The sequence below is a fragment of the Meleagris gallopavo genome, chromosome 8, assembly GCF_905368555.1.
Source record: "Meleagris gallopavo chromosome 8, MGAL_WU_HG_1.1, whole genome shotgun sequence".
NCBI lineage: Eukaryota > Metazoa > Chordata > Aves > Galliformes > Phasianidae > Meleagris > Meleagris gallopavo.
The window spans coordinates 4,657,128-4,770,655 of NC_139411.1; the positions used below are offsets into that span (position 1 = coordinate 4,657,128).

General features: G+C 46.8%; 7 protein-coding genes, 1 non-coding gene and 1 pseudogene across 17 annotated transcripts; 3 read left to right on the plus strand and 6 right to left on the minus strand.

Moving 5' to 3' along the window:
• Nucleotides 1–847: 847 nt before the first annotated feature.
• ADAM8 (ADAM metallopeptidase domain 8) lies at nucleotides 848–11,558 on the plus strand. 3 transcript variants are annotated; one of them, XR_014884701.1, is made up of 23 exons: nucleotides 848–988; nucleotides 1,144–1,253; nucleotides 3,226–3,302; nucleotides 3,423–3,501; nucleotides 4,353–4,429; nucleotides 4,632–4,812; nucleotides 5,177–5,242; nucleotides 5,333–5,401; nucleotides 5,719–5,888; nucleotides 5,972–6,053; nucleotides 7,069–7,217; nucleotides 7,451–7,628; nucleotides 8,498–8,587; nucleotides 8,761–8,956; nucleotides 9,129–9,228; nucleotides 9,316–9,499; nucleotides 9,583–9,660; nucleotides 9,761–9,845; nucleotides 9,937–10,051; nucleotides 10,188–10,304; nucleotides 10,510–10,560; nucleotides 10,653–10,751; nucleotides 10,827–10,867. XR_014884701.1 is itself a non-coding variant. In XM_085229425.1 (23 exons), the coding sequence occupies exons 1-23, from the start codon at nucleotides 934–936 to the stop codon at nucleotides 10,875–10,877; spliced, it is 2,508 nt and encodes an 835-aa protein (XP_085085551.1). In that variant the 5' UTR covers nucleotides 848–933; the 3' UTR covers nucleotides 10,878–11,558. The 3 variants fall into 3 exon arrangements, 2 of the variants coding, with proteins under 2 accessions (XP_085085551.1, XP_085085552.1); XM_085229425.1 differs by having other exon boundaries at nucleotides 10,139–10,304; nucleotides 10,827–11,558; XM_085229426.1 differs by lacking the exons at nucleotides 848–988; nucleotides 1,144–1,253; nucleotides 3,226–3,302; nucleotides 4,353–4,429 and having other exon boundaries at nucleotides 3,432–3,501; nucleotides 10,139–10,304; nucleotides 10,827–11,558.
• A 204-nt stretch (nucleotides 11,559–11,762) lies between these two features.
• ERLIN1 (ER lipid raft associated 1) lies at nucleotides 11,763–29,426 on the minus strand. 2 transcript variants are annotated; one of them, XM_085230184.1, is made up of 12 exons: nucleotides 29,275–29,426; nucleotides 28,956–29,079; nucleotides 27,696–27,777; nucleotides 27,273–27,319; nucleotides 20,646–20,707; nucleotides 19,562–19,687; nucleotides 18,362–18,435; nucleotides 16,045–16,103; nucleotides 15,658–15,749; nucleotides 15,074–15,163; nucleotides 14,716–14,795; nucleotides 11,763–14,517 (listed from the first exon to the last, which is right to left on the minus strand). In XM_085230184.1, the coding sequence occupies exons 2-12, from the start codon at nucleotides 29,066–29,068 to the stop codon at nucleotides 14,299–14,301; spliced, it is 1,044 nt and encodes a 347-aa protein (XP_085086310.1). In that variant the 5' UTR covers nucleotides 29,069–29,079; nucleotides 29,275–29,426; the 3' UTR covers nucleotides 11,763–14,298. The 2 variants fall into 2 exon arrangements, with proteins under 2 accessions (XP_085086310.1, XP_031410205.2); XM_031554345.2 differs by lacking the exon at nucleotides 29,275–29,426 and having other exon boundaries at nucleotides 28,830–28,959.
• A 76-nt stretch (nucleotides 29,427–29,502) lies between these two features.
• Nucleotides 29,503–59,756, minus strand: CHUK (component of inhibitor of nuclear factor kappa B kinase complex). Of its 3 annotated transcripts, XM_085230182.1 has the most exons (21): nucleotides 59,610–59,756; nucleotides 59,436–59,530; nucleotides 58,610–58,724; nucleotides 56,784–56,853; nucleotides 54,102–54,190; nucleotides 53,396–53,485; nucleotides 53,038–53,162; nucleotides 51,365–51,472; nucleotides 49,808–49,943; nucleotides 48,637–48,831; nucleotides 48,231–48,333; nucleotides 47,592–47,715; nucleotides 45,920–46,071; nucleotides 45,448–45,509; nucleotides 36,874–36,983; nucleotides 35,412–35,461; nucleotides 34,643–34,739; nucleotides 33,706–33,853; nucleotides 33,010–33,146; nucleotides 31,503–31,599; nucleotides 29,503–29,954 (listed from the first exon to the last, which is right to left on the minus strand). In XM_085230182.1, the coding sequence occupies exons 1-21, from the start codon at nucleotides 59,754–59,756 to the stop codon at nucleotides 29,928–29,930; spliced, it is 2,277 nt and encodes a 758-aa protein (XP_085086308.1). In that variant the 3' UTR covers nucleotides 29,503–29,927. The 3 variants fall into 3 exon arrangements, 1 of the variants encoding a protein (XP_085086308.1); XR_014884905.1 differs by lacking the exon at nucleotides 33,010–33,146; XR_014884906.1 differs by lacking the exons at nucleotides 29,503–29,954; nucleotides 31,503–31,599; nucleotides 33,010–33,146 and adding an exon at nucleotides 35,996–36,056 and having other exon boundaries at nucleotides 33,707–33,853.
• Nucleotides 36,979–45,443, plus strand: LOC146543839 (uncharacterized; annotated as a pseudogene).
• A 15-nt stretch (nucleotides 59,757–59,771) lies between the features above and the next one.
• CWF19L1 (CWF19 like cell cycle control factor 1) lies at nucleotides 59,772–72,950 on the minus strand. Its single transcript, XM_085230183.1, has 14 exons — nucleotides 72,797–72,950; nucleotides 72,614–72,698; nucleotides 72,076–72,154; nucleotides 71,514–71,615; nucleotides 70,573–70,787; nucleotides 66,221–66,339; nucleotides 65,324–65,408; nucleotides 64,668–64,808; nucleotides 64,470–64,581; nucleotides 63,356–63,435; nucleotides 62,241–62,450; nucleotides 61,359–61,475; nucleotides 60,150–60,247; nucleotides 59,772–59,982 (listed from the first exon to the last, which is right to left on the minus strand). The coding sequence occupies exons 1-14, from the start codon at nucleotides 72,817–72,819 to the stop codon at nucleotides 59,838–59,840; spliced, it is 1,611 nt and encodes a 536-aa protein (XP_085086309.1). The 5' UTR covers nucleotides 72,820–72,950; the 3' UTR covers nucleotides 59,772–59,837.
• Nucleotides 61,644–61,786, minus strand: LOC116216920 (small nucleolar RNA SNORA12). The gene has a single exon (XR_004160591.1). It is a non-coding gene; the product is annotated as a small nucleolar RNA SNORA12 (small nucleolar RNA).
• A 17,974-nt stretch (nucleotides 72,951–90,924) lies between the features above and the next one.
• On the plus strand, nucleotides 90,925–92,318 carry LOC146543840 (ribonuclease homolog). 3 transcript variants are annotated; one of them, XM_085229240.1, is made up of 2 exons: nucleotides 90,925–91,048; nucleotides 91,545–92,318. In XM_085229240.1, the coding sequence occupies exon 2, from the start codon at nucleotides 91,563–91,565 to the stop codon at nucleotides 91,980–91,982; it is 420 nt and encodes a 139-aa protein (XP_085085366.1). In that variant the 5' UTR covers nucleotides 90,925–91,048; nucleotides 91,545–91,562; the 3' UTR covers nucleotides 91,983–92,318. The 3 variants fall into 3 exon arrangements, with proteins under 3 accessions (XP_085085366.1, XP_085085367.1, XP_085085368.1); XM_085229241.1 differs by having other exon boundaries at nucleotides 90,946–91,048; nucleotides 91,557–92,318; XM_085229242.1 differs by having other exon boundaries at nucleotides 90,962–91,048; nucleotides 91,561–92,318.
• Nucleotides 92,319–94,514: 2,196 nt separating this feature from the next.
• On the minus strand, nucleotides 94,515–97,539 carry LOC146543841 (uncharacterized). Its single transcript, XM_085229584.1, has 2 exons — nucleotides 97,274–97,539; nucleotides 94,515–97,183 (listed from the first exon to the last, which is right to left on the minus strand). The coding sequence occupies exons 1-2, from the start codon at nucleotides 97,537–97,539 to the stop codon at nucleotides 96,160–96,162; spliced, it is 1,290 nt and encodes a 429-aa protein (XP_085085710.1). The 3' UTR covers nucleotides 94,515–96,159.
• A 6,572-nt stretch (nucleotides 97,540–104,111) lies between these two features.
• Nucleotides 104,112–105,517, minus strand: LOC146543842 (angiogenin-like). Of its 3 annotated transcripts, none has more exons than XM_085229721.1 (2): nucleotides 105,382–105,517; nucleotides 104,112–104,885 (listed from the first exon to the last, which is right to left on the minus strand). In XM_085229721.1, exon 2 carries the CDS (start codon nucleotides 104,865–104,867, stop codon nucleotides 104,448–104,450), a length of 420 nt encoding a protein of 139 aa, XP_085085847.1. In that variant the 5' UTR covers nucleotides 104,868–104,885; nucleotides 105,382–105,517; the 3' UTR covers nucleotides 104,112–104,447. The 3 variants fall into 3 exon arrangements, with proteins under 3 accessions (XP_085085847.1, XP_085085849.1, XP_085085848.1); XM_085229723.1 differs by having other exon boundaries at nucleotides 104,112–104,869; nucleotides 105,382–105,510; XM_085229722.1 differs by having other exon boundaries at nucleotides 104,112–104,873; nucleotides 105,382–105,507.
• Nucleotides 105,518–113,528: the final 8,011 nt, after the last annotated feature.

The following is a 113,528-nucleotide window of genomic DNA, read 5'->3' on the forward strand; positions in this document are numbered from 1 at the left end:
TACTCATTAACACACATCCTAATCTCAAAAGGTGCTGTGTCCTGCCTCCAGTATACCCAGCGTGAGGCTCGCTGACACAACTTCAGCTGCCCCAGAACTGTGCTTTCCAACTGGGTATTTGCTCATTTCAGGTGTGGGTGTGGTTGGACAGAACAGCACAGGGATCCCCACTCCACTCTCCCAGGGCTGAGCTATGACTCTATTGAGTCCCAGCGCTCCTGTGCCTGCAGCAGGGCTGTGTCCACTCCTAGTCTTGCTGCATAGCCCCAGGTCAGCACAGGTGCTCCCAACAAAGGGATTCTACACGGATCGGAGCCTTCACAATATCATTTTCGCAGCTGGTCTTGGCCCTGGAACACAACAAAAGCATCAAAAGCTCTGCCTTATCTCTGCAGATAAGGAGGAAGCAGCAGCTGGACCCTCAGGGGACCCTGCCAGAGGTTTCACATCATAGGGCCCAAAAGGAGCAGGGGATGAAATCTGAGAGCCGGGACCTGCGTGCACTCTCTGCCATCTGCCAACGGTGACTTGCACGTCCCCGGGCGCTGAGCCCTGCGCATCCCACCCCACCGCCCCAGAATCAAGCAGGTCTCTCCCGCCGCCGCCGGCACCTTCTGGTCACCTCCTGAATGCCCTGCAGAGCCTCACAGTGACCCGGGACGCCCCCCGGTACTTCCAGGACAACCCCCGATGGCACCACGACCCCCCTGGGTGCACCAAGGACCCCCTTCAGTCCTTCCAGACGGCCCCCGCGGCTCACAGCCCCTCAGAAGCCCCGATATCCCTCCGTCCCCGCTCCGCCCCGCACTCCCCAACGGAGGCGGCCCCGTCCCGTCCCGTTCCGCCCCGTTCCGCGGCCGTGGGTGAGTCACACGGCGGGCGGGGGCTGCGGCGCGGAGCGGCGCGGAGCTGAGTAGCGGAGGGAGCAGAGCCATGGCCCCGCCGCCCGCCGTCCTCCGGCTGCTGCTGGGGCTGCTGCTGGGCCGCGGTGAGTGCTCTGAGGCCCCCGGGAGCCGCCCCCGCGGAGGGTGCCGTCGCGGGTGGATGCCGCTGTTGTGGTCGGGATGCTGTGAGGGGCTGGAGTGGGGAGGCAGGGGGCTGCCGTGTCTCCCTCACCGCAGCTCTGCTCGTCGGGTTCCCCAGGAGTCGGCGCGGGGCTGCGGGAGGACCTGGCCCACGTCGAGCGGTACGAGACGACGGTGCCGCGGCGCTTAGCGGCGCCCCGGGCAAAGAGGGATCTCTCCGTGTCACCGGTGAGTAGGGCTGCGCCCCAAACATAGCACCAGTGGGGCTGCGCCCAGCAGCGCTGTGCCCCGACTCCAGCAGACCTGTGCCCCGACCCGAGCAATGCTGTACCCCAAACCCGGCAGCACCGCATCTCAAATTTTCATCCCAGTACCGCCTCGGTGCAGCTTCCCTCAGGGCCTTGCAGCGTGCCGGGGGGGAGGAAGGGGGAGAGAGGGAAGGAGGGAGGGCGGTGGGATTCGATGAGTGGAGAGCGGAATGTGAAACCGGCTCCTGTTTGCCATATCCGTACTGGATGAAGTTTTGGGGTTTGCTGCATTGTATTGCATGGAAGTTGTAACCTCTTTTCTGGATTGTTTCTGGCCAAAACGGGAGAGGAGAGCAGAGAACAGTTAGGGAGGGTGATGCTGGACGCTTTCTTTGGGCCGTTTTGTGGCGTGGGCACCCCTTGTGGTCACTGATCCTGTGACATCTGGTCTGTCATTAAGCAGGAATGTGCAGAGCCTGGCCGTCCCGGTAAGCCGTTTTCTTGCTGTGTTTGCTGAAGTTGTTTCTTCATTCCCTTGGGAATGGGAAATAAGAATCAGAGAGTCTCAGCAGCCCACATGAAAGAAAACAAGTGCTATTTTTTCAGAAACCTTGTAGTCTGGGGGAGGGAATGGGGTTTTACTCTGGAGATTTGACATTTTGGCGACGATGGCCGTCATGGCCATTCCTCATTGCCTTGAAAGAAGTGGAATTCAGGTAGAAGTGAGGATTTGTGTTGTAGCACTGAATGAGAGGTCTGGGACATTCATTTTCTACAGCAGGTTTCTCCGTGATTCAGACCCTTATTGATAAAGTAGCTCCAAAAGCCACTCCTCAAAAGCATCTGCTTTCCCTGCTCTAAAAATCAAACATGTCCACGAGATGAGTGATGCTATTTTAAGACACCATCTGTGCTGGCGGGCAGCTTTGCACCTCGCTGTGGTCCCTTGCTTCCCCATGTGAAAGGGGCCTGGAGAAGGATGGGGATGGTGAAGGAGTTACTGCATGCGAGACCTTCCCCCCTGTCCCGTCCCATGGCTGTTGCAGCTGCGCTGCCCTCTGGCCCCTTCCCAGTTCCTCTGTGATTCCTGAGAGCCCCAGGAGCTGCCAAGAACAGCAAAGCCCCACTTTGTGGCCACTGCACATGGGGACGCTGCTTATGAGAGAGGAATTTAGACAACTTTCATGACCTCTGCTTCCTGCAGAGCCCCCGGGAGTGGTGGCGGTGATGATGGTGGTAATGATGATAGATGCTGTCGGCCCAAGGCTAAGCTGAACACCTCACTCAGGAGGAATGCTTGTCTCATCCCAGAAGGGCACATGGAGCAGCTTCACGGATGTGTGGCATCTCCACAGAGCTGAGTGAATGCCAAGGTTTCAACAACCATAGGGTGATGTCCTGAAGTCCCTTCTGCTGGCACTGCGGTGCCACTGGGAGAACCGACATACAGGAAGCTGAGCTTTGCTCCCAGTAGCAGACAAGAGCCCAAATCATGTTGCTTTCTAACCATGAGGTGGCAAGTCAGATCAGCTGGAGATAAGGAAGTCTGCTGGTGAAGGCAGTTGAAGAGCTTTGTGGTTCAGCCTGTGAGTAAGCGCTGAGCTCAGCCCCAAAAAAGGAGCTGATGAGTTGGAAACCCCAGTTTCTGGTGCAGCTGTAACTCAGCCATGGGAAGCCAGCCCTGCTGACTCCGCTGTGAGCTGCCCGCCAGCTCAGGATGTGCTGGAGATTTGCGTACTTTGCTTCAGCCTGATTTCCTTTATCTTTGCTGAATGAGCTTGCATGTGGCTGCGGAGAAGCGTGGCTCCCTGTACTGTAGCTCCCCACCAGTGGGCTGCCTGTAGACCCCATGCCATTTATGGTCAGGATTGAGATCAGGACAACAGGATCCTCTCTTCTGCGCCTTAGCTCCTTGTGACAGTGGGTTTGTGCTGCTGTTTTGTCTCATGCAGAGCACCTACCTGGAACGTGTCCTCTACAGCGTCCGTGCTGAGGGCAGGGACTACGTGCTGCACCTGGAGAAGAACAGGTGAGTGCAGCTGCAATGGCACTGAGCTGGCACAATCCCCACCTGGGAGGTCTGGAGCAGGACTTTACATCCTGTCTCCAAAGCTGGAGCTGCTGCTAACATCCCTGTCTCGGTCTGCAGGGAGCTGCTGGGACAGCATTACACTGAGACGCATTATCTGGCTGATGGCACTGAGGTCACGGTGAAGCCAGATGTCCAGGTATGGGGCTGGAGTCACTTCTGGAAAAGGAGTTTTTGGGACAAGAAAGGTACTGGCAGTGATGTGGAGCAGCATAGTGCTTCTTATGTTGCTGGGGTAGTGGGCTGAGGTGGGACCCATTCTACATCCCTGCTATGGGCAGGAACATCTACCACTAAACCAGGTTGCCAGCCTGGCCTTGAGCAACTCCAGGGATTGGGCAGCCACAGATTCTCTGGGCAGCCTGTGGCAGGGTCTCACCACCTCCTGGATGAAGAATTCCTTCCTGATGCCTAATGTAAACTTTCCTTCTGTTTGTTTAAAGCTGTTACTCCTTGTCCTATCATTACACTCCCTGTTGATGAGCTACAGGCACCTCAGCCCAGGTGCAGGACACGGCACATGGCCTGGTTGAACTTGAGGTTCACACAGGCCCACCTCTCAAGGTTCTCCAGGTGTCTCTGCATGGCATTCCTTCCTCCAACACCGCACAGCTTGGTGTCATCTGTAAACTTTCTGAATGTGTGCTCAATCATGTCACTGATGAAGATATTAAATAGTATTGGTTTAGTCCCAGTGTCCTGTCCCAGTCCCTGAGGGACACCACTTGTTTACCTGTCTCCATTTGGATGTTCAACCATTGACTGCAACTCTTTGGTTGTAATCCAAACTCAGCCAATTCCTTATCCGCCAAGTAATCCCTCCATTAAACTTCTATCTCTCCAACTTAGAGGCAGGAGTGTTGTGGGGGATTGTATCAAAAGCCATACAGAAAGCTAGGCAGATGACCGGTTGCTCTTCCTTTGTCTGCTATTGCAGTCACTCCATTGTAGGAGGCCACCATTTTACACGCCTCTTTTCCGGGTTTGCAGGACCACTGCTTTTACCAAGGCCACGTTGAGGGGCATGCCAACTCTGCAGCAAGCATCAGCACCTGTAGTGGGCTCAGGTAGGACCTGTGACAAAACAGGAGTGAGGAAAAGGTGAAAAAAAGCCCTAACTGACCCCACGTGCCACTGTGCTGACCTCCATGTATTCAGTGGGAAGCAGACAGACAGGAAAGGGTCTTCCGCAAGGGGGGTGCATGGCATCTGCCTGTTTCTGCCAGGTTGTCTGCACCCTGGCCTTACAACTGTCCTCTCTCTTGGCAGTGGCTTTTTCCGGGTGAATGAGACCATCTTCCTGCTGAAATCTCTGCATGAGCATGAGGATGGCCAGCATGCAGTGTACAGAGCATCCCACCTGCGCATGAAACGCAGTGCCTGCTTGGAGGCTGCATTGGAGTATGACCACGACACCAAGATTGCTGCACCCCTGAAGCTCTATCGCTGGGTTAGGGATTGCACTGATTTTTCTCACTGTAGCTGAGTTTGCAAGAGTGCTACAGCCGGTGAGGTTGGGAGAGGAATTGGGCCATGCTCCTCTCTCCTTACACTGACCCATGGACCTGCATGTACCCAGCCTCATCCCATGCAGGGACTCACAGGGCCTCTCTTCTGCCTTGCAGCCGTAGCAGGTTGGGACTTTTCCTGTTATGTTGGAAGATGTCTGAAACACCTGGGTAAAACAGTATTAGAAAGCAGATCTAGAAGAGCTCCTGGCCTTGTATAGTGCTAGAACAAATCTCATGGGAGGGTCAGTGACAGGGATCTTTCTCCGAATCTTTCCCTGTGCTCACTTCCATCTTCACTTCCAGAAATCAGCCCGCTTGCACAGAGGGCCTCGATACGTGGAGCTGGTCCTGGTTGTGGACAATGAGGAGGTAAGAGAGGGTGGGCATGGGTTTCTACTCTCTTCTGCAGCTGTCGGGAGGTAGAACTGATCTGGGAACCTTTCTGTGTCCTTCCCCTAGTTCAAGAAGTACAAGGACTTGCGCAGGGTGCAGAACCGCATGAAGGAAATCGTCAACCACGTTGACAAGGTGAGCCCAGAGTCCCCAGGGCCAACATAGGACTGTGCTCACTCTAATCAAAGCTGGGAGAGGGCTGGAACGAAGCCAGTCTCACACTGTGAAGTGGACAACCACCACGGAGCAGAGTGTCCGGCAACTGATGGGGTATGCAAACTGGGCATTAGAAGTAGCCCTCAGGGAGAACCCTCAGCCCTCAACATTCAAAGGCTGTTATTGTGTGGCTAGGGTGACCTGGGATTGGTGACAGGTCCCAAAGGGAGGTGGGATCTTCAATCTGCTGTGCAGCTTGGATCCAAGCACTCCCTCTGGGCTGTACCCCCTTGCAGCTTTATCAGCCTCTTGGCCTGCGTGTGGCCTTGACTGGCTTGGAGGTGTGGAGCAACAGGGACAAAATCACTGTCAGTCGCAAGGCAGAGGAGACACTGGAGAACTTCCTTCGCTGGCGGGAGACAGACCTACTGAAGAGGAAGCAGCATGACAATGTCCAGCTGATCACGTAAGGGGGTTGGATGAGAGACCTTCCATGTAGCCCTACTAGTGGATGAGTTCCATGCCCATTGTCATGTTTCCTTCCTGCAGGGGTATAGACTTCCATGACACGACCGTAGGACTGGCAAAGAAGCTTGCTATGTGCACCAGGGATTCGGGCGGTGTCAATCAGGTGGGTCCTGCCACCTGAGCGTGCCATGAGGGCTCTGGTGGATCTGAGCCATAAGGAGCCTCCAAGAGCTGCTCTGTAGATATGGGGCTTCTCCCACCACCTGTCAGATGACCACAAGACTCGATTTGCAATTGCTACTTGGTCAGTTTGTGCTCCTAATCCCTTTGGTGGAGCATGAACTATCAGCCATGGGAACCAATGGAGAGCAGTATTTGAATATAGTTGCTGTATTTCTACTGACTTATGCCCCTGAAAGACTAGTCTGGCAGTCTTCAGAGGCTATGGGGCCAGATTTTGTCTTCAGTTATCTCAGTCTAGAGAAGAGAAGGCTTTGGGGAGACCTCACAGAAGCCTTTCATTACTTAAATCATGCTACAGGGGAGCTTGGGAGGGACTTTTTTATCAGGGAGTGTAGTGATAGGGCAAGGAGAATAGCTTTGGACTAAAAGAGGGAGCATTAGATTAGATATTAAAAAGAGATTATTCACTATAAAAATATGGCACTGGAATTATAAAATCATAGAATCATAGAATCAACAAGGTTGGAAAAGACCTTGAGGATGTCCATCTACCACTGATATTTCCCCACTAAAACATGTCACATAATAGATGTCTTCATGTTTCTTGAACACCTCCAGGGACGGAGATGAGGTTGGTCAAGCAGGACCTGTCTTTCATGATCCCATGCAGGCTGGGTCTGGTCCCCCAGTTGTCCTGCAGGAACAGGTTGTCCAGTGAAGCTGTGGGTGTCCTATCCCTGGAGGTGTTCAAGGCCAGGCTAGATGAGAATTTGGGCACCCTTGTCTAGTGGAAGGTGACCCTGCCCATGGCAGGGGTTGGAAGCAGATGATCTTTAAGGTCCCTGCCGACCCAAACCATTGTATGGTTCTATGATTCTCCCTTGGCATGGGACGAATTGCAGGCAGCAGCAAGGCTCAGCAGAAAACATCTAAAAAAGCCTCAGGAGGCCCAAGAGAGGAGCCATCTGCACCATGTTTGACTGCTTCTTCCATAGGACCACAGCGTGGATCCTATTGGTGCTGCGTCCACCATGGCTCACGAGATGGGGCACAACCTGGGAATGTCTCATGATGAAGACATTGCTGACTGCCACTGTCCTGTCAGCAAAGAACGTGGAGGATGTGTTATGGCAGCAAAGATCAGGTGAGTGAAGGAGAAAGTGCGAAAAAAGAGTAAAGAGCGGCCCTGGGTTGCAGTATTTCCAGATATTCTCCAGCACTGCGTTGATGAGAGCTGAAGTGAAGCTTGTGGGATGGTCAGGTCTGAACTCTCTGACTTTGAAGCTAGATATACATCTGCTAAGGGTTCTTCAGCTGCAGTCTGGACCATTCGTCACCCAGCTCTTCTCATGACTGCCTGGTTTTGTGCCCCTCCAGCTTGGCCTACCCCAGACTCTTCAGCACCTGCAGTGAGCAGGACATGTGGCAGTTCCTTGAAGACCCCAAGACTGGCTGCTTGCTGAATGTCCCTGGAGCAGACGAGCTGTATGGGGAGCCAGTGTGTGGGAACCAGTTTGTAGAGCGGGGAGAGGAGTGTGACTGCGGCAGGCCAGAGGTACAGTCTGGGAGCTCAGGGGGATCTGAGAGACCATCGCTCAGACTTGGGGAAGGTGGTGCTTGTTTCTTCCCTGCCACTGCGCTTTGCAAGGCTTCCTGACTCACCTTTCCTGTGCTCCTTATGTTTGTGCTGAAGAATAACTTGAGGAAAGTGTTTGTTAATGTAGATGTGTGCCCCATTTTGCACAGTTTTGGGACATCCCAAAGAAGGAGATGTGACCCACACATCTGCACATCCTGAACTGGGGGAAGGCAGTGATCCATACAGAAGATGTTTGTGTCCCTGATTGGTCCCCAGACAGTCAGTGAGGTGATGCTGCTGAGTCTTGGACCAGAGCAATGCTGTGCATTTGCCTTGTGGTTGGACTTGAAACCATTTCATGCCTATGGTGTCTACCCTGCCCTCAGCACATGCTGACATGGCAGCTCCCCGAAATGAAGGAGAAGGTCTTTCAAGGGATGTTTGGGAAGGCCTTCTTTCTCTGCAGCATGGTTTTGTGGCAATGAGGTTTTGCCTCTGGATCTTGCAGCTGAAACAAAACCGAGACTTGTCAGCTCTCTGTGGTCCCAGCAATGCAGGCTCTGTGCAGCTCCTCTTCCTTTGGAGCCTGCTTGGCTGTGTCAGCTCAAAATCAAGCCTTTTTGGCTTCATCTTCTCAAGACCTGGCCTATAGTAAGCAGGAAATAGGCTCCAGGGTGGTTCCTTCATCAAAATCACTTCATGCAAGAGCTCATTTAAGTCTCCAGAGCTGGGCCTGCAGGGGCCCAGGTCCATGGCTGCTGGTGTATCATCAGACCCAGGCTCACTGAGATGGAGTGAGATTTTTGACTGCCATGCCCATCCCTGTCTCTCTGTGTGCCTCACAGGAGTGCTCTGACCGCTGCTGCAATGCCACCACATGCCAGCTGAGAGAGGGGGCTGAGTGTGCGCGAGGTGACTGCTGCCAGGACTGCAAGGTACTACGTGGGGTCTCACAGGGTCTCCTTGGGGCCTTCCTGGTGTGCCAGGAGAGCCTGAGGACTGCTGCCTGTCCAAACACAGCAATTCTGGTGTTGCTTTCGGTCATTGCGCTGGCTGTACAGACAGTCAGCATCTCAGGTGGGAGATGACAGTCCCACTTTCTGTGCAGGTGAAGGCTGCTGGTGTTCTGTGCCGGGCCAGCAAAAATGACTGCGACCTTCCCGAGCACTGCACTGGCCTCAGCTCCGAGTGTCCAGAGGACGTCTTCCAGGAGAACGGCATCCCCTGCCAGGGTGGCCGCGGCTACTGCTACAATGGGGCCTGTCCCTCGCATGCAGAGCAGTGCCGCCTGCTCTGGGGCGCAGGTAGCACTGCATCCTCACCCCACGTGCTGCAACTCTGCACTGTGCCACATCCATGGAGGTGGTGTGGTGACTTTGGGAGGGGGCAGGGCCAGGCAGGATCTGGCACGGGGACTGCCATTGGCTTGTTGCAGCTCTGGCTCTGTGTGACCCTCTTGCTCTGTGCCTCCTGCAGCGGCTCAGGTGGCTCCTGATGAATGCTTCAAGCACAACAGCAGGCAGGATCGCAACCTCCACTGCATGACAGAGTCTGGAAGGAGACCCTGCAGCCCCAAGTAAGGAGCAGGGTGGCTGTTCTTGTTTCCATCACTGGTCCTGGGGCTGGCCAAGGTTCCACAGGACTGACACTGCTCTGCTCCCAGGGATGTGAAGTGTGGCACACTGCTATGCATGAGTGACACCAGCAGCCCCGCCCTTGGCAGCGGCTTCTTCACACTCTCCTTTGGCCGCTTCAAGTGTAAAGCAGCCCTTGATAGCAATGATGCCAATGAGATGACAGGCAGCCTCCATCTGGTGCCCACTGGCACCAAATGTGGGGAGGAGATGGTGAGCCCTGAAGGGATGCACTGAGGAGGTGGGGGTGGCTCCCAGCCACAGGGCCACACTTATAGCCCCTCGCCCACTCACAGGTCTGCTATGCCGGGCGCTGCCAGAACCTCCTGGTCTATGGCAAGAAGAACTGCTCAGCTAAGTGCAGTGGCCATGGGGTAAGTTGTGCCTGCTTGCGACTGATATTAGCAGGGCACCTCCTGACCCCTTGCTGGGAAATGGCTCCTATCATGCCCAGACTGCTCTCTGTGCCTTCAGGTGTGCAATCACAAACGGGAGTGCCACTGTGAGCTGGGGTGGGCGCCACCATACTGCCAGCACAAAGTTTTGGAGCTCACAGCAGGTAGTGTCTTGTGCTGAGATGTGGCATCAGGGTCCCACTGAGCATCCCTAGAACAGGAAAGCCCATCCCAATGCTGACCGGCTCTCTGCAGGTGCCAGCAGCGTGGTCCTGGCAGCTGTGCTGGCTGTGCTGGTGCTGTCCAGTATCCTGATCGGTGGAGGCATTGTACTGATCAGAGGCAAGGGGAAGAAGTACTTCCAAAAAGGGTAAGGGGTCCTATGGGGGAGCGAAGACATGGCTGTGCAAGCTGAGCTGAGGGCAGTGCTGTTGCCTGTTGGCCCTTTGTCCCACAGGAGGATCTCCAGCAGACCTGCCGCTGGCCTCACCAACCCGCTCTTTCAGGAAGGCACTCGGCCACACCAGCTGTCCCGCTGCACCATTGGCAGCCCCAGGCTGCTCAGTACCACGGCAGCCCCACGTGATGCCCGGCCCCTTGTGCCCAACTGCCCGCTCCTGCAGGTAGGAACATGGTGTGGGATTTCCAGTGGGGCGGCCTTTCAGCCTGAGAGATCTCATGCACTGGACGTGATGTCCTTGTCTTGTGGGCAGTGGTGTCTTGCCTCCCAGTGCAGGACTCTGCCCCAAAGCCAGGCCACTGTCACATGCTCAGGTCCCTCCCTAGTACGTGGATGAGGGACTTAAGCCTTTCTTCTCTGGCCCTCAGGAGAAGCCGAAGCCACCCACCAAGCCTTTGCCAGCTCTGAAAACCAAGCAGGTAACTACCACCTGTCCCAAGGTGCTGGTGCTGGGAGCTGGTGCCGCATGGGCAGCCACCTCACTTCTCTCACCCCTTGCCACCCCTACCAGCCCTGCAATATGGCAGCAGGAGAACCGCTGCCGCCAGCTCCACCTGCCAAGCCCCTGGCACTCTCATTCCAGCCACGTGCCATCCCAGCCCTGCCCCAGGTGAGCTGCACCTCATGCCCCTCCCATTTCATACTCGGGTACTCGGTGCCCACCAACACCCCCTCTTTGTTGCAGCGAGGGGTCCCCCCCAAGGTGGCCCTGAAACCACCAGCAAGCAGGAGGTGATACAGGACAGCAGAGCTGTGGGTCCTGGCACTTTGGCAGGATGGCAGGGGACCACAGAGCCACCGGTACTTGAATTGCTCACCGGACACCCTGGACAGCACCCATGTTTACAGACAATTTTGTGCCTTAATGGACTTGGTAGCTTTATGGGTTGCCTAGACAGCCATGACCTAGGGGACCAGGTGCAGGGACACTACCAAAACCCCTCTTCCCCATAGGAAACCCCCAAAGTGATGTTTCCTGCTTTCCTCTTTGCCCCACTCCCCAAGTCCCTCCTGATGCCTGCTCTGATTTGGAGGCCAGCCCCGAGCCTTTACTGGGTGCCCTGTGCCCTGCTACAGTGAAGATGGCCTGCTCCTCATACTCTGTCCCTGCTGGGGCTGCAGCAGGGAGCTCCTGGCTCCAAGACAGGTGACACAAGGATGCTGTGCTTGCCCTGCATCAAGCTAGGCCTGGCTTCACAGCAGCAGTCCTCCTCATCTGGTTTTTCGCTCTGAAGTTATCACTCAGGCTCCTGCTCTCCTGAAACATGACTTTCCAGGAGCATTTTACTACTGCCAGCAGTTCATTTCTGATTGTTGCGTGACTGTTTTGAGCCCCTTTGCTGGAACTGGTCCTCCTCACTTTTTATCTAATGTAGGTCAAATACTTTTATACAAATAAAGACTGAAGATAGCAGTGGCTCAATGTGTTGTGTCATAAAGCTGAGAGCAGGAGGGAGCACTGGGGACGTGTGTGCCAATTCTTGGTGAGAAAGCATGGGTATGAGGAAGATGGGGAAGAATGCTTGTGCTGTAAAACTGAGTCCACTGAGAGCAGAATGGGTAGATACACAACTAGAGGCAGCCAACACCAACCGTAAGATACATAAAGCCACCAAGGAAATGGTACCAAAATAATTTTATTTTTTTTATCAAAAGAACACTGTGCATGTAAACTTGAACATATGCATCATGTTTCCTGCAAGAAGGTGATGCTGATCCAGTAGCAAACCCCCCTTAGACAGAAGAGCACGCAAGGAGAAAGGAGCAAAACAAGTTCAAACCCACGTTCCCTCTGTTCTCGTAGCCCTGACCAGGAGCCAAGGCCATGGCTACCAGCTGCAGACAGGCAGCATCTCACTCCTCACACCTGCTCAGGATGCTGGAACTAACAGCACAGTAAGCAGATGAGAACAGGAGAGGTTCCTGCACACAGCACTGAGCCCCACGCAAACACTGCTGCGGGACTTCTGACCACAGGATGACACTTAGCCAAGGCGACAGTCTCCACCTGGGCAGTGGCAGGAGATGGGCTGACAATGCTGCCAAGGGCCAAGACTCACCACTTTCTGCACCAGCTTCCCTTCTCCCCGCATGGGGTCATTGTTATGACTTAGTATTGCTTCTCAAGATTCCTTGCTGCCTCTGCTCCTTGGAATCTCCAGGCTGGCATAACCCACCTGTGGCGTGATGTCAGCACGTGGCAGAGCTGTAGGTGAGTCTGTAACACCATCAAATGCTTTTGATCTCAAAAAGCTTGTATTTAAAAGTCAACCCAAATGGCTGCTGCTGCAACAAGGAGAGGCTACCTTTCTGTTGTAAAGTCAGTGCTGCAAACTAGAAACAGCAAGGAGCTAGCAGGCCAGGGATGTGGCTCTACTGGCTCCTCACAGCCCTTCCCGCAGGAAAAAGGGGATTCTGTAAATCCAGGAATACTTCCAGGAGACATTTCAATCACCACAGCTACAAAACATGCTGCCATCTGGATACTGGGAATTTGCAGACAGCTGGAGGAAAGAAAGGGTCAAAACATCCCTACTCTCTCCCAGAGATGAAGGAGAGGCAGTCAGGCAGGAGCTGAGAAAGTGTAAGGCACTGTATGTTACTGAACTTCCTCAAGGAGAGACACTGCAGACCTTTAAGTCAAACATGCCATACAGGATAGGGAAAATAGGACTGATGTGCATACAGTGATTGGGAAACCATTAGCAGATGTGAAGTTCCAGCTGTTGATTCTGGATTGAATGCTCCACCAAGGCAAAAACAAAGCAAATTCTTCCTCTTGCCATAAGGTAAGATGGTGCCAGGGACAGGGAAGCAGGAAGAACATCTGGGTATCCGAAGCACATGGAAGAGAGCCAGGCTCTGCAGCAGGTTAAGAGGCAGACAGTGTGGCAGCAATGCAAACTGGGACGTGGTTTTCTGGCTCAGGTCCTTGCCAGCATCTTCTGAGATTGTCACAGAACACAAAAAACATCCCAGAAAAAATGGACAAAGCAGAACATGGAATAGAAGAGCAAATTTTAGGAACAAATTCACCTTTGCTGCATCACTGGGAAATATGATGTCTCCCTGGCTTTGCAGCTGAGGAATCAAACACGATCTGCGGCAGAACAGAAGAAACTGCAGAAGTGGGATGGCAAGCATGTGGCAGCACTGGGCTTGGGCAGGCTACATCAGGCACTGATTCTGTGCCTCACTGTGATCCTTAACAGAATGTTTGAAGAGCAGGGTAACACAAAGACTCCTGCCCTCTGGATGTCTTGCATCTCTCGTTGCTCTTCCTTCTCACTTCGCAGCAGGGAAAAGCAGTGGAAATTCAGCACTCTTTCCACAGTGAAAAGACCCAGAGGGATGCTGCAGTCTGAGCACAGATTTCACAGTGCTGGACTCCCTCTTCCCAAGCAGCTGAATGCACTCTGAATTCTGGCTTACAGTGCAATGAAAGACCCAGTCATCCAAGCAAAGCATGCTGCAGCCAGCCACGGACACCCAGCACAGGGCTCTAGCTTGGAGGAGGGGTGTTATAGAAACCTGTCTGAGACTACTTTCTCTGAGTCATTATCTAGTTTCACTGCCTACAGGAACGGAAAAGGTTATGGCTATGCAGATCCTATTTAAATAATCTATTCCACAGCAAACTCCTTGCTGGATCTCTTCCAGAGGAAGATCAGGAGCCTCTGCTGACCAACACAGAATCCTTGAAGAGAATTACATCATGTTGATAGAAGCACGGAGTCCACAAAGTGAAGCTGTATGAGGCAAGATGAAGGCAAACTCTTTCCTTGGTCTCAGCAAGGAGCAGTGGGAAATAGCGTGCAGCCATACAGCACTCAAAAGCCACATCTCCTACCTCAAGGATAATGCTTGCTAAATAACTGCACCTGCTGTGGAAGGCTTTCCTGGTGTCTGTCCTTTAATATTCCAGTATAAGTTTGTTAGTACAGGATAGTCCCTCATTTGGAAGCACCAATTTTATAGGGAAGAAACAAGAGAGGCAGAGTGCTTGCAATTCATTGCTAGAAGAAAAATCAACCCAACTGCCAACTATAGACAGGATGCCCACGCACATGCTGCATCTGCCCCATCAAACATAGGGCAACATCCCCATTTACAGCTGGGGGAGCTGCTGAGCTACAATGGATTCTGTTCCATCTTGGTCAGCCAGTATTTCCCTTTGTTTTGAAGTGGCTGTCTGCAGGGCTCTCCTGGATTTCCTGAGGAGGAAGGTTGGTTTCTCGGGTAGTCCTCAGATCAGCTTGCTGGAAGGCATAAGAATCCAGAAACACACTGGGGATGCTGTCGCCAAAATACAACTTGCTGTTTGCAGCTATCGCCTGGTATTTCATGAGTTCCAGATACTCTGGGGTAAGTTTCAGCTAGAAAAGAAGAAAACAGAGACTTAAGGGACAAGTTTCTGTGTTGCCAAGATTTCAATTCAGGTAGCCACTTCTTAGGAATTGAGATGTGGGCTGCTCAATTAAGTGTTTTCTCAGTGCTGTTCACATGCCTCCTTGTCTCTGGAGCAGTGGAAAAGATTAAGCAAGTCACCTTCTGATCAGCTTTGAAGTGCTCACCTTGTTGGAGTCAGCCAGCTTCTGAGCAGTGTAGTACTCTGCATCTGCTTTTGCCTTCTCTCTTGCTAGGAATGCAGCATCTAATACAGGAAAAGAAGAATCAGCAAGTGAACGAGCACAACACAGCGAGCATGTAAGCCTGTCATGTGGGGACAAGCTGGCCTTGGTGTGCCTGTGACACAGCCTGGCTGGCCAGGGATCTGCACTTATAGCCCCCTGGAGAGGTAATCTCGTGCTACTATGGCCTCTGTTATTTTTGTAGGGCGGTACTACCTGTGAGTTTGGTTCTGAGGTTTCTCTACCTGCCACCACTCTCAGCTGAAAGACAACCCCAGCAGCACACTAGCACCACAGTTACCTTCAATCTCAGAAATTCGCTTCTCTGTTTCCTTCTCCATAACCTTCTGTTGATAGTGAATCCTGGCCACCTGGGCAGCCTTCTCCGCCTCTGCAATCACAACAGGCTCAGCTCAGACATATGCTTTGCAAGGCCTGAGAATCAGCAATCTGACCCCAGCCCTCTGTCACAGACATAAAAGTGATTTGCTTGTGCTGCCTCCCTTTCTGCTCAGATCCTATGGTCCTGTAGAGCTCAGTGCCAACTTGTGCTCTAAGAAAGAAAACAGTCCTGGTGCTTCTAGAGCAGAACTGGTCAATATTCCTTTTACGAATGTGATTCCTCTTACTCAAGGGCATTTAGCTTAAAGCCCAGTTTTGCTGGCAGAGATATTAACTCTTGACCTTCTCTAAAGCAGCCCTGCTGTAGGACAAAGACACAGCTGCTCTGCAGCTTTGGGAGGAAGACACAGCAACACCAAAATTTCTGTTTTCTACATCTCCCACTGACTGTTGGCACAGCTTCCATCAAGACATTGTGCTGTAATTGGTTTCCCATGGGATGCAGGAATGGAAACTGTCTCTAGCCCAAGTATGCTGACATACCAATGAGCGCTTTCTTCCGGTCCGTTTCTGCCTCCTTCTCTACTACCTTCTGCTTCTGGGCTGCAATGAGAAGCTTAGTCTTCTCAGCCTCCCTGCAGGACAAGAAACAATCTCATGAAAACAGAGCTGGATAATAGTTCTGCAAACAAGGGCACAAGAGGACTGGGGGAAAAGATGCTGACCAGATGTTAGCAGCATTCCCTTGCAGCAGTGACAACTAGCCCTGCTCAAGCCAGTGGGTTGAAGGAAATGTACCTCATGCACAAGCATGAGCGTGAGCAGAGTACACTTCTCACCATCTGAGCAAAAGGTAAGAGTTTTCTAACAATATTATGCTCATGCTGAACCCTCAGAACCAATTTGTAAGTTTGAGGTGCTGCTACTCACATTAGCTCAAAATTCCTTCGGATGGCTTCAGGGATTTTAGGTTTTGTAACACGCACAGCCTATAAAAAAAAAAAAAGCGTGTTCATTTTAGATGAAACATTTTGATGAAATCTGTGTAGCTAAGAAATGTCTGGTTTCATGAAGATATCTTCATATTAATCCAAGACCACACATAGTAGTTTCCAATCCTCTTGTGCCACACAGCTGAGCAACAGTCACTTTACATTTGTATTTCCTATCTCTTGAGTTTTTAAGAAAACAAAGTGATGAAGCAGGGGCTGCAGAAGACTTCTGAAGAAGTTCATCAGCTTTGTTAGAAGCTTAGTTCTTCAGCCCAAAGGTGGAATGGTTCCTTAAGCACACCAGACAATGGATTCCAAACTAATGCTCAAGAAAGAAGCTCACCAACCCAAATAAATTAAATGGCAGGAGTAAGAACTACAAACAGAGGCAAAGTCACAAGCCCAGGAATTACTTTTCTAGGAGAAAAGCTTGCAAAAGCTACCAGGCAACAAGAAACTGCAGCAAAGACATAGGAGAGCAGCAGGGCATGTGTGGCAGCTGGACACAACTGTTGCATGCAGCTGCTGATCACCAGGAGTGATCTGCATGGCAATGCTGATCACCAGCCTGTGTGCATCACCTGGCTGATGACTAAATTTTGGGAGATGTGGATTAAGACAGTCCATGGCAGTAAATTGGCTGACACCATGCCTGGAAAGAAGAGTCAGCCTGGCATCAGATCAGAATCAGTCCTTCAATGAAAGGGTTTTCTAAGCTCCTGCCAGGAACAAAGCCTCTCCAAGTCCCTGGTGAGGTTCTACATGCAGAAAGCTCACCTCAAAGCAATTCCCAGTCACAGCAGGGTGCACAGGGATATATTCTTTCCATCCCCATAAAACTACTAAATCAAAGATCAGTCTCTACAAGTGTGGCTTTTCAAACCTGGGCAAAGATTCCTCTGTAGACTGATAAAACACTCTGATATTGGAAAATTTCCTCTAGCTTAGACTTTATTTATTTGAAGGTAAAATCTGCTTGTATCTACTGCACAAAAGCATTACTCTGTATCATCAATATGGTTAATATTCAAATATTAAGGTACTGGTACAGGTTGGGACTAAGAGGCTAAGCAAGAGCTTTGCAAAAAAGGATCATGAAGGACTGGCTCTGAAGGCAAGCTGGTGTTGTAATGGCACTTCTACTCTCTGTAATGAAGCCCAGCTCCCCATCCCGGGGCTCCTTTGGCAAAAGCTCAGCAGCAGGGTGAAGCCAGCATGTGTTCCCATCTATCCTGGGGCTGATGAGGCTTTCTCAGGATATTGGGTGCAATGTGGGGAACACAGCATAAGAGCTACTAACAAACTGCAATTTTACCAGAGATGAGGGCACAGCTCTGATTTGAAATGAAGCAATCTACACAGGAAGAGAAGATCACACCATCTCTTAAGGACTAGAGATGAACCACTTCCCTCACAAGTTATGGGGCATCTTCAAACTGCTGATCCTGTGAACTAAGACAGGGCTGAAGCAGGCAGAATATCCTTCATCTTTTGACCAACTGCAAAGATTGGGCATGGCACATTGAGAAAGAACAGCTTGTGTCACAGATCAGATTTAGCTCTGTCATTAGCATTTCCTAGCAAAGAGCAGTGAGCTTTTCTTCCATCCTGAGATCAGAAAGACCTTTTATGTTACAAAGATAATTTTGACTGATGATGTTCATCCACTAGAAACTTGTGTGCAATGTACAGTGCAAATTAACTTGAGTATTGGGAAGAGCAGAGCACATCATCTTTTTTTTTTTTTTTTTTCCTTTTGTAAGACACTACCTGTGGTTGACTCTTGTCAAAACAGAGCAGGCGATGGTACAAATAAGCCATGAAGAGGAATACAGTATTTACTGTAGCACTTCATTTGCTGTCAAAGGGAAGTTTTTCTCTCCCCACATGCAGCCAGACATCTCTTTTCTTCTTCAATACTTGTAGAAACTATACTGGCACGCTGGAGCTATACAGGGGTGCCAAATGTAGTTAGAAGAAAAACATTTTCTTGCTCTTTCTGGATTAAACTCAATCCCTGCACATCTATGGCCTAAAAGGTCATTCCTCTACCCTGCACATCTCCCTCAACATAAAAACAGCATTTGGAAGTTGTAACTGTCACATGGGCAGTTTTCAGCTGACAAACCTCACTTCAAGGCACAACTATTTCACCGTAAGTGGAAAACAGAAACAAGAAATCTCACTGATCCATTGGAAGGTGAGTGAATTAGAGGTGAAAAAAGAAAAATCTTTTATTGAACAAATAAACCTACCTGGATGGTAAGACCTGGTGCCATGACATTGAGATCTTTTTGCAGGGCCAACTTCAGATTCTCATCTATCTGATCTGTGGAGGACAAGAGAGATCACATAGCTTTTGTCACTATTTCTCCTATACATCATGTGACAGCAATTCAGCTCGCTTTGAAGAGACATCTTCATGGTGTAAGAAAAAAAGAATTTTTGAAATCATTCTGTACATTGCTTTCCTTTTTATATCCCCTGGAAAATATTCCCAAGGATAGAGCCATAAGAACCATATGATAGCGCCTCTGGAAAAGTTCAACTACTGACAAAGTCGTGGCATCAGAGCTGAGGGCATATGGATCTCACTGTTTCAGCAAGGAAATATATTCAAAAGCTTGTCCTTCCCTACCAGAGCCATGTCAATCCCACTGACTGCAGTGAGCTCTGCCTTAGCTCTCGAAGAACCTTCAGAATCCAATACTTGCTACTGAAAAAACATATTTTGTTACTCCCAAGCTCCAGGAAGGTCTTTCCAGTAGAATACACTGTTAGGAAGGGATTAAATTGCATGCATTACCAAGAAACACCTCCCTGACTATTTATGTTTTGCAAGACTGAGTACAGCATTCAAAGATTTATTGCTTCCTAATATTAGAAGTCTGACAGCTTTTTACCTTCCAAAATAATAAATCTATTTTCTCCTGCTCTGACAATCAAGAAGGAACAAGATGATGTTACACCTCTGGAGACACAGGTATGCACCCACTCCAAGGAGCAGAACGTCAAATTTGCTAACTCCTGAATGGGTGATACTCCCTAGTGAAGAAATTAAGGCAGTGCAATGAACTGCTTCCATCTAACAGTCAGAAAGAAACTTTTAAAGCAAAGAAATTAATTCAGCTACAGAAACAAATCGAAAAGAACAAAACCCATCACAGTGAAGGCAACAAACATGACTCCATGCACAACAACAGAGAACACATTCTGTATGTCCAGAATTCAGCCCTGAGCAGAAAAGAACTGGAATCAAATCTCCACATGAGAATTCTGAATCATGAGAGAGTGAAGTTCCAAGAGAAGCAGCACATAAATATTTAAGGAGCTGGTTTCTAGACTGCAACTTCAATATGGAAGCTGCTTGCTCACAGGAGACTGCTGTAACATGTTTCACAGAACAGGAAGACTACATGGACCTTGGTGGGTGCGTGCAGCTGTCATCCACTTACCAAACAGCTCGATGTAAACCTCCTGGAGAGTATGGGCACTGCAGAACTGATTCAACTCGTGATGAATTTTATTGAAGATCAAGGTCTTGTCATAGTCCGCAGTATAATTTCTCACAATATCGTACACTGAGGAAATAAGAGAACTATTATAACAGCAATGCAGCCAGTGATCCTCTGCTGACATGAATTGCTTTCTGCAGTGCCTCTGCCTCAAAGTGACAGCTTGTGACAATGGGGAAGCAGTGCAGCACTAGGACAAGGCACTAGAGAGGTGGGTGATCTCCATTCTTGGCATATTTCAGGACTTGGATGGACAGAGTCCTAGCTGCCCTGACAACTGTTAGCAACACGCCTGCTGTGAGCAGGAGATGTCAAAGGAGAAACCTGTAGAGAGATCCTTTCTACTAGTGCTGCTGCGTTACATTACTTCAAAGAGCTCAGTCACTATAGGAAGACACACTGCATGCTCGTTGTTTATGATCTGCCTAACCAAATGGAACAGTAAAACCTATTCAGGACTTACATGTGTAGGATCAGATGCTATATGAAGTTTAAAAAAAAAAAAAAAAAAGCATCATATCCACTTTACAACATGAACAATGATTACAACAGAAACAATGCATCAATAGCACAAGGGTTTTGCATTAAGCTACGCTCCTGAAAAAAAAAAAAAAAAAAGCTGTCTACCTTTGGTTTGGTAGCTGATGAAACAAGAATGTAAGAGGCTCCTACATGGGCCTTGCCTTTGTAACTTTCCCATCAGCTGAGGAGGCAAGCACCTGAGGGCTCTGCCATATGTACGGAGTCTGCCCCCCTTCAGCTCCAAGAAAGAAGACTGCCTGAGCACTTGCCACAAGCAGCCTAACATGTCAAATCCTTCAGGGGAGAAGCAGTTCTAGAACTTGATTTCATCTCAGCAAATCTGTGGTTCTTTCAAAGGCTTGCAGGCACAGGCATGAATCTAAGTACTGGGAACCATAAAGGCAACAAGCCACCGATAATGGAAGGTGTTGCAAACCAAGACACAGCTGCCTGAGGGTGAAGGCAGCCACAGTGCTGCTTGTTGAGACAGAACTGGGTATACCTGCATATGGTGCCAATTTGTTCACAACTTCTATTCGGTCGATGTAGATCATAACACCGCCACTGGAAGCAAAAAAAGAGGGTTAACAAATTATTACTGGAATTGCTAATACTGGTCTGCATTTAAAGCCAAGTTGTCCTTTTTACTCTTTTAGTAAATTCTGTTAAAAACTTGCAGTTAATTTTTACCCAGAACAATTCTAACCTTTCGAGCATTTTGCAATCAGATGTCAGTAAACCCCAGTAAACAGACTGGTTCTTCTCTGCATAAACCAAAAGCCTCTTCTAGCAAGCCTGTAAAGCAACTTTCACTTAACTTTGTTACCTCCTACTCAGCCAAACAAAAGGGAAACATCTTCAGACAGGAACGCAGCCACAATTATCAAAAAGTTGGAGTCAGCAAAATGAAGGCGAGGCAGATAACACAGAAGGCCAGCAGATAACACCCGCTGCAAGCAGCAGGGAGCCTCTGTAATAGGAAAACTACAATCCAGTTGCTATCACGGAAACATGGTGGGATGACTCCCATAGATGGAATACCACTGTAGAGTGGTATTGCCTTTTTAGAAGGGATGGGCTAGGTAGGAAGGGTGGGGGAGTTGCCTGCCATGTTAAAGAGTGGATATTCTGTGAGGAGTTCCCTCTGAGAAATGGTGAGGAGCTGGTTGAGAGCCTGTGGGTTAGGGTGAGAGATGGGACTAATGAAGGGCTAACGTAGGCTACTCGATCAAGGGGAGCCTGCTGATGGTGCCTTCTTCCTTCAGCTACAGAAGGCATAATGCCCACAGGCACTCATCGTGATGGGAGATTTCAACCACCCAGATATCTGCTGGGAAAACCACGTGGTGAGCTGCAAGAGATACAGGAGATTCCCGGAGTCTGTGAATGGTAACTTTCTGGTTCAAGTACAACCAGAGGTGATGCGACGAGGAAGGCTAAAGCCCGTCTGGAATTGAATCTGGCTAAAGTGATAAAGGATAATAAAAAAGGCTTCTTCAAGTATGTTAACAGCAAAAGGAAAACTAGAGAGAATGTGGGCCCCTTACTAAGTGAGGGGGGGGTTCTGGTAACGGGGGATGCTGAGAAGGCAGAGATACTGAATGCCTTCTTTACTTCTGTCTTCAGTGAAAAGGCTCTCCCTCAGGTCTCCCACACCCTGGAGGTTAGTGAGAGGGTCTGGGGAATGGGAGACTTCCCTTTAGTCAGGAAAGAGGACGTGCGTGACCGCCTAGGCAGTACTAAGGTCCACAAGTCCATGTGACCTGATGGGGTGCATCCACGTGTGCTGAGGGAGCTGGCGGAGGTCATTGCCGAACCGCTCTCCATCATTTTTGAGAGGTCTTGGACAACAGGGGAGGTCCCTGAAGACTGGAGGATAGCCAATGTCACTCCAGTCTTCAAAAAGGGCAAGAAGGAAGATCCGGGTAATTATAGGCCTGTCAGCCTCACCTCTGTCCCTGGAAAGGTGATGGAACAGCTTGTGCTGGATACCATCTCCAGACAGCTGGGAGAAAAGGAGGTTATCAGGAGTAGTCAGCATGGGTTCACCAAGGGGAGGTCGTGCTCGACCAACCTAGTGGCCTTCTATGATGCTGTCACATGCTGGGTGGATGGGGGAAGAGCGGTAGATGTAGTCTACCTTGATTTTAGAAAGGCATTTGATACTGTTTCCCACGACATCCTTATAACAAAGCTGAGGAAGTGTGGAATAGACGAGTGGACAGTGAGGTGGGTTGAAAACTGGCTGACTGGCAGAGCGCAGAGGGTCGTCGTTGGTGGTGCAGAGTCTGGCTGGAGACCTGTAACCAGTGGTGTCCCCCAGAAGTCTGTGCTGGGTCCGATCTTGTTCAACATCTTCATCAATGACCTTGATGAGGGGATAGTGGCCACCCTCAGCAAGTTTGCTGATGATACGAAGTTGGGAGGATTGGCTGACACGCCTGAAGGCTGTGCTGCCATTCAGCGAGACCTGGACAGGCTGGAGAGCTGGGCAGTAAGAAACCGGATGAGGTTCAACAAAAGCAAGTGTAGGGTCTTACACCTAGGGAGGAATAATTGCATGCACCAATACAGGCTGGGGGATGAACTGCTGGAGAGGAGCTCTGCAGAGAGGGACCTGGGCGTCCTGGTGGACGACAGGTTGGCCATGAGCCAGCAGTGTGCCCTCGTGGCCAAAAAGGCCAATGGCATTCTGGGGTGCATTAAGAAGAGCGTGTCCAGCAGGTCGAGGGAGGTGATCCTCCCCCTCTACTCTGCCCTGGTAAGGCCTCATCTGGAGTACTGTGTCCAGTTCTGGGCTCCCCAGTACAAAAAAGACAGGGATCTCTTGGAAAGAGTCCAGCGGAGGGCCACAAAGATGGTGAAGGGCCTGGAGCATCTCCCCTATGAAGAAAGGCTAAGTGAACTGGGTCTGTTTAGCCTTGAGAAAAGACGACTGAGAGGGGACCTGATCCAGGTTTATAAATATCTGAGGTGTGGCGGCCATAGCGGTGAGGCCAGTCTCTTTTCAGTGGTACGTGGAGACAGGACGAGGGGAAACGGACATAAGCTGCAGCACAGGAAGTTTCGCACGAATGTGCGTAAGAACTTCTTCATGGTGAGGTGACGGAGCACTGGAACAGGCTGCCCAGGGAGGTTGTGGAGTCTCCTTCTCTGGAGATATTCAAGTCTCGCCTGGACGCCTACCTGTGCGACCTGGTGTAGGGAACCTGCTTTGGCAGGGGGGTTGGTCTCGATGATCTCTAGAGGTCTCTTCCAACCCCTACAATTCTGTGATTCTATGAAGTGCTGTTGGATCTGGTGCTCACCAACGCAGAGGAGATCACCAAAGGCATTAAGACTGGAGGCAGCCTAGGCTGCAGCAACCATGTCCTGGTTGAGCTTGTGATTTCAAGGAGTGTGGGCCTGGCAAAGAGTGGGGTGGTCGGTGAGCCTCAGCTCTGTGCCTAGGGAAGATAATGGAACAGATACTCCTGGAAGGCACGTTAAGGCACATGAGGGATGAACAAGTGATCCAAGACAGCCGGTGTGGTTTTAACAAGGGAAGGCTGTGCCTGACCAACGTGGTGGATCTCTATGAGGGAATGACAGCATCAGTGAACAGAGGGAAAGTGATCAATGTCATCTACCTTGACTGGAGCAAGGTCTTTGACACAGTCCCCCACCACAACCTTATCTCTAAATTGGAGAGATATGGTTTTGAGGGGTGGACTATTTGGTGGCTAAGGAATTGGTTTGAAGGCCATAGACAGAAGGTTGTGGTGAATGGCACTACGTCAAGGTGGAGGCCAGTGACAAGCAGTGTCCTGCATAGGTCTGTGTTGGGACTGGTGCTCTTCAACATTTTCATCAACGATGGGCTCGAGTGCACCCTCAGCCAGTTTGCAGATGACACCACGCTGAGTGGTGCGGTTGGCAAACTAGAAAGAAGGGATGCCATCCACAGGGACCTTGACAAACTAAAAAGGTGGGTCCACGTGAACCTAGGTTTTGCACTTGGGTCAGAGTAATCTCAGATATGTATACAGACTGAGAGAAGAAACCCTTGAGAGCAGCCCTGCGGAGAAGGACCTGTGGATCCTAGTGAATAACAAACTGACCATGAGCCAGCAGTGTGCTCTTGCAGCTCAGAAGACCAATGGTACCCTGGGCTCCATCAGCAGAGGGATGGCCAGCAGGAACAGATTGGTGACTGTCGCTCTCTACTCTGCCCTCATGAGGCCCCATCCAGAGTATTGAGGCCAGGTGTGGGGCCTCCATTACAGGAAATATGTGAAGCTGTTGAAGAGGGTCCAGAGGAGGGCCACAAAGATGATCAGAGTGCTGGAGCAGTTCCCCTACAAAGACATGCTGAGGGAGCTGGGCTTGTTCAGCCTGGAGAAGAGCAGGCTGTGGGGTGATCTCACTGCAGCCTTTCAGTATTTAAAAGGGGATTACAAACAGGAGGGGAATGAACTTTTTACTTGGGTACGTAGCGACAGGACAAAGAGGAATGGTTTTAAGCACAAGGAAGAAAGGTTTAGATTAGTCATCAGGGGAAAGTTCTTCACAGAGGGAGTGATGAGGTGCTGGAACAGGCTGTCCAGAAAGGCTGTGGATGCTCTGTCCCTGAAGCCATTCAAGATCAGGTTGAATGGGGCTCTGGGCAACCTATCTAGTAACCAGACCTGGAAGTTAGTGGCCCCTGCCCATGGCAGAGGGAGTTGGAACTTGATGATCCTCAGTGTCCCTTCCAACAGAAGCCATTTGATGCTTCTATGAATGGCATGGAATGTACATTTTTCTCCACCTCACTTATTCTGTACTATTCTGTGTACACACAGAAGTGTGGCTTCTGTACCAACACTTTACAAGTAAACGTAATACTAGGGCAACATCAACACTTAGCATCCTGGCTATTTACCATTCCTTAACATGGTAAATCCTGTGCAAAATTTAGCATGAGTCTTTCCAATTAAGTTTGTAAGAAAAAAGCTACTTTCCTAGTTTTCGTGTGAAGTAAGTCACACGAAAATCAGTACAGAATAATTTCAATCTGCTTACTGTATTACACAATAGCCAGTGAAGAATCTCTTAAGTCAGCTCTTCGGAATACCTTGCTCTTCTACAACTAGTTTCACGAGGTCTCCTTGATCATCAGTTTTCAGAGATCAGCAGACTCACCACGAGGAAAGTGCTGAACTTTCCAAGGAACTGAGCATACATTATCTTGCCAAAGAAGGTCAGAAACCTCAAACACTAGAGGTAATCACATAATTGATTTTCATCATGGCTTAATGAAATAGTACCTGCTGTAATGAAATAGTTTTAATCTTTGAGCTGACAGCTGTTTTATGAAAAACATGTATTTTAAAATCTGTATTTAACGTATCCATTTGACACTGTCACATATGAGTGGGACACGCAGCGTAGAAACTGGGGATGGGACACCCACACAGCCATTTTAAACTTCCCAATGTATAAGAATACAGAGAATAGGAACAAAGCAGAAGAGAAAGATCAGCCTTTGCAGTCTGATGGTTCAGTACACAACCACAGTATTTTAAGCATTCAGGACCTATTCTTGTAATAGACTTTGAACCTGAACAGTGAAATTTCAGATTTGAATCAATTCATTACTTACAAAATACTGTTTTACTAATTTTTATCCTAATATTTTATTAGAGAAATCCGGATTCAAAGTTTTGACATGCAGCACCTTCAGACTTCGATTCCAAATGCTACAAATTTAAAGGCATTAAAGAAAACGCAGAAAACTGTTCTAGAAGTAACACCTCTGAACACCAGCATTACTTATAAACACTCCTGAAAAAGGCTTTAAATCTAAACTAAAGCCTACTAGGTACCACAAGATTTTTATATTAATATTTAAGCTTAATCAATGCTCATGATTTGCTATAGGAATAATTCTAAGAACTCATTTTAACAAAAGCCAAAACAGATCAAAATTAACTCTGCTTTATTAATGTCATCGCCAGTGTTCAACTTTGAATTTCAAAAGGGTTGCTATGTGTCACCATTCAAGTCATACTGATACTGTTCTGTTGTTTCTCTAAACAGAAGCATTGCAAGCACCTTGCAGTGAGAACACAAAAACAATCACTTCTCGCTGATCCTGATGGTGCAGATTCAGTGATCCCTTTCCTTTGTGAATGAATCAACAGAACAAGATCTGCAACACAACCCAGCTTTCTCTTCTTCTGTTATTGCTTTGCTTGCTTCAACAATGTAAAAATCAACTTTATTATGAAGCAGGCAAGTGCCACCCCTGGTAGGCTGCTGCTTTATTCTGACATACACTCTCTCTCTCTCTCTCTCTCTAAGTCAGGTGAAATGCTGATTCCAGAAAATGCTGCTGTATGGGGCTGCTGAATCACGGACTGAGCCTCTGATTGATCACCTGAGGCAAGCAATGAGTCAGCCATGGGAGCACAGCTGAAGGCAATTCACCTGTGCTGCAGGAAGGGGTGGAGCCTGGCTGCACCTCTCCTAGAGCCATTTAAGAGCTGACTGCCAGTAGGGAAGGATCTCTCTGGAGATCTGCTCCATTGGAGTTCATCTCACAGGATAGGGTGAGTGACTTTCTCTCATTACTCCAATATAAATTATATTAGCCAAGCTCCTGGATATATATATATATATATATATACACACATACACATACCATCTGTATATCCATTGATTATACAGCCGCACTAATTCCAGGAAACTTATTTCTTGAGCTGTTGTTTAAACAAGTCATCTCTCACCAGGAGAAAGGACTTCTGTTCACCATTTACTTTTGCCCACTGCTGTAATCAGCGGTCATATTCACCACAAGCTTCTGGCTTGAAATATGCAAAGCAGAAGGCAGACTAAAGAAGACCAGTGGGTGACCAGAGTAATGCAAGGAAGAAAACAAGGAAAGTTGGGAGGTCATCGGCATAAATGCAAACGTCAATTCCAGAAGGTGCACTCTATCCCATACCTCCTGCTTGATTTCCAAGTGGAACGAATGTATTTATGCTTGGAACTAATTTTATGCTTTTACTTTTCAGCTTCTGCATCACAGTACTATGAACAATTAATGCAAACTATGCAAGAGAACACATCTACTCATCACCAGAAGAAATACAATGAGAAAACATACCTTGTTCCACAAGGCACATTTTTCACTTCATCAGTCTGCAGGGTGGTCTGAAATACAAGATAACCAACGCTCAGAAATGCACTCCATTCTCCAAGCAGACCATGCTGCCTTCAATCCATCACAACCATACCAGAGGCACAAAGAACCAAACTGCATCCTCTGCCTTCCTCGTGACAGTTATAGGTGCAAGTAGGAAATGGACTTCGTCCTAACTGCCTTCTGGTAGAGACAATGGCAGCTGTGCTCATTTCCCTACTCTTACTTCCTGCAGCTTTCCTGGGAATCTGGCCACAAACAGATCATATCCTAGAGTGAGGCATCTCCTGCTCCAAAAGAAGCTGTGTAGATTCTCATGCAGCAAAGCACCCAAAGGCCCAACAAATGCTGATATTTTGCACAGGACAGCAGTTCAGAGACACTGACCTGCACAGATTTGAATGTGGTGATGAAGGGCAACATGATGTGGTAGCCTGGTCCACTTGGACTAGTTAACAATGCACCACCCCTAGAGAGAAAGAGATAGATGAAGAAAACATCCTTCAAATGGAAAACACAATCAAAATGCCAGGAGTCACAGCTATGTTAGGGTGAATTACACAATTCACCTGCTCCATATTTCTTGCATCAGAGTCACTTCAGGCCTGTAACCTCATTCACTACAGTGCAAAGGAGCAACCTATCTTGAGAATATACACAGCACAATTTCTGTATACAATGGCTGACTCTAAAGAAGACACTTGCCTGTTGCGACTTAACAGTTTTGAGAAATTAACTTTAAGAGATAGCAGACATAGCTAAATTCTGCAACATTCTGTTGCATCATTGCAACACTGCAGAGCATCTACAGAACACAGAATTTTTTCCTCTAAGCTGTTGACTAGCAGTCATGGAAACGTCCAGCAGCTGGTGATTCTGCCAGTTTGGACTTCTGTAGAGCATTCAGCACAGCCCCCTACTTGAAGGACTATGATCTGCAGTCCCTTGCGTGGTCAGACAGCTAGTTGTCAGTTGGAGACAGAGGAAAGCTCTGAGCAACCAATGCTTAGCATCCTGCAAAGACCCACATTGTTCAACAAACTCATAATTACGGGAAAAAAGCAGCACAAAGGGATTGGGCCAAAATGGGGAACATGAAGCGTAGAAAGGAGGTTAAATGGCATAAGTGACCCAAAGATTCAGAAAAGCTGGCAGAAAAAAAGCTTGAACGGGCTGAGGCTGAATTTCTCCATTCCTTTATTAAAATTTGAAGAGGAAGCATCTAGTAACCACGCCCTCTCTTTCTACAGAGTTTGTCCAGGACAACTGCAAGCTCCCAGTGCTGCTGGGGCAGGTAGGTGCCCAGCTGTCCTGGTACAGGGCAATAGCACCCAGGTGAGAGCAACAAGGCTGTACGCAGGCCCAGGGTACAGGCTTCATGCTTTTAGATCCCAATTACGAGCAGATAAGTTACTTTGTACAGAGGTAAGAAAAGCAGCTGAGGGATCAGAAAGACCTAGGACTCCAACGGCTCTGTACACAACCGTGCCTTAAAGGTGCAGGAAAGCAGAAAGAACTCACCCTGCCCACCTCAGGGCAAAACCCCGAGAAAAACCGGCAGGGAACAATTCCCTCCCAGGGCACTCTGAGGGCTGCGAATCTCATCAGTCAGAAAAACCTGCGGAGGCCTTCCAGTAGGAACGCTACCTGTAGTACACGGCCAGGTGCCCCTCCTCAACCCTGTGGATGGAGGCATACAGGAAGAAGACGAGGACTCCCGTAGCGGCCGCCACCACCGCTCCGGCCTGGGCCATGGTCATTCTCGCAGCACCTGTGAGACAAACTCCTGAGGGAGGGCGGGAGGAAGCTCCCTTCGCCTTCCCAAGGGGAGGGAAACACTCGGCCTTTGCACCGCAGCCCTCACGCCTCCCAGCTCGGCGCTTCACAGGCCTGATCCGCCCCCACCTCGCCAATCCCTCCTTCGGACAGAACCTCGGAAGCCGCGCACCCCCACGCCGGCTCTCACCTGGCGGGCCGGCCCCGGGAGGCCCACACCTGACTCACGATCGTCCCACCGGGCTCCGGGCGGCCCGGGAGACGAAAGACGCCGCGCCCTCCCGGCAAACCAGGCCCAACGGCCGCGATTCCCCGCCCCTCCCGCCGCGCGCCCACGTGCGGCAGAGGCCCGGCGCCGCGCGGCGCCCTCTGATGACGTCACGCGACCGCCGCGCCCCGCCCCCCAGCAAGGCAGCCGCAGCCTACGAACCGCGTTTATTAACGATAAAATCTGCTTAAAATACACGCGCACACCCGTCGATACGTTACAAACGCTCCGCTGGGCCCCGCGGCTACCAGCCCCAGCCTCCCCTCGCTCTCTGCTGCGGGGCCCGCGTCCTCTCCTCAACTGCAGGCCCAGCCCCGGGCAAGGGTGCTGCCTTGAGGGTGGCTGCTTCCTCAGGGCGATGCAGGGCGTGCCGCGTCCCTGCCGTACAGAACGCTCGCTGTGTTGAAGGCACAAGGAGGCCACGGTCTGTAAAAATTAGTGCCAGTTTCGTACATCTGCTGCTGGCCCCACGGCCTGGGCAATCCATATGGGCAAACCAAGAGGCGATGGGGCACGTGGCGTGGGGCTGCGGCCAGCTGTCTGCACACAGGCAGGAAGCAGCACAGCTCCTGGGACTACTTCAGCCAGCTCCAGTCGAAGTTCTGGAAGAGGAAGCAAAGAAAAAACACTGAGAGGTACAGACAAAAGATTCACTATCTAGCACCTCACTATTCTCCAAATAATCATTCCATCACAGCTGGAAAAATGCTCACCGTTTCCTCACATGGCTCACTGTGACTGCACTGCTCTCCCCACACTTATTGTAGCACTTGGGCATGGCACAAGCTCTCTTTCTTGTTCTGAGAATGATACTACATCTGTACAGAACCTACTGCTACTGGCCCTAGTGATTGTACAGGCAGTACAGAAACACAAACGTAAGAAAAAAAGGTTCCCAGCCATGCTTATGCAAAAATAGAGAAAAACGATCTTATTGATTTCTTTCTCTTATGTTCTTCTGAGTGACTTTAAGAGGACAAACCTCATTTTCTGCTACTTTCCTGTTGTTTAACTTCTGTGTCACAATACAAGGAGAATGGGAAAGGAACCAAGTGTAACCAAATCAAGTATTGCTTGGCAGAGCACGATTCCTCAAGAAAGAATAATCTTTCTGGGTTAAAATATGTCAGAATCAGATGTTGTACCATGGGATGAGATGCGGGAGATGACAGAGAAATAGGTAAGAATAACAGACAGGAAGCCACTCAGAGAGCTTCCTCCTCTTCTCAGCAATAGCAACTTCTGCTAATGAGTTTTCATTTGCTATTAAGTTTTCACTGAATTCATCCTCAGCAACTCCAATAAACTCTTGGTTCACTGTTTACTATGGTTCATAAACAGCAGAATATTAAAATGTCTAGAAATTAACATTTTTTAAAGTTTTCAGAGCTCCATTTCATGAACCATCTTCATTTCTCCAACCCTCTGTTCCTTATTTCAGTAGTTACAACAGATAAATAGTTTTAACTTTTTATCCCATAGGAATGAATGCTAGCCCTGAAGAGACACTATAAGTAGCTTCTGAAAATCCAAACCAGAGCATATCAGTGGATCTCACTTCCTCAGAGATCCTTGACTTCTCTACAGGAGTGCGATAATTTGCAAAATAAATTGAGGCAATCTCAAGCTGACGGCAGCTGTATTGACTCTTCTCCTTTATAAAAAGTTCAATCTGATTGCCTAATTATATCTGTTTTGGTGTTTCTAAGAAACAGACCTAAAATCAGCTGAGAACCTTTTCAAGAAACCTTGTGTTCTGTGATGCTCTTCATCCTCCTGGGCCCATTTGAGCAGTAACTTACCAGCCTTGATCAGTAGCTTGGGAACAGAGTTTCAGACTGTATCAACATTTCTGTCATGCCTTGCTATTTCAAAAAGCAATTTCTGCAAAAAGCCTTATTAGGACTCTCTAAAGCCCCGCTTTCACTATGATGAGAACTTAATAACCAGAAAAGGGCTCCATGCAGGCTGCTCTCCACGAAGACCAGCATGTTAGCAGAGTCCAGGGAGGTGACAGACATCATATGCCAACCACAGCAATTCACATAATCACAAATAATTAAGGAGTGGTTTAGGAGTACTCCATACCCACAGAGGACTCTGTTGTGGCTGTGACAGTCAGGTCCTCAGAAACACACCAACAAGCTTACCGTCAAGCAGTTCTGCTCTTCTCTTGCCTCCTGCAACATACTGCTAAAGCGATCAAGATAATTCAAGTTCTCCTCTATCACGTCAACAAAGTTTTCCCTGTAGGGAAGGCATAACAAGACAAATATAAAAAAAAGTTAACACTGACATCAGTAGTTTCTGCACTGAAGAAAAAAAGTGAAACACCAAGTACTAACAGTTCTCTGCAATTATAGGAGCTGCCTTTGAGGGCATAAAACACGCCTGGAGGTAGCATCCAGCAGATCCTCACCCTACAAGCCTCCATTTGTTCTCCTTCCCTACTGAGGAAGTACACAAACCACTCTGAAATTCAGCCTTGTGAGAATATGGGGAATAAGCTGAGTACAAGGGGCCTGAAATCACTGCCAATTCACCATATGGCTTACATCTTGCAGCTCTCTGTACAGTGCCTTGTACAGTGAAGCCAGATTTCGAAGAGGATCTCTGAGGCCACACAAAATCACCTCAGGAAAGCACTCATTAAAGTGTGATCAACTTGTATCGCTAGGAGGTAGAATATGCCCTGCAGCAGCAGACAGAAAGGAGGAAGCTAAAGGTTTCAGAAAACTGACTTCCAGTGAAAGCACGCTTAGAAAATGTGTATCTTCAGAAATTAGATACTTCAGGCCCAAAAAGAAGGAGATGGCCAAGTGGGTTGATAAATGAAATGTTTGTGCTTGTAAGCCCTGCTACTGCTCCACAATACCTGCACTGCTGAACACTGAGTGTTGAGCAGTCTTTGAGGGGTGCTTTTCTTCTGTTAGGCTGACTGGAATTAAAACTACTACTGAACTGAGAAAAGGGAAAAAAAATCCTCAGCTCCTGTCAACTCTCTTGTCTCAGCTAAGCTAAGCTATGAAAGAAATTAAGTGCACAGTGCTAACTGATGGAGGTCACAACCTTTACCTGTGAGTGGTATATGGAACTTGCTCAGGATTGGAGCATGAAGGTTTGTGAAGAAAGAGCTAACCATACTCCTGAGGTTTTGGAGTTTTAGTAACATGAGTTACTGAAACTGTTTTGGAGGGATGAAATAAAACATTGATTACTCATGACTCCAACTTCAGATCTCCATTTCAATTAAGACTTTTAATACTTAAGCTGTGAGAAGTACTAAATATGGCCTGATTTATCTGGCACCTGCACCAGAGCTTGGGCATGAAAAGAAACTGCATTTTGGCTCCAAGTCTGCCTTTTGCTGCGGCCCTGGGGCAGAGCTGTGGTATGGGCAGAAGGAAGTTATTAAAAAACACCAGTCAGGAACTGAACAATGTTGCCTTCAGAGGCAGTCTAGTATTCTAAAATGCTCTCTTGTAGCATATCCAAAGCTCACCATCCATGTGGGACGTGGTAAAGATATGTAAATAGGTCAGGGCCCCTGAGCCCCTGGAGACATCATCAGCAGAAGACATGGTTTCAGAGTGTATGTGCACAGTGGTTATACTGACTCCTCTCTCTGCAGCAGCATCCTTTCCTTGTTGTTCTTACCCATCTCCAGGAGTTGCCATAGATGAAAGAGGGTGAGGTGCATATTCTGAGGAGCCCTGAGGAGCCCACGTGGCTGCTGGAGTTGAAGCTGTCCCTTCTAGGCTGGAGCTTACCAGTGAACGAGAAGAGCTTTGAGTCTAGAAAGAAGAAACTTGTTTTCTGTGATATGTTTCCTAAGCTGACCTTAAACGTTGGCACTTGGAAATTAAGATAGTTTTGGCTGTATAGTCACTAGAAATGATGTGTAAAAATCAAGTGTATTCTTCAAACACCTGACGCTATTTAAGAAAGTACCCATTTCACTTTTGCAGAAGTACTAACATAATGACAGGTTTAAAAGAGCAGACAGAAGTTTACCTATCCCAGTATACATCCTGCAATACACTCAGAGAACATAAGAATGAAGCTCATGTCACTCTATGTTACATGCACTGCATTCCAGCCTCCAGCAATTTGCCATTTAAGGACTTTCTGGGACCAAGAGTTCTTTTACTGGACTTCTTTCCCATGAATCTGTCTACTGTCCCTCTAAATCTGTGTGAACTTTTAGCGTCTCAAACTTCCCTTCTCTACAGTAAAGTAACTATTGTGTGGAAGCACCTCTTTTTTGTTTTGAGTTTCTTTCTTTACAGCTTCGTTTGATGTCCCCTGGTTCTTACAGTGGAAGGAAGTGCAAAAAATCCAGAAGCTACTTACGCAAGCAATTTTCAGCAAATGCCATATCTCCCTTTGTCTTTTGCCCTGCATCTGCATCACTGAGTTATCAGCTTCTTTGATGTTATTTAGAGCCACTTCAATCTTTGGAAGCAAGTCAATAATCTTCTGCTTACAGCCCAAGAGCTTGCTATAACAAAACCAAAACACACAGTTAATTCCAGCTTGTGTGGCAATGAGCTTTTTGAAAGTGGCCTTATCTTAAGATTCAACTCCGTGAGTACACCCCTTTCTCTTAGCTCAACGCTGTGGTAGCTGCAGGTACAAAACGTGCAAGACTGGAAGGACCCCTGGATTTTTCTCTGTCTGGTTAAGACTCAAAAAAGTGAGCAGACAACACTAGTACTAATACCGAGAATATAAGCTCTTATCTGAGGTACAAAAATTGATCCTGATGATGACAGACAGTATAGAAACTCAACCATGGTATTTTAATTTTCTTTGGTCTATGCGAGTCTCTGTACACTGATGTACCTAAGCTGGCGACTTTCTCTGTGGATCTATTAACCATAAGTCACAGCTGAAAATAAGGACAGATCACATTTTGCTGACTACTGAGATCTATGTAATGTCTATTTTGTTTGAGCTGTTTGAGGAATTAATAAACAAATCACTGTTATTTTCTCAGCTGTTACACTATTCTTTTTAAGGATTAAAATTCCAACTTAAGCACGAGCAGAGCTGCCTAATTTTAAGGTAAACTCTTGGCTGCTAACAGCACAAGCTATTGTATTTTCCTCTCACTTGCTACTAGCTATATGCATTAGCTGTCTTAGAAGAAAAAAGTGGAAATTCAACACAGACACAAAAAGAAGAATTAATACTGCTATGAGAAGTGCTTATCTGCGAATGAAACATTTGGGTTCTGACCCAAAGACACAAATGCTGAAAGTTGCCTTTATTTTTCCAAATAGTGTACCTGAGATGGCCAAAGAGCTCCTTCAGAACTCGGTCTTGGCTCTGAACTGTCTGCACAATAATCTTTACCATGTCTGTGCTGTCACTGTAGGCATGATCTGGAAGGAACATCAATCGTTAGTAAAATGCTCAGTGAGGAGCCACTCACTTCCCCTCATTTATGCCCAGAGACAATGAAAGTCACTTAAGAGCAGGCAAACAAACTGAAACACAGTTCATAGGTTGGCTATAATGTCTCATTAAGCACAGCTTTTCTTAAACATCTCTTCGTGCCACAGATAAAAGCTTCAGTAAGGACCGTAGGTAGTTGCCAAATGCACAAGCAACTAACTCTTCCTTGCTCACCAGGTACCACATTCGGAACATGTAATGCCCAAACACGAGGCTCCATCAAGAACAACTGAGATATTAAGAGAAAAAAAAGATTGCCATTTGGCTGGAGTGATGACACAGGAATGGCAGTTCTTCCTGAGTATGGAGGAGTAAAGGAGTAGTATTTGGAGAAAATGTTAGGGAATGTCAGAAGGCATACAAAGTTGTTTATGGCAGATACTCAAGTGTGAAAATCATAGGACAAACCAGTGACTGGGGAACAGTACTACAGGAATTCAGGAGAACACCTGGCTCAGCAACAAGAAGTGTTCTTGAAAATGACTTGACTTCTCCTAAACAGTATTTTCAGGGTTGCAGGAACTGAGTTGAGAAAAATTAGTGAAAGTTAGTTGTTGGGCACAAATGCAGAGCAGCCTTTGAACAACCTGCTTCCATACCTGGAGGTCTTGTTTTTAATTGCTTGTACAGGTCTATGGCTTTCTGTTCCCTTCAAAAAGAAAGAAAGAAAAAAAAAAAATCATATGCCTTCACATGGCTCAGCTATGTTTTCTTTCTGTAGTATCCTTAACTGCAAAACCTCATTTTTGTAACTAAAGGCACTTCTGCACAACTGCCTCAGAAATTCTTGTTCCCATTCTGCTTATGTTGCCTGGTCAATTTTAGTGACATTCTACAAATGAAAAGAAACATCTACAGCACAAACAATAGGACAGTGTTTATTTTCTTTCCATTAAGTTTATGTTATTTCTCTCAGATATTCCAACAAGCTGCAGTTTAGCTAGTTCTTGGGCCTACACCAGACTTCTTCCCTTAACTGCCCCTAGATCACCCCAATATGATTTTAAGAAATCATGCAAACTTCTCCTTATGTGTGTGAGCATTTCTAACATATTTCATAGTCTTGAGAGTCCTGCAGCAGCCTAAGACAGGGGAGAGGTGCTCTTTTCTCCTGCTACACAGGGAAAAAAGAGAGCATTAGCATCCAGTGCACATCCAGTCTGACACACCACACAGGACTCACCTGTGTCTTAGGGCTGCATACATCAAATCTTAAGCAGTGTGCTTTGCTACAGCCTGAAAAACTGAAAAACAGGAGACTCAATCCGTTCTCCACTCCTTGTTAAGAAAAAGAACAGAATTTTGTCTTCGTAGCACTAGACTATCCTGAGGGTATACTTGAAGCACCTTGATAAACGCTGATGCAGCCTTGTGTTTTCAGTAGTGAAAGTGCTACAAACAATGCTTCAGAAGGCAATTTCATCTGTTTCAGTTGTTTAAGATGATGTGAATGTGGACTACTGCTGCAAGAGGGAGTTCCTCTCCATCACCACTTCCTCTCCTGGGCCAACCTGATACAGTTGTTCTGTATCAGTGACTATACATGGACAAAATATAACTTAGTTGACCTAGCTTTGCAGAGAGGAAAGAGCATGCCAGGAGAACGTATGCTTCTTCTCAGAATACTCAAAGTTAGTTAGAAGAGCTCTTACTATCAACAAATTTAATCTTCTTGTTGTTTTGGCTGCTCCAGCTGTTTTCCCCATGTTTCCAGAGGTCCAGCCATCATGCAGCTGTGGATTGGTTAGGTAAGCTAGGTGAGCTTGCTCCTTTGATTGAATGCTAATAATTCTTGAACAGATCAGTGTCAAAAGATGCTTTAAAATGCTACTAAATGATCAGTTGATCTTCAAGAGGAAGGCAGAGCCACAGAAGGTGAGACCTTCCCTTTTAACAGCAGAATAATCTTAAACTGATCGCAGGACTGCTCTGTATACTCAGCTTGCAAAAAACCAAGAAACACATTTTGAAAACGCTGACAAAAGAGCCATTACAACAGATTAAAACATCCCTCAGACATCCATTAATGCACGATAAAAACAGTAAGTAAAAAGAACTTACAAGCTCTCCATGACTTCTCCTTGGCGCCTTGCATATGGACTCTTCTGAAGCTCCACAATCTCTGTGTGCAGAGCCATGATCTGTTCATCCAGATATCCAATATCTTCAGCCTATGGGGAAATGCAGTTACAAGTCAAACTGAAGGAGGACAGCAAGAATAAAGATAAAAATCTACAGAATACTTCTTTGGACAATGGGCTGACTCCCTGCGGACTTTAGGAGATAAAGACTCTTCAACAGTGATATCATTTGCATTCACAACAAGGATGAGAAAAATCAGCTTCTTCATTAATCACAGCTCTTCAAAGTGCATGTTGCACATACACGCTCTGGGTCTACAAATGTTCCAGCAGCAGAGATGTTTTCTCTTGTTCTTACAGCGTGAATAAAAGGTGCTCTCACATTTTACATTCCCACATGCATTTTGGCCTAACATTTCTCTAGTATTTCACATCTTCCTCAAAGCAGTACACAAATACTAGCCTTATATCAAGCCTCTCACACAGTCAGAAAAGGCAGTGAACAACAACCTTTCCAAGCACAAGGAGAAGCCAAGTGGTGCCCAATATACACTGGAGATCTCTGGCATGGTTGAGAAAACAAAAGTTACCATCTTGGAACCATGGACTGTGGATATTGAACGAGTGCAACAGAAGTGAGTGGTAAAGAAAGTGCCTTCCTGAGAAAGCATTCTGGGATATTTCATCTTTTCCTTTCTGACCTGAGTCTGTAGGATCTGCAGAGGGAATGTTTGACACACTTGTTACTGAAACTGCGGAAGTACTTGGTGTGAAGGTATGTAAATGGGATGAGACACCAGAAAGGGATGGCAAGTAAAGAACAAAACAAGAAGTGAGAAGCCACGTGATCAAAGGAGGTCATAAGAAAAATGCTGCCGGTCTCTCTCTGGAGCACTGTGGCTCACGCTGCCTGCTGGATAGTCCAAGATATCACTGTGTATTACAGAGTAAATCAATTTCCATTTATGATAAACATACATGGTGTGACTACAATCTGGACTGCAAGAGTTGAAGATAGATCATAATCCTCAGGCTCTGCAAAGCAAACGCTTGTTGATAGTCTGGATTTCCTAGAAAAAGCTGCTGACAACTTGCAATTATTCTGCTACAAGCAGCCACATTTATATTTCTTGTTTCCTACAAGGAGTATATTGGGTTCATATGGCAAGGTTTTGGTAGCAGGGCTGCAAGGGAGGTCCCTGTGTGAAGAGACCAAGAGCTTCACCACATTAGAGAAGACCCAGCACTCCACTGAAAGGACTGGGAAGATGGTAACTGGTGAGCCATCTCCCTGTATGTACTGTAACCAGCAAGCTTTTTTATCATATTAACTCCCCTGTCCTGTTGAGGACCAGGAGTGAGTGAAAAGCTTGACAGCTTTCAATAGATCAGACATAATAGAGACTACTTTCTGAGATATTTTAGACATCTACTCTGAGAAATACATTGCAAATGCTCTGCTTTCTCTTTGTGACCCTTCCAAATTGCTTCTATCTCCCAGGCTTCAGTGTACCCAGGAGAAATGAAGTAGTAGCAGCTTTTGACAATAAACTGTTGTGATCATTCTACTTCTGTCCTTAGTTTTTCACAGCTAAAAGCTTACTTTTTCCCTGTAAAGGATTGGACAGAACAACAGGCAGAACTGTTCTATGACAAGGTCTCCATTTCCTTATTACTTTCAATGGAAGTAAAATTGAAATACTCCCAAAAAACACACATCAGAATTCTAGTATTGGGTGTATTTCAGCTAGGCTTTCTCACAGGACAGTCTTTAACACTGTCTCCCACAGTATTCTCCTGGAAAAGCTGGTATCGTGTGGCTTGGACAGGTACACTCTTTGCTGGGTAAAGAACTGGCTGGAGAGCCGGGTCCACAGAGCGGTGGTGAATGGAGTTAAATTCAGGTGGTGACTGGTCATGAGTGATGGTCCCCAAGGGTCCGTATGGGGCCTGTCCTGCCCATTATATTTATTGATGACCTGGATGAGGGCATTGAGTGCACCCTCAGTAAGTTTGCAGGTGACATCAAGCTGGGAGGAAGTACTGATCTGCTTGGGGGTAGGAAGGCCCTACAGAGGGATCTGGACAGGCTGGATCACTGGGTTGAGACCCAGTGGGATAAAGTTCAAAAAAACCAAATGCCAGGTCCTACAATTTGGCCATAACAACACCAGGCAACGTTACACGCTTGGGGCAGAGAACAACTCCCAATAAGAACTAGTTCTAGCTCCATTCTGAATTTCTTAAGAATGACTCTCATTTCTTTTACCAAAACTTAATTTGCCTGCTTACTTGCAAGGAATTTGTCTGTATTCTTAAGTTAAGTACTGCAATTTTCAGATCACTGCCTAGTGACTGATGAGTATTATTTTCAGTTTTAGCAATGTACATTTTTCTGTGCAACAAAACCAGTGTAGAAGACTGTATGGGGCTGCTGAATCACGGCCTGAACCTCTGATTGATCACCTGAGGCGAGCAGTGAGTCAGCCACGGGAGCACAGGTGAAGGCAATTCACCTGTGCTGCAGGAAGGGGTGGAACCTGGCTCCACCTCTCCTAGAGCCATTTAAGAGCTGACAGCCAGTAGGGAAGGATCTCTCTGGAGATCTGCTCCATCAGAGTTCATCTTGTGAGCCTAGGATAGGGTGAGTGACTTTCTCTCATTACTCCAATAAAAATTATATTAGCCAAGCTCCTGGATATATATATACACATATACACACCATCTGTATATCCATTGACTATATACCATGTGTATATCCATTGATAATACAATTGGCGAGCCAGGCAGGCCAAAAACCATTACATCATGTCTTTCTTATGGAATTTCTATAAATGGGTCAAGGGAGAGAACACCATTCCCCTAGATAAAATGATCACTGGGCAGATCCCAGGGTTTCTGGGATCTCCTTATTATCAACTGGCAACTATAATTGAGGAATGAGGTCCCCTGCGTACTTTGGGGAATATTTCCCCGGTACGCTTAACAGAATACTTCCAGGGACTGGACAAAGATATCTTAACTACAAAAGAAAGACAACTAGCTGCATCCACAGTAGCATGGCCACTGTTAAATGCTTTAAATCAAGCAGAGACAAGATCAGATAACTTAGAAAATGAAAATTAGCTACTAAAAGCTCATATTGACAAATTGGAACAAGAACTTAATACATTAATGGGGAAAAAAACAATTTTACAGTCTCTAGGTCAGGTCCGTAGTATTTCAATAGATGAGTCATACCTCTGAAGTAGCGGACCTGGTTCAACAGGAAAGCAGGAGTTCTAAGTCAGATCTAGAGGTTCCACTTAGGGCGGATCCCCTGGAACTCCATCCTATTATAATTCAAAGAACAAAAAAGGTACAAGATAGACCAGCAGGGGTGCCCCCTGACCAATGGCCCCCTGCCGAAATGCATTTGCATGTGACAGCCAGGCCATACACTCCAACTGAATTAATGGACCTGGTGCAGCGATTTCAGCAGAGGCCGAGAGAGAGTCATGGCTGCTCAGGTTATGGGATTCAGGGGCAGAAAATGTTATGGTTAATGGGCTGGAAGTGGCAAAGCTGGCCACCATAACATTACACCCTGCTGTCAGGTAGAGACTATACTCTGCTGTCCAGTATACCAATGAAAACCACTCAATAATAGGTTGGTTAATGGCAGCATGCCGGATGGTCTGGCCAAATAAAACAGATATTCCCTTAAACATAGGACTATGGTCCTCCATGAAGGACCTTCAAAATTACATTCGCGAGTTAGGTATGAGAGAAGCAATATATGAAGACTCATATGATAGCCCGGATATGATCAAGTTCTCAGCAGGCATGCGAGATTTAATTTTACAACAGGCCCCTTCCACCTATATGGGACCTTAGTTTTGATATTAAATTCTCTGGTGACCTCGGAAGCCGTAGTTCAACAGGCTGCTCAGATAGTAGCTGATCTGGGGGAGACAGAACGCCTGCAGACTAGGCGCAACATTCGGATGTTAGAAGAAGCTGAGGTCCTGCCGGTGACTAAAACCAAGATGCCGGCTACTCGAGCTCCTCGATCGGGACCTATAAGGGTTTCCCAAAAACAAATGTTTAATGACCTAATTCAAGCTGGGGTCCAATTTGCTAAGATTGACCGCCAGCCCAACCATGTCCTTCTCCAGCTTTGGAGACAGCTAAAGGACAATCAAAAATTTCAAAACTAACCTAAGAAACCAAGGGGAAGAATTATAGAGAGAATACCAACAACAACATGGAACCTAGACTTCATTGTTCCCAATAGGGGAAAAAAAAAGCCGCCCCAAGTGTCTCGGGCCACGATGCCTGAGCCATCAGCAGCAAAAGAATTGGCCCTAGCACAGTTCATGGCGTGACAGGGGATGTTAGTCCCCCTAGGGCCTCCAGACGGGACCGGAGGCCCTATGTAGAATTAACGATTTATTGGTCCCGAAAAAATATTCAGAGAGTTATGGCATTAGTGGACACTGGAGCAGAAACATCAATCCTTTACGGAGATCCAAACAAATTTCATGGGAACAGAGTGATGATTGGTAGTTTTGGGGGACAAACTATTCCTGTCACCCAAACATGGTTAAAATTGGGGGTTGGGTGTCTCCCACCCCGGTAGTATAAGGTATCTATTGTCCCAGTCCAGGAATACATCTTGGGCATAGATATTCTATGCGGTCTGGCTCTCCAGACAACCATGGGAGAGTTCAGACTTTAACAGAGATGTGTTAGTATCTGGGTGGTGCAGGTAATATTAAGAGGCCGTGCGAAATGGGCCAATTTGCCTGCTGAAACCGTGCCGGATTACTAATGTGAGACTATAGTATAGACTCCCGGGTGGGCAGGACGAAATATCAAAAAAGGTGCAGGAAATAGAAAAAGTGGGCATTATTAAGACCTGCCCACAGCCCATATAATTCCCCCATATGGCCAGTGCGAAAGTCGGATAGCACATGGAGAATGACAGTAGATTACAGGGAATTAAATAAGGTCAGGCTGCCCATTCATGCAGCTGTACCCAGTATTGCTTCCCTAATGGACATATTGAGTAGGGAGATAAAAACCTATCGTTATGCCCTAGATTTAGCAAATGCATTCTTCAGTATCCCAATTACTGAAGAATCGCAAGATCAGTTTGCATTCACATGGGGAGGCAGGCAGTGGACCTTTCAGGTCCTACCACAGGGGTACGTGCATTCACCAACGTATTGTCATAATCTAGTGGCATGTGACCTGGCCGATTGGAAAAAAAATGGATGTTAAATTGTATCACTATACTGATGATCTCCTGCTGACATCCGACTCACTGAAGGCAGTAGGACAGGTGGCGGATTCATTAACCGCCTATTTACAACAGAGGGGACGGGCTATAAATCCCCAAAAGGTGCAAGGTCCGGGCCTGTCTGTAAAATTCCTGGGGGAAAGACCAAAGTACTGCCCAGTGCTGTCATAGATAAGGTTCAGGCGTTCCCAGTCCCTACAACATCGAAGCAGCTGCAAGAGTTTCTAGGTGTATTGGGTTATCGGCGTTCTTTTATACCTCACCTAGCGCAGCTGCTAAGGCCACTGTATAGACTCACAAAAAAGGGGCAGCTTTGGGACTGGGGGAAAACAGAACAGGACGCTTTTCAACAGGCAAAACAGGCAGTTAAACAAGCCCAGGCATTGGGTATATTTGATCCTACCCTCCCAGCCAAGTTAGATGTTCACATCACTCAAGATGGCTTTGGTTGGGGCCTGTGGCAATGCCAGAGTTCTGTTCGGACCCCCATTGGTTTCTGGTCTCAGGTTTGGCATGGAGCAGAAGAGAGATACAGTATGATTGAAAAACAGTTATTGGCTGCCTATTCGGCACTGCAGGCAGTAGAGCAGATAACTCAAACGGCTGAAGTTATAGTCAAGACCACTCTGATGATTCAGGGGTGGGTAAAAGATCTGACCCACCTTCCTAAGACAGGGGTGGCCCAAGCATAAACAGTAGCACGATGGGTCGGTCGCCCATCTCAGCCAAAGGAGTAGTCTGTCTTCATCCCCTCTGAAAGAAGAACTTCAGAAGATCCTAGGGCCAATAACATATCACATTGATGCACCGAAAGGAATACTGGTCGCTCCACCGCAGAAGAGTCCCGCTGAGGAGGGAAAATATCCTATCCCTGAAGATGTCTGGTACACAGATGGATCCAGCAAGGGCAACCCGAGCGAGTGGAGAGCAATAGCATATCATCCTTCTACTGAGACAATCTGGTTTGATGAGGGGGATGGTCAGAGCAGCCAATGGGCAGAACTGCGAGCCGTGTGAATGGTTATAACTAAGGAACTCGGTGATGGCATCCTGAACATCTGTATGCATAGTTGGGCTGTGTACCGGGAGCTCGCTCTGTGGATTGCACAGTGGGCCACCCAAGAATGGACTATCCATGCCTGGCCGATCTGGGGCAAGGACATGTGGTTAGACATATGGAATACAGTCAAACACAGGACTGTACGTGTCTACCATGTTTCTGGTCATCAGCCCCTACAGTCACCGGGAAACGATGAAGCTGACACGCTGGCCCAAATTTGATGGATTGAGAATTCACCATCCGAGAACATCGCCCATTGATTACATCAGAAGCTACGGCATGTGGGACAAAAGACAATGTGGGCAGCTGCTCAAGCTTGGGGACTGCCCATACAGCTACCTGACATCGTCCAGGCATGCCGGGATTGCAACGTTTGCTCCAAGAAGAGACCGAGACCGTTGCCCGAAACAACAGCCCATCTTGCTAGAGGACATAATCCTCTCCAGCGATGGCAGGTTGATTACATCGGACCCCTTCCTCAGTCTGAGGGGGCCAGATACGCCCTGACCTGCGTCGACGCTGCAAGTGGGCTACTGCAGGCCAATCCAGTGCTGAAAGCAAACCAGGCATATACCATCAAGGCACTCACAAAACTGATGCCTGCTTACGGGACACCTCAAGTCATCGAGAGCGACCAAGGAACTCATTTTACTGGTGCACTGATACAATGCCGGGCAGAAGAAAACAACATCAAATGGCAATTCCACCTGCCATATATAATCCGATGGGGGCAGGCCTCATCGAACGTAATAATGGTATTCTTAAGGCTGCCCTGAAGACAAACTCACAGTCCCTGCAGGGGTGGACAAAGAGACTGTATGAAACCTTTTGAGACCTGGATGAAAGACTCCGAGATGCTAGACCCAGTTCCCTGAGAATGTTGCCGACAACATGGGCCACCCCGTTTAGGATCCATAATACAGACACTGATCATCAGTTAAGACCCCAGATTGGTAATGAAAATAATCTTCTGCTCCCTGCCCCTGAGAACTTAGATCCTGGCACCCACAGAATAAAATGGCCATGGAAGGTGCAGGTAGGACCCAAGTGGTGTGGCCTACTTGCACCCTGGGGGAGATTGTTGGAGGTGGGAGGCTCAGTAGTCCCTCCAGTAATAGGTACATGGCCTACTGATGTTGTGGTCAACACTCCGATTTTCATTGCTAAAGGGACTCCCATCATGTCCCTATGGCAGATCAGGACACCTCCTTTGGTGCCTGATATTATATGCAGCCGCAAACATCCGGCCAGAAAGTGTGGTACACGCGGCCAGGACGTGCCCCTGTACAAGCGGAAGTGTTGACACAGGATAGAAACACGGCCTGTATTTTGCCCTGAAGGGCAGACCTTCCCCTCTTGGTACCTCTGAAACATCTGTATTTCTCCCTGTGAGTCTTTGAGCCTTCAGGATCACCAGAAGGAATGTAATGTCAATAAAACATTCCAGTGTTGCTTTCAGATCATGTGTAACACCCGGTGATGGTGTACATGGGACTGATGGAACATAGGATGGACCGGCACCGCACGACTGCATGCCTCCAGTAACATCATCGAGCGCTGGCCCACAGAAGGATGTCAACTTTCACCAATTGTCATTCATCTTGAAATTTACCAACGTGTATCGCAATTAAACTGTATAAGCATCGCGGTGTATTGGATTTCTGTATTAGGGAAAGCTCACCCTTTTAGTCAACCTAATCATTGGTTCATGCCGTGAAGGGGTGGAGTGTATGGGGCTGCTGGATCATGGCCTAAACCTCTGATTGATCACCTGAGGTGAGCAATGAGTCAGCTACAGGAGCACAGCTGAAGGCAAATCACCTGTGCTGCAGGAAGGGATGGAGCCTGGCTGCACCTCTCCTAGAGCCATTTAAGAGCTGACTGCCAGCAGGAAGGATCTCTCTGGAGATCTGCTCCATTGGAGTTCATCTCGCGAGCCCAGGATAGGGTGAGTGATTTTCTCTCATTACTCCAATAAAAATTATATTAGCCAAGCTCCTGAATTTTATTTATATATATATATAAAATCTGTATATCCGTTGACTATATACCATCTGTATATCCATTGATATACAAAGACTCTTGGCAACACCACTCCTTTTTGGCGTAAACAACATTTCTCTACAGCCTACTCTCCTATATAAACAGAGTCTAGTGAATTTTGCATTGGTTTTGCTCAAACCACTAGATTCAAACAACTTGGTGCATACCTGGGCACACTGAGAGGCCTTCTCTTCCATCTCCTTCCATGCTTTCAGCATCTTTTCTGAAGCTTAAGAGAAAAGATTTGTTAACGTTTAAAAAGCTACAGATGATGAAAATAAAGCATGACACAAGCTATGCATGCATCAGTTGAATTTAAAGACAATGAGAATTAGGTTGAATCTCTAAGGAGGAGCCATGACCCAGCTGTGCTTAATGGGGAACAGCTGATGTGTATTCCTATGCCTGCAGTTATGGAGACATCTTATACTTATTAACATCCTGTTTTGTTTGTGCCAAATTCCTCTCCTTCCCCCAGAGAAAAAAAAAAAAACAAACCATAAAGATGCTGAGAAACACAATGGCAGCTCCTGCATACATTTTCTTTTAAGGTAATTCCCACCCACAGTGGTTCACAGTCAGCCCAATCTTTTAGAAAATCAGACAAGGCACCCAGGAAAATATTACAAAAATATGTACATATGCCATAAGCCATCTGGTCGCTGTATCTCTCCAGGTCAAGGCGAATGCTCTGGTGAAAGAATTCCAGCTTTGCTTTCAGTTGCTGAGATGCTGATACCATATTGTTTTTCATTTTGATTAGGTTGGCATTATACCGAAGGAGACTCAGCCTAACAAATGAAAGAAGAACATCACATTAGCTGAAAAGTGTATGTGGATTTACGTGGTCAGCAGAAGCTGTCACTGAAGGAAAAACATGGTAAGGAAAGGAAATAGCGAGATGTTTAGAACAGGGAATGTCAGTGGGGTCACAGACTCCATTTCACCCTCAGAATATGCATGTCCTCAACAAGCAAAAGAGCAATTCTTTTCTCATTTCCTTATTTTTTTTTTTCTTTGTGTGTGTGTGTGTGTCCATTAAGCAACCTTTGCAACAGGGACTATTTTTAGCATACACAGGCTCCTGTAGTGTGGCCCCTGGTGAATGCTGTCATCTTTTTTTACTGTCTGAGGCACATAATACTGCCCATTTGCTGCCAGTCAGTCACAAGGATAAAACTCTGCAAACACAGCAAACAGTTTCCCTGATTCTACCACTTGTGAAACAAATTCCTTGGGCTGTACTATGGGCAGCGCTGCCAGCAGCTTGAGCTGATCAATCCCCTCACGTTAGCACTGGTGAAGCCACTTCTGGAGGACAGAGCCCAGTTCTGGGCTCACCAGTGCAAGAGAGACATGGACATACTGGAGGGAGTTCAACTAAGGGCAACAAAGATAACTAAGGTTCTGGAAAATCATTCATAGGAGGATGAGCAAGTAGAAGAAGCTGAATGGGCATCAGTATATGTAAATATTTGAAAGAAAGTTTAAAGAAGGAGGCTCGTTTCAGTGGTTCTCAGTGACATGACAACAGGCAATGGGCCAAAACTGAAATGTCCGAGGTTCCATGTGAACATCAGGAAACGCTTTCTTTAAATCTGAACTGTTCAATGAGCACTGGCACAGGCTGCCCAGAAAGGCTGCAGAGTCATCATCTTCAGAGATATTCCAGAGCCATCTGTACATAGTTCTGGACATGCTGTGTAAGAAAGGATTGAACCAGATGACCTCCAGAGGTCTCTGACAACCTTGGATATTCTGCAAATCTGTGACTGCATTCAAATTTTTTCAATTGTTATCAACATCAGGCACTATGAAATAGAATTAACGGAGTGGTTTAAGTTCCCAGCCCAAACACACTTCATAGTGTAGAAGTTGTAGGGGGCTGCTGAATCACGGCCTGAACCTCTGATTGATCACCTGAGGTGAGCAATGAGTCAGCCACGGGAGCACAGCTGAAGGCAATTCACCTGTGCTGCAGGAAGGGGTGGAACCTGGCTCCACCTCTCCTAGAGCCATTTAAGAGCTGACTGCCAGTGGGGAAGGATTTCTCTGGAGATCCGCTCCATTGGAGTTCATCTTGCGAGCCCAGGATAGGGTGAGTGACTTTCTCTCATTACTCCAATATAAATTATATTAGCCAAGCTCCTGGATATATACACACACTATCTGTATATCCATTGACTATACAGAAGTATAGAAGAGCAGAGAGCTATAAAACTTTTAGCAATCAGGAGTCCTCTGAGCTGCATGCTTCTAGTCAGTCTCTGTGTTTGCATAATACTGAATCTTCTGAATAAGAACAACTTACATGGCAGCTCTCTGGCCCTGGAAAAGCCTGCTGTAATCTTCTTTTAGCCCAATGACGTAGTGAACTGCTTCTGCCCATACCTTGCGGAGCTGAGGAATTGGTAGTTGGATTTTACTATCCTGTACTGAATACAAGAAAAACACAATTGCACCTAAATGGAAGAACAACTCTAGAAAAGTAGTGCTTACAACATTCCCCACTCCTGCTTCAGGTACCTAAACTAACAGATCAAGACACATAAGAACTGCTCATTTGCTATGTGATGTTCTGATTTCTTTGAGCATTTTGGCTACTGGCAATAAAAGATATGGCATAACACTATGTGAATTGTGAGAAAAGACAGGACCCATGGTTTGTTTTATCCATTAATTCTGCGCCTAAAGCACTTGCTCAAGCTACCAAAGCTCTACAGAAGAGTTCCAAAAGAGTAAGCAACAGATGCTTTAACTGTTAAATCTATAAAATGTGGAGATAATACTGTAGATAACATTTTCCTAGGGTGCTACAGGTTCTTAAATGGTCCTCTGAGTCAGAGGCCGCCCTTCAAGATACACACAGAGATTAGTAAGGCAAACCTACTTCCACGTTAAACAAGAAGTAATGCTTCCAATGGTCCAAGGTGTCCTCCAGCATACTTACCAATATAATTTACACATTCAGACAGACTCCGAGAAGCAAAGGGTCCATCATAGACAGTTTTGCTTTTATCAAACAAGTAGACCATATAGCTATCCCAGCCCCTCTGCACAAACAAGAGAAAATCTGGTTACAAAACGAACTCGTTATTGTTATCAGAACCTCTTCATATCTGATGCCTTAAAAAATTGATTTTGACAGAATTCTACAGAAGCACAGGACCCTTTACTAGCAAGTTACTTTAAAGATTTAGTTGGAATATGACCATAGGAACCTATGTTATCCAAGAAAATCAGGCTACACAGAATAAATTGTCTCAAGTGAGATGAGATCAAAGCAATTAATCTTCCTTAAGACTTCAAATTCCCTAAGAATGGGAAAGACTTTAAATGAACAGAATCATTCTTACTACGCCATCAATAACACACTGGGAAGCAGGTTTCCGGGGGTCTAGGCAAATTCCTGTTTCCAAGAGTAGTTCCTGATTTCCAGTGCTTATTCCAGTTTCAAACTCAATTCGAATCTGAAGGGAATGAAGACTTTCCTCAGGATGCAAGAGAAATGAAACAATCTTGGCAGAGGTCATATTTAGGATGTGCACTATCTGTAAAAAAGAGTGCAAATTAGTTACAGGTCACTGGCTATCCAAGACAATGCACATAATAGCCTTGAAGGGTGTACATAACCATAAACCATAAAGTTTTAGTGACTACAATAATTAAGTGCAGGTGTAAAGCCCCACACCATAAAATTCAGACCTGTAACTTTTAACTCAATATCAGAAAACTATGACCAAACTCCCTTACAGCTCCATAAGCCACACTGCAGCTTCATTACACCAAAAGAATAGCAACGAGCTAGCACAGAGGCCATCTCAAGTCTGTCATCTCTGAAGTAGCCAGCACTGCTTTCAAGAAGGGGAGCCTAATTCCTCCATATAAAACAACTGTGACATACCTCCACCTATCTTCTCACTGCTCTCATGGCTTGCTCTGTTTTTACTGTATCTGGGTGGAAACTGTAGGTCTCAAACCACATCACAATATGCAGATTGTGACAAGTCCCAATTATCGCCACAATGTTTTGTGTTTCTGTCTCTAATTCCTTTGGAATTCTTTCAGGTTATTCTCTGGCTTCCATGAACTTTTGCCTCAGTTAGTCTCACTTCAGCAGTTAATTAATAACTTGAAGGGGAACAGGCAAGTGAATACAACCTCTGATCTCCTACTAGTACACAAAACTGGAGTCGCTGTATCAGTAATACAGTTCAAAATTAACAGTCATTATCAAATACTGAACAGTCACTTGAGCTTGCTGAGTCCTTACTAAGATATAGGAATAGGCAGGAATATAGGATCATTCTTCTGCTACAAGAAGAAAGCTAGAGATTAATTTAGCATATGATGTTCTGTCCTCAGATATGTGCTAGACAGGCTGTATACACAAATAATTTCCAACACCAGCAAAAAGATTCCTCAAAACCCAGAAGCTAGATGATGCCTGAATTATAGCTTTGCTGTATTGAGCACAATTCCTGTTCTCTGAAATGTTTCTACTGAGCCCAGTAAAACTACACTCACCTTCAAATTCAGTATGTGATCCATAATTAGGAAGCACTTTGGACAATTGGTTTCAGGATCTAAACCTCCACCCCTCTGTTCTGGGTCCCAATTCAGCATCAGTTGCAACCAACTTTCCATCGGTTCTACAATTAAACTAAACAACAATAATAATGAATTTCAAAACAGAGGAACCATGAGAAGGCGGATATTCTAATACACTAAGTTCACTTAGTAAACCAGAGTCTTAAAAAGCAAAGCTCTGTCTACAGAACAACCATCATCATGCTGCAGAGCTGCTTGGAAGAATTACAGAATTGTAGGGGCTGGAAGGGAACTCTAGAGATTGGCGAGTTCAGCCCTGCTACAAAGCAGGACCCCTGCAGCAGCCTGCGCAGGTAGGCGTCCAGATGGGTCTTGAGTATCTCCAGAGGAGACTCACCACCTCTCCGAGCAGCCCGTCCCAGGGCTCCGTAACCCTCACTGTGAACAAGTTCTTATGCACATTGCTGTGGAACTTCCTGTGCTCCAGTCTATGGCCATTTCCCCTTGTCCTGTCCCCACAGATAGCTGAAAAATGGCCATGTCCCTTCATCTCCCACAAAGCTCTCTCCCATGTTTATCCACATCAAAAGCACGTAAGTTTATTATCCGTAATGTGGTAAAAGGCACTACACAGTGCAAAAAGCTCAAAGCTCTGGCTCTGAACTAGCTATATTTGATACTCAGCTTCAGTTGAAACCCTCCAGTGTCAATGCGTTATGCTGCAACTGCTAGACGTATTTAGCATTTGTGTCATCAGATAAGTGACAGATAATCACTCTGACTTCTGATGTAGTACAGATCAACTAGTACGGATGGGAGGCATTCCTGGAGGCCTCATAGTCTAGCTCTTGCTCCTGACAGAGCCAATGCCATGGATCCAGCAGGGTGCTCAGGATCATGTCCAGGCAGTCCTTGAGCACTGAGAATCCCCACTCAGGGATGCACCACTAGCTTCAGGAAGCTTTTTTTTTTTTTTTTCCCCCCTATCTCCAAATACCATTTTCCTTTAAGCACCTGTGCTGCGGCCCTTGGTCCTTCCACTCTGCCTCTCTGTAAAGAGTCTGGATCTGTTGTTTCTGTAGCACCCCACTAGATAGTGGGAGACAAAATCTGATGCTTCAAGCTTCAGCAACTTCTTGTACGCTCTATTCAGCAGGCTCTGACCATCTCTGAGGCCTTGGCTGTTCTTGCTGCAGTATTTTCCAATGGAAATACTAGATGATTTTGCTTTCATGAAGCAGCTAATTTAAGCTCCCTGTGACTAAAGTTACACTAGAATCGTTTATGACTTGGTTTATATATATGGTTTATATATGGATTCAGTACCATCAAATTTTCAGGTAGATATTAATGAAGTCATCTCTCTCAGTGAAGAGTCCAAAGTTCCATAAAGAGCCATTGGGCTACAAGCTATTCCATAACCGCAAATAATAGCTTGCTTACAGATTGAGACAGCATTTAGGAGAAAGAAGGACCCCTCCATTTAAAAAATGAGCCAAAGATTATCACATATAATCACATCGTCACACTTACCTACAGATGCTGTGAGGCTGTGGCAAATGAGTACTGAAGCGAACCTCCCCGCTCATCTCTTCAGAAGCAAATATGTGTTTTGGATCCTTCTTCTTGATTTTTTCATGCCTAGAAAATAAATTCTTTATGGGCATGATAATATTACTTTTGTAAAGGGCCAAGCAAGCCTGGCATTAGCAAAAAGTATCAGCCTTAGCTTTAGAAAACGAACTTTTTTCAGGATGAAGATATTTCTAAACAATTCACCTAGCACAACTATCTCCAACTGGAAGGGAGTCCTTGCAATTAACTCTGTCTCTGGAAACATTTTCACATCTGCTTGCAAGGACATCTGGAGAGCATCAAATAAAAGGACCAAAAGGTAACAATTAACTGTGGACCACAGAGCAATCCTGCCCAACAAAATCGACCTCTGCACAACTGCGAGACAGTTTGAACTTGCAGGAGTCATTTGGCGAAGTCACTGCACTTGCCTTGATGCCAGAGAAGCATATAAGATAGAAGTATTGTAAATACTGCGTACTACCGGAGCCAACACTAGGAAAACCACCGTTGCCAGCTCCACCTGTGCCCTCATCCTTTCTCCCTTCAGCACTTGCTTGCATCTTGCCTAGAGCTCAGTTGCTTGCACAGCAGCAGGATTTCCCAGTGCAAGTCGCATGTAAGCATGGCCCGGGCCACAGCCATCAGCCAGGGGTGAGGTAGACAAACACTTCTTGCCCCTGGAGGCTAGTCTGCTTTCTTAGTCAGCCCCCATTTGGAACAGAAGCTGCACACAGATGGCCCACACTGTTCTCTTCCATTTTATGAATACAGATGCTTGGAAGAGCTGTTTCTGTCATTTGTTTTTCACTACTTTTTTATTACGAAATAAGAGTTTTCAAATGTTGGAAAAAATGGGACAAATATTTGAACTACTAAAATAATAAAATCCCAAGAGTTAGGATTTTAAAGAGAAACTACTGCACTACATTGATTGATTTTTTTGTTTTGTTTTGTTAAAGCACTTTAACTTCAAAATTTACTTCCTCTCCTTCCCATTATTTTAATGCTATCAGGAGAACAAATTTTATGCTTGTTCTGTCGCAGCATCATGCTTTGAAAAATCCATCTTTATTTATACAGTCCTGATATTGCAAGCTAAGATGTGAAAATACATCAATAATACGTCAATAAGCCTTTCTGCTCTTTGTTCTAACCATGAGAGAGTAAGGAGAAATTTCCACATGCAAGTTAATGTCCATCAGTTCTCATCCTTGTTAAGCTATTTGGAAGCACATCCTATGTGTCTACACAGCAACAGGAAGACTTGCTGTGCATTATTTGTTGCTAAAAAATAAGTGACCTCACAGTCTATGGGAACAAAGGACTGTATTGCTCCTCTACATGCATTTAACTGTTCTGACATTACTTCCCCGTTTAACAGCGTGAATTATAATTAAGTTTTTTGTTTCAAACTTCAAATTCTTAATTATTATGCTCAGAGGCACCCTTGATGATATGTATAAATTACCGATCAAGGTGTCATTAATGCAATAGAAGTATGACTGGCTTCTGCAAGACTTAACAGACCAAGAAGCCTCATTATTCAACAGCAGTAAGTTTGATATTGAGGTTCATACTGTCACTTCACTATACATGACAGCTGTCAGTCCTTTTGCTGAATGTCTTACCAGGTAAATGGCTGGAGATTGTGCAGGAAAGGCCGAAATCCTGCAATGCATTCAAACACCATCGTTCCAAAGCTCCAGTAATCAACAGTGACAGAATAGGATTTATTCTCGAAGAGTTCGGGAGCCTGAAAAGAACCGTACAAGGACACTTTGAAAGACGCAATTCAGGCAATCCAGCACCACTGCAGAGACAAATCTATGTTTACGAGTGGCTCTCAGCTCCAGAGGGAAAGAGGTGGAACCAGCAGAAGGGTGACAAGGGACTTCTGTAGGTTCTGACACACACTTCTACGATGCTATAAAATGTGGTAATACCACATCACTTGTACACATAAAAAACAAAACAAAGCTGTCTTACCAAATATTGCAGTGTTCCAACAAATGAAGTGCACAAGCTTCCTTGATCCAAATCCTTGGCGTAACCCAGGTCAATTATTTTGTGAATGATCTGTAAGCAGTTTAAATAGATCATCAGAAGAACAAATTCAGAGGGGAAAAAAAACAGCCCAACAAAAACCAAACCTACGCAGTGACATGCATCCAAGAAAGGGAAAGCCAAAACAGGAACTCCGGGAAAAGTCCATGATGAAGTTTTGAAACGACACCGCACTGAAGCTTGCTGGCCTCATCCACCTACCTCAGCTTAGACTCAACTTCCTTTAAAGCAACTCAGCAGTCTTAGCTTGGCATTCTACCTTATTATGTTGGAATTTGAGAAGTAACAATAAATAAAACCATTTTTTGTTAAACAATCCACTTGGCTGTACTTTTGAACTAGCTTGATTGTATACACAATCCTCAAAGCCACAAATGTAAGGCTACCGTAAATTACAGTTTTGTATCATTCCTCCTGTTTGCATGTGAAGTTCTTGAACAGAAGCAAAAATTGTTTGCTTTTAATGACAAAGTTTACAGAATAAGCAAAGTAGAACTGTTGCTCCAAGAAGATACAAACATTTCATAAATTCAGAGTTGAGTTTCCAGTCTAGTTCAATGCCAGAAACTACTCACTCTTTTATTTCTCTCAGGTAAAGCTGCTCACAGTTTGCAGAGATGTGACTTACCTTCCCACCTTCATCCTGAAGAACAATATTTTCAGGCTTTAAATCTCTGTGTATAATTCTGTTTTCGTGCAAATACTGGATACCAGACCCTAAAAGACATGTGTGATTTGACAGAAAAAACACACTTATTAAAGACATTGCTGAAAAATATCTCCAGTTTCTTTGATTTTGAAAGCAACATGTTTTCATTTAGAAGAACCACTAAGAACTTGATTTAGAATATTTGCTGGGTTTGCGCATACAGCTACAGGACTGAACAAGCTGTTCCTCTGCTCTTCAGAATGGGGAGGCTGCTGTGAGCTCAGGCCTGGTGGCACAACCGCAAGGCAGATCTCTTGCCTTAGAGGTGAGAGAAGGGAGCTGATTCCCTGATCCAGCTGGGAGCTAAGCAGGAAAAAAAAAAAAAAACAACAGGTTTTAGCCAGGCAGGTTTTCAAAACCTCAAAGGTCATGGAAGTGGCTGGAGGGAACAGAGCACCCAAGAAAAGGCAAAGGGCAGGACTTTGCCTTGTGGCAAAATGCCTTGAGGTAGCTGTGAAGCTACTAAGGACAACAACAGGAGAAAAACTGCCTGTGGGAAGAGAGGAAATCACTACTCCACCCAAATAACACCACCCGCTGCTAAATAAAAGATTATTTTGCAACTCTCAGCTACAGGACAGTGCCACATACAGAACAGCAAAAAACAATTGTCAAACTGTGAGATTTTTTTAACCTTCGAGACACGATATCTCTCACTGGAGCCAAACCTGCAACCATCACTGGTCTATCACTCATTTACACACTTAACAGTTTCCAACTTGCACTTCTCCATGGCACTTCCAAATCTTCACCGAAGACATGATAGAGAGAGAATGCATTACCAGCAACATATAAATGTTTTATACAGTGAAACGCTTCTGATTTTAGGTGAAGCTGTCAGGCACAAGGCTGGCAAACAGCCTGTGTGGAAGAACACAGATCATGGCCTGAACAGGCAATCAGCCCATGAGAAAGGGCTCACGTTAGCTTGGGAACACAAGTAAACTGCCTCTACCTTCTGCATGTAGCTGGAAGAAACTTGTTTGTGAGAAACTGCCCTGTAGCTGTAATTCAGTATCCTTGCTTTCTCTGAGTGACCTTGCTTATTATGATATGTGGTGCTTTATTGTCTCCTGTGGTTATATATATAGTCATGGTACTAATGGGTTGTGCAGACATCTTGCTGGTCACCACAGGTATCTGCTGGGTGTGATCCCAGGGCAGACATTCCACTGGCAGGCTGCCACCGGTAACGAAGACTTGATGGAGACTGTACTGGCTGGCCACCCCAGTAATGTGAGTATTTCTCCATTAAACGGATGCAGAACACTTGTTTCTGCATACTTTCTTAAGGATGAGGAAACTCTATAACAGATGGCTGACTTTTGCATTAGACAGCCCTACGGAGAACAAACACCAAGTTCATTTTCCTCTTTAGTTTCATGTCCCCCTGCCGTTTTGTGACCCTAACAACCAGTCAGGAGTGACTCTGGAAAAACCATAACACTGTTTTGACTAAGAAAGGTACCAGTCTTTTTCCGCTTCAGAAAAATAAAACCTTTAGGGAAAGCCAACCCTCTCTCATCTCCCTCATAAAGAGGACATGAGAATCCTTCTGCCTAGAAGCCCAGACCACTGTGTTCAAGATACTTTTTCATACCAAGATGGCTCCATTCCTAGGAGAGACTGGTTAACAGAAATAAAAAGATGAGGAGCTCTGCTGAGGAGCATTCTTGGAAGGCTAGCTTGCAAGGGAGACCATCTGCAGACATAACTCTCCAACAGATGACCTATCCTCTTCCAGAGCAGCCAAGAAGCTGCTTTAAGGTGCATCTCTCCTATCTTTTCTTACAGACCTTTCAGCAGTCAAAAATTCGGCCACCAAAATCTCCACCTTCCCCTGAACCTGAAGCTGAATGTGGATGCTACATCTTGACGTAGCCACCCTCGTTGCAAGCAAAGGTGACAACAGCCTCCATCACTATGCTAGTCACATTTCTAACACAGGACCATAAAATAGCTCTTTCAAAACGACAAGCTTTTCAATGTTTAGGCACTTATTTAGGGATCCCTCACCTAATTAATCCTCAGTTGAAAGCAAATCACTAGCAGGAAGATTGCTGGACAAGACATGGCATGATTACCATGTATGTTCTCTTCCTCTTCCGCTATGCTCTTACCCATCTTGCTCTCCACTCTGCTTTATTGGCTGTCTCATCCTCTCATCCTGAACAAACAGAATTTCTCTGCTACTAAGCGCATTCTACAGAGTGAAGCCACATAGAAACATAGACACACCCCAGACAGCTTCTTGTTTTTAAGCGGTAGAAGTTACACTCCTTCAGACTGGCATGCAGCTTGGCATCTGCAGAGCCATGAACAGAACAGGAAACTTGTGACCTTAACGCCACAGAGTTACCCACAGCTGACCACCATATAGCTTCTTCAGTCCCTTTCCATGGACACGTCATTAGTGCAAGCCTCTTGTCTCTGCAATCAGCAGAGACATAGCATCCTTGCTCTGGAATAGAAGCCCAGTTTAGTTTTGCACACTGTTTTTGTCAGTCCCCTTCTCAGGTGAGCTGAAAAAGGAAAATGTCATTACACATAAATACAAATATACACAAAACAAACAGACACTGAAGTCCATAGACTACATACCAATGTCACTAAGAAGAGAAAGTATTTGGCTTTCCTTAAGTCCACAGCAGTTTTCCGGTTTGTTTAGCAGCTACAAAAAAAGATGATGATGTTTACGCTCACAATGCATCAATCAATAGTCAGGAACAAAATCTTCCATCCCCTGCCAACACCACACAGAAAACGGCACAGCTCAAATATAACTCTTGTTGAATACAGTGATAGAAAAGAGGGGAGGGAAAGAAAGAAAATAAAAAAATCACTGCACTGAGACAAGGTTGAAGAGATTTGGACTGCTAGAATAAAACCACAGAAATCTGAAAGCCATTGGAAAGCAAGTAGGCGAGAGACTCAGATCGGGACAGAAGGCTGGGAGCAGCGGGGATCCCCAGGCTCCCAGAACCTCGTGTTCCTCATCTTCTGAGGAAAATGCCCCAAGAGAGCACAAGCATAAAACGTGTGCATGACCCACAGATGCTCTTCCAAGCTTTATAAAAGATTATGAATATGCAATGGCAAATTAACAGCACTGAAAGCACAATGTCCAATAACCGTAAGAGAAAGATTCTAAGAAGTGTAGGATCAGAAATGAGAAACAATGCTTCCTTTTTTTTTTTTTTTTTTAAAGAACAAAGCATTACATGTGATCAAGTGGAATAAAGTACAGTACTTCTCAGGCTGCACTAGCATCTATGCATTAGGTACTAAATAATCAAATACTGCACTGAATGTAGAGCTAATATAACCCCAAATTTCTTGGCTGAGGTCTCCCAATTCGCTTTCAAGTATTCTCAAAACTTTTACTGCATATATACAACACCCAAGCATCCATACCACCGTCCAGGTATGTGGACAGCTATGTACCTATGCAGTATGCTACTTCCACATATAGCCCCTTCCTTTAATTGACAACCTTTCAGCCTCTTAACATTGTTTTAAACAGTACTAAAACGTAAGATGAAGTCATTATACATTAATTGCTCTCAGAGATATGCATTACATCACTTAACATCTGCTCAGATTTCTCCAGTCTGTTTGCTGCGTAGCACTGGTGAGAAAAACAACAAAAGTTGAACAGAAGAAAAGTTTCCTGACCACTCTGATGACATGACTTCTGAACAGAACTTAAGCGGCAGAAAATTACTTTACCACCACTAAACGAGTGACTGCCTCCTGTGTACAGCTACAATGGAGCGGAACATGGGCTTTTATCTGGCTGTGCAGTTGCTGCCAGTTTCTTTTTCTTGGAGGTGCTGCAGCTTTGTGGAGGAACACTTCCCAGCTGATAGGAAAGAGCCAGCTAAAGTCTGTGAAATTGTGGCACCAGCCCAGCGCTGAGAGCAGTGCAACACCGGACACGTGGGAGTTAACGACAAAATCAGACTCCAAACTCTGACATGTAGAGTGCTAGCATCTAGGCTTAGGTTGGAATGGACCTTTAAGCCCATTCAGTTCTAACCCTTGCAATGGGCTGGTCACACCCCATCAGATCAGGTTGTCCAGGGCTCTATTCATCATGGCCTTGGGCACCATTAGAAATTGGGCACCCCCAGCTTCTCCGGGCAGTTTGTGCCAGGGCCTCACTGCCCTCTGAGTAAAGAATTTCTCTCCATTATCTAAACTTATTTTACAGCTATTTTCCTTTGCTACATCACTACAACCATGTCAGAAGTCAGTCCCCTTGCTTATAAGCTCTTCAAGTAGTCACTGTATATTTACTTCCCTGGATCTACACTAAAAAAGAGAAGCTCCGCAGAACATATATGGCTTCATAGATGGTCACAGCTATGGGGATGGCACCACCACCCCTTGTTTTGCTGCGCCATGCAAAGCAAAGCAGTTGTTACCTTCCGGAGGTCACCCCCCGAGCAATATTCCATTGCCAGAAGAGGCACATCGTTCACAAGGAAGTTCATTTCCTCAGGAACTTCGCAGGCTCTCACTACGTTGGGATGGTTCAACCTAGACAGATGGAAAGCTTGTGAAAACCCTGGCTACTCTACAGAAGAGTGGGAAGAAAGGACAGTTGGCCAGCCAGGTTTAATGCCTCAGGTCTGAATTACGCTCCCCAGGTACATCCTTGCTGAAAAGTGCTCTCTACCAGTGCCCAGTCCCATACACCCCGTACCTTGGGAACACCTCAAAGCCCACATGCCAGACTCTAACGGAGAGCTAGGCTCCCGGCTCGCACTCTGGCTGAAGTTATTTCACGTGTGTCTCTATTCCTGTGCACAGGGAAACCCTCCTTTCGGCCCAGGGGTTTAAGCACGTGCAAGCACTCGAGGCACACAGCGCACTGACCCGCAGGCTGCCGGCACCTACTCTCCGATCACGACGCGCCGTTCCCGCGCCTGACCCGCAACCCCCGGCATCCGCAGCTGTCAGCGCGCCCCAGCGCCGCGGGCGAGGAGCCGAGCGGAGAGGCGCGCACCCGCACTACGACACCGCCCCGCGGGGCCGCTGCCGCGCCCGAGGACGGCCCCGAGGAGCCCGGCGGCCGGCGCAGGCTGCGCGCAGAGCCCCGCGCGGCTCCTCCGGATGGGCACAGCAGGACGGGGCCCCCACGGTGCCGGGACAGCTTCGGTAAGCGCGAGGCGAGGGGCGGCTCTACCCGCGTAGGGACAAATAGGGAAGCGGCGGTGCCCGCTCGCCGGCCGGAGGCCCGGCACTCACTTCTTCATAATGTCGATCTCGTGGCACCAGCGGTCCTTGTTCTTGACGCTCAGCTCCAGCCGGCATGACTTGATGGCCACCCGGGCGCCCGTGTCCTGCGGCACACAGCCCCGTCACGGCGGGCCCGCTCCCCCGCCGCCGCCCCCCCCGCCGCGGCCGCCGCCGCCGCCCCACCTGGTGCTGGTAGAGGCAGACGTTACCGAAGCCGCCGGTGCCCAGGCGGTCGCGCATCTCCCAGGGCCCGCAGCCGCCCGCCGGCTGTCCCCGCAGCGCCACGCCGCTGGGGGCCGGGGGCGGCCCACGCTCCGCGCCCCGCTCCATGGCGCCGCACACAGCTCCGCGCCCGTAGCTCCGCCTTTATTGCCGCGTCAGCGCGCCTCCCGCCCGCCCGCTGCTCCGACGTCAGTCCCGCAAGGCGAAGTCGAAGGGCTGGAAGTCGCGACGGAAGGCGCTGGCCTGCGCCGCCTCCTCGGGCTGGGCCGCCGTGCAGCTGCGCCAGTCGGTGCGCTGAGGGAGCGCCAGCAGGGCACCGCTGGCCAGCACCGCCCTGCCGGACAGACGGCATCAGTGCCCGGCACAGCGCCCTGGGCCAAGGACAACAGGGAGAAGGGAGGAAAGGGATGGGGGAGGTAGGGACAAAAGGCGGGGAGGAAAAGAGTGGGGGAGAAGGGAGGCGAACGGGAAATGGAAGGGTACAGAAAGCAACGCACCCACCTGCCAAACTGCAGTGGGAAGCTGCCCCGGATACGGTGGAAGAGCTTCTCGCCTGTGTCCAGCTCCACATAAAAGTACGGCGTGCCTGGCTGCACCACCTGTGTAGGAAGGAGGGATGCTGAGGCCCATTGGGAGCCAGGTTTCTCCTAGATGTTTTCCCAAGGCATGTATGACATGCACACACATCCTGCCTACATCAGGAAGCCACAGAAGAGGGCTTTACTCTGTGTCTGTGCAATGCCAGCTGCATTCACAACAGACTTTTTCACTAATGAAACACTGAAAGAGGCTTATCTCTCTCCTACCCACCTGGACGCCACTCAGAACGAGAGAGGTTCTGGCTGCAGTTCTTTAGATAGGAAACAGCAAAACAAGATAGCCCAGGCTGCAGCACATATTCCAAACTGCATCAGTGGTAGATCTCATAATCCCCAAAGAATGAGGAAGTGATGGATTGCTTTCTGCTGGAATGGTGTGTGCCTTTGCAATGCAAGGTAGCAGACAGTACACTGCTTTAATATTTCTTCTGGTTTAACTCTGCAGATTGCATTACAGGGACAGTAAATAACAGAGCCTGGATCAGAGCTGCCTCAGCTAATAATGTATATTATAGAGGAAAAAGGGTAAAATAATGTGAAGAGAGTACAACTGCACTTCTCAGAGAACTCTCACCTAGGGGAAATTAAAACTACCTGATGCGCAGTGATGCTGGAAGAGGATTGGTGTTTGGTTAGTTGGTGAGTTTAACAGGCCTTACACATGGCTAGAGTAATGTGACCAGGGTTATTTCTTATATCCCTGCCATTCAAGTCAGGCACAAAGGTGAGGCACAAACCTTAGTTATATTTTGAGTTTTAGCACTAGGAAAAGCCAGGCAGAGGAATCCAGGGGACATCTTAGCAATCTGCATTGTGATAGAAGTGCTGAACAAACCTAGCGGCACAGACCTGCACCAAATGCAAAGAAGATATATACCTGAGGCCCTCTGAGGGCAGTCAACAAATACTGCAGGCAAAGGACTTGCTATTCAGATAAGCAACACATCTTATGACGTTGTCAGGAATTTCATGAGGAGCTGAACACAGCTGGCACGTGGGCTCCAAATTAAGTCTACTTCCAAACAGCTTAACCTTATCCCACAAAGTGACCTGGGAGGGAAACAGCAGCCCTGACAGGGCAGAGGTGAAGACAGGTGAAAGTATCTCGTACCTGCATGATATCCGAGTGCTCTGGGATTTCTAACAGTTCCATCTGTTGCTCCTGTGCCTGTGTAATAAAGCACTCCTTAATGTCTTCAGAAGTATAGTCCAGTGGGACAGGAATCACCTGGAGAGAGAGACAAATGTTTCCAAAGAAGTAAAGATGAGGGAAACCACTGACTCGCAGAAAGCAATCGTTCCATCACTGGAGCTGGTACACTCCTCAGTTCTGTGCAATATCATCAAACAAGGTGGGTGAGCACCCACCTGTACAGATTTAAACTTATGAGAAATCTTCTATAGGAGTTGAATAAAAGGCTGAGAACTAAGAGCCTGAAAAAGTCCTCAGCACAGTCTCTCTCCTTTTTGATCTCTGTGGTAGTTTCAGGCCGCTCTGATACAATTACAGATCTGCCAAACAAAGAAACCACCACAATAAACCACTCACTGATTGATGCACAAGGAAAAAAAATAAAAATCAAACCAAAGGGTTGATATTGGTAGACAGTCATCAGAATTCTGCACATGTTCTTACATTTTCACCTACTACAGTTGCACGGTGAGCACTGCAGCTTGTATGCCCATGAGAGCAGATCAGAGTAAGAAACCAGTTATAAAACTTTGTCTAGAATCCCTGTGAAGTTTTTAAATCATATCTATGCAGGGAGAAGTTTTCCTTGCCCGTTCAACGCAGTCGATGCTGTGCTGCTATAATACGAAGAATTTAAGGATTGTAGCAGAACCATCACACAACGTGGGTTTTGGTTTTATTCTGCCTGTTGTGGGCAGAATACTCCCCATAATCTGGAAAAGCTGAAAGTGAGCTTTCCCTTTCAGTTCAGTCATGGAGAAGTGCACAGCTGTGTCCTCTTAATATACACTGAAACCATACCTGTAACTGCAGATGCTGACTCTTATAGTTCCTTTCAAATAAGACATATCTCTTCCCCTTGCTTCTGAAAAACTCCTTCAGGGCAGATTTGTACTTGGTCACTTCTTCCATCACCTCTGAAGACAAGTCAACCACCGACTGATAGTGCCCAATAGGCAAAATCAAGACATGATCAGGTAATAAGCCACCCTTGGCCAGGGCAAGGTAGCACTGGAGTGAAAGAACACACAGTTACTATCAGCAACACTTAACGCTGTGGAAATTTACTTGTGCTCTCTGGCTGCACTCTTGAGTATTCCCTAGCCTAGCAATTCTGCCTCAGGAACAGTACAGTTTTCTACTCTGTGTTGCATATTAAGAACTGTTAATTAGCAATTCATTAATTAATAGAGGAACGAGAAAGGGAAAGAAAGTGAAAAAGGTTAAAAACAACTTTTAACAACTTTTTTTAAGTGCCAGAAAATGCCTGGCCTGCAGGAAGACACCTGAGCGAACTTTACCATTGCTACCAGAATTTCTTACACCGACAAGAAAATCCCTTTGAAAATGTATATCTGCTTTCCAACCAAAACCAGATAAAGTTGCCACCGTAGCATCTTCAAGTAGATTACGCCATATAGGAGCGAGGACTGGGGGCAAAGCAAAGGTGTCAATGATTTAATTAACCTCCAAAAAGTACTCTGAGATCTTGATGTAAAAGCTGTCTTATCTTCTGTTTAATCTGCATGTGAAAAAATCAGAACCAGTCATCCCAGCTGATTTTGGTGTAACTCCAGCCAACACATCCTACTGCCAGCACAGATTCCAGTTTACACTGAGTTCTGGCAGATTGTAACATAATCAAATCATGAAGGCTGCCACACCAAAAAGTCTTCCGGCTCTGTAATTCACCTGTTCAAGCAAAAGAGGGACATGTTTTATTTTTCAAAAGACTTGTGACTATCTACTTACGCCTTCTGTAGGGGTGAATGCAAAGAAACTGAAAAGAAAACTCAATCAGCTCCAAATAAAGGTTGTTTGCTTTTTTTTTTTCTTCTCCCTTTTTAAAATCAATATTGCTACATCTTAACATGATTTTGTTGGCATGTAGGAAAGAATGTACTATTGTTACTTACGTGTGTGCCAATGCTAACAACCAAGTGCTTCTCCACTTGTGGGCTAGCAAGACAGAACCAACAGGGCCCTGTGGGCTGTGCTTTATGGGATAGGAAAGAGAAACAAGTGTTAGCATAAAGCTTGTTGGTTGGAATGATGAATGGAATGAGACTTGGAAGAGCTGCATTTTCCAACTCCGCTTCCCAGCTGATGCAGTGCTGAAGGGCATGGCTCTGGGAAGCAGGATCTGGCTGAAGAACTGATGCCCTGTGGGAAGTTCCAGTAAGAGGAGCAGGTAGCAGTCACCAACTTGTTGACTGACATCATCATTGAGTGCTCCGATCTACTGGAAGAACATTACTTCCAGGAACATAGTGCTTACAGCTCACTAGTAGAAAAAGCATCAGTGAATTAAAAAAAACAAATCAAAATGAGATGAAACTACCACAGAGGTATAGAAAAGGACAGATGCTGTCAAACACACATGCTAGTTCTGGCCTATTTCTCACACTGAAAACATGTGATTTCACACCCAGATTGTAATACCTTATCTGACCCTTAATATAAACTGATGACATCAATAAGCTAGGCCTTTTATTAGGGACAAACACCACATGCACTGCTGTAGGCTTTGTACAGGAACAGACAAGCAGCTTTACAAACGCAGTATGAGATAAGGCTCTGCCAAGAGCCACAGGAAACCAAAAATCCAAGCCTGGAGTTTGTATCAGTGCCAAACATTGTAAGGAGGCTCCTAAAGTCTTCTGGAATTTCTAATCAAGAAAAGGAAATCATACTAAGTACGCAAGGGCACACTATGCCCTACAGAACAAGCTAGTCTGTAGAACTGCCTGTTGTCAAATTTAGAGGCCAGTCAGCTTCACAAGGTAAACAGCATCAGCTCAACCCCCTCAGACCTAGTTTTTAAACTATATACTTTTGTCTTTTATTTAACTACTTATTGTCAGGTTTCTAGGAAACAAGTGGCTGTTCATTCCTCTGCACTTCTGTACTCCCACACCATCTGGCACATTTTCAAGATGATATAAACAGCTGAACAGCCTGAGATAAAATGAGTGAAATGGACCATACCTCCAGTAAAGTTCTTGGGAAAAAGAATATTCACATACTTACGGGGTTTTTTGGCTTGCTTGGTTTGGGAGCTCCCTCTATCCTTCCCGTCTGAGGGACGTTTCTTCCCATGATGCTTGTTCAAATCAAAGAAAAACTGACATGCTGTCTCTTCCTGGTTAGAAAATGAAAACCAAAACCTGTTGTACCTGCATCCCAGAGAGTCACAGAGCGCATCCATGCAGCAGACTGCAGCAGTACCTCTGCACACCCAAGTACTTTGGTCTTCTGTGCCCTCTTCTGCAACTTTTGGTATGGATTTTCAGTGACATCCTGGGGCTGTTTTACTAGCTCTGCAGAGTCCATCAAGCTCATGGGAACAATGCTGAATGCATACAGATACTGGAAGAAAAACAGATGGCTCAAATGCAAAAAGTTTTTGCAATGACTGCAACTCTGAAGAGGTCAGCTGTAAACTACCAACATCCTTCTGTATCAGTACTCTGTAACTTTTTATAAGGGTTAAAAAAGTAAGCAACTTACGTCACCCCAAAAGTTATTTTAAGTGATTTGTAAGGGTTCTCATGTAAATTGTTTCCTTCCTAAAGGAAGCCATGGGAAGAGAAAATTATCCAAAGCGGCTGAGGAAGGGGGAAGGATGGCAGCTTTCTGGCCATTTTCCTTTGCAGCTGTCTTCCAGCTAAATACCATTAAACGAGGTAGAGAGAAACGGAAGTGCTTAAGAACACATCTAGCATTCTGTACCCCTCTGACATGATGGGCAAATGCCACGTTACTCAACAGACACCTCCACCTTGGCATGATTCACACTGTCCTATAGTCATAGGACAAGCTACATTAGGGCTTACTGCCACGTTATTTGTACTTCAGAAAAGAAAATTCAGGAGTATAAATACCTTTTTCTTGCTTTTATTGCCAACTTCAGCAAGAGCAATAAATCTGGTCACATGTTGTGGGGTCTCCTGCAGCACTGTGTGATTTCTGTATGGAAGCAAAACTTGATTGTATTGGCATATACTTAAAGAATAGTGGGAAAACCACATGTCCTCATAGAATCATAGAATCACCGAGGTTGGAAAAGACCTAAAAGATCATCCAGTCCAACCGTTCACCTATTACCAATAGCTCATGAAAGAACTCAGACACCACATCACTTACATGTAGGCTTTCACCCAGAACAAGAAGGCCTGAGAACAAAAAGACTTGTGAGATCTAACAACCAACAACCATGCAGACAAAAACGAGATCTCACAGCAGACTGAACACACACCTGAGAGGACATTTTTCTAGACTGAAAACAACTTCCATTTTTAAGTGTATTTGGTATGATAAAGGTAACAGTCATTGCCAGCATTCACAGGACAGCCTCAATTTTCTCTGAACGTTGTTCTGACACCTACATTATTGTATCAGTCACATTTTGTATACAAAGTTATATCTGAAGACACCAAATTCTTCACTGTATGAGAGCTTTTCCACAGAACACCTTCAGAGGCACCCCCAGAACTAGGCTGAACACTACTGAAATGGAACTCAGAGCAAGTGATTTGGTGTCAGATTCACTTTGACATTGTCAGGTAAGTGTTGGCAGGGACTGCACAGTTTTTGAGGCAGCAAGAACTGTTATCAGAAGAGACATCTGAGAAACAATCTCGACTCATTACTGGAAAAACAAAGATTTAAAGGAACCAGATGACTTCATAAAATTACACTGAAATTCTTTAAAACACTGTGTTCTTTAAAAATTGAACACTTATTTCAAAATAAATGAGATTTCACAATGTCTTACAAACCTGTAAGGAAGTCTTTCATAATAGGCCTTCTCCAGTGCAGCAAAGTGATACCTTGGCTTGAGACTTGCAGCTAGATCAGATATTAAAGTGGAACCACATTTTTTGGTATCTATTTCTCCCTACAAATACAAAACAAGTTTTATTTTAAAAACTCTGTCAGACTGCAGTGAAAATAAATTGCTTATACTGAACTGCTTGCTGGAAATGTAGAGGTTGTGACCATGGCTGTTGCCATTCCTTGAAACATGGAAGTGAACATGGTTTGATTTCTTATCTCCAACCCAAGTCTACTCATTTACATCATTTTCCATACACAAGGTTTACTGTTTTCCCTTTATTGATCTTGTGAAGCAATTGCTGCACAGAATGAGTTTTGGCAAACAGCAATATAGATCAAAATCATTAAGGCACATTTTAACCACACTCCCAGAGTGCCAGAGCTTTAGTGTGTGAGTCAAGTGAATACGAAAATGCTAAGTTTCCCAAGGAAACAAAATGTTTTCTCCTGTCCCTGAGAAATCAAAAACAAAACACAACCAAAGAGCAGGCTTAGAACTACTTTTGGGCTGTCTGTTCTTCATTAGCCTTAGACTGAGAAGCACAGTAAGGAAAGAAAAGAGCAGGGGAAAACAGAAGTTCAGAAATTGTCAATGCCTGTTACCTACAAAGTACTATTTTTGGTAAAGATTTTTTTGGTAAAAAGTAACTATTTCCAGGCACAAGAAAGCATAGGAAATCATCAGGTTTCATCAAGAGGAAGTCAGGCCTGATCAGTCTGATGAACTTCTATAATGAAACAATCAGCCTGATGAATAAATGGGGAGCTGTGGGTATTGCCTTTGACAGTATCCCCCAACAGATCCTCATAGGGAAGCTGCTGAAGTATGGGCTGGATGTGCAATGAGCTGGGTTGAAAACTACCTGAACAGTAGGACCCAGAGGGCAGAGGTCAGCGGTGCAAATTTTCATTTGAGGCCAGTAATGAGGGGAGCACCCCAGGAAACAGTACTGGGTCCAGTTCTTTTTAACATCTTCAGTAATGATCTGGATGATGGAGTAGGGTGCACCTTCAATAAATTTGCAGATGACATAAAAAACTGGGGTGAGTGACTGAACTCACCAGAGGGCTGTGCAGCCACCCAGAGGGACCCTGAGACGCTGGAGAAATGGGCTGACAGGAACCTCATGGAGCTCAACAAGAAGTGTAGTTGTACAGGCATCCACCCACTCCCAGGAAAGCAGCCTTCCTCTCTGTACTTCTTTCTGCTGCCCTTGCAGCAGGCTTGGCAGAGGATAACAGCAGTACCTTCACTGAGGTCTTGCTGGTTTCAGTCCCACTGAAAATGGTCAGAGCTAAGAACCATCTCAGGAAAAGAACTACTTCTTCAAGGAGTTGATTCTCAGTCATGCAATTTAACTTCTCACACCATTTTTACTGCACCAGAAACTTCAGGTGGCAAAAAGCAGAACTTATTGTTCATTCATCAAATTTGCTGTTACTGGAGTGATGGGATTTCACTGTGTTAGCACACAAGGAAATCTTGAAGACTTGTTAATGAAATCTTCAGGTCCTGAAGCACACATTTCAGCAAGATGTCCATCTGAGTATTATATTTACTAATATATTTATCTATTAATCCAAACAGCACATTTGCAGAAATTCAAGCTGAGGGAAACCAAGAGTGGAACAATATGCTGAATTATTAGAGCATCCCAGTGTGAAGGTCTAGACACAATTTGTCTCTTTAAGCAAAAACATCCATGCATCTTTTTTTTCTCCGACCACAAAGCCTAGTGTTTGTTTGTTTGTTTTTTTTTGTTTTGTTTTTTGTGGTGGTAGCAGGGTTATTTTATGGGGGGAGAAGGAAGACACATTTTTTAATGCTTTCAAAGACAGGATCCTGTATTTTTTTCAGAAGTGAAAAGACAGTGAGGAAGCAAAGTGTCTGTTACACGTAGCACTCTTCTCCAGGGAAGTCTCAGATCATCTGAGTTCACAGTCAAGTCCCTTCTGCTGAGTAACGGTTAAAACTGTGAATTAGACACAATCTAAACATTTCCTCACAATCCAGACAGAGGAAGAACCAAACGATTCAGAACAGCTGATGGACACCTGAAGAAATAATTGCAGACACACTCTCCATTTTAGCAAGCCCTTGGAGATGCTCTGGTAAATGAGATTCAACTTCACTCACATCTACTTTGGTAACGCTGAAGTTCACAAGTAGCAGAAAGGCTGGTTAGAGGGAACAAGAAATACTGAAGAAACACCTGTGCCACTCTCACAGCAACATCAAGGCGGAGGTTGGACAGGAAGACTGCAGAGCCCCTTTACAACCAACACTTCTATACCTCTGGACTTCAGCAATGACAAAGAGAAAGCTGTTCTTGAGGAATCTGGGGTGTAATTTTTCATTTTTCCTTTCACATGCCATATAAAAGCACAAACTATCATCCAAGCCTGATGCGAGTTTTAAGTAGTAACCTGTGTTTGGCAAGGGCATCTGGCAAGAGGCACCAGGATGTAAGTACTGAGGAAGTCTGACACAAGTTTCCTCTACCAATTAAAGAAATGAAGAGGAAAAAAGGCTAAAAAATCTGAGTGACCATCCTGACCACCTTCTAAGCCTGGACTGAAGTAAGCTGTGAAAACAGAGAAAGCAGCTTTTATTTAACACCACTGAAGAAATCACTAAGGAAGTCTCCTTTAGAACACGGCTTTAGGGTCAAGGAGCTCATGTAGATCAGATTAAATCTGCTGAGATACCAGAACAATGCCACAATGAGGATATTACAAAAAAAACCAATATTTATACGAGGAAAAAAAACTTTACAAAATTTAATGGAATAAAAACCTGACATTTCTATAGCCTTCTTCAAAATCAAACATGCTAGTAAGGAAAGAAATCTATTTAAATCTAAGGCAAAGCACAATCAGCTGAAGAATGATGAAGGATTGCTCAGAGAGGGCAGAACAGGCATTCAAAAATTAGGATGAATTTTACCTCTGATGAAACAACATAAAAATCCTGACAGCATGAAGACTTAAAGAAAACTAAGAAGGCAACTGCAGTCCCAGGCTTCTTGTGCATCATAATTGTGCAACTGGATTTGCCCTTGCAGAGTCAGGATCCTCTTTATGCTCTTAAATATCTTCATCAATGACACTCATGGTGAGACTGAAGGTGCACCCTCAGAAAGTTTGAAAGTGACACCAAGCTGTGTGTTGCAATTAACATGTTTGAGTGAAGGGATGCCATCCAGAGAGACCTCGAGCAGTGGGCCCAGGTGAACAAGGAGGTTCAAAAAAGCAAGGTCTTGCACCTGGGCCATGACAAGCCCCACTATCAATACAAACAAGGGGAGGAAAGGACAAAGCACAGCCCTGCCAAAAAAAACTTGGGTGCACTGATGGATAGCAGCTGGACATGAGCCAGCACTGTGCCCTTGCAGCCCAGAAAGCCAACCATATCCTGGGCTGCATCCAAAGCAGTGTGGCCAGCAGGGTGAGGGAGGCGATCCTGCCCCTCTGCTCTGTGCTGTGAGACCTCACCTGGAACACTGCATCCACATGTGGAATCCTCAGTGCAGGAGAGACGTGGACCTGTTGGAATGCATCCAGAAGAGGGCCAGAAAAATGGTCCAAGGGATGGAACACCTCTCCTGTGAGAAAAGGCTGAGAGAGCTCGGGCTGTTCAGCCTGGAGAAGAAAAAGCTCTAGGAATACTGATAGTGGCCTTTCAGTATTTAAAGTGGGGCTGTCAGAAAGAAGGGGACAGACTCTTAAGTAGGGTCTGTTGTGATAAGACAAGGAGAAATTATTTCAAGCTATCAGAAGGATGATTTAGACTGAATATAAGGAAAATGTTTTTTTTCCAATAAGAATGGTGAAGTACTGAAACAGGTTGCTCAGAGATGCAGTGGATGCCTTGTCCCTGGGGCAGGCTGGACAGGGAGCTGAGCACCTTGATCTAGATGTCTCTCTTTATTGCAGAGGGGTTGGACTAGATGACCTCCCAGTGGGACCAAGTCTTTAGGACACAGACTTTGCTGAGAACAAAACAGTTCCAAATGAACAGTATCTCCAGGAGGCAGCTTCATGGTCTGAGCACAACATGCTAAAATCTTTAGTTATTGAACATTAGCTTTTCTATAGAAATTGCTATAACATCCATGGAAAGAAAGCTCTTTCAGGAAATTATCCTACAGAGCCCTTACATTAGTAAATTAAAAACAAACAAACAAACAAAACAATCAGGAGGGTCCTTCTACAAACAGCCAAAGCAAGCAGAGATGACATTGTTTGTTGGATACACCTGGAAATTCATTCCACCAGAAAACAGAAGACTTACTGGGCTGTTGGCAAAACTCTCGACATCTCTGGGCCAGGGGGAAGTCAGCAATATATCTACACCCTTGAAGTTTGGGGTCGATAACAAAGATGATTTTAATTCTGTCACATCTTTTGAACTAAAGCTGTAGGCAGGAGTTGGTTCCTCCTGAGACTCGGTGCCACTCAGGTATGCGATCTGCAGTCCCGAAGTACCACTGAAAACACCTCGACGGCCTGCATGAATGCACAAGCACACACCTGAGATTTAAAAGCTGCAGGCAATCTCATTTGTATCATAAGCAGAGAGACAGACTTAGCAGTCCTGCCTTACTTCGACTGAAATCTTTCTTACAGGCAGCTCATTTTCTGTGTTCATAAATTCTAGGAGGACATTTTAGGGCCATGGCTCAAAATCTGCTTTATGGTGAAGCTGTTTACACAACCCCCAGATTTCTCTCCTCACTGCTATCTTGCTTCCCTACAGTCAACTCATAACAAAAGCTTGGTATGAAGACTGAAAATAAAAAAGCCAATTGCAAGTTCCTCTGTAACTATTTTTGTCAGGCAAGATTCTAAACAGAAATTAACCTTTCCTTTTAGTTTTGCCTATCATTTCATTACCTTTGATGATTATACTTTTTTATCTTTGCTGCTCTAGTACAACCATGCAGCACAGCACAATGATACTTCATATAGGAAACCTCCACTGCACAGAGAGATGCACAGGACGGGAATACGTTCTCAATCAAAAGACTCTTTCAACATCTTTTTCTTTTGGGTATCAAAATTCAGTGTGTGTTAGAAAACAACAACAAAAAAGTTGAACAAAAAGTTCAACTCCAGTCTTGTTACAAGATTAAGAGATGCCATCTTAAAACTTCAAGAAAAAAAAAGGAGGGATGAGTTAAAGCACAATGATCACAAAATGTTCTTGAAAGCAGCATTACGTAAGTGCATTACCTAAGTAAGTGATGTTTTCAGCTAATTCGCAGCCAGTGACATGTGGAAAACAGTGCATGGTCTCTTGGTTGTTAGCGCCGAGCACGAAGGTTGGAATTGGAGCTGAAGAAGAAAACAATCAGTATGGTATAAAGTACATGAAGTACATGTCATCCGCATGTACCAGGAATCACAGCCATTCCAACATCCCTCCTTCTCAGCGTGTGAAGGAGCCATAAACACAAACAAGAAAATTTCCTTCAGAAAAAGGCCCCCCTGTTGTTTAAGCAAAATGCTTTTCTCATCACCAGATACTTTAAGGTGCATCCTCTAAATGATGCCCCTGAATGATCCATGGCCTACATTGTCTCTAGGGTGACACTAGACTTGTGCTTGAAGTTTCAGTTCCCACAGTCCAGCTATATGAGAATGCTTAGGTTCCCTGTGCAGAGCCCTCACAGCAAATGGGACAGCTTTGTGTGGAGAGCTCGCACAGCCAAACAAGATTTAAGGACACGGTTAAGTGGGTTGCCTGCCAGCACACCAATGCATTTGCTATGAGGAGTGACAGCTCCTTCCTTACCTTTCTTAGCCCCCGAACGATACTCTGCCCATTCAGCATCAGAAGTGGAACTGAAGAAATCCCCGACACACAAAAGCATCTGCAACCACCACACCAAGAGAGAATCACACAAAACACCAAAGGCAAGGCAGAGTGCTTCCGCGGCGGAATGCTTCGCTTCGAGGCATCGCACATCTCCCCCCAGACACCGGGTAAAGAAAAGTCTCTGCTCTCGGCGGTACCGTTACACTCCAAAAGAAGGAGCAGCACTCCCGTCCCACAGGTTCGTGCTCCCCAGGCCCTCAGTGCAGCACAAGGAAGCCTGAGGGCACACCAAGCCCCGGCAGCGGTCCCTCGACCCCGCGGGCAGCCACAGGCAGGGCCCAGTCGGAGAGGGGGTGAGCGCGGCCCTCCCTCAGTCCCACCCGGAGGCTCCCGGTCCCGCTCCCGCTCCCGCTCCCGGTCCCGCTCCCGCTCCCGCTCCCGGTCCCGCTCCCGCTCCCGGTCCCGCTCCCGCTCCCGGTCCCGCTCCCGCTCCCCGGCCCCGCCGCAGCCTCACATCGAAGCGGCCGCTCTTGCTCTGGATGGCTCGGACCCGCCCGAAGAGACTCTCCAGCCGCCCCTCCACGTCGCCGCACGCCAGCCTGAAGGAGACAAAGCCTCAGCGACCGCCACAGCACGGCACAACTCCATCTCGTCTCGTTCCCTCCCATCCCGTCCCGTCCCGTCCCATCCCGCTCACACGCGCAGCGGTAGCGCCTCCATAGCGGAACTCCGCCGCCCGGCCTTCGCTTCCGGGTGCACAGTGCTCCGCCGCCGCCTCGCTCCGCCGTGGCCCGTTCCGCTGCTGTCCGGGTAGCTGGACCCCGGCGCGCAGAGCCGCCGTGTGGCAACGCGAGCGCCAGCTGATGTAATTTTTGGATGTCAGCGAACATTTCAGTGCTGTTTTTTTAACAGTATTCTTCTGGACAAAATGTCCAACATACAGCTAAACAAAGACACAGTGGTGCGGTGAGCAATTGGCTGGCGGGGCAGTCTCAAAGGCTCGGAGTCGGTGACTGGAAAACCGATCTGTTAGGGGATGGTGCAGATAAGAGTGTGATTTAGCAATAAAGTACTAAATCAAACAGATCCAAGCTCTTTTAGAAGATGTAATATTGCTCATTGGAACACTTGAAAAGACACAAAGTAGGAAAGAAGTCCACATTTTCTGTTAACGTCCCTGTGCTGCATTAACTACATCAGCAAATACCAACAGAGTCTGCGTGATTATTAAGAGCTGATGCTGTCCCTGGCGGCTTTGTAAGGAAAGTCTTTGGCTAAGAGGACATTTATTCAAGCCGAAAAGTCTTACACATCCCAAAGACACCATTCCTGGGGCCAGGAAGAAACTGCATGCATTTACCCTTTCCCCTCTGAGGGCAGAATTTGACAAAGGAAGAAATGTTCAAGTCTAGTGAAGGAGCTTTTGCAGGGGCCTAAGTTCTCTCTTGAGTGTAAGTCTGAAGAGTATCCTATCTACAACAGTTTAGTTTCAGGCCTGTAGCTAGAGGTGTTCCTTAGGGGTCAGTAGTAGGTCCCATCTAGTTCCAACGCCCCTACTATAAGCAGGGACACCTCCCACTAGACCAGGTTGCCCAAAGCCCCATCCATAGAATGAATCATAGAATCACCAAGGTTGGAAAAGACCTCCAAGATCATCCAGTCCAACCATTCACCTATCACCAATATTTCTCCACTAAAACATGTCCCTCGTTATAACAGCAAAGGTTTCTTGAACAGCAAGTTCAAGAACAGTTCTTGAACAGACTCCATCACCTCCCTGGGCATCCCCTTCCATCTCCTGACCAATCGCTCAGAGAAGTATTATTTCCTGACATCCAACCTGAATCTCCTCTGGTGCAACTTGAGGCCATTCCCTCTAGTCCTATTGCTAGTTACGGGAGGAAGAGGCTGACCCCCACCTCAACACAACCTCCCTCCACAACTGTAGAAAGTGGTAAGATCACCCCTGAGCCTCCTCTTCTCCAGACTGAACAATCCCAGTTCCCTCAGCCATTCCTCATACAGCCTGTGCTCCAGACCCCTCACCGGCTTTGTTGCCCTTCTCTGAACACACTCCAGGGCCTCAATGTCCTTCCTGTAGTGAGGGGCCCAAAACTGAAAACAGTACTTGAGGTGTGGCCTCACTAGGGCTGAGTACAGAGGGAGGCCTTAAATGCTTCCAGGGAGGGGGTATCCACAACCTCTCTGAGCAACTTGTTCCAGTGTCTCACCACCCTCACAGTAAAGAATTTCTTCCTACTATCTAGTCTAAATCTACCCTTTTCCAGTTTAAAGCCATTTCCCTAAGTTCTGTCTCTACACGCCCTTATTCAAAGCTTTCCTGTAGGCTCCCTTCAGGTACTGGAAGGCCACCATAAAGTCCCCCAGGAATCTTCTCCAGGCTGAAGAGCCCCAACTGTCTCAGCCTGTCCTCATAGGGGAGGTGCTCCAGCCCTCTGATCATCTTTGTAGCCCTCCTCTGGACCCACTTCAACAGCTCAATGCTCTTCTTGTGCTGGGGATCTGAGAACTGGATGCAGTTCTCCAGATGGGATCTCATACAAGCAGGGGGGCAGAATTACCTCCCTCGACCTGCTGATCACACTCCTCTTGATGCGACCCAGGATATGATTGACTTTCTGGGCTGCAAGTATTCTCTGTCCACTGATGTTGAGTCTTTCATCAACCAACACCCCCAAAATCCTTGTCTCCTGCTGCTCCCAAGCCATTCTCCTTCCAACCTTTATTTGTGCTTAGGATTGCCCAGACCCAGGTGTGGGACCTTGCACTTGGCCGTGTTGAACTTCACGAGTTTGACATGGGCCTATTTCTTCAGCCTGTCCAGATTCCTCTGGATGGCATCCCTTCCCTCTAGCGTGTCAACTGCACCACTCAGCTTGGTGTCTGCAAACTTACTGAGGGTGCTCTTGATCCCACTGTTCATGTTGCCTATAAAGAAGTTAAATACTGCTGGTCCCATCACTGATTCCTAAGGAATATTTCTCATCACTGGTCTCCATTTGGACATTGAGCCATTGACCGCTACTTTCTCTATCCAGCCAATTCCTTATCCAGTGAGTGGTCTGTCCATTAAATCCATTTTTCTCCAGTCTGGTCACCAGGACATCATGTGGGACAGTGTCAAATGCTTTGCACATCTCCAGGTAGATGATGTCAGCTGCTCTTCCTTTATTCACTGATGCTGTAGCTCCATCATAATAAAAGGCCACTAAGTTCATCAAACAGGATTTGCCCTTGGTGGAGTCATGTTGTTCGCCAACCATCACCTCATTTTTATTTTCTGTCTGCCTTAGTAGGGCCTTCAGTAGGATCTGCTCCATGATCTTGCCAGGTGCAAATGTGAGACTGACTGCCCTGTAGTTTCCTGGATCTTCTTTTTTTCCCTTCTTGAAAATGAGGGTCCCCTTTTCCAATCTGCAGGAACTTCTACAGACTGTCGTGATCTGTCAAAATGGTGGATAGCAGCTTAGCAACTTTATCTGCCAGTTTCCTCAGATCCTGTGGATGGATCTCATCGGGTCCCATGGATCTGTGCACCTTCAGGTTCTTTAGATGATCTTGAACCTGGTCTTCACTTACAGCAGGCAGATATTCCTTCTCCCAGTTCTTACCTTTACAAGAAGGTCCTTGTTCAGCCATGCCTGTTTCCTGTCTCCTTTGCTTGACTTCTTATGCTGGGGGCTGGAGAGCTCTTGTGTGCTTTCAAAGAGGCATCCTTAAAGTGCTGCCAGTCCTCTTTCTTCTCCATGTCCTTAAGGACCATTTGCCAGAGGATCTCATCCAGCAATTCCTTAAACATTCTGAAGTTCACTCTCCCGAAATTCAGGGTCCTTTGCCAGACCCACCCAGATCATGAACCTGGGTCGTGATTATCTGGGTGAGCAAAATCATGAACTTGACCTGCTCATGGTCGTTACAGCCCAGGCTGCCTTTGATCTTAATGATCTCCTCTGTATCAGTAAGCACCAGACCTCTTGATGGTCTGTCCAGGAAATCATCCTCAACAGGCTTCAGGAGTCTCCTGGATTGTTTTCAGCTCACCATGCTGTTTTCCCAGATGAGATCCTGAGAACACGATGCCTTTTGTAGCTGAAGCAAAAAAACCTTGTCAACAGGCTCCCCTTTATCAGATGTAGAGCCCAAACACCAAATTTCCTTTATTATTCTGATCCCTAATTTTAACTCACAGTCTCTCAACCTTGTCATGGCTGTTTCTCAGAAGCAGCTCTTCCCCATATATCTATTTCTTAACATAGAGGGCATCTCCCCACCCCTCTTTCACTGACTATTCCTTCTAAAAAGTTTGTGGCCCTCAATCATAGTATTCCTGTTTTGTGGTTCACCACAGCACATTTTTGTGATATCAGTCAGGTCATAATTTTCTAATAGAACCACAGTTTCCATCTCCTCCTGCTTATTTCCTATGCTGTCTGCATTGGTGTAGAAGCACTTCAGCTGGGCTGTTGGCTTCTTGGAAGAGCCCTTCCCAAATCTGCTTCCTCTGCTTCCTAAAGTGACTGTTCCCTGTCACTCAGTGGTACATGTCCTTCCTCCATCAAATCAAGTTTAAAGCACTGGTGATAAGCCCAGCCAGCTTGCTGCCTGATATGTTCTTTCCCTTCCTGGTCATATGCATTACATTCACATCACCAAGCTCTGTCACACAAAGGTGCATCCAAGATCATGGAACCCACTATCCTGAGTATGCCTATCAATGCAGCCATTAATTTAACTGGTCTGTTCTTGTCCTTCTTCCTGGAGCCTAGTCTCCAACCAGAAAGACTGAGGAGAGCGCTACCTTGGCTCCCAATCCCTTCAACATCTTCCTAATAGACATACGGGTTTTTTTTTTATATTTTGTGATATCCTAGTCATAGCTCCTACTGACCAAGTGTGAAAGAGCAGGAGTGGATAGTAGTCCTCTAGCTTTATCAGACCTGGAAGCCTCTTTCTGATGTCACAAATACAGGCCCCTGGCAAGCAGAAACCTCTCTAGAGAGATCGATGTGGAGTCCCCAGTTACTAAGAATTTACACTTTTTTTTTTTTTTTTTTTTTTTTTTTTTTTTGGCAGCACTGGGTTAGTCTTAGTTTCCTTGGCTGGACCATCCTAATCTGGCTGTCCTATTCTGAACCATTAACCGGACGTTTTCTCTTTCCATCCCTAGAGCTTCATATCTGTTGTTTAGAGGGTCTTGAGGAGCAAGGGGGAAGCTCCTTCTGCCCTACGCACCCAAGAGATATCCTTTTCTCTCAGGCCCTTGAGAGACTTCCAGATTCTGGAGTTCCCCATAACTGAAGGGCTGAGCAGCTCTTTTGCTCCTCAGGAAGTCCATTTAGATGCACATGTCATCCTGGAAAGTTTGAAGCCTCTATGTCTGGGCTTCTGTGTCAGCTTGACTGTTGGAGTAGGTGGTTGCCATCTTTGTTTCAATAGAGTACTGCACTCTAGTGTTCCCAGATGAGAAGAAAGTGAAAGAAAAAGATAAGAAGAAAGCCTTGAATTTTTCTTGTGTACCCTGCTTGCATGATCAGCCAAGAAACTGCTGCGACATGCCCTGACTGCTGTGCCAGTCCCTGTTTGCCCATTCTGGTTGCCACACTCCTGGAGGCTGTCTATGTATGTGCAGGGGTGCATCACCTGCTATCAACAGCTGGGGGGCTCCAAGCAACTCCCTGCTCACTCTGGCTTCTCCTTGTTTGTTTGTTTGTTTGTTTGTTTGTTTTTGGAAGCCTCTCTCACTTGGTGATCTGCCAACTCCACTGCAGAACACCAGTGCTGATTGCCTCAGATCCATGATCTGGGTAGAGGGATAGACTGCACCCTCAGCAAGTCTGGTGATGGCACAAAGCTGGGATGAGTGGCTGGTATACCAGAAGGTTGTGCTGCCACTCAGCAAGACCTGGACAGGCTGGTGAGTTGGGCAGAGAGGAACCTGATGAGGTTCAACAATGACTAGTATAGAGTTCTACATTTAGGGAGAAATAACCACCTGCATCAGTACAGGTTTTGGGGTGGCCTTCTGGAAAGGAGCTCTGCAGAAGAGGACCCAGGTGTCCTGGTGGAAAATAAGTTGGCCATGAGCCAGCAGTGTGCCCTTGGTAAGGCCACATCTGGTGTACTCTGTTCAGTTCTGTGTTCTGCACTTTAAGAAGCAGGGAACTACTGGAGGGAGTACAATGGGAGTATAAAGAGAACCTGGAGTCCTTTCAATCCTTATAAATATCTAAAGGGCAGAAGTCAACTGGATGGGCCTGGACTCTTTTTTTCAGTGATACCCAGCAACAGAACAAAGGGCAACAGGCAAAAAACAGGAACACAGGAAGTTCTGTACAAAGCTGAAGAAGAGTTTTACTTTGAATGTTACAGAGCACTGGAACAGGCAGCTCAGAGGGGCTTTGGACACTCCCATATTCAGTACCTATGTGGACTCTGTTCTGTGTAACCTACTCCAGGGAACTTGCGTTAGCAGGAAAGTTGGACTAGTTGATCTCCAGAGGTCCCTTCCAACCCCTACATTTCTGCAATTCTATGATTTTTTGTCACGTACATGTGTATGGGGCTGCTGAATCACGGCCTGAACCTCTGATTGATCACCTGAGGCAAGCAATGAGTCAGCTACGGGAGCACAGCTGAAGGCAATTCACCTGTGCTGCAGGAAGGGGTGGAGCCTGGCTGCACCTCTCCTAGAGCCATTTAAGAGCTGACTGCCAGTAGGGAAGGATCTCTCTGGAGATCTGCTCCATTGGAGTTCATCTCACAGGACAGGGTGAGTGACTTTCTCTCATTATTCCAATATGCATTATATTAGCCAAGCTCCTGGAGATACATATATATACACACATACATACACACACCATCTGTATATCCATTGATTATACACACATGGTTCCATCTGACATTAATGAAAACACTCAGTAGCCTGTCTTGTCATTCTATGAAGACTCAAGGACCTTATTTCTCATCTGGTTTGCAATTACCAAGCAGAATGAGAGTAAAAAGAAGAGTTACTTACTTCTCATAAAGGAACAGCTTGACTTTTTCTCACTGGATATAGTCTCCGTGCTGTTGGCTTCCCCCTGCATGGCAGCAAATTGTGTGAATCAGTGCACAGAAGTTGTGTGGAGATCCATTTTGAAGTGTGGGTGTCCCTTCCCACCACGCAAGAGGGTTTCTCTCCAGATCCATGGAGACTGACACAAGGTATCTAAGTTTACTGCTTTCCGTGTGGGGAAGATGTGGTCTGTGCTCTGAAACCTTCCCTGGGCTCACAGACTTGTACTTCTCAGGGTGACCTTCAGACCCTACATAGCTGAAGCATCCCTGAGAGGCAAGCATCTCTCTTGTCAGCACCAGTAGAAAGTGAGTAGGCAGAAGATGGTCAGGATCTTCTAAAATAGTCAAGTTCAACTGGCAAGATACCTGCCAGGAGAATTTGTCTTCTGAGGAGGAACTGTTCTTACTCCCAAAGAGATTATATTGTCTCACTGGGAAGGTGAAAAGGAGGCAAGTTCTCTGGATTAGACAGGCATAGTCTGGTGTATTGCTTTGACTTTGCAATGAGGATGGCATTCAATTTAGTGAGTAGTCACTGAGCAGAACACAGTGGCTTAGCAATCTACTCAGCAAATTCCTCAGAAAGTTGAGGTGCTTGCAGCAGCCACTCCTGTTCATCCTGCTGTTCAATCTCTCACCCCTACTTCTCCTCCTCATGCACTTGCTCCTCCTACTGCTGCTCCTACTGCATTGGTTCCCTGTCTTAGTTTCAGCTGGGATGGAACTGTTTTCTTCAGAGTGTCTGGTATGATGCAGTGTTTTCAGCTCTAGGAGAGAAACAATGCTGATAATGCACCAATGTTTATAATTGCTGCTAAGCAGTGTTTTACAGAGCTAAGGCCATTCACCAAGAAAGGCCCAAGGAGCTGAAAAGGGACAGAATGAAGACAACTGACTTAAACTGGCCAAAGAGATGTTCCATACCAAATGACAGCTTGCAGAAGGAGTTTTTAAGGGGGGTGGGAATTCATCTCACTCTCTTCCGCTGCTCAGGAGGATAGCTGGACATTGGTTGGGAGGTGATGAGCAATTGCTTCTACCTCACTCGTTATATATACATTCACATACATATATTTGTATTTACACACGTATATTTAAATTGTTGTAACTATTATCCTTTCCCTTTTCTCAATCTTAGTAAATAGTTTAATCTCAATCCATAAGTCACGCTGAGTAGGCGAAATAGTGTGAAGGCCAGGCAGGATTCCTGTGCTCTGTGGGTCAGGATGGCAATTTGGTGCTGACTTGTGTTCACAAACCTAGTTCCTGGAAAGAATTTTCTTGAGAATGAGACCAGGTAGACAGGCTGATTCCAACCCACCGAGTCATGCACCCTTGAAAACAGGTATGTCAGGACAGAATTGCACACCATGGAACAGATACCAACGGCAAGGCCTTGGGAGTCTGATCTGTCCATACTGTGCATGCTGGGTTGTGGATCAGGGCACGTGTATGATCCACTTGCAGTTGCTTTTTCTGTTCTGCCTGTTTAATTCCTGTCTTGTACAAAGGAGAGAAATCCACAGGCCTGGGGTCTGGGGCCAGAAGCAGTTGCACACTGGTCACACATAGGCATAGCACCGTCTCCAACCACAGCCCATTCCCTACGTCTGTGACACAAGTCCTAGGAAGTCATACAGCAGGATATTACGAAGGTTCCTCCACTAGAGGGACCTTGCTCCCAACAGAAGAACACCCAGTAGTTTCTCAAACCACAGTACCAGAAATAGAGCCTTGTGGACTGAAGTTCTCTTACCCCTTCTCTTTCCCTTGATGTTGCAAGACTGCCAGCTTTGGACCTTGTGGAAAAGGAGTTGGAAAGTTCAGTGTTGACAGGCTGTGTAAAATTTCTTTGCCTCGATTAAATGATTTCTTAGCCAAGAATTTCCTTACAAAGTACACAGGGAGAGAGAGTACACAGGCTACAACTGACCAAGAAGAACTAACTGGTAGTTGCTGAGGTACTTAATGCTGAAAGGAGACATTGAGTAGAAAATTTGGGATTCCTTCACATGTTTCATTGTGGCTGTTTGAGTGTGTTAGTTAATAAAGGTACTTTATGTAGAAGAGCTTAGGAGAAAATGACACTTGAGTATCAGATCCCAGAACTATGGATGACAACAATCACAACAATCTGCCCGCTGAAAATTCCAAGCCACGCTTGTGATTAGCACTTGCCTTGCTTCCCCAAAGAGCTTCCCCTTCCTGAAGATCATGGCCCCCACTTGGTCGGACTTTGCGCGTGGAGCACTGCTGCAGGGAATGCACAAGCATCTTGCACTGATGAGCTGAGCCTGACCCTGAGCAAGAGTGGTGCCGGCAGGCTACGGAGGAGCTCAGAGCACAGGCAAGCGTCTGCAGGAGACTCAGATGCCTGGCTGAGGGTGGAAAGTGATGTTCAGCCCAGGCCCCCTGTGATCTGGAGAGAAGCTTCACAGCGCGTATGCAGGGAGGGAGACAACGAGACTGTAACTGGAGTGGGTCAGGCCGCTCCATGGCGAGTCTCTGCTCCCCCCGACCGTGATGAAGCACACGCTTTCCTGACCTGCAAAGGCTTCCATCTGTTTCCTTTATTCAGGCAAGGTCAGAGTGTTTTCTATGGGCAGGGCACAGGCTGTGCCTTAGCAAATTGGATTTACTCGTTACACATCTGGGGAGAGGCTGGAGCACCAGGAGACCCTGATGAAGGAGGGAGGCTGCCGAGTCATGCCTGGAAGTGGGCCACCACCAAGTGGGTCTGCTTCAGCATTCCCTTGCCAGACCACACTGGCCTTTGGCCCTTTGCCTAGTCACTTCTTTTTCCAGCCGTGCACCGTGGAGAAAGAACCTGGCTTCCTTTCTCTTGGTAAATGACAGAGAGGCGCAGGTAGTGCCTTTTAATTGCAAGGCGGCCCTAGCAGGCCACCTGTGACTGATCAGGAGGTGCTGAGCCACTGTAAGGAGCTTCTGCTCCACCTCACTCTGAGTCATCCATCCACACCTTGGCATCCGGGAAAAGAAGTGAGACATGCTAAGGGCTCTAGGCACAACCTCACGTCCTCATTCCTGCAGAAATGCAGCTTTTTGCACAGCGTTGTCACAGCCATTGGCATCCTGCCCGACCACTTGGCAGTGCCTTGAAAGGAGCTGTCATGCTCCTCTTGGTGAAAGAGCAGTCAAAGGAGGACGGGCCCTGATGCCCGCACTCCCATCTCACTCAGAATGTTTAGGAAGGAAGACGGTTTGAGAGTAGCTGGCTTCTGTTCCCATGGTGGGTTGCTCTCCTTCCAAGCGAGTCTCCCCCCTGTATCAGTATGAAATGCTTTGCTGAAGTCCGGCTAAACAACCTCCACAGCCTTTTCCTCGCCCTCCGTGCTGGCTTTCTAGGATAACTGGAAGGAGCTCAGGTTAGTGAAGCAGGAGCTGCCGTGCGTAGAAAGCCGTGCTGACTGGCTGTGATCACTGGGTTGTCCTCGACGTGCCGTGTGATGGCATGCAAGACAACGTGCTCCACGACCTTCCCTTGTACCGAAGTCAGATGGAGAAGCTTGTAATTAATCAGAGAGTCATAGAATCATAGAATCATTTGAGTTGGAAGGGAGCTTTAGAGGTCATCTAGACCAACTTCTCTGCAGTCAACAGGGACATCTAAAATTCGATCGTGTGCTCAGAGCCCCATCCAGCCTGACCTTTGTCTTACATTCTTTTACATCGGTAGCACATTTGTTCTCTCTCCTTATCTTAATTGGGTAGACTCTTCCATCTGCTTCTTTGTGCCGGTTGGCTGGTCGATCACGTAGCCCTGTCACAATTTCTGCCACGCTGGTCTTTTGCCTGACTCCTGCACAGCGACGCTTGGCCCCTTTTCATCACGGTAACTAATTTCATCCAGTCCAGCCCTTCTGTAACACAGAGGGCTCCATTGCCTCCTCTCCTTCCCTGTCTGTGTCTGCATTCCAGTCATGAAAGCCATCCCATCACATCTCGCTGAGGCCTACGATCTCATAGTCCTGAGCCTGGGCTAAAAATTCCCATTCCCCCCTGCTTATTTCTCCTGACCTGTGCATTTGTAGCGAGGCATTTAAGTTGGTCTCATAATGAAATGAAGTTGTGTCGCAGCCCAGCGATAGCTGCAGTCGTCCATCTCAACACCAAAACCCACTGTTTTAAAGTGAGGCTGGCCAAGGAATGGAAAGGATGGCCCCGAGAAGTTGTGGAGTTGTCATCCTTTGAGATACTGACACGTGACTGGACTACGTCCCCACCAACCAGCTCAAGCTGATCTTGCTTCAGCAGGTGGCTCGGACTGACGAGTCTCAAGAGGTCCCTTCGAACCTCCACAGTTCTGCTACTCTGCGTTACTTCTGTTACTCATTCTGCTCCGCTTGGTTGAGTTTTATCCTGCACAACACGCGCGCGCGCACACACAAAAGAAAAAAGAAAAGAAAAAGGAGCAATCCACAGGCCGTGGAGCTGGGACCAGAAGCACTTTCATGCTGATCTCTCCCAGACACCATTGCTGTGGTGAGATGATCTCCTGCTAATGGAAACTCTCTGAGGATTGCAGACTGACACAGGGATTCCCTGGGTCCTTCTCCTTGCCTTACTGGTAGATGGCATCCCATTAGCTATGCTGCAATAAACTAGGCCCTCCTAGTTAACCAGGAGAGTTGTGAAAAAGGGGAAGTGGCTAGCGAGAAATTTTACCCTCAGGTTCAGTAGCCTTGAATGGATCTCACTTGGCCCCATAGATTTATGTGTGTTCAAGTGGTATGTAGTTGGTCGCAAACACTTCCCCCTGGATTGTAAAAGGTTTGATTCTGCTCCCTGTCTTTGTCTTACAGCTCCATGGGCTTGAGGCTGTGAGAACAATTGGTCTTACCAATAGAGACTGGTGTAGAGACATGATCAAACTGTTGATTTGAATATTTGATTGCAACTGTAAACATTCTATTTGAAAATTTGCGGACAATGTAATTATGTTGACTGAAAATGACGTATCAAATGTTCCAAAAAATGGACAACTTTTTCAGCAATCTGGAAACCAGTTCTCAAATTCCTGTATCAGAACAGAAAGCAAGGCTCTTTGTTTTTTGCTGTTCACAGAACTGTGCCAGTGTATCGAAATACATACAATTATTTCCCATAACTTGAGTTAGCACTGCACTGTGCCCTCCCCATGCCCTGGTTTCAGCTCAGACAGGGTCAATTGCACACCAGTGTTTGGTTGTTGCTGAGGGATGGGTGCATGCCTGGGGCCAGGCTGGGCCACTCGGTGGCAGGAAAGAGCTGTTGCCATCATTTCCAATTGAAGTATTCAACATTTTTTTTTTTTTTGCCCTGTTATCCCTGGCAAATGCATGGGCTGCATTAACAGAAGTGTTGCCAACAGCTTGAGGTGATTCTTTCTCGCTGCTCAGCAGTGGTGAGGCCACTCTTGAGGGCCTGATTCCAATTTTGGGCTCCCCAGAAGTCAGACATGAGAGTCATAGACAAATAGGAGAGAGCCCAGTGAACAGCATCAAGATTGTGAGAGGACTGCTATGACGAGAGAAAGTGAGTTGAAGCTTTTCATCCTGGAGAAGATGAGGAATGAAATTGACACTGCATCACGACAGAGCTAGCCTGACAGTACACTGAAACTTTTCCTTGTTAAAGGAGGGAAAAAAGCAACAAGAAAGAAAGAAGGGATAGAAAGATAGGAGAATGTGCATCACAGGAAGATTCTCAGCCAATTCATGAAACCAATGCACAATCTAGACATTGGTTTGGAGATGACCACAGGGGACAGTAGAAGATGTATGGACAGATAATGGCTGCGAGTGGAGGGCACTAATGGGAGACTCAGGCAGTGGCAGGAGGAGTGATTTCCATGGAACAAATTAGCTGTGGTGGACAGCGCTGCTTTGCAGACATGCAAACACATACGTGTCAGGAAACCTTTCTTTTTGACTCGGTGCCTTTCAACTGCTAGCTGTTTTGTCCCAGAACAGAGGGTCTCAGTCAACTCTGTAGATTCATGGCAGAATCCATGCCTGGGGCATCTCATCCTCACGGGGGAAAGTGGGGAATAGTACCTAGCTGTTAGTCATCTACTCCAGGAAGAAGATGCGAGCATCTGCAGCTGGCAGAAAAGTCCCTTTTCTGGAAGGGGAAACCGCATTGAACATCACTGAGCTACAGAGAGAACAGGGGAACAAAGATGCCAGCAAGGACTGGGTCGATTCGTCCCAGGGCTCTGGTGGAGGTTTGGTGGTGGAACTGACAGCTGTGGAAGCATCAGAACACACAATGGCAGAGCAAACTGGCACACAGCTGCGCTGAGATGATTAGCGCAGCTAATGGAAACTCTCTGAGGATTGCAGAGTGAAACAAGGAACGTTCAAGGGAGATGAGTGATCACTCTCACTCATTTCGTCCTAAGCAAACAGTTCATCAGAATTGTCAAGGTCATATCTAGCCACACTTGTTTCAACTCTAGCACTTCTCCAATTTCCCAGTCTACTTCTTCTGGCCTTATCATCGCACCCACTACCGTTATCAGAAGACACCACTGCCTGGAGCCTGAGACATTGGTCATTCAAACTTTGCTCAGGGATCTCTAGGAGGGCTGAAAACTGCAGATTCCTGCTGTGGTGTTTCTCCAGTTCTAGTACTGACAGTATAGACTGTAGCTTTTCTTTCTTTTATTTTTTTCTCACTCTGTTAAAACAAGTAAATAATCCAATGGGACCAACATGTTTGTTCCCTTAGTACTCTTGGAGACCTTTAGGTTGAAAACAGGCCTTAATATCAACAGGTCTACCACTAACCACAACCAATGTAGTCAATGTTTATTAATAGATAAGCAATGCTGGTCCTTATCTTATGGCCCTTGTAGGCCCATGTAACTGAATTACTACTAGATGCAGGGGCACAAGTATCTGTACTTAAACCGTGTTGATTGCACTAGGATTAAGGCAATAGAGATAAATTAATTGGCATCAATGGTGGCAGCAGGCTATGCCCCACAGCTAGAGTAAAGATTTGGCTCCCCAGTGAAAAACAGTTTTGTAATGAAAGATCAGTATGGAAAACATAGGGTTCAGTGTTTTAATAGGAACATACCTGGCAGTTACCAAATGCCCATTTGGTTTGCCATTGTGTTTTCTCTTTGTTAAAACTATCTTCTAGCTCTCTGCCCTTCTCCCTAACCCAGAGCACGTGGCCAGGAGCCGGCTGGGTCATGTGGCAAACCGTTCGTACCCCTTCCTTTTTTTTTTTTTTCTTTTTCCCGGGGCCTGTGCCCCCCTGTCATGGACTTATATCTAGGGATAGCCCTAGACAGTAAGGGCTGGGTCAGGAAGGCCAAGGCCCAACTGGAACTGGAGTTGTCAAGAGGTGCAAGGAAGAGCAAGAAAGATTTTTAAGTTGCATCAAGCAGAAAAGAAAAGTTCAAGAAGGCGTACACTTGCTAGTGAGCAATACAGGCAGGCTGGTAACAGTGGAGAAGGAGAAAGCTGAGTTACTCAACAGTTTTTTTTGCCACAGTCTTCACTGGAAACTGCATTTCACACCACCCCAGATTGGATGTGTCAGAAGGTGGGAACAGGGGGAGCAAGATCGGTCCCACTAGGTGAGCCACTACAGGTTTTAAGATGGTATCCAAAGAGTACAGGACAAAGGATTAACTTACAAATTGATATCAGTGACACGTGATGTTGTTCACGGGTCTGTACTGGGGCTGATGCCCTTCAGCATCTTTATACCAATTTTTATTTGCTGATAGTGATATCTGCAGTAGCTTTTTGTCTCTCTCAATACATATAGTCACCTTACTACTCATAGTATACTTGCTTTTGGTGGTTTGCAGCTATCTGTAATAAATTGGACTCTGGTAAACAGAGCTTCCACGTTGCCGCGTATTACAGAACACAACAAACCCACTGTTGCAACCGTTATGTTCCCACAGGCCAGGTAAATCCTTAGGTCATGACAGAAGTCCCCCAAACTGCACTGATGCTTGACTCACCAGAGCAACTTTCACATCTCACCCTCACAGTGCACATTTGCTACACTCTTGATACAGGTCGCATCTGATGCAAGGCCCAGGATGCCAGTGGGACAACTCTCTTGTTGGCAGCAGGGCAGTGGGGAAGGGGGACTCAAAGAGAGGGCAAGTGATGTCAAAGATCTGACGCCTTCTCCAGTGAAATAGGAGAGGGCACCTTGATGGTGGGGGTGGGGGTGGGAGAAGAGATGCCTCTGTGGAGCGAGCAGTGCAGAAGCACCTGTGTATCACGTTTTCAGGTCAGAAATTCCAGCGAGGCCACAAGGAACCGTTGTCTGGCCTCGTGCAGAGGGACACCATGGTTCTGCCCTTCTTTTGATGGGCAGAATGAAGATGCCTGTGGTGATTTTCGGAATAGGTGCCCCACAGTTTTATAGAAGGCAAGGTGAGAGGTCAGGACATAACGTTGAAGCTCAGCAGTGTGCTGATGACCGCAGCACTCGCGCAAGGAGCAGTGATTTCCTTTCCTTCAAAAGCATTCCTTGCCTCTGTCCAAATGAACTATGAAAGAAAGAGGTAGGAGATGTCACTGTTGCACGCCGCCCAGCACTGAGTTGCATTCTGCTACGTCCTGGTAATTTAGTACTTCTGCGTATACAAAGGCGTTGATGTGGTTGGGTAGTTGGGAAACAAACTTGAACTTTGTGGTCTGTATTAACTGCTGCTGCAAGGACATCAATGTCTTTTGGCCATAAAAGGGATGCAGTACCGTCTCCACTGGCTTTGAATGGAGGGCACCAGCTGAAAGAGCATTCTTGCCCAGGAGAGTGGCAGAGGTCAGCACAGACATGCTTTCTGTGTTGTGCTGGCAGCCTTTGAAGAGGAAGCAGCATTTCTGAGTGTGTCTGACATCCCCTGCAATCGGGAGATACTACTCCCTCCTCTGGGGTTCAGATTCCCAAGGAGAGGCCGTTGACCAGCTGCTGCCAGCAAGGGCTGAGCTTACCTCCCTCCGCTATAAAGCCTGGGCATGCACAGAATGGCCCTGGAATGTTGTAAGACACACACAGAAAGGTTCTGGCAGACAGTGAAACAGGGAGAACTTGGAGTCCCTTGGATGTCATGAGAACAGCACGGCTGTGTACAATGGAAATGCTAGATTTCTCTGCAGGTGTAGTCAGTCCCCATAAAATCAAAGATGTTTAAGGAAAAGCACACAGATAGCATTGACAGATGTGTCTGAATGATGGAAGCTCCTAAACTGGAGCCGTTTAGCCTGCTCAGGTTCACGAAGGCCTACTGGACAAAAATCTGAGCCCTGAGCAGCGACACTGCCTGATTCACCCACAGACACACCAACACTGCTAAGGAGGAGGTGGTGGAAGGGACCAGCTGTATCCCAGCTAAGGAAGATGGGACAAAGGCCTCGCTGTGCAGAACTGGTGAGTTTATTCATGCCTCTAGAGAAGAACCTCACTCCAGGATGGCACAGGGACTGGGCCGCAATGTGCGCCATGAGGCTCCTCCCTGCTCCTCTGCTCCGAGTTCTCCACTGTGAAGACAGGTGGAATTTTAAGCCCGTTCATCATTTTTGCATAAAGCTCTAGCTCTACTTGGTGAACTTCGCTCTTGTTTCAGTGCACAGTGTACTGTGTGACATGTAGGGAAGGAAGGGAATGAAGCCCTTGCATTACTGCTCGTAACGACCTTGACTGATAACTAACCCACAGAAACCAGAACTGAGACTTACTGCAGGAAAAGATCAGTAACAGTCCAAACCGCGTTCGGTGGAACACACAGCTACACTGACAGAATCTTGCTGTGCATTAAGAATTCTGACTATCTTTAAGGGGCTTTAGGCTAATGATGGATAAATGTATGACAGTGGTTGGGCTGTAAGTCAACCTGTGTATGCTATATAAGTTCTGTGGTGCTGATCATCGGGGCTCTCAGAGGCAGGGTGAAGCCCGAGACAGAAAGAAACCGTGCATTGCCAAGAAGAATTTTCCTTCTGTAGTTCTGTACTTACGAGTGCCATCGTCTCTGTTGTGCTTTAACCTTGGCATGCAGCTGTGTACCACTCAGGTGCTGGATAGCACTTCCTAAGTTGAACCGGGGAGGGAATTAGAAAGGTGAATGTGCAAGAACTCATGAGTTGAGAAGGAGACTGTTTACTAGGTAAAGCAAAAGCTGCACAGTCAAGAAAAGGACAAGAAAGAATTCATTCACTACTCCACATTCTATAGTGAATATATACTACAAACTCCAACATACACAAAAAAGTCCGTATCTGTTGCTTAGGGGCAGTGAGGAACAAGGAGGAGACTCCTCCATCTGCTCCAAGCAGAGACAAGGGTCCTGTCTCCCTCATCCTGCATGATTCTGTGTTCTGTTTCCTCAGGGTTGGGAGCTTGCTTAGCTTCTTCCCCTTGCAGGTACTGCGGACAGGGCACTAAGGCTGCCTGCGTCACCGCGTGATACCACGCATCGATCTCTCTCTCTGGCTGCTAGATAATTCTCCACCTGGTGATTTCCTCTTGCAGCCTGCCCACCTGCTCAAACAGTTTCTTCATCTGGGTGCAACTGCATATCCTCTTCCCTCAGGTCCTTGGTCGGCTTCCAGATTCAGGAGTTCCCCACAACCAAAGGCTTGAGCAGCTCTGTCACTCCACAGGAAGTCCATTTACGTGCCCGTGTCAGCCTGGAAAGTTCCAAGCCCCTCCGTCTGGGTTTCTGCCTGAGCCCAACCGTTGTGTTTGTTTCAGTAGAGCACTGTCGCTTCTTGTTCCTAGATGAGAAGAAGGCTGTCTGGCTTGTGCCTTCCCTCTGTGTCCTGTCTACGTGCACTACCAGGCAGAGTGCTACGCTGTGGCCTGACTGCCGCTCTACTCCCTGTTTCCCCGAGCCGGTTGCCATGCTCCTGGTCCCTCGCACTCCCCGGAGGCTTGGAGGCATCTGTGTCACCTGCTCTTGCAAGGCCTGGGTGCTCCTTCTGAATGAAGAAGGTTCAGGGTGGCTCTCTTCTCGCCCAGTCTGCTCCACAGTTTTTGGAACAGCCTCTCGAATGGCAGTCCCCCTCTCCATTACAGAACAAGCCTGCACTGGTGCTGATAGGCTTGGAACATGACCCATAGTTTCACCTTAACTTAGCCCCAGGGAATTTCAAAACCTCAACCACTCTTATCCAATCAGTTGTAACAAGGTGTTTGTGCTTGAGGAGTGGTGCTGGAGCAGGTGACCTCCGGACATTCCAAACCATTCTGTGATTCTGCCGTTTTGACCTAACACCTGACTAGGACAATGCCAACAGTCCTGAGGACTTGCTCTACTCACTCCCACCTCCTGCTGTGAAAACTGGGTGAAACCCCTGCTTGTACCTGCATAGCTGCAGCTTTGAGTATGGACAGCAGCCCTAGGGTTGTGGTGTAAAGAGCTGCCTATGCTTCAGCATTGCAGCAATGCTGCTGGGTCACCTGCATGTTGCTCGCAGCATGGCCATCTGAATCCAGATCCCAGCCAGCCAGCCCTGAGTAGGGCAACGTGGGGCAGGAGAGGGGCAGGGCATTGTCTTGGGGCATGACCCAATACCACCTTGTCTCTAACAAAGGCCCTTATGGTTTGTTAGGGCCATCAGGCCCTTGGGGTTCCTTCCAAAGTAGCAGGGCCCATAAGGTCTTAATTTCTATCCCATCCTTCAACCCCCATGTGCTGCCTCTTCTGTACTTCCTCTCTGCACTGTGGTTTTCCTGACTCCTCCTCATTTAAGAGTTTCCTGTCATGCTGTACTAAATAAAAGTCACAGCTGATACCCTGAGCTATTAGCAGAGGGAGAGAACAGTAGAGACGGGACGGCCCTGAGGGGATACTGGCATAGATCCTCACAAATACCCAAAGAGAAGCAACGTGAGTCCTAGATGGGCGGGATATGAGAGATCTGAGGAAGTGGGGTGTCTCTGTGGGGTGGGCTGAGACGTTGAGGACAGTGGAATATTTTGCTGGGGCATGTATATGTGGACAAGGGCTATGAAAGTGTATTGATAAAGGGGTGGGAATTAGCTTATATGCGTAGCATCCCCATTCTATAGGAAGCCCTCCAGAGGATTGGGAGGAAGTGTTCTGCCTCCTTTTTAGCTTGAATTAGCCCAGGGTAATTAGAGGATACTTAATGGTTGTGGGCCAGGACGGAGCTAGGCTTTTTTGTGTTTGTAGAGTGGAGCAGGCTCATTTACCTTTGGGAGGAACAGGTGTCAAGGTGGTCTTTGTTTGTCTCATTTCCCTGTGGGAAAAGAGCGTATACGAGGTTCAGGAAGGTTCCATGGGGAGTGGTAGGTTGAGTTGGGTGCAGCAGGGGCACCTGAGTTTTCTGGCACTCTCACGGAGCAGTGAGTTTCTCTTACAGTTTCCTTCCTAGGCAGCCATGGCCATGAGCTCCCTGTGGTGGACGGCTATCCTGCTCCTAGCCCTGACAGTGTCTATGTGCAGTGGTGTTCCAACCTACCAGGATTTTTTGCAGAGGCACATGGACTTCCCCAAGACAGCAAGCTCAGATAATAACGATTACTGTAATGTCATGATGATGCGGCGTGGCATGAGTTTCCCTGGAAGATGCACATCCCGCAACACCTTTGTGCATACGGAGCCAGCTGATCTGACCTCCGTGTGCACAAACCAGCCTGACGATTCCCTTTGTACAACGGGGCAACACTTTCCTGTCACAGTCTGTAACCTGATCAGGAGTCATCCAACCTGCATATACTCTGGGAATCAATTCAACCATCGGGTCCGCGTGAAATGTATAGGAGACCTTCCCGTGTACCTGGATAGCACCTTCCCATGACACTTGCCCCTTGGAACATCCCTTACCCTGTTCAGTGTCCCTAACTAACCCTGAGGCTGTCCTCACTCTGTCCACTGCTCTTGGGCTCAGAAAAGAAGGAGTCAAAACCTCTGGCATCCTGAATGCTGCTCCTTAACCTCGCTACCCCTTAAAGCCTTGGGAGGCTCCAAAGCCCCACTGGTTACCCCTTGTTGCCTGAGTCTCTTCTAGCAACACTGGGCCACCTCTATCCCTCTTCCCCTCTTGAGATGGTTGCTTTCAGGCTCACCGCCACTCTCTTTGCAGCTTTTACTTGCATAGAACAAAATAAAAATAAAAACAGGATTTCTTCATCAATATTTGCAAATAAAGTCTTTTTGGAATAGCCATTAAAAAGTACCCCAAAGTACCCATGCAACAAATTTAACATACAAATGGCATACAAAACAGCTGGGCCTAGTCTCTGCAAGTTCCAGTCCGCCCAATAAGTCTGCTTAATGGAGCACCTGAAATTGGACTTAAAGAAAGTTCACTGTATGTGTATGGGATCTGAAAGGTCTGAAAAAATGGTTGAGCACCAGGTGAGACAGCGTGGCTAACACAGGGAGCTCAGGTTCAAGCTCAGCCTCACCCTCATTTAAGGGCTAGCAGCCCAGGTAGCAGTATCTCTTTTTGGAGATTGTGCCCTTCTCGAGACTTCACCTTCTTTGGAAAGGGTAAGGCACTTGTGCCTGTGTCACTTTCTAAACTTTATCTTGATGAATGCCTTTACAAGCGTGCTCCTATCCTAACAGGATCCTAATATCCTAATCATCGCCTTCTATTTCTACACAGTATGTGTAGGTAAAATAACATAGTGCTGCAGGAGAGTCCAGAGGTGGGAAGGAAAAATATTCAGAATCCTGGAGTAGCTTCTTTATGAAATTGGGCTGAGAGAGCTGGGCTCGGCAGCCTGGATAAGTGAAGGCTTCTGGGAGAAGACCTCATTGTGGTCTTTTGGTGTTTAAAAGGAGCTAATAATCAGGAAACACAGAGACATGGTCTGGTAGTGATAGGTCAAGGGGGAAAAGGTTTAAATTAGAAGAGGTGAGATTTAGATGTTGTGGGGAAATTCCGTACTCACAGTGTGGTGAGGCACTGCCACAGGTTGATCAGAGAAACTGTGCATGTCCCATCTCTGGGCGTGTTCAGGGCCAGGTTCGATGGGATCCTGGGCAGCCTGGTGTTGTACCTGATTTAGTGGTTGTGAATCCTGACCACGGAAGTGGGTGTGGAAATACGACCCTTATAGTCCCTTCCAGACCAAGCTGTTATATGATTCTGTGATATGTGTCCCATTTTTGGGACAGTGTAACCTGAAAGAAGTCTTTGGGGATATGTTCTGTGCAAGAGGACCCAAGGGGAATTCATGCTTCTATGTCTTCTAAGATCTCAGGCATCCAAGCATCCTTCAGGAATAACCCCTGAGAAGGCTGTTGCTGCACACTGGGTGACACCATGTATGTTGGCAAGTTTCCACAAGCTGAACAAGGCAATAAGAAAGCTTGGAGGATTGGTGCAGTCTTAATAGGCAGCCATGTGTGAGGCAAAGCACACATTGAGTACCTCTGCTATGTCTGAGGATGCCAGCTCTCCATTAGTTTTATTAGAGCAGATACACTCTCCTTGGCCTGTCTTCTCCTGCCTATGTATCTGTAGAATCCCTTCTTGTTGTCTTTCATATCCCTTGCCAAGTTCATCACCATCTGTTCCTTGGCTCTCCTGATCCTATCTCTACACACGTGGACAACAGCCCTGTATTCCTGCCAGGCTACACAACTCACTTCCACTTCCTTGATGAGCTGCCAACTCTGTTCTCTGCCCAGAAGGTTCCAGTTCCTGAATCTCAATGTTCTGAAAACACTGAGGCCACGGAGCATGTTCAAGAAGGGCGGCACAACTGGTGGGGCATCTGGAGAACAAGCCTTATGAAGAGAGGCTGAGGGAGCTGGGATTGTTCAGTCTGGAAAAGAGGAGACTCAGAGGTGACCTTACCACACTCTACAACTATCTGAAGGGAGACTGTGGTGAGGTGAGAGTCGGCCTCTTCTCCCATGTAACTTGCAATAGAAGTAGAGGGAATGGACTCAAGCTGTGCCAGGGGAGATTCAGGTTGGACTTTAGGAAATAATTTTTCCCCAAAAGGTGGTGAGGCACTGGAATGGGATACCAAGGGGGGTGGTGCAGATGCTGCGCCTGGAGGTGTTCAAGGAATGTTTAGATGCAGTACTGAGGGCCATGGTTTAGGGAGCAATATTGGCGATAGGTGAACAGTTGGACTGGCTAATCTCAGAGGTCTGTTCCAATCTTGGTGATTCTATGATTCTACGATCCAATGCCAACCTGTCTCCAACCATGGCCCTTATGGTTTGTTATTGCTATCAGGACCTAACAGTTCATTCTGATGCAGCAGGACTGTCACGGAGTTAACGAGATCAATTTACACCCGTGACAGGGGGTGATAGGCCCCTGCTCTCCCCTCCCCAGCCCACAAAATGGGAAGGAAGGGAGAAAAACAAAAACAGCGGCAACAATCTATGGAGGAAAACTTATTTTACTAACTATGATATCGGAATGCAAGATAACACAATATAATACAATCTGATTGAAATTGAGACTAATAAATCAAATAAAATAGGAGAGATTTCCCGAGACCGATTCAAACCTGAAAAGCTTGGAATGGCCTGGAAAGCACCCTCCAGCACCCACTGCCAGGCAGTAAGAGACCGCCCCACCCAGAAGGGCCAGATCCCATGACTTCTGTAATGTATAGGGATAGGTGCCTGGAATTGGAGCATTAACATTTTAACTCCCAGTACACTACATGATGTTTTGATGCAGAATACTGAGAACCAAAAACAAAAAACATAAAATCATGACAAGGACCCAAAAGGTCCCAGTTTCTGCCTCATCCTTCATCCCCCAAATGCCGCCTTTTCTCCACTTCCTCTATGTGCTGTGTTTTTCCTTATTCTTCCTCATTTAAGAGATTCCTGTCACATACCTGAGCCGCTACCAGAGGGAGAGAAAGGTCAGAAGAACCTTCAGGAAAGACAGGCACAGATCCTCAGAAAGAATGAACGAGAGGTAATGTGAGTCCTAGGAGGGCAGGGTACAAAGGACTCGGGGAAAAAAAGCGTCTCTGCAGAGTGAGCTGAGAAGCTGGCGACAGTGGAATGTTTTGCTGGGGAACTTGTATGTGTTTGAGCAGCACTGGACAAGGGGTGCAAAAGGGTGGAAACTAGCTTATATGCAAAGTGCCCCCATTCTGCATGAAGCCCTCAAGAGGATGTAGAGAAAGCATTCTCCATGGTTTTTAGTGATAAGTACTCCTGGAGGACATGTCTTTTGAGGGGACATAATAGCTGTGAACAAGGAGGGAGACAGGTTTCCTAGTGTATGTGGAATGGGGCAGGGACATATGCATATGTGAGTCCTTGGTGAAAGGCACAAGTGACAGGGAGTTCCCAGATGCCTCAATTCCCTGTAGGGCAAGAGTGTATATGAAGTTGAGGAGAGTTCCCTAAGGGGTGGTAAGGTGTATTGCTTGCAGCAGGGTCACTGTGGTACGCTGGACTCTCACAGAGCAGTGAGATCCTCTTACAATGCTGTTCCACAGCAGCCATGGACATGAGGTCTCCATAGAAGACTGCTGCCGCGGATAGCGTCCTAATCAGATTGTTCTCAAGCGGGGAAGCACGACAGTACTCAATATGAGTGATCAAGCTTCATCTTATTGCTGCACACACAGAGTTTATATATGATTCTACTACACATGTGTTCACCTACTATTGGAGCACAAGGTGGGCGTCTAGGTGGGCTGCCTAGCTTTAACCAATGCTCAGCCAGCATTCACCCCTGCCACTGAGCTCATCCGCTTATCAGCCCCCCACATATCCACAGAGCATAGCTGCGGATGTAGGCCTGCTGTTTAAGGCCTGCTGTTTACAGGCTGCCCAAGGATGTTGTGCCTCCTATCTTAACTCCTAATGCTTTCTCATGAGAATGCACCCTGTGCTGCCGCACTAGTTATGCTCGTACACAGCCTCATGTCTGCCCTGCTCTCGCAGCCATTTCCCAACAATTCCCCCTTTTTCTTTTTGCACGAGCATAACTTTCTGTGTGACTTTGTCAATACTCCTCATTATACAACTATATACTAAAAGTGTAAAAGCACAACTAGAATAAGCAATAGCCAACACAAGCCTTCTTTGATTAATGCTGTGAGCCACGGGGACAGTCCTCCAAATAGGGATTTTAGCCAATCATCAAATGGGTTTTTGTCAATTTGAATCTTTTGCGTATGTCTCTTTAACCATTGAAGTTGTTCATGTATGGACTGACTATGGTCCGAAAGGTTAAAGCAACACATTCCCTCAAAGTCCTCACAGCCATGCCCTTGTGCTAAAAGCAGAAAGTCAATTGCCGCGCGATTTTGTAGCAAAGCGTGCCTAAGACTATTCATATCAGATAACATAGATGTCAGAACTAAGGTGGTCTCGTTAGCCTGTTTCGCTGACCAACATGCTAGGTTTTCTAACTGTTTTAACGCTCGGGCCGCAGCTACGCCTGGTGTGAGAGCCGAAGCGAACACCCGGGCAGTAGCTGACCATAAATCAACGTTATCGTTGCAATCTGGTGTCAGGCGGCGTATACTCCGCCGTTGCCTGGCCTTATGCAGACCAGAGGCGACATTAAGCCACTGACGATGTTGGGGAGCGAACAGTGCTAACTGTCCAAGATAGCAAGGTCCTCCTTGGACATTGGCAGGAATGCCTGCCCAAGTTCGGTCACCGCATATTAAAAATACACCCGGGGGTAAGGCCTTAGCCGAGTCATTATTCCACAGCGCATGTTGGGAATCGTCTTCAGAAAAGCTTGCTCCATATCCATACCACGGTCGTAGGTTACCTCCTTCCCCGGTTTGGTTGCTGTAACCGCAATATGCCCCCCATACTGAGAATTCCTGTTCATTATGAGGGGAGACCACCGTCCATTCTGTTGTGTCGAAAAAAGGGTTATCCGCATAATCCCACAGTCGCTTAAGGATACTTGCTTGAGCACTAAGGCCCTGGTGCGATCGTCCAAAGCAAAAGCATGTTTGATTCCATCCTGCTGAAGCGTTTCCTATTGCCTGGGAACCCAGGAGATCCAGCTCTTGGGGGTCCCATGGCAAAGAGACACTTAGTCATTCTATCAAGCATGCACTTTGTTCTGAAGTACTGTAACGGAAACACAGATTATGTCTTACGTATCCTTGAAAGCTCATAAACAGCCGTTCCAGCACCTTTATGTCTGGTCTCTCCCCCTTTTTCTTTTTGCACTGCGTCAGTGCACCCAGCAGTTGCCCGTGGCCACTTAGGATAGTGATATCTATGGGGAGAGATGGTTCACAGCGATCAACGGCCTGTGTCGCAATAAGATGCCCAAGAGTTTCGATAAGATGCTGCTGCTCTGTAGTCACCGAAACGCAGGCGGCAGGATCGGTGCCCTTTAGTACATTGAGATTGTCACTGAAGATACCGACAACTTCTACCATGCTATAGAACACTAATTATATTAATAATACAATCATTATAACTCAATCAAGGCCTCAATTGACAATACTGTAAGTGTGAGAAAGGAAACAAGGCAAACATAGTATCATGACAAGAAATACCATTAACCTAAAAAGAACAAACACGTGTTTGGTCTGCAGCCCAACTTTCTGTAACCTGGAAATAAATCCTGGAGGGATCCGTTCTGTGTTAATCTCTCACTGCCTTGAAAGAGATCTTCAACGATATATTGATTTTGAAAGACCACTAAGATTTGTACAACAGATGCTTTTAGAGTGCTCATGGTTATACCTTTGGCTAATAGAGAATTCATAGTTGGGCAACTTTTGCATGCCAGATAGAACTATGGGCATTATTATTTACAGACCCTCGAGAACCAACAATCTGCCGAAAGAGAGAGATAAAAAACATGGTGGTGGCGAATGCGATAGGCAGTGCGAGCAGGGCGTCCCCTGCTTCAAGGTGCACTTTTCCTCTCTCACCCACCCCAGATTCTCTCTTGCTTTTATTCTTCTCAGGGTCCGAAGGGTATTTTCCATTTGTACACTGCATCTGCATGGCCAGTGCGTGATACAGAGGCCAAATGGAACAGCTGCTTGCAGAATAAACTATCAAGGTTAACATTCTTAGCGTGCGCCTTTGTCTCAGGTGCTGCATAATCATATTTTAAATTCCTGATTAATGGGATGAAAGAGAGTTAACCATTCTATAATATAGGGTCATCCCTTTGCCTGGGATTCCTTTCCAGGTTTTGTCTTAGTGCTACTAATACATTAAAATAGCTATTTCCATAGATTCCAGCATTGGTAACATTAAATCCCGTTACTATAACATTCAATCTGTTATTAAAATAAAAATTAAAAAAAACACACAACCACCATTACTACTGTTGCTATTTGCAATACAACAAGTTACAAAGCAATAAGAAGCACACAATCCCAATCATTATGAGTTCATGGTCGTTTCAAACTTGGTTTCAGACTTTCTCATTGTTTCACATCTTTTTCTTCCTTTTTTTTTTTTTTTTTTTCTTCCCCTCAAGTAAGCGTTTTACAGTACCAATAACTATACTATACTAATAGTTATAATACCTACTCCCAGCAACAGCCCTTGGTATAAGGACAACTAAAGCTACCCGTGTGTTTAGAGTGGATGTCATGCATGTCCTGTGGAGTAAGCAGAAAAGTTAGAATCACTGAGAAACAGCATCCCTTCAAAACAAGTTTGGAAGGGATCAGTGGCAGAAACAAGCGCTAAGCAGAGGTTGGTCCGGCCTGCTGATTTAGCGCAGGTGACCCACATGTGTTGCCGCGGGTTGATTTGGTGTGGTTCAGGTAGTGCTTCTGCGCCAAGGGTGAACACTGCGAGCAGGAATTCAAATAGGGTCATCATCTGAATGATGCAAGGTTATAGCAGGTACTGGTGAAGCTCCTCGGCGGGTCAGAGGTGGGAGCGGCGCAGCGAGCGTCAGGGGCGGAGCGCAGGACATCAGCGTCACGGCGGGGCGGAGGGTGGGAGCGCCGCGGCGAGCGTCAGGGGCGGAGCGGAGGGCGGGAGCGGGATGAGCGCCGGAGGCGGAACCGAGGGCAGCGGCGATGGGGGGGGTCGGAGTTTCTCTTCCCCACGGTCAGGGGCGGGGTCGGAGCCGCTGATCGAATCCGGACCAGGGCTGCTTGCTGCACGGAGGGGCAGCGGCGGGGGTGGGAGGGAGGGCGATGGCGAATAGTCGGAAGAAAGTCTTCCTTGTCGAATTTGTTTAAGCCCTTCCATTATCTGGTGCCAAACAGATAAAAGTTTAGCAGTCGTTCTATCTTTAGCAATAGAAGCCTCCCGGAGTTTTGCGCCAATTTCGTCCCAAAGTTCACCATAAAAAGAGAATGCAGTTTTCAGAAATTCAGGGATATTTCTGCTTAACCATTTGAGAAAAGTAACTAATGCTGAGATAGATACAGGCTGATTCTGAAACGTTAAAACTAACTGTAAGGCTTCAAGATGTACTTGCTGCTCCTTTGTTAGTGAACTCCCCATAGTTCCGACTGCTCACCCCCCATCCGGCAGAGCGGTGCGGGCGCGCGAAACGATTTCTCCGCAGTTCAGTCGGGCGGCGCTGCCGGATGAGTCGGTGGAGCAACAGGCGCTATCGGTAGGACAGGACCCGCATACAGATTTCCAGATTACGTAACCGCTCTGTTAATATTTTAACCTCACAATCCAGTTTTTCCAGCCCCTCATCCTCACTTTCTTCCTCTATATCGTCCCTGGGGGGGGCAGACGGGATCGCTGAAGCCCCTGCCTGCGAGAGGCCGTAAGTGCGGAGCGGAGCTGGTCCTCCCGAGGAGGGTATCGGAACGTAATCCCCCCCGACCTTTAAGCGCCTAGCGTCTTCGGGCAGACTTTCTAACTGGCGCAAAGCTGAGGCAGCTTCCTGCCGTTCTAACCTATACCTCCTGATACAAGTTATCACATCTCTCCAGGGCTTCATTAGTTTTTTAGCCCCTTTGTTGTCATCAATTACCTTATACCAAAGGACATCCCCTAACTTGTGCCATTCCTTCTCTCCTAGAATATCCTGAGAACGAGCAAAAAACTCTTCCCCTTTACCATAGGCTAGCAACCCAGGCAATTGCTTTAGAGTCACAGACTCTACCCCTCGCTTCTCTAAGAAGCATCTTAAAAAATCTAGGGCTACCTCACTTTCCATGGTGCACTGCAATCCGCGTCTCACCGCATGCAGCGTTCACTGTCATCGGAGCTCCGTTCCGTGCCCTCCGGATCCCGTGCAGACCCCTTTTGGTCGGTCTAGGCGATGCCGCCCCCCGGCTCGGCCGCTGCGATGCCGGTGCGCTTGTCCGTCCGCTCCCAAATCAATCTTCCATCAGGTCCGTCCCTGTTCGGGCGCCAATTGCCGCGGATAGCGTCCTAATCAGATTGTTCTCAAGCGGGGAAGCACGACAGTACTCAATATGAGTGATCAAGCTTCATCTTATTGCTGCACACACAGAGTTTATATATGATTCTACTACACATGTGTTCACCTACTATTGGAGCACAAGGTGGGCGTCTAGGTGGGCTGCCTAGCTTTAACCAATGCTCAGCCAGCATTCACCCCTGCCACTGAGCTCATCCGCTTATCAGCCCCCCACATATCCACAGAGCATAGCTGCGGATGTAGGCCTGCTGTTTAAGGCCTGCTGTTTACAGGCTGCCCAAGGATGTTGTGCCTCCTATCTTAACTCCTAATGCTTTCTCATGAGAATGCACCCTGTGCTGCCGCACTAGTTATGCTCGTACACAGCCTCATGTCTGCCCTGCTCTCGCAGCCATTTCCCAACAGACTGCCATCTTGCTCTTTGTTCTAATAGCATCTATATGCTCTGGAGTTCCAAACAATCTTGGTATGTTGAGGAAGCACATGGACTTCCCAAGACACCATTCAAGAACAATGCCATGTATTGCCAAGTCATGCTGGTGTGGTGCAGTGTGAACATCACTGGAACACACAGAAGTGCCATGATTTTACGATTTTTGTAAACGGGACTTCACATCATAACACCATGTAGTGCCCTGGGAGTTAAGGAGTTAATGCTCCAGTTCCATGGATTGTTGCTATTTCAGGGTACCTGGTTCTTAGAAGAGAATAAGTACCTATCCCAGAAGACTTTCACAGTTCTGTTTCCATTTTCTGTTTAGAAGGAAAGATAAAATTACTCATTAGTCACGAGACAGCCCCTTCTTTGACTGCTCATCTCTGTGGTGTGTGCTCCCTAGCCATCTCACCTTCAGCTTTAGAGTACAGCCCTCAGTTTTGAACACTCTCCCTCTCATTTGATTTAATTTATTAGCTTCAATTCTAATTATATTGTGTTATCTTGCATTATGCCATATGCCAAACCAGAAACTATTGACACACAATGCTTAATTTGCAAGGATATCATGTCAGTTTTCTAAAATTACAATTTGAAAAGACATAAGCAGAAACATGCTGCCAAATTCAAAGAATGTCAAGGAATGCTTCATAAAGGCAAAATGGCAGAACTGTAAAAAGACTATCACCTCAAACTGAAGTTTTTGAAATAGTTAAAACTCAAAAGGATTCTGCTATAGAAGCTAGCTATCTGGCAGCAAATCTGATTGCAAAGAAATCTAGACCGTTTACTGATGGTAAGTTGGAAAGCATGGCAATGTCATTTGTCCTGATAAAAATAAATAAATAAATAAATAAATAAATAATAAAAAGGATTTTTCTAAAATCAGTTTGTCTCACCAGACTGCAGCCAGGTGAACTGAAGAAATGAATAAGAAAATTCATCAAAAGTAATTTGGAGAGAAAAGCTTTTAATTTCAAATGGTGTGCTTCGGCAAGAGATGAAAGTACTGATACTACAGACTTGTCATTTTCACTAAAGGTATTGATAACGAATATAATGTCACTGAAAGAATGACTTCTTTGATGGCACTAAAAGACACAACTAAATCTCACACTCTGTATGAACCAATACAAATCACATTAAAACAGTTTACTGTAAGGTTTGTCAGCATATCTGGTATAGCTACAGATGGCGCTCCAGTGATGAGGCTGGCAGCCTCCAAAGACAGATTGGTGAGATTAATAGAAGGTGATGCAATTGCTACTGGCAACACACATTTTATGAAATATCACTGCATCGTACAACAAGAAAATTTTTGTGTGAAAGCTTTAAACATGGATAATGTTCTGCAAATCATCAACAAAGCTGTGAATTTCATAAAGTGCAAGTGAGAGATGCCAGGAGTTCCTTAAAAGTATGGATGCTAATTATGGGGACATCAATTACTCATCTGAAGGAAGGTGGCTGAGCTGGTGAAAATGTTAAGAAGATTTTATGATGTGCAAAATGAAATCAAGTTACTTATGGAACCAAAAGAAAAACTTGTGCCAGAACTTGAAAATGAAAAATGGATCACAGATGTAGCATTTTTGGTGGATTTGACTGCTCATTTAAAAAAATTAAACATGCATTTTCAAGGCAAAATCAACTCATCTGTAGTGTTTCAAACCATAACAGCGTTCAAAACGATACTGCATCTAAAACTACTGATGAACACTTGGAGAACTCGCTGAGAATTGCAAACACTCCCACAGAACCAGGTGGAAGCAATAGTTTCACAAAAACAAGGTGAAAAATACCACTACTTTTATGTCTCCCTTCTTGTATCTTGGATATTTTTACATTTTAATAGAAAATTAAAAAAAACCAAACCCTTCTGATACTTACATAGAATTAGATATATTATGTATCTTATATGTGGCCCAAGACAATGTTTTTTCACTCAGTGTGGCCCAGGCAAGCCAGCATGGCTGCCTGTCTGACCCCACCAATCCTCCAAGCTTTCCTATTGCCTTGTTCAGCTTGTGGAAACTTGCCAACATACATGGGTCACCCAGTGTGCAGTAACAGCCTTCTCAGGGGTTATTCCTGAAGGATGCTTGGATGCCTGAGATCTTAAAAGACATAGAAGCATGAATTCCCCTTGGGTCCTCTTGCACAGAACATATCCCCAAAGACTTCTTTCAGGTTACACTGTCCCAAAAATGGGACACATATCACAGAATCATATAACAGCTTGGTCTGGAAGGGACTATAAGGGTCGTATTTCCACACCCACTTCCGTGGTCAGGATTCACAACCACTAAATCAGGTACAACACCAGGCTGCCCAGGATCCCATCGAACCTGGCCCTGAACACGCCCAGAGATGGGACATGCACAGTTTCTCTGATCAACCTGTGGCAGTGCCTCACCACACTGTGAGTACGGAATTTCCCCACAACATCTAAATCTCACCTCTTCTAATTTAAACCTTTTCCCCCTTGACCTATCACTACCAGACCATGTCTCTGTGTTTCCTGATTATTAGCTCCTTTTAAACACCAAAAGACCACAATGAGGTCTTCTCCCAGAAGCCTTCACTTATCCAGGCTGCCGAGCCCAGCTCTCTCAGCCCAATTTCATAAAGAAGCTACTCCAGGATTCTGAATATTTTTCCTTCCCACCTCTGGACTCTCCTGCAGCACTATGTTATTTTACCTACACATACTGTGTAGAAATAGAAGGCGATGATTAGGATATTAGGATCCTGTTAGGATAGGAGCACGCTTGTAAAGGCATTCATCAAGATAAAGTTTAGAAAGTGACACAGGCACAAGTGCCTTACCCTTTCCAAAGAAGGTGAAGTCTCGAGAAGGGCACAATCTCCAAAAAGAGATACTGCTACCTGGGCTGCTAGCCCTTAAATGAGGGTGAGGCTGAGCTTGAACCTGAGCTCCCTGTGTTAGCCACGCTGTCTCACCTGGTGCTCAACCATTTTTTCAGACCTTTCAGATCCCATACACATACAGTGAACTTTCTTTAAGTCCAATTTCAGGTGCTCCATTAAGCAGACTTATTGGGTGGACTGGAACTTGCAGAGACTAGGCCCAGCTGTTTTGTATGCCATTTGTATGTTAAATTTGTTGCATGGGTACTTTGGGGTACTTTTTAATGGCTATTCCAAAAAGACTTTATTTGCAAATATTGATGAAGAAATCCTGTTTTTATTTTTATTTTGTTCTATGCAAGTAAAAGCTGCAAAGAGAGTGGCGGTGAGCCTGAAAGCAACCATCTCAAGAGGGGAAGAGGGATAGAGGTGGCCCAGTGTTGCTAGAAGAGACTCAGGCAACAAGGGGTAACCAGTGGGGCTTCGGAGCCTCCCAAGGCTTTAAGGGGTAGCGAGGTTAAGGAGCAGCATTCAGGATGCCAGAGGTTTTAACTCCTTCTTTTCTGAGCCCAAGAGCAGTGGACAGAGTGAGGACAGCCTCAGGGTTAGTTAGGGACACTGAACAGGGTAAGGGATGTTCCACGGGGCAAGTGTCATGGGAAGGTGTTATTCAGATGCACGGGATGACCTCTGAAACATCCCACTTGAACTCGATGGTTCTGTCGAGTGCCACTGTATCTGCAGGATGGCTTGCGTCTGATCAGCTTACAGACTGTGACAGGAAATTGCTGTCCCGTTGTACGAATGGCCCGATCGGGTTGGTTTGTGCAAACTTGGACCAGATTTTGGGGATCTGTATGCACAAAGGTGTTGAGGCCTTTGCATCTTCCAGAGGAACTCATGCCACGCCGCATCATCATGACATCACAATACTGGTTATTATTTGGGCTCTGTGTCCTGGGGAAGTCCACGTGCTTCCGCAAAAAATCCTGGTAGGTTGCAACACCACTGCACATAGACACTGTCAGGGCTAGGAGCAGGATAGCCGTCCACCACAGGGAGCTCATGGCCATGGCTGCCTAGGAAGGAAACTGTAAGAGAAACTCACTGCTCCGTGAGAGTGCCAGAAAACTCAGGTGCCCCTGCTGCACCCAACTCAACCTACCACTCCCCATGGAACCTTCCTGAACCTCGTATACGCTCTTTTCCCACAGGGAAATGAGACAAACAAAGACCACCTTGACACCTGTTCCTCCCAAAGGTAAATGAGCCTGCTCCACTCTACAAACACAAAAAAGCCTAGCTCCGTCCTGGCCCACAACCATTAAGTATCCTCTAATTACCCTGGGCTAATTCAAGCTAAAAAGGAGGCAGAACACTTCCTCCCAATCCTCTGGAGGGCTTCCTATAGAATGGGGATGCTACACATATAAGCTAATTCCCACCCCTTTATCAATACACTTTCATAGCCCTTGTCCACATATACATGCCCCAGCAAAATATTCCACTGTCCTCAACGTCTCAGCCCACCCCACAGAGACACCCCACTTCCCCAGATCCCTCGTATCCCGCCCATCTAGGACTCACGTTGCCTCTCTTTGGGTATTTGTGAGGATCTATGCCTTTCTCTCCTGATGGTCGTCCCGTCTCGACCGTTCTCTCCCTCTGCTAATAGCTCAGGGTATCAGCTGTGACTTTTATTTAGTACAGCATGACAGGAAACTCTTAAATGAGGAGGAGTCAGGAAAACCACAGTGCAGAGAGGAAGTACAGAAGAGGCAGCACATGGGGGTTGAAGGATGGGATAGAAATTAAGACCTTATGGGCCCTGCTACTTTGGAAGGAACCCCAAGGGCCTGATGGCCCTAACAAACCATAAGGGCCTTTGTTAGAGACAAGGTGGTATTGGGTCATGCCCCAAGACAATGCCCTGCCCCTCTCCTGCCCCACGTTGCCCTACTCAGGGCTGGCTGGCTGGGATCTGGGATTCAGATGGCCATACTGCAAGCAACATGCAGGTGACCCAGCAGCATTGCTGCAGTGCACATGGATAGGCAGCTCTTTACACCACAACCCTAGGGCTGCTGTCCATACTCAAAGCTGCAGCTATGCAGGTCCAAGCAGAGGTTTCACCCAGTTTTCACAGCAAGAGGTGGGAGTGAGTGTCCCCAGAAACTGCTGGCACTGTCCTCCTAGTCAGGTATGGTCACTGGTTGCATGTCTCCACCTGGGACATCTGTGGTACTTCCTGCTGACAGCTGTGGTGTAGAAGACTGTCATTATAGTGCATATCTAGATGAGATGTGATTGTAGAATGGGCCACAACCTGTCTGAAAGTTGAGATTCACCATTGCAGAAGAGGGCAACACACAAACACTTGTGCACCAACTCTGGACATCTCCAAAAGCAGGGATCCACAAGGGGCAGATCTCAGGTCTCACTGAAGGAACTGTGGACAGTGGAGAAGGCTAAGTTAGGGACCGGAGCATCATTCTGAGGCTCGTCACTATGCTGAGAGACTGCATCTCTGCAGCTAAGAGTAGATCTTTTTAAGAATGTCTTCTTTCCTGTGACCAAATGAACTGCTAATCCAAGAGGAAGATGACAGCATTGCACGCCATCTAAGACTGTTTCATGTTCTGCTTTGTAACTGTGATTTATCACTTCCGCATTTGAAAAGACGTTGATATGGTCTGGTAACTGTACAAAAGAACTTTATCTTTGTGGTCTGTGTTAACTGCTGCTACAAGGGCACAAAAACCTTTTGCCAACAGAAAGATTCCACTAAACATTAGGAAACAGACTTCGGCAGCACGGGGACTGGGCTTCACCACATGTCTCTCTGCTCCTTTGTTTAAAGCAGGGATCAGCACTCTTGCGTGAGGACAAGTATGAACTGAGGCCATTTTTAGATTGTAATGGCACAATCACAGAATGGTTGCGATTCGGACAACTGCAGGTCACCACTCCTCAAGCACAAACACCTTGTTACAACTGATTGGATAAGAGTGGTTGAGGTTTTGAAATTCCCTGGGGCTAAGTTAAGGTGAAACTATGGGTCATGTTCCAAGCCTATCAGCACCAGTGCAGGCTTGTTCTGTAATGGAGAGGGGGACTGCCATTCGAGAGGCTGTTCCAAAAACTGTGGAGCAGACTGGGCGAGAAGAGAGCCACCCTGAACCTTCTTCATTCAGAAGGAGCACCCAGGCCTTGCAAGAGCAGGTGACACAGATGCCTCCAAGCCTCCGGGGAGTGCGAGGGACCAGGAGCATGGCAACCGGCTCGGGGAAACAGGGAGTAGAGCGGCAGTCAGGCCACAGCGTAGCACTCTGCCTGGTAGTGCACGTAGACAGGACACAGAGGGAAGGCACAAGCCAGACAGCCTTCTTCTCATCTAGGAACAAGAAGCGACAGTGCTCTACTGAAACAAACACAACGGTTGGGCTCAGGCAGAAACCCAGACGGAGGGGCTTGGAACTTTCCAGGCTGACACGGGCACGTAAATGGACTTCCTGTGGAGTGACAGAGCTGCTCAAGCCTTTGGTTGTGGGGAACTCCTGAATCTGGAAGCCGACCAAGGACCTGAGGGAAGAGGATATGCAGTTGCACCCAGATGAAGAAACTGTTTGAGCAGGTGGGCAGGCTGCAAGAGGAAATCACCAGGTGGAGAATTATCTAGCAGCCAGAGAGAGAGATCGATGCGTGGTATCACGCGGTGACGCAGGCAGCCTTAGTGCCCTGTCCGCAGTACCTGCAAGGGGAAGAAGCTAAGCAAGCTCCCAACCCTGAGGAAACAGAACACAGAATCATGCAGGATGAGGGAGACAGGACCCTTGTCTCTGCTTGGAGCAGATGGAGGAGTCTCCTCCTTGTTCCTCACTGCCCCTAAGCAACAGATACGGACTTTTTTGTGTATGTTGGAGTTTGTAGTATATATTCACTATAGAATGTGGAGTAGTGAATGAATTCTTTCTTGTCCTTTTCTTGACTGTGCAGCTTCTGCTTTACCTAGTAAACAGTCTCCTTCTCAACTCATGAGTTCTTGCACCTTCACCTTTCTAATTCCCTCCCCGGTTCAACTTAGGAAGTGCTATCCAGCACCTGAGTGGTACACAGCTGCATGCCAAGGTTAAAGCACAACAGAGACGATGGCACTCGTAAGTACAGAACTGCAGAAGGAAAATTCTTCTTGGCAATGCACGGTTTCTTTCTGTCTCGGGCTTCACCCTGCCTCTGAGAGCCCCGATGATCAGCACCACAGAACTTATATAGCATACACAGGTTGGCTACAGCCCAACCACTGTCATACATTTATCCATCATTAGCCTAAAGCCCCTTAAAGATAGTCAGATTTCTTAATGCACAGCAAGATTCTGTCAGTGTAGCTGTATGTTCCACCGAACGCGGTTTGGACTGTTACTGATCTTTTCCTGCAGTAAGTCTCAGTTCTGGTTTCTGTGGGTTAGTTATCAGTCAAGGTCGTTACGAGCAGTAATGCAAGGGCTTCATTCCCTTCCTTCCCTACATGTCACACAGTACACTGTGCACTGAAACAAGAGCGAAGTTCACCAAGTAGAGCTAGAGCTTTATGCAAACATGATGAACGGGCTTAAAATTCCACCTGTCTTCACAGTGGAGAACTCGGAGCAGAGGAGCAGGGAGGAGCCTCATGGCGCACATTGCGGCCCAGTCCCTGTGCCATCCTGGAGTGAGGTTCTTCTCTAGAGGCATGAATAAACTCACCAGTTCTGCACAGCGAGGCCTTTGTCCCATCTTCCTTAGCTGGGATACAGCTGGTCCCTTCCATCACCTCCTCCTGAGCAGTGTTGGTGTGTCTGTGGGTGAATCAGGCAGTGTCGCTGCTCAGGGCTCAGATTTTTGTCCAGTGGGCCTTCGTGAACCTGAGCAGGCTAAACGGCTCCAGTTCAGGAGCCGCCATCATTCAGACACATCTGTCAATGCTATCTGTGTGCTTTTCCTTAAACATCTTTGATTTTATGGGGACTGACTACGCCTGCAGAGAAATCTAGCATTTCCATTGTACACAGCCGTGCTGTTCTCATGACATCCAAGGGACTCCAAGTTCTCCCTGTTTCACTGTCTGCCAGAACCTTTCTGTGTGTGTCTTACAACATTCCAGGGCCATTCTGTGCATGCCCAGGCTTTATAGCGGAGGGAGGTAAGCTCAGCCCTTGCTGGCAGCAGCTGGTCAACGGCCTCTCCTTGGGAATCTGAACCCCAGAGGAGGGAGTAGTATCTCCTGATTGCAGGGGATGTCAGACACACTCAGAAATGCTGCTTCCTCTTCAAAGGCTGCCAGCACAACACAGAAAGCATGTCTGTGCTGACCTCTGCCACTCTCCTGGGCAAGAATGTTCTTTCAGCTGGTGCCCTCCATTCAAAGCCAGTGGAGACGGTACAGCATCAGCTGGGCTGAGTCAGAAGGGAAAGCAAGGAAAGATTCAAAGTGCCCACCATGCCATCAAGTCCTCCCTTGCTGCCTCCAGTGCCCCGGAGCAGGGCCTGAGGCTGATACTGGCTACGCAGCTTCAGCACCATTTGTGCTGGGCTGGCTGATACTCCGGAAGCTGCTTCTCAGCCAGGACCAAGACCTCTTTTCTTCATGAAGAGACGGCTGATAGAGGAGACCAGGAGATCTCTGTTGGGATGAGGAGAAACACAGGTCAGGACCCTTTGGTTCAGAGAAATGAGCACCGCCCTGCCCTTTTGTTGCTCTCATCTTGCTGCTTGGGATTGGCAGGGGGCAAAGCCACACTGCATCCCTTTTGTGGCCAAAAGACATTGATGTCCTTGCAGCAGCAGTTAATACAGACCACAAAGTTCAAGTTTGTTTCCCAACTACCCAACCACATCAACGCCTTTGTATACGCAGAAGTACTAAATTACCAGGACGTAGCAGAATGCAACTCAGTGCTGGGCGGCGTGCAACAGTGACATCTCCTACCTCTTTCTTTCATAGTTCATTTGGACAGAGGCAAGGAATGCTTTTGAAGGAAAGGAAATCACTGCTCCTTGCGCGAGTGCTGCGGTCATCAGCACACTGCTGAGCTTCAACGTTATGTCCTGACCTCTCACCTTGCCTTCTATAAAACTGTGGGGCACCTATTCCGAAAATCACCACAGGCATCTTCATTCTGCCCATCAAAAGAAGGGCAGAACCATGGTGTCCCTCTGCACGAGGCCGGACAACGGTTCCTTGTGGCCTCGCTGGAATTTCTGACCTGAAAACGTGATACACAGGTGCTTCTGCACTGCTCGCTCCACAGAGGCATCTCTTCTCCCACCCCCACCCCCACCATCAAGGTGCCCTCTCCTATTTCACTGGAGAAGGCGTCAGATCTTTGACATCACTTGCCCTCTCTTTGAGTCCCCCTTCCCCACTGCCCTGCTGCCAACAAGAGAGTTGTCCCACTGGCATCCTGGGCCTTGCATCAGATGCGACCTGTATCAAGAGTGTAGCAAATGTGCACTGTGAGGGTGAGATGTGAAAGTTGCTCTGGTGAGTCAAGCATCAGTGCAGTTTGGGGGACTTCCGTCATGACCTAAGGATTTACCTGGCCTGTGGGAACATAACGGTTGCAACAGTGGGTTTGTAGTGTTCTGTAATACGCGGCAACGTGGAAGCTCTGTTTACCAGAGTCCAATTTATTACAGATAGCTGCAAACCACCAAAAGCAAGTGACTATATGTATTGAGAGAGACAAAATGCTACTGCAGATATCGCTATCAGCAAATAAAAATTGGTATAAAGATGCTGAAGGGCATCAGCCCCAGTACAGACCCGTGAACAACATCACGTGTCACTGATATCAATTTGTAAGTTAATCCTTTGTCCTGTACTCTTTGGATACCATCTTAAAACCTGTAGTGGCTCACCTAGTGGGACCGATCTTGCTCCCCCTGTTCCCACCTTCTGACACATCCAATCTGGGGTGGTGTGAAATGCAGTTTCCAGTGAAGACTGTGGCAAAAAAAACTGTTGAGTAACTCAGCTTTCTCCTTCTCCACTGTTACCAGCCTGCCTGTATTGCTCACTAGCAAGTGTACGCCTTCTTGAACTTTTCTTTTCTGCTTGATGCAACTTAAAAATCTTTCTTGCTCTTCCTTGCACCTCTTGACAACTCCAGTTCCAGTTGGGCCTTGGCCTTCCTGACCCAGTCCCTACTGTCTAGGATATCCCTAGATATAAGTCCATGACAGGGGGGCACAGGCCCCGAGAAAAAGAAAAAAAAAAAAAAAGGAAGGGGTACGAACGGTTTGCCACATGACCCAGCCGGCTCCTGGCCACGTGCTCTGGGTTAGGGAGAAGGGCAGAGAGCTAGAAGATAGTTTTAACAAAGAGAAAACACAATGGCAACGATCTGAGGAGGAATGGTAATTTGCTAAATTTAACCAAATCAAAGAAAATGAGAGAGACAAGAGTACCTGAAGTACGGGTCAGACCACGACAGTGTGAGGGAAGAACACGCTTTTCTCCGCGATGAGCTGAGATGGCTGAGCCCAGCCGGAAGGAGAGACTGGGGTCCTCCAGAGCTCCACCTCACTTCCTCTTCCCACCAGGTCCTCCGGGAATGCCGCCCATGGGGAGGATGGTCATGGGGATGTTTTTTATTGCAGTGTGAAATGCAGAGGCTGTTTGGTTTCTTTGCCAGGTCCATCCGGGAATGCCTTCCCTCCAGGGAGGTCCTCCCATAAGAATACTCAAACTGCCTCAAAATAAGAGGTAGTAAACGGGACCAGAACATTACCTCATTAACTCCCACTGGTCCACAAGATGTTCTGATGTGGAATACTGACCAAAAAAAAATCACCAAACCACAACACCTACAGAGCCTAGCAGCATCCCTAGCAGCACGGTACCTGAACTGCTTCCACTGCCTGTTCCTTTCCTTCTGTCTCTCCAGTTTGACCAGCAGGTCATGGTTCAGCCTCACTAGTCTCTTACCTTCCTTCCCTATCTACCAGTAACTGCGGATGGAGAGCTCTTGTGTCCTAAGAGTACACCTTCTTGAATTTTTCTTTTCTGCTTGATGCAACTTCAGAAATCTTTCTTGCTCTTCCTTGCACCCCTTGCCTAGTCCAGTTCCAGTTGGGCCATGGCCTTCCTGACCCAGTCCCTACACAGCCTAGCAGCATCCCTAGCAGAAGGGTTCCTGTTCCTGCCTCCACTGCCTGTGCCTTACAGTACAATACCTTGCACTTGGCCTTATTAAATCTCATTTAGGTTCACATGTGTCCACTTCTCAAGCTGGTCCACATCTGTCTGGATGGTTTCTATTCCTTCTGTCATATCAACTGCACCACTTAGATTGGTGTCATCTGAAAAACTGCTGAGGGAGCACTCAGTCCCACCACATGAGTCATTGAGAGAGATGACAAGGAGTACCGGTCCCAGGATTGACTGCTGAGGACACCACTTGTCACTGGCCTCCACCTGGACGTGGAGGCATTGACCACAACCCTCTGGCTGCTGCCATCCAAACAGTCCGCCCTTCAAATCCACATTTCTCTACTTCACAGATAAGGATGTGGTGTGAGACCATAACAAAGGTCTTGCAGAAGTACAAGTAGATGCCACTGGTCAGTATTGCTGTCTGATGCAGTTATTCCATCACAGAAGATCAACAGATAGGTCAGGTGTGATTTACCCTTGGTGAAGCCTCTGACTCTATCTGAGGCACAGTTATATAGGGAATAGGATCAAAAAATAGTTTCTCAAGATTATAGGTACCCAAGAATGGCCAAAATACCTTCTTTGGCAGCAGACAATGCGGAATCCTGGGGAGAATTTGTGAGACTAGAGTTGAGAAGTGGAAGCACTGGTCACAAAGAGAGACATCATCAGCTTTAGGTTCCACATCAGGTCTTTTAGATCTAAATGAGCATACCAAATGGGCATTTGGTAACTGCCAGGTATGTTCCTATTAAAACACTGAACCCTATGTTTTCCATACTGATCTTTCATTACAAAACTGTTTTTCACTGGGGAGCCAAATCTTTACTCTAGCTGTGGGGCATAGCCTGCTGCCACCATTGATGCCAATTAATTTATCTCTATTGCCTTAATCCTAGTGCAATCAACACGGTTTAAGTACAGATACTTGTGCCCCTGCATCTAGTAGTAATTCAGTTACATGGGCCTACAAGGGCCATAAGATAAGGACCAGCATTGCTTATCTATTAATAAACATTGACTACATTGACTACATTGGTTGTGGTTAGTGGTAGACCTGTTGATATTAAGGCCTGTTTTCAACCTAAAGGTCTCCAAGAGTACTAAGGGAACAAACATGTTGATCCCATTGGATTATTTACTTGTTTTAACAGAGTGAGAAAAAAATAAAAGAAAGAAAAGCTACAGTCTATACTGTCAGTACTAGAACTGGAGAAACACCACAGCAGGAATCTGCAGTTTTCAGCCCTCCTAGAGATCCCTGAGCAAAGTTTGAATGACCAATGTCTCAGGCTCCAGGCAGTGGTGTCTTCTGATAACGGTAGTGGGTGCGATGATAAGGCCAGAAGAAGTAGACTGGGAAATTGGAGAAGTGCTAGAGTTGAAACAAGTGTGGCTAGATATGACCTTGACAATTCTGATGAACTGTTTGCTTAGGACGAAATGAGTGAGAGTGATCACTCATCTCCCTTGAACGTTCCTTGTTTCACTCTGCAATCCTCAGAGAGTTTCCATTAGCTGCGCTAATCATCTCAGCGCA

Coding starts and splice junctions, on each gene's coding strand:
- ADAM8 (XM_085229425.1), top strand. CDS start 934: ATGGCCCCGCCGCCCGCCGTCCTCCGGCTGCTGCTGGGGCTGCTGCTG. Junction 5,402..5,718: donor TCGTCAACCACGTTGACAAG/GTGAGCCCAGAG, acceptor ACCCCCTTGCAG/CTTTATCAGCCTCTTGGCCT. Junction 10,305..10,509: donor CCAACTGCCCGCTCCTGCAG/GTAGGAACATGG, acceptor TCTGGCCCTCAG/GAGAAGCCGAAGCCACCCAC.
- ERLIN1 (XM_085230184.1), bottom strand. CDS start 29,068: ATGACCATGGCCCAGGCCGGAGCGGTGGTGGCGGCCGCTACGGGAGTC. Junction 18,436..19,561: donor GGTTTACATCGAGCTGTTTG/GTAAGTGGATGA, acceptor TGTCCTCCACAG/ATCAGATAGATGAGAATCTG. Junction 14,518..14,715: donor AGCTGGCTGACTCCAACAAG/GTGAGCACTTCA, acceptor CTTCTTTTCTAG/CTGAAACTTACCCCAGAGTA.
- CHUK (XM_085230182.1), bottom strand. CDS start 59,756: ATGGAGCGGGGCGCGGAGCGTGGGCCGCCCCCGGCCCCCAGCGGCGTG. Junction 51,473..53,037: donor AATCTCCAGCCATTTACCTG/GTAAGACATTCA, acceptor TTTATTTTCTAG/GCATGAAAAAATCAAGAAGA. Junction 34,740..35,411: donor ATTAAAAACAAGACCTCCAG/GTATGGAAGCAG, acceptor TGTTCCTTCCAG/ATCATGCCTACAGTGACAGC.
- CWF19L1 (XM_085230183.1), bottom strand. CDS start 72,819: ATGGAGGCGCTACCGCTGCGCGT. Junction 72,155..72,613: donor GCAAGAGCGGCCGCTTCGAT/GTGAGGCTGCGG, acceptor TGGTGGTTGCAG/ATGCTTTTGTGTGTCGGGGA. Junction 62,451..63,355: donor TTGTTAGCATTGGCACACAC/GTAAGTAACAAT, acceptor CTTTCACTCCAG/TGCTACCTTGCCCTGGCCAA.
- LOC146543840 (XM_085229240.1), top strand. CDS start 91,563: ATGGCCATGAGCTCCCTGTGGTGGACGGCTATCCTGCTCCTAGCCCTG.
- LOC146543841 (XM_085229584.1), bottom strand. CDS start 97,539: ATGGTAGAAGTTGTCGGTATCTTCAGTGACAATCTCAATGTACTAAAG. Junction 97,184..97,273: donor ATAAAGGTGCTGGAACGGCT/GTTTATGAGCTT, acceptor AGAATGACTAAG/TGTCTCTTTGCCATGGGACC.
- LOC146543842 (XM_085229721.1), bottom strand. CDS start 104,867: ATGGCCATGAGCTCCCTGTGGTGGACGGCTATCCTGCTCCTAGCCCTG.